The 144,179-nt window shown below is 48.5% G+C and overlaps 2 protein-coding genes and 1 pseudogene across 3 annotated transcripts in view; all 3 read right to left on the reverse strand.

Moving 5' to 3' along the window:
* Positions 1–9,928: 9,928 nt before the first annotated feature.
* On the reverse strand, positions 9,929–84,736 carry IRF2 (interferon regulatory factor 2). The gene is made up of 9 exons (XM_081084528.1): positions 84,528–84,736; positions 47,259–47,354; positions 40,653–40,752; positions 39,447–39,623; positions 38,829–38,875; positions 30,584–30,701; positions 19,352–19,516; positions 12,381–12,427; positions 9,929–11,245 (listed from the first exon to the last, which is right to left on the reverse strand). The coding sequence occupies exons 2-9, from the start codon at positions 47,343–47,345 to the stop codon at positions 10,943–10,945; spliced, it is 1,044 nt and encodes a 347-aa protein (XP_080940654.1). The 5' UTR covers positions 47,346–47,354; positions 84,528–84,736; the 3' UTR covers positions 9,929–10,942.
* Positions 84,737–124,155: 39,419 nt separating this feature from the next.
* Positions 124,156–124,821, reverse strand: LOC308512625 (large ribosomal subunit protein eL15-like; annotated as a pseudogene). The gene has a single exon. The product of its transcript is annotated as a large ribosomal subunit protein eL15-like (transcript).
* Positions 124,822–143,753: 18,932 nt separating this feature from the next.
* CASP3 (caspase 3) overlaps positions 143,754–144,179 on the reverse strand; it is a 16,963-nt gene continuing 16,537 nt past the window's right edge. The window contains exon 7 of the mRNA XM_081083837.1: positions 143,754–144,179. This exon is cut by the window's right edge and continues 1,304 nt beyond it. The gene's annotated coding sequence lies outside the window, so the exon portion shown is untranslated.

Below are 144,179 nucleotides of genomic sequence, written 5' to 3' on the forward strand. Positions count from 1 at the left end.
GTTGGGGGCGAACAGGCCAGCAGGGGAGGGCAGTTGTGGGCAACCAGGTCGGCAGGGGAGGGCAGTTGGGGGCAACCAGGTCGGCAGGAGAGGGCAGTTGGGGGCAATCAGGCCTATAGGGGAGCAGTTAGGTGTCAATCAGGCAGGCAGGGGAGTGGTTAGGGGGCAATCAGGCTGGCAGGCTGGCGAGAGGTTAGGAGCCAGCTGTCCAAGATTGGAGAGGGTGCAGGCCAGGCTGAGGGAGACCACTCCCCACGCCCCCCACAACGAATTTTGTGCACTAGGCCTCTAGTTATAAATGAAAACAGGTATGCATGTCAACAGAGTGAGAAAAGAATACAAAACAAGCTATAAATTTAAAACTGACGAATAATACAAACATCAAGAAGTCCAGAAAGTTAAAATTGTTCACTCATTAACTGCTTAGAACACCTCTACCGTACTTGTAACATACATTCATTAGCTACCTATTTTTAAAATACTTTAATAGAAAGAATATGAATATCATGCAGCCTTTTCTCTAGCTTGTTGGAAAGTTCTTTTGCACTTTACAGGTTGTCCCTGGCAATATCGTATAAATATCCAGAATGGCTTTCAAGTTCAGGGAAAGCTCTGTGGTCTGTCTTTCATCCAGGAATTCTGTCAGGTGTACTCTGTCATACTGCTACAGGTTTGGGTCCCCTACACATAGAAAGCCTGACAAATTCTAGTTCATGCAAATTCTATCAAAAAGCAAAATATATGGCCCTAGCCAGAGTTGTTCCGTGGTTAGAGTGTAAGCACGCACACCAAGGGTCCAGGGCTTGATTCCTGGTCAAGGGCATGTGCCTGGGTTGCAGGCTTGATCCTGGGCCCCATCGGGCATATGCAAAAGACAGCCAGTCAATGTGCCTCTTGCACATAGATGTTTCTCTCTCCTCCATCTCCCTCTCCCTCCCTCCCTCCTTTCCACTCTCTCTGAAAAACAATGGAAGGATTCACAAAAAATAAAATATATGTATGGTGAACTTAGAGTTAAATACTGTGCATTACCAAGGTCATCCCCAATTGGGGAGAACTCCCCTTTGCATGGGAGAACCTCACCCTCTCCTTAGCAGTTTGAGACTTGGGGGGCGGGAGAGCCTCCCACAGATGAGCTTCTGGCTCCACACATTTCGAACACAGCTTCTCCCCAGCCCTGAGGGCTCCAGGGTGGGTGCAGTCTGCTCTTGGACTCTGCACATTCACACCCTCACACCAGGAGCACCTGCCCAGTGGGCCAGGGAGCACTTTGAAGGCATGCCTCATCAGGAAGGTCATGAATAACTAACTACATGTGATTTGGTCTGAAAACCGCATAAATAGCCTCCATTTAACCCAAACTAAATATACCTCCAACTCAAACTCCATGAAAGCAAAAATCGCCCGGGCCCACTCCCAACACTAACACAAGAGAAATCGAAGCAGAGAAGTCAGACTGGAATTAGCCAGCAGTCTTAATTTGTTGCTTAAATGTCTGACTTGCAAATTTTATAAATATCTGACCTTTGAACCCATGCTTAGCCCCTCAGGAGGACTTGGGAGAGGCCCCAGCAGGTCAGGGACCCTGCAGCATAAGCTCCTAGAGCAGCGGTTCTCAACCTGTGGGTCGCGACCCCTTTGGGGGTGGAACGACCCTTTCACAGGGGTCGCCTAAGACCATCGGAAAACACATATATAATTACATATTGTTTTGTGATTAATCACTGTGCTTTAATTGTGTTCAATTTGTAACCATGAAATTGGGGGTCACCACAACATGAGGAACTGTATTAAAGGGTCGTGGCATTAGGAAGGTTGAGAACCACTGCTCTAGCCTATTTCATCATCAGAGACTAACTACACTAACTACACTTTCAGATTATTTTGGACTCCCAGCTTATCTGCAGCCTTACGGGGTCGCACAGCCTTACCGGGTACGCCGCCTTACGGGGGCACGCCGCCTTACGGGGGCGCAGCCTTACGGGGGGCACACAGCCTTATGGGGGCACGCTGCCTTACGGGGGAATTGAGCCCGCAACCCAGGCATATGCCCTGACAGGGAATCGAACCATGACCTCCTGGTTCATAGGTTGACGCTCAACCACTGCGCCACTCTGACCAGGAGGAAAGAATTCATTTAGATGAATAGCCCTTGGATCTAAATTGAACGCCATCACTGCATCCCAGGGCTGTGGTTGTGTACACGCATCTTTTGCAGCTGCTCATGCTAAGTAGCGTCATCTTCTTAACACGACTGCTCACTTTCCAGACAGATGCGGATGCTTCTGTAGTGGATCTTGTCCCTGGGTTTTCTTGTGGTCAGTGATATCGCCACGCCCCTTCCTGGATCATAAAGATCTACACACATTTTGTGCAAATTACATCTTCATCATCAACAAATTACATCTTCAGCACCAACTTCCTTGAGAAGCAAAAAGATTGCAGCGATAAGTTTTTCAGTGAGCGTGCACTTTTTAAAAAACCATGTTGTCAAAAGACCTAGTTGTGTATGTAGCCCAGTGACGGCGAACCTTTTGAGCTCGGCGTGTCAGCATTTTGAAAAACCCTAACTTAACTCTGGTGCCGTGTCACACATAGACATTTTTTTGATATTTGCAACCATAGTAAAACAAAGACTTATATTTTTGTTATTTATTTTATATATTGAAATGCCATTTAACAAGGAAAAATCAAGCAAAAAAATGAGTTCGCGTGTCGTGTCGTAGGTTCGCCATCACTGAGTAGACCCTACGGTAAATGGCAACCACGCGGCAGGAGCTGCAGAGCGCTTCGCACAGGCTCTGTGGCGGAAGGAGCGCTCAGCTCTGTCTTCTGCTTGCAGTTCAAGTACAGCGAACCTATAACGGCCCATGTTTCTGCTGACCTTGACGCTCGGCAATGTGATGCCCGTGTTCACGTCACAAGCTGCGGCGCAGCCCACACAGCACAATGGACGGGCACAGCGAGGGGCAGGCAGAAGCAGCATCCAATCCCTCTCTGAGGCCCAGGGACTTGCAGGGAAGGTCTGTCCCTGGACACTGTGTCTGAGGCTCATTTTACTTGACGCCTCCCACACACTGTCCTTTAAACAGGAGATGCACGTTGCTGTGTCCGGACACGGTCAGGGACACGCGTCAAAATGAGAACTGTTTTCCCTGCACCTGCATCTCACACTTCGAATAAGACCACGGAGAAACCACCACTGTCAACGCTATTGCTCCACCTTCCCGTCCCTCTCCCTGCCCCTCTCTTTTCTCTCCCTTCCCTTCTTTTTTCTCTTCCTTCCCCTCTCATTTTTGGTCGCATGATTTTTACTTTACCAGAACCTATAATATATAGATACCACACTTCAATCCATGTCTTTACCTTTGTTTTAACCTTAGCTATACAATTAATATATAATTTTATAATTATACATTATGTTTATATTTATATATTACATATATATCTCATTTATGTATAAGTATATAACAATTGTATAATTATAGACTACATAATCTATCCTATATAATAAAAGGCTAATATGCAAATTGACCAAACGGCAGAATGACCGGTCGCTATGACGCACACTGACCACCAGGGGGCAGACACTCAACACAGGAGCTGCCCCCTGGTGGTCAGTGTGCTCCCACAGGGGGAGTGCCACTCAGCCAGAAGCTGAGGGCTCCTGGACTTTGAGAGGGTACAGACTGGGCTGAGGGACCCCGCCCCCCCCCCCCCGCCCCCACGAGTGCAAGAATTTCGGGCACCGGGCCTCTAGTCAATAATGTAATAATTAATGTGTCCTAATATATTACAAAAACAATTGCATCATAAAATACATTTCCACCACCAGTCCTTTTGCTAAAGTTTGTCCGGTGTTCGCTTGGTGAGAGGAGTCCCACTGTGCACGTGTGCCGTACCCCCTGGTCACTGCGTGTTGAAACTGTTCTCTTTAACCTCGATGCTTGAAGGGCATCTTGGCTGGAGAGACCACCCTTGGCTCACATTCTTGCTCTTAAGTCTCTTCAGAATGCTGCCCCACTGTTGACTGGCTTGATAACTTGCTCATGAGAAGCCTGGTGCCTGTTTAACACTCTGACCCTTGTAAGTAATCGGACCTTTCAGCTTAGAGGCATGAACCCAACCTCGTGCCACTGTGCTGGCCGGTGTAGGAAGGAGATGCCACCCTCTGGGCGTTCCAGCCTCGGAGTTTTTGCTTCCGTCGGTGTTCTCGGTGAAGAGTGGCGACCTCGAGGTACGCGTGACCTGAATAGGCGGGCAGGGCCCACTCCCGCCTCCCCTGTGCCACCCTCTGCCGCAGAGGACTGTGCACAGCACTGGGCACCGCATTTCCGGGGCTTTCTTGCATCTGGGCTTCTAACTGTGCGTCAGGCTGAACTAAGCCACACGCACTCGCGTGAGCGTGGAAGCCACCTTCCTGCTGACGTGGCTGTAACCACTGGCGATGGCGACTCCTAAAGCTTTCTAAAGGGGGACTCTCTAAAGCTGTGTCTCAGCGTCCGGTCACTAACGTAACGGGTGTCGGGAGATGGGGGTGGGGGGTGGGGGTGGGGGTGATGCTCGGATTTCAGCTGAAGCAGCGCGTTCTCACGGGCGGCACTTCCGCGATGGCCCCCCGATGGCCCTCCTTCGGGTGGGTGGGGAGGTGGGCACGGCCTCCCGCAGTTCAGCGTCGGAAACACCGGCCGCTCTGCGTTCAGGGCCTTCTTAAAATAGCGAGGGTGGTTTCTGCTTCCTGCAACTGAACGCTGCTGATACACACTGTTTTCCTCTTTCCCGCTAACTGCTGGTCCTTGCAACTGCCAGCCCTCTCATCCATCCTTGAAGCTCAAGTGAAGGTTGGAAGGTCTCTGCCTTGCCTGTCTCCCTTATCTGGCTTTATTTTTCTTACTGTCACTCAGAGAATATTGACTGGTTGAATGGCCACCCTGGCTAGAATTTCCGCTCCATTAGCACAAGGACTGTGTTCGGATCACCTCTGAACGGAACGGCTCTCTCACACTTAGAACAGTTCCGGCAAATAGAAGGAACCCAATAAGTAGAGTTACATGAACGAATCTACTTTTCTTAACAGAACCCTACTACTAAATCAACGTATGAGTAAGGGACTCATCAATAATATGCCCTCAAGCCCTAGCTGGTTTGGCTCAGTGGATAGAGCGTCGGCCTGCAGACTGAAAGGTCCCGGGTTTGATTCCGGTCAAGGGCACATGCCCGGGTTGCCAGCTCTATGCCCAGAAGGGGGTGTGCAGGAGGCAGCCTGTCAATGATTCTCTCTCATCATTGATGTTTCTCTCTCTCTCCCTCTCTCTTCCTCTCTGAAATCAATAAAAATGTTTAATAATAATAATAATATGCCCTCAATAACACCTCCCGTGGTGCTTTCACCTGGTTGAGAAAATCCTCTGAATCTCAGCACTGAATTTAGGGTGACCAGCTCCTCCCAGCTCGCCTGAGACCTTCCCCGTTTTAGCGCTAAAGTCCCACGTCCCAGGAACCCCTTCAGCCCTGGCAAAGCAAGATGATTGCGTCCCCGGGTTAAATCCATGAGGAGCTCAAGAAAGGCATTTGGAATTATAAGGACCCAAAGGGCCCTTAAGCCAGAAGTGGGGACCTTTTTTCTGCCAAGGGCCATGTGGGTACTTACAAACATCATTCGAGGGCCGCACAAAATTATCAACTTAAAAGTTAGCCTGCTATATTTAGGCAAGCATTTAATTAACTCACCCCCAAAGCCTTGGCAGGGCCAGACCAAATGATTTCGCAGGCCTTCCGCGGCCCACAGGCCGGATGCCCCCCACCCCTGCTTTAAATCAATCTTGCAATTAAAGGTTTGCCAACACGAACCTATTAAGCTGGCCTGTGATTTCCTTCCCACGTCACAGCCATGTCACAAATAATCCCGGAAGCCATCGGATGACATTTGAGCAACAGCTCTGGGCTGCATTTTACATTTTTACTAAAACTTCTATTTGCCTAAACCCTGACTACGTCAGGGCTCAGCCTGTGAAATCGCTTCTGTGTTTCACAGTGACATTAGACACACAATACGTGAGCTTCCCAGAGAAAACGCTGCAGCATTTACGGTCCAGGTTTTGCAGGGAAGGCCGGAGAAGTCCAAGTTTATCATCCCGTTGGGAGACAGAGGAGCGAACTCTGGAGCAGATACTTATCAATGCAAATTCTAGGAAGGAATGAAGCCTTGGCCATCTCTAGCCACGAGGAACGCGAGGAACGCGCGCCCCCTCTAGCTGCTGACATTATCCTGAAACTCCAGACAGTATCATCAAGTATATTTTGGGGATTTGAAATGTCAGCGTCTTCGAACTGGCGCACTGGAGAGAACTTGGAGAATCCGGAGCAGTCTCAGATCCTCAGCCCCAGCTTCTGGCCGATGGGCGGGACATCACGCTATTCTATTTCCCTGATGATTCATGGGGATGGATGTTTGGGTGTTGAGATTTTAAAACGCTCTTCTCAACCAAAACTGAAACTTAGAGATGCTGTCAGCCTGGAAATTTTTTTTTTTTTTTTTTTGCACCTGCAAAAACAGTCGTGTTACTAAAACCAACTGTTTGTGCTGCACAGGCGGCTGCACGTGACGGTGGTGTTTCTCCAGCCGTGTGTGCAAGGGGCTGGCCGCGCGGCGGTTGCACAACCGGCACCATACACACACACACACACACACACACACACACACACACACACCCCGAGCCGGCAGCCCCTGCTCCAGCCTGTTTACAAAGCAGACACAGGGAACGCGGCCCTCCAGAGGCGGCCTGCGGAGGACCGGGAGCTCGGGCGCTGCTTCCCTGCTGAAACCCGGCCACAGGCCTCAGCAAATGTTCCTCTCGGGCCGTGTGAACTCTGAGGGGCCCTCATCTCGATCCTTCCACAGCATGACTCAAGTTCTTGGACAGACTGAACCTTTTTGCTAAAACCGGCTATTAGGCCTGGCCACTTCCTTCCTCCAGCACTATTTTCAGCAGCAGAGACAGGAGCCCTGCACCTGCTGTCACCGTGGCCCCGGCAGGGAACCTCAAAAAGCCCTCCTTCGCCTGCACAGCAGGGCCAGCGATGCCCAGGCCGGGGCCCGGGATGGTCTGTGTCCAGAGGGTTGGATGGGGCCCAGAGGCCAGGCAGCCCCAGAAGGCAACAGCTCACCCACCACCTTCTGGTGTCTCCTGACGGGAATGTGTGCCCGATCTCCTCTCCAGGGCTGTGGCCGATCATGTTCCCTCAGGGTGCAGCCCAGGGCTCCAGTCCTGTGGTCTTGACCTCTAGGGTAATGACCCCAAGGGAGGAGGAGGAGACCCTGGGGTGACTGCCTACTGTGTCACCAACCTCCGTCCACATGTTGGGAGGTCAATGTGGCTGAGAAGCTGACAGCCCTGCGGACTGTGACAGCCCGGGGGCGGGGTCTCCTGCAGCCTGGGAACAGGTCCCGCTGGCCTGCCCACCCTGGCCTGGCTCTGCCACAGGATGGAATTTCAGGATGAGGTAGCTGAACTCTTCCATTCTCTTTCCAAACCACAACTGGTGCCGAGACACTGGAGAGCTGGCCTGGGCTGCCAGGGGCCCATTGTGGCTACCTGCTGGCAAGCCGCTCCCAGCATGCCTCTCTCCTTCTTCCTTAGAAATTTGGCAGAAATTTCTTATGCTCCCCTTTTATCTGGGTCTGTTTGTCCTCCGTAGCTAGAATAACAGGGGGCTTTTAAAACCGAATGAATGCAACATCCAAAGAATGGCCTCAGGCAAATGGAATGTCTCGTGTTCCCTCTCTCTGGCCCGGAGCAGAGGCCCTTTGGGGCTTAACATCCTTTTCATTCACTTGCAAAATACTTCCCAAAGCACAAGTTTGAAAACTCGGAAGTCCTGGAGCCAGCTCACGAAGCTCCCTCTCCACTCCTAACATTTCCCTCTCAGTAGCAGTCACTTGATCAGTTAGGACACTTTAGATCTGGGGGGAAAAAAGAAAAGGTACTATTTTGGGTTTTAATTTCCAATGGATTTGTGTTGTGTGTATTTCTTACCCATGTCTGTTTCTTCTTCTCTAAAAAATATGTAAATAGACTAAACACCACCTTTGGCCCATACGTCACCCAAAGGCGGACACTGCTCTGGGTGGTCATGGATTTATAGACCCTCGAGGGTGTCCTGGGAGGATGTGCTGGGTTCCATCAACCTCCCTGCAGGCGGAAGCCCCTGTCCCTGGAGTCCCAGGTACAATGTTCTCAGGATCAGAGAGGGACCAGTGCTGGCTGCCGAGAATGGAGACTACTGATTGTCCCAACAGCTGTCACACTGCACTTCACACACACACACGCACACACACACACGCACGCACACGCACACGCGCACACAGCCCATCATAAAAGCCTATCGGCTCACACAGATGCCGCCGAGGAGCTCGCGCGCCCGGTACTTCCTCTAACGGACACCGGGGTCTGAGGCAGGGCCCGTGACACGCCCCAGGGGTTTGTCTTCATGTCAACTACTGGCAAGTGACGCTCGGAGACCATACAGTCTTTCTCCGACATAATTCACACGCGATTCTGTTTTTTCACGGCCTCATTAGCCACGGGTGAAGTGATCTTTAACAGTTAATTGTGCATTTCCAAATCCTGAATTGTCTTTCACCTGGCCAGGTTCTGGGGGGAGTCTAGCTATAGCCATAGAAGTGGAGGAAGCAGGGCAGGGCAGGGGGGAGGGGGTGGCGATGGGTTTGGGGCCAGCAGAGCTGCCGGAAGGGGCAGGATATGAGCTGGGAAGAGGGACCACCTTTAACCCTTAGATGGCCAGGCCACGGGACTCAGAGCTACCTTCCGTTACCGTTTCTGTAAACTTATTTTTGACACAGGGTGACAAAAGAAAACGATGTGGATATCAGCCACCGAGAGCTGAGAGAAGGGTCGGGCTGAGCTGAGAGCTCACTGCTGAGGAGGCCAGAGCACCCTTTTCCTCCTCCCGACTCCTCCTCTCACCCCGGAGGGGAGGTCACCCTGTCAGCGCAGGGCTCCTCACAGAACCAGCAACCACCCCAACCGGCATCTCAACCACAACGCATCAGCCAGTAAAACGCTCCAGTTAATTTCTGCTCAGGGCGCAGCAGTTTACAACCACTAATTGCCTCTGCAGCCTCACACTGAGCGCATAAAATCAGCCCTTTGTCCTTCACTGCGGAGCCTTTTCAAATATTAACTTAGCCATCTCCTCCACACCCGGGGGCAGGAGGGAGGCAGCTGTCTCAGCTCCCCAGGTTCACAGACAGGCACACAGACACAGACAGTGGGAGCCTGAGGTCAGCGCCGAGGCTTCCCGAGGTCAGGACGACACCTTGACGCCCAGATGGGTGGTGGTGGTGGTGTCTGGGTCCTTAAATTCACATTTCTCACGGGAAAGAGGTGCCCTAAGTCTGAGGCCTCCGTCTGTGGCCCCGGGGCCTGGAAAGAAGACAGACTCAGAGTAGGAACCCAGTAGACAGTTCCAGGTGAAGATGCCTTGCCCAGGGGCCCATCATGTGAACCAGCTGTGACATTTCGGTCGTTCCCCTGGGCGAGAAGAGAAAAGCGTGTGCTCAAGCAGAGACAGTGGGCGGTAAAAAGCCTCCCCCATCGCCACACCAGACTTGGGCTCCATCACGCCCTTGACTGACCACCTAAGTGACCTTGAGGAAAGGCATTTCCTGGGCACAGCTGTGATGACTGCGGAGGGTGACTCCCGGGAAACACGCAGCACAGCGCCTGGCTCGGGACCACCCTCAACGCAGGCGGCCGTTCCTGTCCTCCCAGGAGGAACCTCTGGGGTTTCTGGCAGCGGAAACGGGATAATGCGTTGGTCCCCAAGGAGAAACGATCCTTTGTCGGTCCTGCCCCGTGACTGTGCTCCAAAGTACAGACAGACGAAGCCAGGCATGACGCCCATTAAAAATTTAACTATATATCATATTCATTTATTATCAATCCACAGGATAATTTGATTGCTACATGAGCTCATAAAAGCTTTTCCACCTTTACAAAATTAAAAAACAGTGTGCCACAAGGGTGTCAGAACAACTGCTGAGAAACAAGAAAAGGAATCTTAAAATTATAAATTTGCTGTAGAAAAGATAAAAAACGATTTTATTTAGAATTTTTTTTTTACCTTGAATAAAATATTCCCCTGTATAAAAAATAAAAAAGCTTGCTCTGGTTAGAATTAGAGGATTCTCTCTCTCTCTCTCTCTCTCTCTCTCTCTCTCTCTCTCTCTTTTTTTATCTTCAAATCTGGGAATTTGCGTAAGATCTCAAGGTCATTTTCCTTTGTACCGCGTGGCCTTCAAGCATTAGCAGATTCAGAAAGATGCTCTCTCTTAAAGCAGTCTGCACATGGGACATCTGTGGAGAAGTGCCCTTTCCGCTCCTCCCCCTACGGGTGCGTGCGGAGCCCACAGCCGCCGGGGGAGGGGGAGGAGGGGGGGGGCCGGGAGGGGCAGGGGAGGGCCGAGAAGTAGGCCAGGGCTTGAAAAGGTCTGTCGGTAAGTGCTTTACGATAAGGTGCAGAAGCCGGAGTCGCTAGTCCTGCCCTATGTACATATTCACAAGGGTAACCTCTTCCAGCTCGTTCACATTTTCTCCTCCGCTCGCTCCAAGGCGGCCGCTCCGCGAGGGGGCCGCGGCCGCAGGCAGCCGCGTGGGGGTTGGTCCTATGCCGTCCTTGCACGTGGGGAGCAGCCCCGGGAGACCCAGCAGGCTCTAGAGACACGTGTCCGCCACCGGGCTGGCGTCCTGAGTTAGAGAGAAGCCCGGCGACACCACGGTCGGACACCGCGGTCACTGTCCTGTGGCCGAGGCTCTGTCCTTCGATGTGTCTAGAACAGGTGTCAGAGAGAAAAATAAAATACAAACAAACAACACGAAGCCGAGACGGCCGACGGCCGACCGCCGGGGAGGTCGCGGGCCTAACAGCTCTTGACGCGGGCGATGTCGGACGTCTTCTTGATGACGCTGGCCCGGGTCTCGCGGTCCGGCCGGCTGCCGCTGGGCGCGGGGGCCACGGAGGCCGCGAGCGGGTGGTCGGGGTACGGGGGCCAGGAGCTGCTGAAAGGCATCGGGTAGTTCTCCTCCTTGATGGTGACCTGGAGGTCGGGCTTGTTGGAGGTCACGAAGGTGGCCATGCTGGGCAGCAGGTAGGTGCTCCGCGTGCCCATGTTGCTGAGGTACTGCTTGCCTTCGATGTTCCGCTTCCGCCAGGGCGGTCGTCCCTTTAAAGAGAAACAACGAAGGTGTGTTTTCTTTCCCTGCTACTGGCTGGCACTTAAAAAAAAAAAAAACAAGTACCACCATCCCCACGTGTTAGGAAACTGATTTCCTAAGAGTCGTGGAAGGAACGGGAGCTTAGCAACTCCAAGGCCCTCCACAGACACCATCGCAGCTGGGCCGGCCCCGCCCGCGGTGGTTCCTCTTCCCTTTTCGTCGGTTCCCATTTGCCGCCTCCCGGGGCGCAGCCAGGACTGTTCCATGCAGGCAGGAGAGCAGGGCAGCGGCTTGGTATCTGCTTCCCCTCTGCTCCCTGCCCAGCCCCGGCACTGGTGGCCGGTTGTCATGGAGACTGGTTCCTCATGTCTGGCCTGATCCGAGGGAGGGCAGTGAGAAACAGCCCCGCACAGGGAGCGCCCCTGACTGCCTGCAAAGGGGTGCTGCTTGGAGCTCCAGGGTGCCAGGTAGATGGCTAAGCCCCAGGGTAGCCTCCTTCAGAGGAGCTGGAATGAGGACCTTGAAGACGTGGGCTGGGGTGTCTGTGAGCCTCTACACCTGTCTTGTTTCTTCAGAATTCCTGGGCTACACTGGGGAGTGTGCGGAGCACTGGGAACCCACTAATTCAAACAGCCGTCCGTCGGTCAGACCCCCGCCCAGACACAAAGCAGGCTTTGGCAGGGATGCTCTCCATCACCAGCACAGCCACGTGCGAGGCAGCCTAGCAAAGGGAGACACAGGGGAAGCAGTGACCCAGAGTCAGGACCCACACACCTGCCCGCAGGGGCGGGGCGCCAGGTGCAGTGGGTACTTGCTTAGCACTGTCACGCGCTCACATCTGGCTCCTGCTGTGGTCACTGGGACGTACTGTTTCTGCTAGAGAACTAGGCTGTTCATAGCGGCTGGAACATCAGCGTTTGCTGGCCTGCATTTCAGTTTCCTTTCCTTCTCTTTCCAATGGTAACGTCAGCTCCCAAAGCGTCATGTTATCATTCAAAACCTAAAAGTCTGACATGTTTCATGTTCTGTACACTTGACCACACACACACACACACACACACACACACACACACACATCCCAAGGGTAAAACTCACGACCAGAAGGAAAGGAACGTAAGGAGGGAGGAGCGGGCGGGTGCTCACCTCGGCGCTCTCCTCGTCGCTGGGCACGCTGTCGGTGGTTTCGCTTTCTGTTCATGAGAGAGAAACACAGGGCGGTCATTCCTGCCCGCAAACCGTCTGGAGGCTCAAGTGTTTAGAAAACGTGTCAGCACTTCTTTTCCCAGAAGAGAAATGGGTACGTGACCTCCCAATCTCCATCCCCTTCCTAAGGTCAAACTCTGACCTTGGGAGATGCCAGAGTGGCCATGGCCCTTCCGAGAAAGGTCCGAGAGCAGAGGGGGGCGGGGGGCTGGCTTCCCGTGGGCCAGGCAATGTTTGCTCACGGCCACCACTTCCCAGGGTTGGGTGCTGGTTGTGAGGTGCCCTGCTGCTGCGCCCTACGCCCACGCTCCTGCCTCCCGGCCAGGCCGGTCCTCACCAAGGATGTCTCCCCAGCCCCACACGGGTCCGCTCCCCCAGCCCATGTCAATCCGCTCACTAAGTCCCAACTCGCAGCCTTTCTCCATCACCCCATTCACTCAGATCCCTCCTTGCCTCACACCCCTTTGGTGCTGATATCTGGGATTTGTAAGTTGCACCCAGGCCACTGTGGAGGGCTGATTCCAGGGTGGCCACCATGATCCTCACCCTGGTGTTTGCCTTCTTGTGGGGTTCCCTCCTTGGGAGGGAGTGGGGGGGGGGTGGGGAGAAGACCTGCGACTTGCTTTAAACCACAGAACACAGCGAAGGTGATGGGGGGGGGGGGAGTGATTACCTAACCAGACCGAGACCTGTGTGTTGAGGAGAGTGTCGCTGGCTTCGAGGAAGCGAGCAGTCATGTTGGGAAGGTTCGTATGACAAAGAATTAAGGGCTGCTTCCCGCCAACAGCCAGCAAGGAACTATGTTTACTGTACCCCACACCGTAGGAGCTGGGACACAGACCCCCACTTCGGGCCTCAGATGGGACAGCCCCGGGCCGCACCTGGACTGCAGACGTGTGCAGGGGGCCCTGAGCTCAGCCGCGCCTGCACCCCGGCCCTCGGGAATGGGCGTTAGTAAATGTGCGCTGTTGGCAGCCACTGCGTTTGTGGTTAGACGGCAGGCAGCCAGAGGTAAGGAGCTCTGTGCCCGTCCCGACCCGCCTGCCCGCTGTGAGCCACTCCCCGGAGCTGCCGTTTCCTCGGGAGGCCACTCCTTCCAAGAGGGTTCGGTGACGCGTGGGCGAGGCGGGGCGAGGCCTGCTAGGGCCTGGGACTGGGACGGGGCGCACTGGGTCAGGGGACTGTGCCTCTGCCCAGAGCCCCAGGCCTTGGCCGCACTGCATCTGCACATGCCAGACTCACGCAGTCCAAGTCGACGGCTGGTGATCACAAGCCACATATAATGTAAGACTGTTTTAAGCAAATATAAGTTTTAATTTTTTTAAGTAAAAAAATCTTAAAACTTTTTTAAGTAAAAAAAATTGTGTGCAGTTGCTCAGCGTTCACAGTTTTGAGAAAACCAAATACGAAGTGTAGAACTCTGGAAATACAGACCGTGGGAGACCCTGAGGCTGGTCATTCATTTTACAGGCAAGGCCTGAGGGGCCACCATACGGCGAACATTCGCTGAGGCCGCGGCCAGGGCTGGGCCGCACCCGTGTACAGAGTCCTCGTTCGGCCTCCCCAGGAGTGTTCACGGGGAGCAGCGCCCATCCTCCTCCCATTAAGCAGAAGAGCTCCCGGCCCTCAGGCCTCTCAGCCTTTCACCCAAACCCACTGAGGAACTGGCCTCCCGTCTCACTTCCTGCTGGTGGCGCAGCCGGGACTGGCCGGCGCAGCCCAGCCCTGTCGCCGCCCAGAGCACAGGGCACAGACCGGGCTGCCTGGAACGAAGGCCGGAGAACCCGAGGACAAACCCTGGGCGAAGACAGCGAGCAGGCTGACCACACGGCTCCACCCCGCAGCCTTCCTGCGGTGGCAGGGCCACTGTTCTCCAGCGACTTCTCCTGGGCACGAGCGATTACCGACGGGCCATGAGCAACCAGAGGAGGGCCTGCCCCTCCTCAGACGAGGCAGATGTCCCCAAAGCATCCGCCTGGGAGCCACAGAGCCTCGCTGGTAATGGCCGTGGCTCCCACTCCAGCCTCGGATGAAATTTCAAGACCCACTTCCCTTTGCTGTGCTGAGCTTTCTCTGGCTCTGAAGCCAAGGTTTCTCTTCCTTTCATACGTGTCCTGACCCCTCCACTCCTAACTGCCCCCAGAGGTACCTTTCCCTGTCCATGAAAAACAAACGATGCCAACTGGCATGGTTGGGGGCTGGAAATATGCAGACATGGGGTTCCACAGCCCAAGCCCCAGCTGCAGGAGGGGTGGGAGGCAGACCCTGGGCGAGGCTCCTCAGAAGACCTCACACAGACCATGAGTCCCTTTAAGTCCCAGCTTGTGGCTTCAGGGAAGCAGCTGGAGGCAAGAAAAGACACACATGCTCTGAGCTCTCGCTTCGGCTGACCCTGTGTGAGCCGAGAGCGTGTTTCTGAACTGAGACATGCCCTGGAGTGGCTACAAGGCTCTCCGCGTGCCACACTGTTTCCCACGAGGTTTAAAGGTCCGGCCTGGGTGCCTTCCGCCCACGAGCAGGAGCAGCTGGACGCTGCAGCCGGGGACGCGGGCCCCTCTCTAGGTGACAGTGGTCCTCGGGCTGCCCGCAACCACGGCTCCAAGTGCTTTGCTGGGGGGCGCTCAGGCCCGGTTCCCGGTTTGACTTCACCGTTATCATCGCCACTTTCCGGGTCCATTCATATCCCACAAATAAGCCCCCTGTGGCTGCTGCTTCCAGATCAGTGTTCGTGCCGAAACTCCAGCAGGAGTTAGTTCACTTTTACTGCTGATTGCTTTGGATTTGGCTTTTTTAGTTACTTCAAATAAAATGGAATTTAAAAATATATATATTGGGAGCTGCTTCCCTGCTGGTCTGAGTAAGTTCTGCGAGTGCTAACAGGTACGCGATCAGCGATCATCCATTTCACCTTCCTGGGCCCGCTTCCCTGAAGGCCACTGGGGGGGGTGGGGGTGGGGGGGGGGTGCCTAGCTGATCGCCAAGACCCTCCTCCCGGCCACAGCTGGAGGGGGGCGCTCGCCTTAGGCTCCCGCTGCACTTCAGCCCAGTGTTCACGGCCAAACCTTCTCGGGACACAGAGCAGGAGGAACAGTACGTTTTCCAGGAAAGCCGTTCTGCACGCTGACATCCTGGTACATTTTCTGGAAGGTTCTTGTTCGACAGTGTCAGGAAGGTTGAGGACGATTTCTTTCCCTCGATCATTTGCTCAATCGCTTTCATTCGGGCTCGATTAAAAGGTTCAAATCAGAGTGGTCTTCATCTCCAAGAACCTTTATCCTTGCCCCCCCCCCCCCCAGCAGAATGCAATGGTTTCTGTCAGGACCCCACATCTTCGCTGCCGGCTGCTGGTTAGCAGGCGACCTCCGTTCTCTGGGCTGTGACCGGTCAGTCCCTCGTGTCATGCTTCCTTCCCCAGCTGGTGTCCCACCCTCTCACCCGCCTTCTCCAAGCTCTCTGGTGGCTTTCCTTGGCTTTCCTTTCCGACACCAGCAGCCACCTAGCAACACCCTGGTGTCACCCCTCAGGCGAGAGGCCTGTGGACGGACCTTCAGAGACAAATGTCTCTCCTCTAGGCTCCCCAGCAGGGCCCCTGGGACCCCCTCCCCAGGATGGAGGTGTGACGGATCCAACCAGCACTCTGCTGCCTTCAAACATCCGAGGCAAGGACCTCCACTCAGAGAAACCCCTGGTCTCTCTTCTCGCTCGCCGTCCTGTTTAGACCAAAGACAGACTTGCAGAACCGAGGGTGGTGTGCGATCCTGCAGGGATTACATTTCAGTGTCAGAAGGGGAAATAGCTAACAACAGCCTCCAAATACCAGTTTCCTAAACAAAGGAATGGGATTGGTTAGCAGAGGTTGAAATACAGTTGAATAAGCAAAACCAAAAAGAAAAAACACAAACCAACAAATAAACAGACCCACACCCTGTCATGGAAAGCAGGCCAACAGCCAATCCTATTGGGAACATACAGGTGGAAAGGGGACTACAACCAAAAAACTGCCTTTCCTAGCAGCACGCTCTAAATCCGACACATGAGACTTACACCAGCCATGGCCAGTCACAGGTACGTTTCCCACATGCCCTCAGCTCTGGGACCGCCGCAGTGATGAAACATTTTGGCTCCAACCAAGAAGCCTGCCCCCCACCCTCCCAGGGCTCTGGAGAATCCAGATGTTGAGAACAACGGAAGGACTGAAGGCCAGGCTCCAACAGAGCCGGCTTGCACCTGCCAGCCCGGCACGGAGCCTTCTTCTGAGACCCATGCCGATGTCCTGGAGCGGGGAATGCTGTTCTCGGGGTTCTGATGCCAACGCAAGAAGCCACGGCTGGCGGAACAGCAGGGGGAGGCCTTCCCAGCATCGCTGAGAAGACTTCAGAGAAGTCTGATTCGACACACACAGAGAAGTCTATCAGAAAGCTCCAACTGTTAAAAACCACATGGGCCCTACCTGCTTTGCTCAGTGGCTAGAGCGTCAGCCTGCGGACAGAAGGGTCCCAGGTTCGATTCCGGTCAAGGGCACGTACCTCGGTTGCAGGCTCCTCCCCAGCCCGGGCCCTGGTTGGGGCTCGTGCAGGAGGCAACCCATCGATGTGTTTCTCTCACATCATTATTTCTCTGTCTTTCCCTCTCTTCCACTCTCCCTAATAGTCAATGGGAGAGCACCTTCGGGTGAGGAGAACCGCGCCGCCTGGGGAGTCGTGCAGCAGGGGCTGCAGCCACAGCGACGGAGCTCTGAGCAGAGCTGCTCCATGTTCCTGGCTCCCGTTATCTCTGCTGTGAAACCCAGGCCGGAACATTCCGCCCTGCCTCCTGCAGTGGTCTCTGTGATCACCAGAGGTGGACGTGTCCCGAGGGCAGAGCCCCGCGTGGCTGTCGGGGGCAGCATCTGGGTGGCAGGGCTCAGAGCGGGCCTCTGGCATAAGCTCCCTGTGGGTGCTCACTGTGCCATCCTGTTGTTCACCCCTGGGCCCACGGCTTTCACCCGCATCAGCCCTGGATTCCTGATTTCAAACAGGGCACCGTGATGGTGCCCAGGCTGACGGGTTATTCTCATGATCATGAAGTCAATGGGCGCCCAGCATCCACGTGGTTCCCAGGGCACAACGAACAGGCAGGAAAGCGCAGTGATGATTCCTGGGGCTGCAAACCCCAGCGCGGGACTCGCACACAGGCGTGCAGAACGTGCCTGATGATTAAGTAACTGACAGCTGACCCTGTCTGACAGATGAGACGCTTCTTGCAGCCAAGGCGGTGCCCGCACTGCTTTAGTGTTCCTGGCACCATGGAAAGCAGGGCCTTGAAGACACTGTGCCACGTGAAATAAGCCCATTCCCCACAGGACAAATCCTGGTGATTCCACGTTAGAGGAGGCACCCGGAGTAGCCAAACCCACAGAAAGCAGACGGGGCTGACGGCCGCGGGGGAGGGGGAGAGGTTCCGTTTGGGAAGATGAACGAAGCTGTGGAGATGACGACGGTGAGGGCTGCACAGCAACGTGAACGCACTTATGCCGCCGAAACAGCAAAATGGCCCATTTTATGGTATATTTTACCGTAATTTTTTAAAAGTCAGTTAAAAAGACAGTTGGGGTTCGGGTTATTTAGTAACTGAGAGCTCACCAACGCCCTGTCCCATGGGGTGGCCCCTGCAGCCTGGGAAAGGGACACTGGGAAGGACCCTGAGCCACGTATCAGAGCCGCCCGCGGTCACTCGCGGCAGGGCCTTGCTTCGTACTTTCAATGTTCGCAAGCAGCAGCACTGACTCAGCCATATTTCCTACTTGTGCCCGAGTCCCCAAACACTGACTGGAGGCCGCTGGGAAGGGAGCGGAGACGATGCGACACTGACTGGAGACCGCTGGGAAGGGAGCGGAGACGATGCGACGGTGGCGGGAAAGGAGCCTCGGAAAGGATGGAGAACCCACGGGTCGGGTTCCAACCCTGACCGTCTGGCCAGTTCCTGCCATGACAGGCCATTCCTGGGGCATCGGAAACGGGCTCAGCTGCCTGGCCAATCAGAAGCTGCACTGAGTTGAAAAAGAAGGGGAACTGTCCAGCCGGTGTGGCTCAGCAGTAGAGCGTCGACCCAGGAACCAAGAGGTCACCAGTTTGATATCTGGTCAGGGCACATGCCCAGGTTGTGGGCTCCATCCCCAGTTTGGGGCATGTGAGAGGCAGCCGATCGGTGATGTTTCTCTCTCATTGATGTTTCTACCTCTCTCTCCCTCTCCTTCCCCTTTCTCTAAAAATCAATACTATATATATATATATATATATATATATATATATATATATATATATTCATTCCTTAAAAAGGGGGGGGGGGCAATGGGGCAATAAGGACACATATGTAATACCCTAATCAAAATATATATATATATATATATATATATATCAAGAAAGAGAAGGGGAATGGGGAATGTATGTGGGAGTCACAAATAAACCTGGTGGAATGGAATGAGGCTTGGGGTCTGAAGGTTGAGGTCAAGTCCTGACCCAAACACTTACTGACTGTGTGACCTGGAACAAGTCCCTCCACTTCCCAAACGGAAGGAACTGGAGGACATGATCCCTGCGGTCCTACCCAGCATGGCCAAGCTCAGCTTCCATTACGGACATCCTTCCAAATTTCTGAGAATTTGTGCAAACAAAATAGGCTCAAATGAACTTACTTGTCCACAGAAATGTTATTACGTGTTAAGTCATGCATGGAAATATGTGGACGATCAAGTGGAGACACGTGGAGACCCTGTCTGCTGAGAACAAATGCGCCCAAGGCATGCCGGTCGAGAGAGTCAGAGCAAGAACAATCCCGGGAGAGAGGGGAGGCTGTCTGCTGGGCAGGGCGGGCGCCCCGACTAAAGGAGCCCTCCCCTGCCCCTCGCACCGCACCAGAGCTCCCCGCCTCACCTGCGTAGGAAGACACGGGGGAAATCTGCAGAGGGTACAGCTCGCTCATGCTGACCGGCTGCTCATCGCTCTCGGTGGTCACCTCCACCACCTGGCAAATGTCTGGCGGGTTGGTGACAATCTCTTGATCCTCGATGTTGCTGTCCAGATGTGACTGCCCTACAACTTCAAAGAGAGGAAAGCTGTCACGCACCAACGCCTCCCGATGCCAGTTCCCACACTCTCTCAGGACTGAGCCCCTTCCCCAAGAGCCGACCAGCCAGGGCTCAGAGTCTCTGTCACCACGTGCCAACGGCCGTGAGATGAAGACCAAGCCCCGGGCTCCCGGGACGGTTCCCAGCAGCCTGCCCACGTCCTTACAGGGGGCAACGTCCCACCCCAGCCCAGGCCCAGCCACCAGCGGCTGCACCCGGACCTCGCCCCAGGCCCAGTCGGACAGTGCCTGGAACGGACCCATTTCTGTTCTCTGCTCCTGCTCCAAACGAAGCTGTGTGCTATGTTCCGAGTCCTAGGGTTCAGAGACACATGCTCAAATCTTAGTAGGAAGAAAGGACCACCCCAATCCACCCACCGTGGATCTAGCTGGGGTGTCCTGTTCATTCTCCCCAGGCCACGCGCCTGCTGGACGAAAGAGCAGAGCGGTGGGCAGATGCTCGGCCAGTTCTCACTCACTCATGTGTGTAGCATTAGCATCGACTCCCCAGAACACTGGCAAGATGAATTCTGACCACCCGGCTCCGAATCCCGCCTCACGTTTTTAAATCAAACCTTTCAGAGTGAGATTATTATGGATTCGCAAACCGCGGTAAGAAGTAACAGACAGATCCTGTGTGCCCTTCACCCAAGTTCCTCTGATGGCAACACCTCGCAGAACCACAGGACAAGGTCAGGATGCTACTGACAGCCGTCCATGCATCCGCTCCGATCTCCTCCGTCGCCGCATTCTGCGTGTGCTGATGGGTGTGCACTTAGTTCTATGCGGCTTTGTCACAGACACAGCTTCACACACCCGCCCACAGTCACCCACACAAGCATCTCCTATGTCACTCTTCTGTAACCATGCCCCCCTTCCTTCAGCCACCCCTTCTCACTAATCCCTGACACCCACCAACCTGTCTCCCATTTCTCTACTTTTGGACATTTCAAGAGTGTGTTCTCAACAGACCCACACAGTAATCCTTTGAGCTTGGCTTTTTTTTTTTTTTTTTTTCACTCGGCATAATCCCCTGGAGGTTTATTCATCCAGGCTTTGTATGTCGAGAGGTGTGCGTATCAAGAGCTGGCCCCTTTTCGCTGCCGAGTGACATTCCATGGTTTGGATGTCCCTCGGTCTAGCCACCCTTTGAAGGACTTTGGGGTCACGTCCATCCCTTGGCTCTTACAAACAAGGCTGCTAAGAACATCTGTGTGCAGGTTTTGTATACACGTAAGCTTCCATTTCTCTGGGATGATGTATCCCAAGAGTGCAGTTGCTGGGTTATATGGCAATCACATGTCTAGTTTTACAAGAAACTGCCAAACTGTTACCCAGAGTGGCTGCACCATTTTACATTCCCACCAGCGTGGATGGGTAACCTTTTTTTAAAAAACCCTCACCTGAGGACATGCTGAGAGAGAAGAAAGGAAGGGGAGAACATCAATCGGGTTGCCTTCCGTACCTCCAGGACTGGGGATCAAACCCACAATCCAGGTGTCTGCCCTGACCGGGAATCAAACCGCAACCCTTTGGTGCATGGGATGACATCCAACCTACTGAGCCACTGGGCTGGGCTGGATAACCTAACTTACGCACAGTCTCTCCAGCTTTTGGTGTGGTCACTATTTTTTTATTTTTTAGCCATTGTGACTATCAGAGCTTTAATTTCCTGCTCTACCCCTAATGCCCTGCCTACTGTTACCCAGAGCCGACCTCATACTTCAGTGGGCAATTAACTGGACGGAACACACCTGAAACTGGACCTCAGCACGCTGCCAGCGTGTGCAAGTTATTTTAACATTTCCTGCCCTGGAAACGACAGGGCAAGCGTCACCACCGTTACAAATACAGCCACCAGGCACAGAGACGCGGAGTGACTTGTCCAAGGCCACACAGCTGGGATCACGCGCAGTGCTCTGTCCCGGACGTGCCCCCCCCCCCCCCCCGCCCCCCGCCACCTGCAAATGTTCAGGCAGGTCCGGCAGGAAGGCGACACTCCCCTCTCCTGGAGAAGTCAGCCTTCCCGGGCCAGGTCCTGTTTTCACGGCTCTCAGTCTTTTATTTTTTCTTTAAATATATTTCATTGATTTTTTTTTTTTTTTTTTTTTTACAGAGAGGAAAGGAGAGGGACAGAGAGTCAGAAACATGGATGAGAGAGAAACATCGATCAGCTGCCTCCTGCACATCCCCCACTGGGGCTGTGCCCGCAACCACAGTACATGCCCCTTGACCGGAATCGAACCTGGGACCCTTCAGTCCGCAGGCCGACGCTCTATCCACTGAGCCAAACTGGTTAGGGTGCTCACAGTCTTTTCATTGCTCACGCATTTTTGTCTGTAAGTGGTTCCTGCTCTGACTGCATTTTGGGGGAGATGAAAAGACGTGCATAAGGCAGGGAAGGGCTGGGGGGCATCCATGGATCGCTAAGGCAGGCTGGGAGAGGAGACGCGGGGTGTGACAAGGGTGCACACAGCGCAGCACGTGGGAGGGGAGGGGAGGGAAGGTGGATGTGCCTAGGTTTTCCTGGAGGGGAGGAAATTAAAGCGAAGAAAGGCAGGAGAAACCTGGCGGGCAGGCTCCCGAACTCTCCCTTGACCCCTGGGGCTACCTGTCTGAGCACGAGAACATCCGTCACACAGTTCACTGGACACACACTGAGCGCGACACCGACCCCTCTCACGTTCCTTCTGCCTCTTCTCCCAAATAAAATACAACAGCAGGAAGCGAGACTTCTCAAGTCCTAGAAGCAGTTAGGGGTGGAGACAGAAACCTAACGGGTGTCAGAATGTGTCTGAGGAGAGGGGTGTACGCAATACCCTCTCTCAGGCCGCTCAGATCTTATGTGCGTGTGGTTGGTATCAAAGCCGCTTCAACTTCCGACGCTGCGCTGCCTTCCCCACAGACACGGCAGCTCAGCCTCTTCCTACTTTTACCCCTTTGTTCAGGCCAAAATTCCCTCCCTCACTGTTGCTGTTGAATCCTCATCTGAGGATACTGGTTTATTGACTTGAGAAAGAGAAAGGGAGAGAGAGAGAGATCATTGTCTCCTGCACACGCCCCAACGGGGGCTCGAACCCACAGCCTTTTGGTGCGCAGGACGACACTCTGAGCCGCCCGGCAGGCCTCTCCTCACTGTTTTCCCACAACGCCCAACGCTGTGATTCAACTAACAAGGCTAATTGGGCACCTACTTCGCACAAGACTTTGTTGTCAGGTACTGGGGCAGAGAGGGCATGGGGTCCAGGGCCTGGTGTGTGAGGGAGAAGCCAGCAGAGCCACCGCCGGCACATGGTAATGAAGAGTAGGTTAAGCACAGCAGCGGGAAGAAGGGGAAGTAGGGAGAGGCCATGTGATGCGAGGGGAGGAAGTGGCGTGTTTTTTCCAGTTCGAGGAATCAAAGGCTTCAGTGAGGCGGTGACAGGGATGGGGAGGAGGGGCGGAGGGCCAGCGACAGGCAGGACTCACAATGCCTGCTTTTTTTGGAGCCTTTTCCCGGCCACCCCGGAGCAGACTGACCTCTCTTTCCTGAGCGCCTCTCACGCACTGTCCCCGCTGTTCAGCCAGAACCACAGCGTGACAGGCCTTGTGACACTGCCTGACGTTCTGCTCCCACCGTGAGTTAAGTCCGTATGTCTTCATCTAAGCTTCTCGCCGTGGTCACCTCCCCATCACATCAGGGCCTCCGAGAGCTGAGGACCCGCACGAGAGCCAAGTCCCAGCAGACGCCCCGGCCCGGCACAGGAGAGCAGCTCAGCGCGTCTCTGCTGGATGCATGAACGGGCAGGCCGGGCTCCCCGACGGCAGCGAGTCCTGCAGCGGCCCACGACCACTTGCAAACAGCGGGCTTCACACACTTGTTTTCCAGAAAATGTCAGGACACGCAGCAAGTGGGTTTTTTAGACCTGGGTTAATGGTCATTGTCCCAGAAGCTGCAGGTAGAGGAGGAATGTCTCGGGCTGATGAAAATGTCCTGTCTTAACCATAGTGGTGCTTACACAGCAGCATGCCCCTGTCAACATTCACAGGCCTGTACGCCTAACGGGGGTTAATGTTACTGTGCCTCACCTAAGCTATGTGACTTACGACAAAAAAGTAGATCAGCACCTTTACTCAACTTTTAAAATTAAATTTATTGGGTAACATCAGTTAAAAACATTAGCCAATTTCAGGTGCACAATACATCTGATACATCTACACCTGCCTGCTCTGTTGTGTGCTCACCACCCGAGTGTCTCCTCCGTCGCCAGGTATGTGACCCCCCGACCCTCCTGTTCTGAATGCTGGTGACCGGGATTCAGAAGTCAGTCTCTGTTTTGGGCTACAATCCACACCCCCAGTTAAGATGGTCCCTCAGGCAGCGGCCCCAGGAGTGTGCAGCTGCACGCCTCGGGCAGGGACGACCCTTCTCTCCCCGGAACAGCGCTGTGGACACTTTAGAAGCTGTCCATCTTGGAGTCGCAACCCAAGGGAGAAGCAGGGCACTCCCAGCATCTGGACGCTCTCTGCATGTACTGCAGGCACCATCCCCCACCTCTCTCTCTCTCTCTCTCTCTCCCTCCCTCCCTCCCTCCCTCCCTCTCTCCATGTGAACGCACCTCCCGGACCACCAAGCTTTGCCTCAGGTGGTAACATACAGTAACCCTTGACTCGTGACAACTGAAAGGTCACAAGAAGAGCAAACGTTCAGCAATCTACTCCGGCCAACACGGTCAGAGGCAGCACCCTCTGGTAAGTAATCACAAACCTAACATCTCCTGAGCACTTAGCTCTGCCCCTCCCACCCCCCACAGGACCCCACCCCCCACAGGAAGTACAGCTCTCATCCTCTGTTAGAAGGGAGGCCAGACATCCCGGAGGGCTAAGTAACCAATTCAATGTCAGACAGAGTTAAGTGGCACAACCAGGATTCAAACTCAGCGTCCCCTGACCCAGAGCTCACCCGCGTGCTGCACAGCTTTCTAAGCCCCTCTCAGGTCAAAGGCATGCGGTTCTCACCTCATGAGACGCCTCCCTCCGGGCTCATAGTCAATAATGCAACTCCTTTTCACTGTCCTGTGTCGGGGGCAAAGACAGTCTCCAAGGGCTGGAGGAGCTCGAAACCCACTGGGCTTCCCCGGCTTATGAAGGTCAGCACGTGAGGAAAGAGCTGCCCGCAGGAATGCAATTCCCTCTGGACCCAGTGCTGAGAATTACAACAATATTATTCATGGCTGGCTCCTGACGAACCGGTTTCATGCCTTAAAAGGTCAGACTGGCTTTATTAACAATTGTTGACTCAGTGCAGGGCTCCACCGGAGAAAGCAGGGCCCCCACGCCTCGGAGAGAGACTATCGGAAGCTGAGAGGTCTTGGAAGGTGGGTGGGTCCCTACTGCTTAACAGCCGAAAGCAGCCGAAACCCAGAGAGGCTGGGAACATCGCCAGCGTCGCCTGGTAGCTGCAGGGTCGAGGATGAAGCTCCCTGGGCGGCATGTAGCCAGCCGTCCGCAGGGTGCTGGGGGGGTTCTCGGCCCGACCCGAGGCCTGCGTTTAACTGTTACCATCAGCCCTGATCCCGCAGCACGGAGGGGGCCTACTTTCCGACTCCGATGTGTGTGAATGCATTTTGATCTCATAGTCCTCATCATTGAGGTGTTTTATCACCTTTCAACCATCCCATGATTTTCCCGCTCCCATTCGATCCTCGTACCTGTGAGGTAGGCAGGAGCAGTACTATTGTTTTTATTTGTTCATCTTCACCCGAGGACATTTTTCCATTGACTTAGAGAGTGGAAGGGAGGGGAAGAGACAGACAGAGGGAAATACCGATGTGAGAGAGACATGAGTGGTTGCCTCGGACATGTGCCCTAACTGGGTCCAGGGATAGAGCCTGCAACCAAGCTGTGTGCCCTGGACTGGAATCGAGTGCGGGACCCTTCAGTCTGCGGCTGGTGCTCTGTCCACTAGGGCGGGATCTGGCTTGGGCGGGGTCAGTACATTATTTCCGTTTTACAGATGAGGGATGAGGAAACGGAGTCCTAGCGAGGTTAGGGAGCTTGCCGGAGATCACACGGTAAATAAAGGACCGCAGAGCCAGGTCTGGAAACCACGTGTTTAACTTCTAATCTGGTGGACTTTTAAAACAGTTATAACATGGTCATGGTTTGGTCTAGCAGCCCCAGAGCAATGGCGGGAGACCGTCCGTGGGCGGGTCATAGAGAAGGGAGCCGCGTCCTTGCAGGGCAGGCTGCCCCGACAGCCACGCCCCGTCAGGGGCCTGGGAGGCAAGAGGTGACGGCACCGTGTATATCCCCCCTCCCGGGAAAACAGCATCACACACATCGGTGTCCCAGCACAACTCGGAGCAGGGCACCAGCAGGTCTCCAGGGTCAGGAGTCCGGGCCAGCCTTCTCGGGCCGGCAGCGCGAGCCCACACTGGGCCTGCGCATACTGTGCCCACGGCGCCTTAGCAGCTGCCACACAGCAAGCGCACAGCCAGCCTCGCTCTCTCCCCACGGCACGTGGGAGTCCAACTGTTCAGAATAATTCAGACTCAAAACGGGTTCTGAGGAGTCGGGCAGGGACCAGGGCGCTGGGCCATGAGGAAGACTACTGGTCACTGTCCTCCAGGCAATGGTGACCTGGGGAGACGGGCATTTAAAAAACCGCCATGTGGAGAATGAACGGGGAGGGGACAGAATGAAAGAGGAGGTGACTGGGAGGAGCAGCCGAAGTAGAAAGAAGGGCCCTAGCTGGTTTGGCTCAGTGGAGAGGGCCTCAGCCTGCGGACTGAAGGGTCCCGGGTTCGATTCCGGTCAAGGGCACACCGCCGGGTTGCGGGCATGGTCCCCCTGCAGGAGGCAGCCAATCAATGATTCTCTCATCACTGATGTTTCTCTCTCTCTCCTTTCCTCTCTGTAATCAATAGAAGTATTTTTTTAAAAAAGAAATAGAAAGAAGGGGAATTGAGACCTAAGATGCGGGAGGCGGGAGGATTTCATAGTTAAGTTCATGAGGGGGCAGCGAGGGAGAGGGAAGGAGGAACTGTTATGTAGCCTCATAGAGATGGCAGGTTTCTTGGGTAAATAATAATTTTAAGGTTAAAAAAATGACAGCCTAAACCCCAGCTGCAGGTGGTGACAGAGCGTGTCCCGGGCAGTCACCTCTGTGCCAGGCTGAGGACGGCCCGGAGCTCCCGGTCCTGCGTCTGGGGACAGAGTGACATCCCGGTCCACACCGCACATGGGTTCATACTGAGCTGAGTTTTCTGGGGGTCCTGGTAAACGTGGGTGCCTTGTCTCTGGCCCCACTCCTGGGGGGTGAGAGCTCGGCCCGCCCAGGAGCAGGCATGGGGCACAGCCCTCCGCAAGCAGCATGGGAGACCTTCTCGCCTCCACGTAGGAGGTGGTGCCGCCCACCTAAAGATCCACCTAAAGCTGCTACTTATCTTGTAAGTGGAATGGTTTGTATCTGAAGCCCCAGGAAAAATGTCAAAACTGGGGAACAATGGAGCCGGGAAAGATGAAGACATAGTGCCATAGCCGAGCGTCCCCTCAGCCGCCCCCCAGTCACTGTGAGTCCTGGTGCCAGGGCCTTCGGGGTGGGGGAGTGGGGGCGTGGGGGCACTCAGGCGCCTGTAAGTGTGGAAGCTCCTCTCTGCAAACTCAGTCCTCCCTGTGGACACCTGAGTATCCAAGCTTGCCTAAGAAGCTACCCAGAGTCTACTTTAAAGTTAGTCAAATTTGGAAGCCATTACAAAAAAACAAAAAAGGACATTCTATAAGGTGCATTGGGGGTGCCACATTACACTGTTTCCTGAGTTCTGTGGTCTAGTCACTTAGGACTGGTCGGTTCACTTCAGGACGAGGAATGGCCTCCCAGTTCCCCAGCAACCTTTGCTCACTGAAAGGGTGGGGCAGCCTTTTATCAAGAAACACAATGGGGCGGTAAACACTGCCTGGGTGGGGCGTCAGACAACCCCCGCACCTGCCCGCTCCTGCACCTGCCCGAGACCAGACCCGCTTCAGTGCAGCTCAGCCAAGCCTCCGTGGCCCGGGCACGGCGCCAGCGGGCACAGTCAGAACAGCCCAACAGGCTGCCGCTTCTTCCGCTCCCTCAAAGCAGAAGCTGCTGCACACACAGGATAATGCCATGCCAACGACAAGCGAAAAGAAAAGCCGGGCGAGCTTTCTCCTCTCCTGGAAGGGAAAGCTGGGGCAGGTCGCTGGGGGTGCTAACCTGTGCCTTTAACCACGAGGGGAGAGGGAACGCTAGGAGACAGGTCTTAGACATGGAGACGCACACGCCTTCTTGGTGTGCACCGCTAACTAGACGGGAAAGAGCATTCGGCTGTCACAGGCTAGAAGGCAAACCCAGAGTACAGCCTGCTGACAACTGCGAGTGCGTGCGTGCGTGCCTGTGTGCATGCGCACCGGTGCATGTGTGTGCATGTATACCTATGCATGTGTGCGCGACTGTGCATGTGTGTGCATGTGCGTGTGCACCTGTGCATATGTGTGCATGTGCATCTGTGCGTGTGTGCACCTGTGCATGTGTACCTATGCATGTGTGCGCCTGTGCATGTGTGTGCTTGTGCATCTGTGCGTGTGCGTGTGCATGTGTGTGCCTATGCGTGTGTGCGTCTGTGCATGTGTGTACCTATGCATGTGTGCACGTGCATGTGTTTTCCTGCTATGAGTTGTAGCAAGAATTAAAGTAAAACCTAGTAATCATGCAAGAGCTCACTTGTCAGGGCAACAGTGCACTTTGCCTTTTACACTTTTAGGGATTCGCTTACAAAACAGCCATCCTGTCCAGAGTACAACGTGCTGAGTGCTGGCAGCCACCGGGTGAAGTTAATGATTCAACCACTGCCCAGCCCGGAGCCCGCAGACACCGTGAAGGAGTCTGCCGCATTAACTGCTCACTTCCCTTCCCACCTTATAGACATATGCTCATAAAAGCGGGTGAAGGCACCCTGATGCTCTCATCTTGGTGCCTAATTACAAAACTGAAAGGAACCCTGGGTTTAGAAACAAATGAACTGGAAGCCAGAAACAGTGTCATGTGAAAGAAAGTGTTTTTAAGGAGCCTCCCATCCCAGTGGCCTGGGATCAGGGTCCCGGTGTTCCCCTCTCTCCACAAATCACGAAGACAGGGTGGCCGATGAGTGGTCACAGGGGAGCGTGTGGACAGGCGCCCCAGGAAGGGTTAACAAGCGAGGCAGTGTCCTGTTAGCAGTGACCACACATTACCCACCCTTCCCAATACGCAAATGGCCCCACTTTACTTATAATCAGGTACCTTCACCACGGCCACCCGCTACAGAGAGAGATATTCAAACTCATTTGCTGCCATCGTTATTTTATTATTAAGCCAAGAAAGAGAATCACGTAAGGCAACAGGTGATCGCTAACCACACCCGCATTCGCCTCGGCCCCGAAGTACTGACTCATTACGTCGGTACCAAGTGCACGTGGCACCATCGCAGCGGGGCAACGAACTATCACCTGACCGAGAAGTTACACACTGAGACTCAGGCAAAATAAATAAAAGCCCACTGCCGCCCTGAGAGGGGTGCAGCAGCGTGGGGCCTCGGGACTCAGGGCCAGGAGGGAGGGGCAGTGACCAGAGGCTCAATCTTGATGACCTCTCTCAGCTCAGGAAGAACTGGCTCCACGCAGAAGTGCCCCGTGGAGCGTGAGCACGCGGAGGCGGCAAGGCCAGGCCCGAGACACAGCCTGCACTCAACGCTGTCTGGTCCCTCCGTCTGCATTCCCCCAAAGACTTCCACACACAAGGGAAAACCCGGGTACGTGGTCCACCCCCAAACCCCCAAAGCGCAGGGCACAAGGGCCGCAGTGCTGCAGTGGCTGCGGCCTCCCACCCGCACGCCACCGGGAAGCAGATGTGAAGGAGCCCGGGTGGGAGGCTTCCTCCATGCCCACTGATCTCTGGTTCTTACCAGCATCACGCTGTCTACCACCCGGAGCACAGGTGAGTGGACCAAAAGGTACCCAAGGGCGGCGACCGGGGGCTGGGCTGGAGCTGGGCCTCACCGTGGGACAGAGCCCCCGCCACCCATTCCTGGCAGCATCTCATGGGTGGGATGCTCATGGGGATGTAATTCACGCCCCCGCCTAGGAGCCTCCAAGTGGTGTCTACAGTGTGTTTGTATGTCAAACATGTGTGCATTTTACTGTTAGACTTGAATTTAAAAATATATGTATTTTTAAACACACCCTTCAGCATTCTGGAACTAAATGCCGACCTCCTTCCCATGGCCTGCAAAGGCTCCGAGACCTGCCCCGCCCCCCGTCCCAGGGACCCACGGGCTGCTCATTCTGCCGAGTCACACTGGCCCTCCCCCTGCCCCTCACACTGCCCTCCTCACGGCTGCAGGGGACACACCACTCCTTGGAGAGGCCTCCAGCCTCCATCAGCCCCTGGCTCTCGCTCGCCCCATCCTTTCCCTTTGCAGCCTTCCTTATGTGTGGCTTTGTTTACTGCCTCCTTCTGCGAAACTAGGGGCTGGGCTGCCCTGTTCCCCAGGCTACTTCCTGCTCGTGGAACCGCGTCTCAAAACTCCTTGTGGAACCCACGTGCGCCCTTTGGCGACATGTCTCTGTGCCTCTGTTTCTCCATCTGTAAGATGAGCGTGGCCACTGTTGTGGCATTTCTGCCGGGAGCAGGTGCAGAGGGGACAGTCCCCCCTCCCGGTTCCAAGTTAAATGAGTAACTGTCCACCTAAGAAATTACTGAAAGACCACGACTTGCTAATCATTAGCCATTGAGGCGATGAAACCCTCGCATCTCCTTGGGCCCTCCTGGGAAGTCCCTCTCGGCCTAGTTCCTCGAGGCTGGACCATCGGAGTCCCTTTATCTGATCCTCAAACACCTTTATTTTTCAGCCCTGAAATCTGGGGGCCGGAACTCGCAGGGTGAGACGGTTCCAAGACCCCCTCCCACTGATTGTGTTATTTCAAATCACGGTTAACCAGTGTCGGACCCCAGCGGGCTGCTCGTGTGTATAAGAAGGGAGATGTCAAAAGCAGTTTACCTATGATGTTCACCGTACTATCCACTTCATTTTTTATAGCTGAAGCCAGGACCGCGTACTCAGGAGAAAGATCACTTACTCCATTACTAAGCCCCAAAGATGACTCAACTGGTTCTTGCTAGGAAGAAGAAAAGAAAACAGAATTGAGAACACTTCCTTTCCCTCCCTCTCCTCACTTCACCTCTACCCTCTGTCGCTTTCTTTCACGCTGGGTCACTCACTCCCTTACTCCCCCGTCAGCCTGGAGCCTCAGCCACCCGACTGCGCAGGTTCCTCCTCGGAGGAAGTGGTCCCACGTGGGTGCCCGCCTTTCTGCCACGCGTCCACCTGCAGCCACAGTCCAGGCTAAGCAGCTGCGCCAGGCCCGCGTGCAGCACTTTGAGCCTAGATCCCGCTCTTCCTTCTCTGAGGGCGTGTGTGGGCACAGGGAGGAATCATCCCAACCCTTTTATGATTTCTGAGGAAAAGCTCTCCCTCCCTTTCTGAGGAAACCACCTCAATCACGGCCCAGGGACAGGAACCCTGTGGGTGAATTCTTTCAGATAAGGTCTGCCCTGGACTCTGGCCACTGAGCTTCCTGCCCTGGGGTGGGGGCCAGACTCCCAGCCAGGGCCTCCCTCCCCCTCGAGTCCATCGAGCAGCCCACACCCACAGCTTCAGAGACACGAGTCCAGGTGCCTGGGTGTCCCGTGCAGCTCGGGAGCCACACGTTCCTGCGAGTGAAACAATGAGACCATTTCCTCCTCCTCAGGGTCGCTCTTCAGGCCTGCCTTCTTCCTGCCACCAGAACCCCACCCCCAGCCCCAGAGCCCAGCCACCGGGGAGCCGCCTGAGGGACACAGTGACTCAGCACTGTGATGGGAGAGGTCTCCCCACAGCGAGACTGCACGTGTGTCTGTGACGGCAATCGAGCCAGACCCAAAAAATGCCACAAGGACAACTGCTCTGGGAAGCCCAAATGGAGAGGAGGGTGGAGGGGCAGGAGGAACACAGGCTGGGAGCAGGCCGGGACGTCGGCAGGACTGTGCTGTGAAAAGTCCACGCCTCTAAGTTCGTATCACCTTATTTATGCACTATTTGGAATCAACGATGAACACACATTCCCCCTGCACCCCCGACACACACACACACACACACACACACACACACAGTGACTTAGGGAAGCCACTTAGGGAGGGAGGGGAAATGGTTTCCTCCTTCATGAAGCCACCTGGAAACGCCTACCACAGCACCTGTACCTGCAAAGACATCACTTCACGGTACAGCTCAGCTTTGAAGGAGAACTCTCACTGCGTGGTTGACCAGATGTTCCAAGGGGGGTGGGCATAAGGAAGGGTGCCTCGCGGGGCAGAGCCTCGCGGGGCAGAGCCGTCACCCCGTTCTCTGGCACCCTCGTGCAGCGACCCCGCTTCTACATGTTCCAAGTAACAAGTCTGTCCTTCCTGGGGAAATCTCACTTGTCGGTCACTTGCGTCACCATCTCAGCTCTTCCTTACGCCAAGCGTCTGGACTAGTGCCTGTGCCCCAGTAGCCTGCGGCCTGCTGCCATCCCACCCAAGAAATCGCTCTGACTCCCGGGGCCTGGGGGCAGGGAAAGACAGGCCTGGCTCTGCAGCCACACAGACGGGGGTCAAAGCCAGCCTCTAGTCGCTGGACTTCACCTCCTGAAGCCTCCCTGAGGGATGGAGAGCAGCGCTACCCTGAGAACAGGGCCCGCGTCATAAAGACGAGGGAGGGCCAAGCGAGATAGCACGCACCTGGCACGGATTTACACAATATTCGCACCCGGCTGGTGTGGCCCAGTGGTTGAGCGTTGACCTATGAACCAAGAGCTCACAGGTTTGATTCCCAGTCAGGGCACATGCCCGGGTTGAGGGCTTGATCCCCTGTCGGGGGGTGTGCAGGAGGCAGCCGATGGATGTTTCTCTATCATTGATGTTTCTATCTATCCCTCTCCCTTCCTCTCTTTCTAAAAAAATCAATAAAACATATTTTAATTTAAAAAATATTTGCTATTATCTCCAATCTCCAGTACAACTCTGCTCACCCCAATCCAGTGGCCTTTCCTCAAGTCCCCTTCCCTCACACTACCCTCCGGCCCCCGACGGGAGGCCTGAGCTGCCTCTGAGGCGGTGAGCACCTGCTGCACTGGCACACCTTTCTGATGGCACCTTCCTTCCCCCAGCTCCTCTCTGCATGTCCCGCCCCTCATGCCCGGCTTCCAGTCACTGCCACTTCCTCACTTCTCTCAAAAGCAACCACAGAACATCTGCAGGAATTCTGGGAGGAACTGCTCATTTTCATGGGTTTCTTTTGTTGTCTGAAGTTATTTGTCACTCTTTCAGCTTCTACATTTCTTATCAAAGTAAGGAGCCAGTCAGACTTGCACATATTTAAAAGCCTAAACCATCCTAATTTCTCCATCAAAGATGGGTGTTTCACATGATCTAGTTTGATTCGTGGCAAGCGATATTTTGTCACTTTGCACTTGAGAAAACTATGACTCAGACACTCATTTTCCGAGATCCGGTGGAGACACAGGAACTGAACTCGGTCTCTGATCTGGCAACACAGTCCGACTCCAGGAGCTCCCTGTCTCAATCAGCCCCGAGTCCACACCGATCCCCGTGGAGCCCGGACAGAAGCGTTTCCAGCCTCTCCTCCGGCCCCCGCCTTGCACCTTGCACCGCTCCTGTGATGGCGACCGAGGGCCTGTTCTCACACCACTTGGCTCCCCCCGTCCCCACTTCAGAAGCACCGTCCACGTCAGTCTGCAGGGCAGCCATCCCCTTGGCACATGCACTCTGGGAGGACAGCGCAGTGACCTGTACAGTGAAGTGTACCCCGTACTCCGCCCGGGTGCAGGACAACAGGGAGCTTCACTACACTCGGCCGAAAGTTCAGTGATTGGAATGAGAGTATCTAAACCTAAACTCTAACTCTCTCTCTCTCTCTCTCTCTCTCTCTCTCTCTCTCTCTCTCAAGCAAGGAACCCAAATAAACACGGCTGTGCAGCTGTCTATGGAGCCTATGTCTAGAGATCCTGTGGGTTATGCATGAGCGGCCTTTGCCCACGATGTGCCCAGTGTCTCCCAGCCTCTGTGGTGCCCACTCCTGCCTGGCCTGGTGACTCCTGACAGCCTCCTCTTCCCATCCCCTTTCGTCCCTGTGCCCCAGTCCCTTGTCTAGAAGTCCCCTCCCTGAGGCCAAAGACAATGGCCTGAAGACCATTTCCCACCCTCATGCAACCCCCACCCCCAAGTTCCCCTGTGCAAAGCCAATCTCCTCAAAGATAAAAGGACGAGCATCTCTAGGTCTCTCCAAAACACACATTTAAAACTGACAGCTGGGCCTCATGAAAGCAGCCCCGGGCGTGCACGCTGCACCGAGGTCACAGGACAGGAGCTCTAGTGAACAGGAGGCCTCCTGCCCGGGCCTAGAACCCCTTTGTCCTTCCCTTCAATCCTGGGAATGAGACCTTCATTCTCTTCCTCCCGCCACGCCCCCCGGGCCCTTCTTCGCGGCTCACTTTCCTCTCTTCTCCTTGGGTCTCGGTCACCTCCCGTTAGAGAAGGCACCGGTTTCCAAGGCCTGCGATGACATCCTGGAGCACGCAACCCGCACCTGCCCTCCACCTCTACCTGAGCTCTCTGCCTGTCAGACCCAGCTTCCCCCAACGGCTGCCTAGCGGCAGTCATTTCAAACTCACACGTTCAGAGTTAAACGCTCCCTCCTCCACAAAACACACGCCATTCCCACAATCCCGAGGGCTGGACACACAGGGCCTCCCCTGGGCCCCACTCCTGGCTTCCCCTCCGCACTCTCCCTTCTCCAGAGAACTGTCTCCTGCTCCCCAATCCGGCTGCACCTCCTTCACCTAAACCTCCTACCGCAGCCCCTCCTCCCACCGCGTCCTGCGCCATGAGAATCCCCTGCCTGCAATGTCAACTCCATCCTGCCCCACATCCTCCCAAGGAGCTCAGCTCTGCCGCGTTTCACAAGATCCCCCCGTAGAGCCCCCAGCTTTCACACTGTGCTCTGAGCAGCACCCAAGTGATTAAGGCTTAAAACTCGAGACCTCTAGCAGGCAATGAAGGGATCGCTCTACTCTCAGCCCTGACAGGTGGTCATGCGGCCTGTCTGGCCTGGGACAGGGACACGGAACATGCTGTTTTTTACCAGCTCACCTGTTAGAGCCAACAGCTCTACTGGAAAGTTCCGCTAAACCATCACCCGCTTTCTGTAACTTCCACCCAGAGGTCTCTCTCCTTCAGAACTCACCCAGAGCAGGCCTGCTCCTCACCCAGTGAGTCAGAGGTCCTCCTAGACTCCATTTCCCACCCTAACACCAATTCTTTGATCTCAAAGCACTTCAGACTTTCAAAGCATCCATCTTTCATCTGCAACCGATCCTCTGAGGCAGGAAGTATTCATCCCTCACCCTCTCTCCCTCCCTGTCTTTGTTTCCCATTGTTCCCTCACAAACTGCGCCAGTTTCCTGGCTCATCCACTGAAGGCCACACCGCAGCCCTCCTCTCCCGGCCCTTGTGTGTGATGCTCCCGGGTGCTGGAGAGTGATGGACAGTGACCTCCGTTTTATTCGACCCACCCCCCAGGCCTGGCTCCAATCCCACTGCCACTGAACGGCGGGGAGGCCCTGAGTGAGGGTTCTGGGGTTGGACTAACTTGGATTAAAACTCCAGCTCCACGAAGCAGTGCAACCTCAGGAAAATTACTCAACCTCTCTGTGCCTCCATTTCCTCATGTGCGAAAGGGACATGACCTGCCGTCACAGGAAGCACTAAGTGAGGTGACAGTTAGAGCCTAGCACTTGGTGGAGGCCCCAAAACGTCAGCTACCACGCCTCTGCGTTAGTCACCTCTGTCCTCATCGAGCTTGACGTTGTGACATTTCTGAAACACACATACGCACACCCTAGTACTACTCACTAGGTGTTCCTTCGTTTAACTTCCTTAGACAGAGTCACCTCCGTGCCGGTGGGTCTCCCTCAAGGGAGAACGCTCACTGAGCACACAGGGTTTTCTCACTAGGAGACCGTCGGGCACACGGAGGCACGTTTCTGCACCTGCTGCGTGGCCCGGGGGCCTGGGCCTCCCAGTCCCGGGGAAGCTGTTTGCTGAGAACATGTGACACGGAGTTAAACTGCCTGAGTGACCCCATAGGGTTCTGACAGCCGGCCCGCATGCTCCGAGCATCCTTGGCTGGTTAAAGCCTCCATCCACCTGAACTGAAGGAAGACGGGGCAGGGCTGGCTTAACCGCAGATCTGCATACCTAGTCACGACACACGAGCCAGCATTCTCGGTGGAAGGCCACCTGGCCTATCCAGGGGCATGTGCCCGGGACACGCGCACTCAGAGCTCGGTGTCTCTCATACAACAGAAAGCAACGTGTGACTAGCTCCGTGCGGATGAGGTCCTTCGGTCACACACCTCCAGAGACCCATAGGGTGAGCTTCGGCATCCTCTGCAGAAACCGTAGAGAACGCTAGGGCTTTCACGGTCACGGGCCATAGCACTTGGGAGGCCTTCCCATGGCTGCCTGCAGGGCGGATGCACGCAGACTGAAACTCAAGGGTGAATCGCCTGCCTTCTACGGAAGGAACAGTGTCCCTCTGAGGGACCAGACCTTCGTCACAGGAAGATTTCACAACGTACCCTTGGCTGGGATGGAACCTGACCCTCACGGCTGCACCTGACAGCGGACCTGTCACTTCTTTCCTGGGCTGAAGTGGCCACGCCCCACCCAGGGCTGTGCCCTCCACAACTGACTCCTCTGAGGGGGCCGTGGGGAGACACGGCCATTGCCGACGTGACTGCAGGTGTCCTGGACTTAGGGGAGCATCACGTGCCATCAACTCTGAGGTGCACATTTCCACAGCCCTCAGAGGGTGTGCCTCCTAATCAAGTATGTGCAAGGGTTTCACTGCAAGCTGCTTTCTTGCCTAGAGATACGTAAACGAGGATGCATCTTCTAACCCCCATGTTGGTTTTGGATAGTCGGTGGAATGTGGGGGATACGTTTCATCAAAGCTTGTTGAAAAGTGAGCATCTGTTGCTCGGTTATTATTTCTCCATTAACTGAAACTGTGAAATGAAATCTGCATTCTAATGTAAAACCCCCACTCCCACACCCGTCATAGTTATTTACGCATCTACTTGGTCAGCGAACACTCAGGCGTGTGTTCCGTGATCGAATATACACTGATCACCTGTCCTGTCCCAGGCACTGAGCTAGATGCTGTGAAAGAGCAGGAAATAGCATCTAGTCATACTGGTGATTACAGCAACTTCTTCACACCCCCATATTTGTGGGGAACTTAGACTTATCTGACTAAACAAAACTAATCAAAATCTAGGCCCTTAAAAACCCCAAACTATGGGAAACTTGAAACAACTAATAGCTAGGGTTTTTTCAATTGCAAGGAAAAAATTGTTTTTAAAAAATGAGGTAGGGGTAGCCTATAAATTAAAAAAAAACACAACATTTAAGAGACATAGGCAAAAACCACAACGTGCGGGCCTGATGTGAGTCCTGATTTAGGTAAACAGGTGTACACAAATGACAGCGTGCAGGAGACAGCTGGAAACCGGGCACTGACTAGATATTTGATGGTACTGGGGATTGCTGTTACTTTTTTCAGATTCAGTCATGATATCGTCCCATCTTCAAAGACTGCCTATCTTTTAAAGGTATAGACTGAAATAGTCATGGAAGAAATGATAGTGTCTGGAATTTGTTTCAAAATATTGAGCTAACCCATATGAAATTATGGAGGTCAAAAATGACTGAAAAGCTGCAATTTTATATCAGATGTAGGGAAGTGGGTGGAGGAACTAATGCAATCAAATGGCCATCAGCTGATTCATGTTGAAATTGGGGTGACGGTGTGCGGAGTCAATTTTACTCATTTGTTTCCTTCCTGTGTGTATAAAATTTTGCCTCGTGTGCAGTGTGCATTCCCTGTGCATTTTTCTTTAAGTGTCTGCAATAAGAAGTTAAAACAAAATTGGTCCTTAACACTGTGCTATATTTAAAATAAGGCAAAAGCTAAAAATACTGAAAATGAAACTGGAGGTATGGCTATTAAAATACTCTGCCTAAAATATTTATTTTCCGTTGTACAGGTACATATGGCTGAAACGTTAACTATTTACCTACGTTTTCCCTCCAACTCTAACTACCTTCACACATCAAACTTTATATCTGAAGTCGATTTTTCAATATCCTTTCCTCCTAGCGTGACTAACTGGCTTGTTTTTAAACATTGCACTGTCTGGACAGTTTGTTTTTCTTCGACAGCAATTCCAGGTTAGACATCGGGATCCTCGGCATCTCCTTTAAGTTCAGTGCTAACTAACGCCGTGACCTTGGCCTCGTGCCCCACGGCCTCTGGGTCCACATCAGGCCGCTCTCTCATGCCCAGCTTCATCTGCAAACAGGGCGCAGCGACCCAGAGGGTCTCCCCTCTGCTGGCCCAGGGGTCGGGCACTGCGCTGCCTGCTCTCTGCCCAGAGGCTGAAGCTCATGCTCAGCTTTACACAGCATACCTGACTACCCCCTGGCTAGTTACAGGGCTCCCCAATCTACACACAGAGATCCCCACTGCAGGAACTGCAGATGCACAGCCTCCTGAAAAACCCACACAGACACAGCCCTATGGGGAACCTGTGGGGATGGTGAGAGCTGGCTGCACAGTGGCGCAGGAAAGAGCTACTGAGATCCACACCAACACAGCGTTTGATCTCATCCCTGCCCCCACACACACCAATGGCCTCCCATGGAATAGATCTATAAAATAGAGGTGACACAGTTAATACAAGTATATAACATTTAATATACCTTCAAACATATCTGATAGCCTGGAAATGTACTTCCAGGTTATCAGATAGTAGCTGGCTGCTGCAGCTTAGCTGACACTAGGTAACCAGCTGGCGATGGTGTGGGGACCAGGGGGAGGCTTGAGACTGGCCAGCTCTGTGCGAATTGGTGACTTCATTCACAGATTTCTCAGTGAAACTGCATGAAGCAGGGATACGTGTACCTGAGTCTGCAAGTGGGTCCGTGCCAAAGAGGAGACGTGTAAAGCACATAAAACACACACATTGCAAAAGAACAAAGATCAAATACTTCATAGAGGTCACGTTATTGGTGTTTACGAGACAGAACAGGAACCGTTTATACGTTCACAACTTTAGCCTCCTCCCTGAGCAACCAATGATTACCTTGATGTGCTTAACTCTGTCTTCCTTTTCTGTCTTTGGTTTCTTTCCTGTGGCAACAGAAAATAGTTTGGGGTTAATGCATGAAGAGCATACAGAGAAACAGCTCCCCTAAATTAAACGCTTTCTAAAACTCGCCTAGAAGCCGTGCATGTGTTAAACTGTACACGTGTAAACCTGTACACGCATTAATCTGTACATGCATTAATCTGTGCACGCATTAATCTGTACACGCGTTAACCTGTACACACGTTAACCTGTACACGCATTAACCTGTACACGCATTAATCTGTACACGCATTAATCTGTACACGCATTAATCTGTACACGCATTAATCTGTACACACATTAATCTGTACACGCGCTAACCTGTACACACGTTAACCTGTACACGCATTAATCTGTACACGCATTAATCTGTACACGTGTTAACCTGTACACGGCCAAAATTCAAATGCTTTCCTGCCTTTGGTGACCCGAGAGTCATTCCCCCAGCCAGGTAAGGGCAGGATTACCTTCCACAGTGCGAACTACAGATGTGGAAATAAGGAAATCCCAAAGGCGCTATAATCTATAAATCTCTATCAAGAGATCATGGCATTAGCAAGTGTGTGTGTCTACCTTTTTTAGAAGGCCGCTCAGATAAGGGCAACATCCGGTACACTCTGAAGGCGTTATTTCCTTTCTTTATACTTTTATCCTTGACTTCTTCAATATCAGGCAAGGAGTTCATGGCACATCGGAAATTCGCCTTCCATGTTTTTGGATCGGGTTTGTCTACTCCTGGTTGATGCTTTCCTAACAAAATAGCCAGAAGAATTAAGGTTGAGGAAAAGAGGGGGAGAAAGACTCACACAGGAAACATGTCTGGAAACACAGGACTGCTAGCCACCAAGTAGCACAGAGAACCAACCCTCTGAGCCCAGGCTATGCCAACAGTGGCCAATGCCCTGGTTTGCCTGGGACTGAGATGGTTCTTGGGATGAGGGAATTTTTGTTTTAAAATCTGGACAGTTCGGGCCAATTGATCCTGAATTTACCAAACAGCTTGAGAAGAAATAACGGTAGAAGACTGGGGAACCAGTGTAAGGGATGCAGAAGGCTGGGAGGCCGCGAGGCCAATGAGCACAGGGAACCGGAGTGTCTTTTTCATCTGGCTGTCAGGTATTAAAAGTCCATTCTTGTAAATAGCCCCCTACTTAAATTTTGTTGTAAATAAATACATTCTTGGCTACCTTTTAGGGAGATAAATCCATCCAAGTTTATAGCTGCAGAACAAATACGTTCTTTATGACCCCAGCACACATGTGGGGAACGCAACCAGAATTCTACGTTAGAGGAAATGTAAGCACCGAGTTTCTGTGGGATGGGCGGAGCCTCGTTTCTGAGTGATGAGGTTTGTGGCCCACCCCCCCAACCCCCCACCCCCGGTCCTCCCCCCCCCCCACCCCGTGTCCTGGATGCGCCTGGGGGCAAGTCACAGGTTTTCCAGAGCCTTCGTTACGAGCCCATAATCCAGGAGATTTTATATGTGTAGAAAAAAAACAAAAATAAACACTGTGGTAGAACTGAAATTTGCTAAGAGAGCAGACCTTAAATGTTCCCAGTAAAATAACCCAAATAATTAACAGGTAAGTATGGGAGAAAGTAAAGGTGTGTGTTAACTTGACGGGGGGCATCCTTTCATGAGGATCACCTATCTCAAATCATAACTTTAAATGTCTTACAATTTTATTGGTCGATTATACCACAACTACAAGGAAAAAGAAAGCATGATAATGACATAGGGCCCCCCGCCCCGCCCCGAACGATGCGGGGCATCGATACCTGTGTGGATGGCCCAGTTCCTGAAAAGCGGTGCGTCCTTCTCCACATCCCAGCCGTGCCTCGCTGCGTGCATCCAGGGGATCTGGAAGATCTTCTTTTCCTGAAAGGAGAAGCAGTAAGAACTGCGGCCCCGGGTGGAGGCATCTGAAGTTCCAGCTGGAAAGGTTCCCCACTGGGCATCCTCAGTAAAGTCCCACTTCCCAGGTCCAGCCTCGGCACCTGCCGGGTGAGACTGAGGGCCAGGCAGGGCCTGGCAGAACAGGAATGCGGCCTGTTCCAAGGTCACAGGCGATGACTTGGGAGATGCCCATGTGCATTACCTGTGCCGTTTTCTTTAAAGAACCACAGACAACTGGCCTCTGACCGAAATGTCTCGGGCTTATTTTATTCTTATCCCTTATTTCCAGCATTTGGTGAAGAGGAGCCCCAGCTGCCCCAGTAAATTAAAAATTAGACAACTCTCCAAAGTGACCCCGCTGGTGCTGCGAAAGTCGGGTGGACGAAGCCACTGTCACGGGACCAAGTGTCTCGATGGGCCGGAGCAGCAGCAGACACAGAGGATCCCGCCTGCTCAGGCTCAGCCTGCGTCTACGCCCTGCATGGCCCGGCCGGAGCTTCCAGATGCTCGATGACCACAGCTGACACTCCTTTCTTGGAGCAAAGTCCCTCCCTAAGATTCTTATATCGGACCCTTTCCATCTCTCTTACAGCCCGAGAGGCAACTCAAAATCACATCAACCCCGGCAAACACGACTAGAACCTAGTGCTTTGGAAACGAAGTCACACTCATTGTAAAACCACACATGTGACCCGGTTCAACCGGCAGCACCGGGGGTCACCCAGGTCCTCTGGCATCTTACACGTGACGACACATGCTCACATGGCCTCGCTTCTGCTTTTGCAACAACCTAATGAGCTACATATATGTTATTAGTTCTAATTCACAGTTGAAGGAGCTGAGGAACGGAATTAAATTATTTAGCCAAGAAACTCGGCAATAAGTGTCTAAATTCCCATCTTCAGCCACATCACAGCATACCTCGCCTCTGGTGCTCGAATGTACAAGATTTCCAGTTTTACAGGAGAACCTGCTGACTTGGATTCTATGGACACTGAAGCGCAGGAAAATGTACTTTTTTAAAATACATTTTTATTGATTTCAGAGAGGAAGAGAGAGGGAGAATGAGACAGAAACATCGATGACTAGAGATAATCATTGATTGGCTGCCTCCTGCACGCCCCCTACTGGGGATGGAGCCCGCAACCTGGGCATGTGCCCTGACCGGGAATCGAACCATTACCTCCTGGTTCATAGGTGGACACTCAACTATGGAGCCACGCCAGCCGGGCAGGAAAATGCATTTTTAAGTTCTTAGGCTAGTTCTGATCATTCCCAGGTCTGGGATCTCCACAGGACACACAGGGAAGGAAAGAACATGTCAGTAGGGATCTTCTGCCACTTTGGTCTCACAGTGAAAATAGAAAGGGTCCGCCGACCCAAAAGGGCTTGGTGCCTCTGCAGAGAACCGACTACAAAGTCTGAGTGGTGAACCGGCACAGCCATGGCATACTCAGCCTCACATAGGGCGCCTTATGTGCCGCGCCAGCTCAGCCAGGTTCTGTGACCCTGAGAGGGGGCGGTGAAGGATTGAGAAGACAGACAAAACAAGAAAGCTGGGTCTGGGTGGGACGCTGCCCTCTCTGATGGAGAGACAGCACCACAGACTACAAGCCGTGTCTTTATTTTATAGCCAGATTCCACATAAGGGCATGGTCAAGATGTTTACAACATTCTCGTGAGTTTTGATCCTATTCAACTACATGCACCTGAACTCTATCAAGCCCACATCACTCAGCCACGTGGGGCCACGTGTTGGGACCATAGGTTCAAGCTCACAACCATAGCTGTTGGCTGTAACTGTGCTGGGAGGGCTCTGCCCTCCAAGCGGGGGGGACTTGCACGTGGCCATGAGAGGACTGTGCCTTCTCATTAGTCTGAAGCTTGAACCTGTCCAAACGCTGTAGCCGCTCTCCACAAGCCTGAACTGAGAGTATGTCAGGACATTTGAGAGTTCCCCAAAAGCTGTGAAAGGGGGAATTCTGCTGTGTTTACAATTCAGTAAATAAAGAAGAAGCGAAAGCGAGAGACTTTCGTAAACCCGTTCTGTTCGTTCTGTATCGTCACCATGACTGCAGTGTTTCGGGTTAGCCATCTCCAAAAGGGCCATCGCCAGAGCGGGGCTGAGTGAGATTTTATCGTTTCATGGAGATGAAAATCCAAGAGGAAGTCACGTAATGCAGTGAAAATGAACTGACTTCAGGGACAGGTTTCCTCAAGTGCACAACCAGAGTTTAAAGGTTTGTGCTTCAAGGCAGGGGCCCTTAAAGAATTTGCTGTTGCTCTTTTTTTTCTAGGTCAAAGGAGTTCTGTGGGGACACAATCTGATATCGATCTCATAAGACACAGAGTTGATTCTCACAAGTGGATCTTTTCAAGCATCTGCATGCATGCAGGCGGATGTACACACACACACACACACACTCACACACACTCACACACACACACACACACAGCTACACAGCTAAACTGTCTCCCAGAACAGCGGTCGCCAACCAGTGGTCCATGGACCACCGGTGGTCTGTGAGATCCGAAAGGCTGGCGACCGCTGTCCCAGAAACCAAGCCCAAAGCATGAAGCTACCAAAGCAGCGACTGAAGTGAGCTATTCTCCATCACAGATCCTCGTGAAACGAGCAAAGGACCCAAGGAGACCGAAGAAATGGCCAATAAGCACATGAAGAACGACTCAACACCACCCCTCCTCCGGGAAATGCAAACCAGAACAATGTGATGCCATGTCACACCCACTCGGATGGTGAGAACAAAAACAACGAAACCCTGGTGATCCTGAAGTGCTGGTGATGAAGTGGAGGAAGGGGAACGCCACACAGGGCTGGCGGGATGGACACTGGGGCAGCTGCTGTGGAACACACATTGGCTGTTCCTCAAAAAGTTCAACAGAGTCACCACGTGGCCCAGTAATTCCGCTCCTGGATGTGTCCCCAAAGAATTACAAATATGTGTTCAAGCAAACGTTTATACATGAAAGTTCACAACAGCCAACGGGCAGAAGTAATCCCAATGTCCAGCAACGGATGGATGGGTAGAAAACATCGCATGTGCGTACACTGCACAACTGGAGCATGCTTCAGCCCCCAAAGGACTGCAGTGCTGATACGCATATGCCGCAACATGGATGGACCTAGCAAACATGTGCTAAGTGAAAGAAGCCAGACGCCCATGCCACGTATTGTGTGAACCAGGCGAATCCACAGACACAGAAAGCATATCCGTGGTTGTCATGAGCTAGGGAAGGAAATGGGAGTGGTCACGTGATGAGGAAGTACAGTGTTTCCTTTTCAGGTGATGAAAAAGTTTAGAATTAGACACTGGGGAAGGTTGCATAATACTGTGACTGTATTTAATGCCGCTTTAAAATGATAAATTAAAAAACAACCACATGGGCCCAGCCAGCATGGCTCAGTGGTTGAGCACTGACCTATGAACCAAGAGGTCACAGTTCGATTCCCAGTCAAGGCACATGCCTGGATTGTGGGCTCGATCCCCTGTAGGGGGTGTGCAGGAGGCAGCTGAACCATTATTCTCTCTCATCATTGATGTTTCTATCTCTCTCTCCCTCTCCCTTCCTCTCTGAAATCAATAATAAACAAATAAATAAATAAATCCTACATGGAACTTTTAAATAAACCACTAATAAATGCATCACACGTCTTTTTTAAAAAAGACCATGTTGAAAGGTAAAGGTGAAATTCATTTTAAAACGGAAAGAGATTCTGACCAATAAGCATTCTGGTCGTCGATCCCCGTGTTCAATGGGATGGTGATGGCACTGCACTGCATCTGTGCAGACTGTGACATCACAGTCTGTGACATCAGTATGCACTTCAGGAGCCCTGAGTGCCCAGCCCGCACAGGTGGTGGGCGCACACACCGTGTACAAAAGACTCCGAGTACCAGAGCCACCCGTGTCCACATCGAAGGGCAGGAGAGAGAAGCACTGCTTGAGTTGAGAAGAACGTTTAAGATGACCTTGAGCAACGCAGAACAATCAGACCTTGGCACCAAGTGGAAACCAGTTCTCTCATCTCCCTCTGCCTTTCCTCTCCCCCAATATTTATAAGATGTTCTAATTTCACTTGCTATTTTTGTTTGAACTCCTTACCTGTTCCGAGGTGCCCTGATAGTTACACAGGCAAGAGCCTGCTTTCAGGGAAGAGCAGGGAAAGGACTGGACTCCCTGCTAGCCTGGGCCTGGAGAGTGGCCCGGCCTGGGTCCAGGCAGACCTCCAGCATGAAACACCAACAGTGGGCATGATCGGAGCTGCCAAGAAAGAGTGGGCCTGGGCGTGGCTGCCTCCTCCCTCTTTTCCTCTCCTCCCTCCTTCCCTCTAGAAGTGGCCCAGGGAACCACATGCGAGCACCTGGACCAACCCAGAACCGACTTGGACCTTCAACAAACCAATGGCAAGAGGGCAACCAAGGAGGGCATACTGTCCACAACCAGGAGGGACTTCGAGTCACACAACCAAACACAACACCGGACATTCTTTGGATTCTGATGGAAAAAATCAACTGTAAAAAGGTATTTTGGGAATACTCATGGCATGATACTAAAAACTTACAGTTAATTTTCCTGATGGACAACAGTATTATGAAGACATGAAAAAATGTTAAGTCTTATAGGTGTACACTGTCAGGGAGTTGCTCTATAATACCACACACACACACACACACATACTCACACACACACACAAACATAAAGCAAAATGTTGGTAATTGTTAAATCGAGATGTGCATTACTAAATCTAGATGGAAATTCGCTACACTCTTCTTTCCAGTCTTTGGGCCATTCAAACATACTATCTGTATTTGCTAATACTCATAATAAAAAGTAACTGGCCCAAGCCAAGGCCCCATTCAGGTCACATGAAATGATCATATGGTTTCCTTAAGTCATTCCTATTTACTTCATGCCCCACCTGGTTTCAGACACGACTCACTTCAATAACCACATTCAAATACAATACCATTCAATTAAAAATAAGCAAAAAATAAGTAAATAAAAGTGGATGAGGGAAAAGAACAAAAAATGTAAGATCTGAGAGATATCTGAAACGATCAAATGAGGCCAGGAGTGGTATTAGTCTAAAACAATGATGCTGCAATACCCTGTACACCTGTTAGAAGTGGCCACAATCAGGCTCTCCACTCTTGGCACGTGATAGAGAGCTAACGACTGACCAGCTAAATGAGTTGTCGTGTTCTTAAGATTAAAGAGGGGATGGGGGGGGGGGGGGTAGAAGAGGATAAAGAAATTTGCTCAGAAGAATTGCAATATCCCTGGTGGTGGGAGAGAAACCTCCCTCAGGCCCTCTCAAAGAAGGCATCTACCTATATATATAAAAAGCCAGCAACTGGTACGCCAGAACAACCAGAACAACCAGTTGCTATGACGCCCACTGCAGCCAGCCAACCTGCCCGATCAGGGGCGGGGCCGGACAACCTCCCACAGCTCCTCCCCCCAGCTGGCCTGGCCCCAATCAGCCCCCATCGGGGCAGGCAGGCCAGACTCCACCCGTTCACGAATTCGTGCACTGGGCCTCTAGTAATCTATTATATTTAGTTGCTTTTCTAAATTTTAACTATATAATTTCAGCTGTTCTGTATTTTTCACAGATACTGTCTTCCTGATTCACCCCTACCAGTTAGCATCAATTAAATGGAGAGTTCGAGAAGGATAAATAAGGAGTGTTTATGTATATGGGGGAGGAGTGTAAATGGTAGAATGCTTATTTGTTAGGACAGGTTGACACACAGAGTTTCACAACAAAGAGAAGACGTTTTAAACCACTATGCTGCACACCTGAAACTAATATAGAATGTCAACTGTAATTGAAAAATAAAAAAAGAAATAATAAAAAAAATTTTTAAGAGGACTTTTTTAAAAGACAAAAACAAAAGTTGTCTTCACATAGAAAATACTGGAAACCAGTCAATGCGCCCCATTCCCAACACGAAACCCTAGACTCTCATGTCCTAGAGCCTCATGTCCTCCAGCCCTGGAGAGCCAGGAGGAGCAGCAAGGCAGTCCGAGAGGGAGGAGGGCACGACAAGCACAGCGAGAGGCCGCCGCCAGCCGTCACAGAGCACCAGCGGCCAGCTGAGACCGCAATGCAAGGGCGGGCCACAGTCTGGGATGATACAGATCTTCATGTCACTTGATGTTTCTATGATCAATTTTGCTTGGTTGATTTTTGCAATGAACAAGTATAAGATTTTGAACACAAAGAACAATTTTACTTTCAGAGGTCCACATGCACATGCTTTAGGAAGGATCAGACACGTACACTCGCATACATATATACACACACATATGCACACTCACACACATGCACATTCACACACATACACACTCACACACATAGATACACATATTCATACAGACATATACACATGTGCACACATGCTTGCATACACACACACATGCATGCACACACACACACACACACACACCATCACACTTACCTTGTTCAGCCACTTCAGCCCTGGTATCGTGTTCGAGTTGATCTGTTCCTCCAGCCATGGGCGCATGCGCATCCTTTCCACCGGCATGGTGCCCGTCTGCAGAGAGATAATCCACATTAGGCACTTCTGCTAATGACTGCCTTGTCCACACCAGAAAGTTCTACACACCAGCCTGACCCTCTTCTATTGTCCCCTTCCTCGTAATCCCACAGCCTGTGTCCGGGGGACTGGGGAGGGAGGCATATTCGGGGGCTCCACCCTCGAGCCACCTGCCCCTGCTCGAGCAGCCAGGTAGTTCCAGAGGGGCTGTCTCCATGGGGCAGTGCTACAGGCCAAGCGGGCTCTCAGCTGAGAGGGTCCCACAGACGGAGGCTGGACTGGCAGAAACTCAGCTACCCAGAGGGCCCAGCACCTGAGTGACCCCGTCTAAAGCCAGGTCTCGCCCCCTCCCAGCCAGGCTGTGTTAACAGCACACACCGTCAAGGTCCCAGCATTCAGAGCATCAGTACTGTACACCTGTGGGCATTATCCTCCCAGGACCATGGGGGACAGTGCAAAACCGTGATTGTGGGAAAGACATTACAACCGATTCATTCCTTTGGGATATTAGGGCCACAGAAATGCTTTGAACCCCAATATTGCCACTTTAAAGCTCTAAAGGGACCAGTTCACTGGGTCCAAGGTCCCTCCGGACATATTCCGTCCCGCTCAGCGCTCACAGCGCCTGGCGCTGGGGCTCCAGCCTTGCTTTATGGGAATGCGTGCACTCATTCACTCCCACGAGGATCTTCTTCACTGCGCCCACCCCCTCTGACCTGATACCATCCGTCCTTTCCTCCGACTTGCTTTCCCTCTGAGAACGGTCCCACGGCTAACCACCTTTTCTCTGCCAGCTCACATAGCGCTCTTCCCTCCTGCCACATCCATTCCGGGCATCTTTCCCGTGTCCATCAAAATATATCCAGAGTAGAATCACTAACAACTCACTATCGCCCCCTCATCTTCATCCTATTTACACAAAAATTTCAATTTAGTGCGGATTCAAAAGCCAAGATGATGCCAAGTCAGACCTCCATTCTCTAGGACTTCGTGGCCAGTGTGACATAATCCTCTCTCCATCCTTAGCTGTCTTTCTTTTACTCATTTCCTCTCAAAAAAAAAAAAAAAAAAAAAAAGAGCTCTGAGGATTCTATTCAGATAAACTTGGGCTGAGATGATCAAAGCCTCATTAACTCCCTCTTCCAGCTCCCAAAGGACATCCTCCCTCCTGGATGCCCTGCCCCCAGCTCTGCCAGAGTGCTAGCATCCTTGCAGGACCAGCATGGGGCCGCATCCTTTGCCTATAGAGACTAATCCAATTCTAGAACGGAATCCTAGAACCTGTCTCTCCCTGGTATATCTCCCCCAGTTCGGATGCACTCATTGCTGCAGACGCCTCCTACTTCTTGCTCATACCATGTCCTCTCCTCTTTCCCGGGCCTTGCAACCCTCACCCATCCTCCAAGATCTAGCTCCCAGCCTCCTTTCTCCACAGGACTTGCTAGTCCATGCCAGCCTGAAGGAATCTCTCCTCCTGTGACTCCCACCCTACTCATTGGTCTTACACGCTCATTTGGAAATCAAGCATGGCCTTCGGAAAGCTATTGTAAGCTGTCATTATTCTTATCTGACTCTTACCCTAACTATGAACTTTCAACTGTGTGCACTCTTCCTTCCTAACCAAATTGTAAGCTCTCTGAGAGCAGGAACTCCACCTCTTATAGGTCCTTTTACAATCCTACAAAGCCCTCCACCCGGGAGACCTTCAATACAAGAACCAGGCCAGCTCTGAAGATCAGCCTAGCTGGGTCGCCATTGCAGGTGGGCTCCATCCACTCATCTGGTCGCCATTCTTTGAGATGAGTGAAAAGGACTTCAAGGACAGTCCAGAAGGGTGTGGAACGGCCCCAAGGAGCCCCCAGTACAGCTGCTCTTCGTGGTTCTCAAGTCCTTCCTCTCATTCACGTATCCACCTATTCACAGAGCATTTACTGAGAATGATATTCCAGGAGCGGGAAAAGGCCAGACATTCCCTGCCACCCAGGAGCTCCTGGCCTAACAGAAGACAGGGAAGAAGAGAATTGTCACACCACACAAAGAGCCCTGCTTGCGGAATGATGAGGAGTTACAGGGGAGCACTGGGAGCAGATGTCCACAGAAGATCCTCCTGGCGACTGGCCACTGGGAGGGCTCTGCCCAACAGGGTGATGACCGCCAGCCCGGTCTCAAGATCTCGGGGTGCCGAGAGGGGGCAGCCAGGTCCAGAGCAGTACAGGAAGTAGAGGGAGGAGACCCTGAGGAGTAGCTACAGTAGTCCCAAGTCTTCAGAGGGGACAACGTGACAAGCAGAACTGCCACGGGCCACTACCGTCCTGGTGTACCTATCTCAGCAATACGGAAAGTGACGGGGATGTGAAAACCGGCCTGCTTCCGACTCACCGTTATAATCATATGCTATTTCCTCCCATATTATTTTTTTCCACAAATGACCCATTTAGGGGAGGAGGGGAAATCGTCACCTGAAATATTTCAAAAAGCTTTCTGACTTTAAAACGAAAGCTTCCATGGAGAGGTACAGTCAGCCTCATTATTTGCTGATTGCATATCTGCAAAGTCGTCTACTCACTAAAATTGATTTGTAACGCCCAGATCAATTCTCGGGGTGCCTTCCCAGTCATGAGCAGACATGCAGAGAGGTGAAAACCTGGGGTCTTCCGACACCCATGGTCCCAGCCGAGGTCTGACAAGACGACATTCTGCCTCATTTCACTCACACTGTGAACAAGTGTTCTTTTCAGTGTCTATTTCATGCAACACTTTTCTGCTCTGTGTTGGCAATTTTACTGTTTAAAACAGCCGCAGGAATGGGCTGAAGTGTGGAGAAAAGATGTGCCTCTCAGGCCTGAGTTAGTGTTGTTGGCTGGGAGTTCAATGTCAATGAATCAACCATTGTTAAACGAGGAGCCTCATACAGAAACACACCTAGGGTGCAGTTACTGATTGGCGGATGCAAATGCTGTGATCAGAGCCTCACAGGAACCGAATGTCCTTGCAGAAGGAAGGGGATTTGGACGACACACACACACAGAGAAGGCCACGTGAGCACACAGACAGAGGGAAGAGAGCACACAGAGGGAAGGGGACACACAAGGGCAGAGGCTGGAGTGCTGCTGAAGGCAGCCATCTTCTGTATAATTACAGGACAACTTTGAACATATCAAAGACTCCCAGAATATTACCACTGAGATGTTCTCCACGTCTTCATACATATAGTGGTGATTAATAAAGCAATTTCAAGGGACTGTCATCCCGAGCTGTGATCCACATGAATGTGATTAACACCAAGTAACCAAAGTGACATATATGTCCACGTGGTGGTTTTTGTGTTTTTAATAGCCGGGCATCCCTGCTGATACACAATGAAAAGCCAACCATTTTACACGGAGGCACTTCCTCTTTTTTACTGATTTTATAGGCAGGTCCGACCTCCCACACTGGACAGGTAATGAATTAGTCTTGGCACATGACACAAATGAGAAAGGGCGTAGTTCAACACAGATTGCTCATGACTAACAGAATTTGAGCATGCGCTCTTCATTTTGTGAAAGAAAGCGAAGGTGGAGTTCTACAATGAGCCTGGCACCAGAAGCTCATCATGTAGTTTATACTAAAAATATATTCTATTTCCGGAGACTAAGAGACTGGGAAGACAGTCACAGAGGGGCAGGAGACCAAGTACTGAGAGTACCGAGTAAAGAGACTCACTTGGCCTATATTTTCTCGCTTCCATCAATGAAACTGAAACTGATAGATCAGCCTTCTTTCTATAAGGCAAGGTTCCCATGGGCACCAATACCCCAGCCACATGAATCTTGAACAAAGTTAAAGAAGGTATGGAACTGGTAGAAAAGACACAGAGAACCAAAATACAGCAGAAAACACAACACCTGTGTGCAGTCCTGACGTTGCTGTTACTACGGGGTGTCCTTGGGCCAGTCACTCCCTCGTTCTAGTCCACACTTTGATCGTCTAAAAAAAATGAGAGGTTTCAAAAAGATCACATCCGGGGTTATCTAAGATTCTAGGAATCCTTGCGTAACACGAAGGCCCGTTATCTGATTTCCCTGTTTTGTGAGCTTTTAATCTTGTGCACTGTGTTGGGTTTAAAAGCGAATGCTGACATTTTAGGATTCTACAAATCTAAAATATGAAGGAGCCACCCTCAAGCCTGACAACAGGGACTTTCTAAAATCAGCTCCCACTACACCTCTGATTTTTGGGGTTGGGGTCATCTTCAAAACCATGGCCTCGAGCTGTAAATCATCTCAGGACGCGGCAGGTATTTAGACTATTCCTGGCATCAGGGCTGCTACATAAAGGCGCGCAGTTGGTCGCTGGGATTTGCAGGGTGTGAATTCACACATCCTGCGAAGCACATCCCCCATAGAGTTAACAATGCCTCAGTAGTGGCATTAACAGTGATCTTGAATTTTAATCTCAAAGAACAAGGGCTTGGATCTTGGTATAGAAATAGCAATGGCCCCTATTTATTGGGCACTTACTATATGCCAGCATTAAAGCCAGGATTTTCTATGAGTTTCTCATTTACTCTTACAACCCTGCAAGGCAGGGACTTTATGACCCCATATTACAGATGAGAGGATCACTGGGGAAGTGTTTAAAGGCAACCTGCTCGTAAGGAGGGACGCCCAGACTAATTCGGGTCTGTCTGAAACACCCAGGCTCAGCAACCCTAACCTCTGCTTTCTTCCTACTTTAGGAAGCAGTTAGGATGGGCTTGTAACTGTTCTTCTTACTGAGCCATTCCCAACTCCTCTCTGTTTTGTGTTTCACTGGCATATTAATCTTCCTAAAATGCCACTTAAATCATGTTAATGTTCTGTTCAAGAGAATTCTAAACGTCCCTGCTGGATTTAAAATAATAAAATCCTTGGCTGAGAGAGGGAGCCTTACAGGGACTACTCAACAAGAACAATGGAAGACCGGAGACAATGGAAAGATGTCTTTACAGGACTGAACGAAAATAACTGCTATTCAAAAATTTAAATACAGCAAATATTTCCTTCAAGAATGAAGAGAAAATTAAGGCATCAGAGAAAAACTTAGAGACTGTTCTACCAGTAGCCCCACAGCTCATCAGTTATAGGAGTCAGATCATGCTACCACGGTCACAGGAGACAGGTCAACACTGGGCAAGAGTGAAGGCAAAAGTGTGGGCAGTAGGAAGCTAAGAACAGGGCTAACACTCGAGTCTGTGCCGCAGAAGCTGACCATAGCAGGGCTTGGCTCATCTCTTGCAACTGTATCATTTCCTTCACATAAACTGTGAGGATTCCTGGACCTAAGAGCCCTCCCTACATAGCCATGTGCTCACCCATCTTACCAACCTAGAGAAATGTGACCCTCCCAACAAACGCTAGCTCAGGTCTGTGTTCATCATGACAACTTCTCTCACAACTCCAACCACTGGATCCTCTTCTCCTATGGCGCGTATTGTCTGCAGTAGCCAGTCATCACTGTACCAACAATATTTACTAAACACGTATTATTACAAAACAAAACAAAAAACGTGTGCTAAATGCAATGGAGGACTCCAAGATGTGCACGACATGATCACTATCCTCAAGGAATTCATAAGTTAACTGGGGATACGAGAGGTAAACCATATAAAGGTAGCTAATAATACTATAATTATAACAATAAAAGACTGCACTAGCGATCAGAAGGAAGCATAGGATTAATTGCCAGCTAAGTGAACTAGATCATAAAGAATACATTAATTATTCTTAGATGGGCTTGTAAGGCAAAGCTTATGGTAAAGAGCTCCTAGCATGGGGAGGAACTGCCCAGGCAGAGACAAGGGAGCAAGCAAGCCAGGGAGGCAAAGGCTGGAGTCCGTGGCCAAAGCAGGACAGAGGACTACGTGCTTCCTGCTGTGGGCAGAGCACAGGACCTAGTCACCAACACGGCGGAGGCACATACGGGATGTTTTACATCAATCATCCCTCGCCCTCCCAGCAGCTCGAATCAGTTAAATATTACCATCGCCATTTCAGAGATGAGGGAAAGTACAGCCTGAAATGGTAAGAAAAGAATGTGTCCTAGCCCCCAGAGGAAGAAGCAAGGTTTGAACCCAGGTCTGTCTGGAAGGTCTCAAATGCCAGCTAGAGACTGAGCTTGTTTGCAGAGGCTACTAAAACCTTCCGAACAGCCGTGTGTCACTGTCAACCAAGCAGCACTTCATCCGGGGCAAACGGGGGCAAGGAGATACACTCGAAGCGACTGCTTGGGCCCAGGATGGTGGCTATGGGAGTGCACAGAAAAACAACACACAAGTGGCAGCACACTTGTAGGAATGTGACCGCAACTTCAGGAGTAATTTTTCTAAGATATACAGTAAACCTTCCCAAAACACAAGTTCCTCTCACCTGACATTCTACACTCCTCACACTGACTTTAGTGTGCCTTTTTAGCAAAAGCAAGAATTTCAGCACAAAATTATGTGGACTGAGAGGAAACTGGAGTTGAAAACTGAAAAATCATCGTCATCATCATCGTCATCATCACATCCGGTCAAGTGTTCCCTAGGAATCAGACAGGAGGCCAAGCGCTTTCCCTGCATTATTTCATTCAATCTTCACACTGGCTACATGAGGTACAGCTCCTACCTCCCTCTTACATGTGAGGACATGAAGCTCTTTACCAAGCTGCGGAGCTGTCAAGAGGTAAAGCCAGGATTCAAACACAGGTCCGCCTGACTCCAGAGAAATACACTCAGAAGCCTGTAGACCAGTGTTTACCAAGCCTCAGGTTGCAATGCATGGGGGGGATGAAATCAATTTCCTGGATTGGTCAGCAGTTTCATGTTATTGTGCAAGAATACAGAGTAGAACTACGAGAATCATCCAAATAAGAGTGACCATTGCACCCCGGCCGGTTGCTCAGTGGTTAGAGTGTCAGCCAACAGACTGAAAGGTTGCGGGTTTGATTCTGGCCAAGGGCATGTACCCCAGTTACAGGCTCAACCCCTGGTGCTGGTTAGATGAGTGCGGGAGGCAACTGGCCAATGTGTCTCTCTCCCATTGATGTTTTTCCTCTCTCTGTCTCTCCCCCTCCCTTCCACTCTAAAAAAAAATTTTTTTAAAGTAAATAAATAAAAAAGCCAAAACCGGTTTGGCTCAGTGGATAGAGCATTGGCCTGCAGACTGAAAGGTCCCAGGTTGGATTCCAGCCAAGGGCATATACCTGGGTTGCGGGCATATCCCCAGTAGGAGATGTGCAGGAGGCAGCTGATCGATGTTTCTCTCTCATCGATGTTTCTAACTCTCTCTCTCCCTTCCTCTCTGTAAAAAATCAATAAATTTAAAAAAATAATAATAAAGTAAATAAATAAAAATCAATGGAAAAAATATCCTCAGGTGAGAATTAATCAAAAAAAGAATGATTATTGTTTCATTAAACGTTTATTTCAATTTTATATTATATGGCACTGTGGTCAAAAAAAGTATAAAAAGCATCGCACTGGGCTGAGCTGCTCCCCAGATGTGCAAACAGATGTGTGTAAGCATGTGGGTGGCAGGTGGAAAGTGGAAAGCAGAAGAGAAGAAGCAAACCCTTAGAACTAGACTGACTCCTGGCAGCCACGTGAAATGTAGGAGCAGTTTAATAGCATGTTCGGAGCTAAGACAATATGACTGCATATTAGGGGAGGGCTTTGGGACGTGCCCATTCAGCTCTATTTACTACTTCTCTGCCTACATTGTTCAAGTCACTACATCCTCTCGTGGGAACCTGGAGGATGAAGTCATGAAATGAGTGAATGACATTTAACATTTGGATGGGGTGGCAGACACAGAATAAAGCAGGCCTCTCAGCGTGCATACTCTCCGCACAAATGCAAAACCAATTTTAAAAGTTTTATTAAACTTCCGGAGTCGGTAAGCAATGGAAATCAAGTGTGTGATAGCCACTGTATCACTGATGTGATCCTTATGTCATGCATTTATTGTTTCATTTTACTGAACTTTTAGAAAAACGCATGTCATCGATTCATTCAAGAATTTGAGTCTCTAACCCAGTTTTTCTCAAGATCTTCAGCAATTCAAGCAGGGCTTCTCCTGCCCCGTGGATTTTTTAGAAACCCAGCCTTGAATGATGAGGCAGGATTGCGGCCAATGGTTACCCTAAATATATCACAGTCGTGGTTATATCTTTCTATTTACCTACCCCAGCATCCAAAACTGTTTGTGCAATGTTGTCACCTGCCCTGACCGGTTTGGCTCAGTGGATAGAGCGTCGGCCTGCGGACTCAAGGGTCCCAGGTTCGATTCCGGTCAAGGACACGTACCTTGGTTGCGGGCACATCCCCAGTAGGGAGTGTGCAGGAGGCAGCTGATGGATGTTTCTCTCCCATCGATGTTTCTAACTCTCTATCCCTCTCCCTTCCTCTCTGTAAAAAACCAATAAAATATATTTTAAAAAAAAAATCCTGCCCCATCCTAGACCTACTGAATAAGCACTTCCAGGGCTTAGGCACTTTATCATCTGGGGTGTTCTGGCATCTCTGGGTATCACTGGGATGTCAGTGCCCATTCGCCCAATAGCCGTCCAGATCCCACGGTCAATAAACATCTCCCATTGAGTCATGGGAAACAGGGAGGCCAATGGTGAATAAATTTCACGAGCAATGGCTATAGCTGCACATGAAATTAAAGTTCTGAAATGCCTTTAAATACCACAGAACAAGCTTCCCGTACTGAGAACCATCCTGCTGATAGTTTAGCATATTCGCCGTTCTCCCCACCATTTTCTTCCTGGGTGTGCTTTCTCCATCCTTTTAGGAGATATCACCACAGAGACTTTACCATAATGACCCTGTCTCTGACCACAAACGACGCTGGGGAAGAGGGTGAGTTAGCCCCTGAGTGACTGCGGCCTCGCAGCCCGGGTCGGCAGAGAAACTGACCTGTGACCTGCTCGTGTATGCCCGGCACATGCCACAGTGCCCCCGGCTCTCGGCACGGCGGTGGCCCAGCGGGCGTTCCAGGAAACAGTGCTCTGTCCAGGGAGCCAGCCCTGGAGAATCATGGATGGTGTGACATCTGTGAGGACGGGTGCTTTCCCAAGAGAGGCCCCAGTCTCACGGTCCATCCTGCACAGCGAGAGGCGCTTCCCTGCCCCCTGTCCCTGGGATGTCCACTCCCCCTCTCACCGCTCATGTGCAACAATCATGACTGGGCTGGACCACACCCCATCACAACACGAAAGCAGGCCCCGAGGGCTTTATGGCAGACCTCTCCTGCTCCTCCCTCATCAGCTCTGGTTCCGGGCCCCGCAGGAGCGATTTCAGATCCCTCCAACCTCACACGCCCTCACTCACTCCACACTCATCGGTCCCGGCAAGTGGCCTTGCCTCCGACTTCAGGGAGGAGAGTGGCGGCCACCAGACTCTTCTCTGTAAATGTCTGATGCCCTTCCCTCTTCCGACTTATCGGGGCCTCTGTGACCTCCTGCTTTCCTTCCCCCGAACAGGTGGGTGACGGTGCCTCTCCCTGCAGCAGGGCATGCGGAAGGTTTAAGAGGAGAAATACTGGGCTGCGTCTCAGATCTACTGAATGTGACATGTCTTTGGGACACCCAAAGAGAGGTGCTGGGGGACAATTAGATACGTGGGGCTCAGGAAAGAGGTTTCGCCCAGAAATAGCCAAGCATCCTTCCGCATACTGTTCAAATGCCATCTCTTCCACTGCCCCTCGGGCCAACGCAAGCCTTCCCTTGAATTCATAAAGCACGCTGCCTCTCGCATGGATTTTATGCGAATCCCTTCCATTTCCATGTGCCTCCCTCCCCTGAGACGACAGGTCCGTTCCAGCTGCAAACCTACGTTAATATGGCCACATATGTGAACTATTAGTCTTGCATTCTGCACCCAGCAGGCGCCCAATAAATACAGACCAGTCCTATCCAGCAACACTGGGCATGTTCTACATCCCGCCCTGCCCCCCAGTCCAACAAGGCAGCCACCAGCCACAGGTGGCCACTGGACACCTGAACACGTGGCTCGTGTGCATGAGGACCCACTTGTCCCCAAAGACGGACACCGTTCAAGGCTGGTTCTAGTCTTTCCAAATCACCGTGAGTGGTCAGGTGTCTGGTAAAAACAAAACACCTGCAAAGAGCACCCTGTGGGGTTTCTGAAGAGGCAGGCACCCACCCGGCACTGAAACTGTCCTCTTGAGAAAAGCCTGGTTTTGAAAAGCCTGATTCGCACTCTTCAAGCTTAATCCCCTTCGGAAGGCAACCTGTTGGCGAATGGGCGCTTCTGGGTAACGCTTCTCCTGCTCTAGACCTACCAGCCCCGGAGACACCCTGAGCCGGCGGGTCCGGAACACACACACACACACACACACACACACACACCACCCCCCTCACCCCACCCCCGGTGTTACTAGCAGCAGCTAACGCACTGAGTGCACAGTGGTGTGTGGCAAGTTGTGACCATTAGTTCACTTGACTCACCACAGGCCTGTCAGTCAGGAGCTCCTCAAATCCCTATTTTATAGATGAAAACACTGAGGCACACAAGGTTAAGTAACAGGCCCAAGGTCACAGAGGTACTGAGTGACAGAGCTCAGATTTAAACAGCCTTTGGACGCTGAGGTGAAATGGGGGTCTACAGAAAGGCATCGAGATGAGATCCCCAGGCCTCCCAGTCTGCACAGCGTCCTCACTGGGAGCCTGAGCTGAAGGGGCCCCCAGGCGGGGCCAAGTTTACACAAAGTCATGGTCAAGACTGCTCGATGGAGCATTATCTATAAAAGCACAACATTTAAGCTGATCCAAATACCACACAGGAGGAAGGCGATGAAATAAAATGTGGCAGATTCAAATAATGAAATATTATGACTAGAGGAGACTATTTCATTTGTAGGGGAAATGCTCAGAATACATAAGCTAATATGGAATGAACAAGTATAATTGTACTATGTATATATTTGATGTATTCTATGTTAGTCATATGTAAGTTAGCATAGCTCCCTGGAGTCCCCGGGGAACCAATCGTGCTGACCCTGTGATTTCGGACTTCTGGACCCTTGTGACGGCAGCCCTGACAAACGTAACACAGCAGTCACTAGGGGAGGGGGGCAGTAATGCCTCGATGCTGGGTGCAACATAAAGAGGGTGTCCATTGTGGGGAGCAGGCAGCAGCACCTGGCGGGTGGAGGACTGGAGCCCAGGCGGGGTCACGAGGACAGAGGCGGGAGGGAGACCAGGCCAAATGGGGGTGTCAGGGCCCAAGCCCAGTGAATGGGCTTCTGCTCAGGAGGGCAGCCCCATCCAGGGTGCAGGAGCCGAGGACAGAGGTGAGGAGGGCATCCTCATTCAGGTGAGCACCTTCGGAACATGAGATTAGACACACAGGCGACTAAGTTAATTAATATATTAAGGATAGTGACAGACAGGTTTCTCACTACTGGAGAAGGAAGTGCAAATACAGAAGAGAAAAACAAAAGCCTAGAGTAACCCTGGGTGCTGGATCAGAATAGGACTGAATTCATGGTTTGCCATCCATCTCCGTACGCAGAGGGATAAAACAGACACAAAAAAGTACGTGTCTGTGTAAGTATATGTCTAAAGAGCACACGCTCCCCGACCCTGTCCACGTGGAGGGACTGGGGAAGCCATTCTCTAATGGAGATGAGCAAGGCCGGGCCCAAGTCTTCGTTCCTAAATTCCATTCTTCACTGAAGGAATAGGGGCTTCTTGGAAAAACAGGGCTAGGGCAGGGAAAGCAAAAGGTGAGGGGAGGGGGGAGGAGGCAGAAAGCAAGGAGGTGCTCAAAGCATGCTGGGAAAACATCAGGAGGATATAGCAGCCAAGGTACAGGACTCCCCCTGGCCAGATCGGAGACAATCTGAGCATCCAAATAATGACAAAAAAATGTTACAGCCCATTGAATAAAACAGGGACCTATAAAAAAGTAAACAGGGAGGAGAGAAAGCTTTTCCATAAAGCAGAATGCCAACGAGTAAGTGTGGGAAGATGATTGAACTAGATCGCCATTTGGCAGCTATCAAAGAGTAATTATTCAGCCAGGAAACATCAATGGACGCCAAGATCAGCGGGTGAAAGGTTGATGGGAAATGGGCCACCTACAGCGTCTCAAAGTACCTCCCACAAAATATTCCTATTACAAAGGGGAAACTTTACAGTGGAGAAGCCTGACAGATACCTCCTTAACCAAATGATCGAAAGAGCATCACCAATAAAAGAGCAGGGCACAGTCATGCTCCCCCTGAGAGGATGCAGTAAGAATAGAGCTTTGCTCTGTGATGTTCTCACAGAAAATAAACAGCCTCAATCTAATCATGAGAAAGCCACCAACAAACCCAAACTGACGGGCATGCTGTAAGACACCTGGCTTGTCATTGTCAAACATGCCAAACCCACCGGCCGGCGTGGCTCAGTGCTTGAGCATCAACCTATGAACCAGGAGGTCGTGGTTCCAATCCTGGTCAGGGCACATGCCCAGGTTTCGTGCTAGATCCCCAGTGAGGGGCGTCCAGGAGGCAGCCAACCAATCAATGATTCTCTCTCTCATCATTGATGTGTCTGTCTCTGTCTCTCTGTCTCTCTGCGTCTCTCTCTCTCTCTCTCTCTCTCTCTCTCTCTCTCTCTCACTGTCTTCCTTCATCTCTGAAAACAATACAAATATGTAATAAAAAGAAAAAGTCAAACCCATGGGAATTAAGGAGAGATTAAAGAGGCATGACACCTGAGCCTGACTCGGATTCCTGCGCTACGAGGGGCATCGATGAGACAACCGGCAAACCTGCATGGGGCCTGGGGCTTAGGTGGCACCAGTGTCAACTGCCCGGTTGTGACGGCCACAGTGTGGTCACCTGGCGAGGGCCCCTGGTTGCAGGAAAGATACATCAAGTATTCAGGAGTGATGGGACGTCATTTTGGCAAGTTACTCTCCGAAGGTTCAGAAAAAATAATTATTTGTACTATTTTTGCAACTTCGGTGTAAGTCTGAAAGTAGTGGCAAAGAAAAAGACTTGGAGAGAAAGATATTAACAAAGTACACAGGTGATTTACACAGAGCCCAGAGGGGAATGACAGCACTTCTGGGAATACAATAAACCCGGGAAAATTCCCCCTTGTGGCACTCAAATTCAACAGCCAGCGGTTTTTTTCTTGATCCAGGCACCACGGCTGTATCAATACACACATCCATCACCGTGTCCGAGGGGCAGCGCAGGCAAGCAACAATTCACTGAGCTGGGAGCCCCCACACTTCATCCCCCGGGGAAGAGAGGAGGGATGCTCCACATTTCGTTTCCATGGTGGGTGGTGTAGAAAATGGAGAGTGAGGCGACCAAAAGGCTCGCCTGTGTGTTTTGAAGAAGGCCCTCCGATTGATTTAAGCATCAAAGATTACCTCCAGTCAACCTTCTGTACTAATATTTCATTGAAGTTCTTTAAATTATAAGGCACAAGGTTGGCGACCAAGTGAACTGCCTACCTCACAGGTTACGTTAGAGCAGAGGAAAGAAGTTAGCATGATGTTCTCAAGGTGCATCCATGTTGTCACAAACAGGACAAACAAACAAAACTCACAGACACAGACAACAGTGTGGGGGTTACAGAGGGGAGGGGGCAGTAAGAGGTTAATGGGGTCAAAATATGGTGACGGAAGAAGATTTAACTCTGGGTGGTGAACACACAACACAACACACAGATGATATATCATAGAATTATGCACCCGAAACCTATATAATCCTATTAACCAATGTCACCCAGATAAATTTAACTTTTAAAAAAGAACTACTGAAAGGATTAAGATGGCAAATTTTACGTATGTGTGTTTTACCACAATAAAAAAACAGAAGTTAGGAGCACCATCCCTGGGTGGCCACCGACCGCACTGATTCGATATTCAGCCGTCAGAGGCCCCGCCACTGTGTCCTCCGCAGGGCACGCCAGGCCAGCCCCCAGCTGTCCCCAGAGCTCCCGAAGCTGGCACTCCCAGCAGTTTCATTTTCTCCCATGACAATATTCCCACTGCCAGCGCCTTGCAAGAGCTTGGCTCAAAAAAGGGCCCCATGAGTCAGGGTTTTGCTTTTTGTTTCTCATCTACAGCTTTTCCTCAACTGGTAGAATCCGGGGCCTGAATGCCCTGCAGTTCTCCTCGCTCTGACTTGGCTGAAGGTTTCAGCCGCCTTGGCCTCCGAGAACACATATTTACATTCTCCCGGAGCCAATAGAACACTGTAAGATAGAAAGCGAAACCAGCGGGTCAGGAACAATCCCTTCCTTCAACACAGCAGCACCAAAGAGCTACTCTGAGGGCCCTCCTCACCCCAACCCCAACCCCAACCCCAACCTGCAGCCGGAGCGCGGAGAAAAAGCACAAATACGACCTGCCTGAAGCCCATTGCGGTGCGAGGCCCGTCCTTCCTCCCGGACCTCCAGCCCGCGGTCAGGGCCACAGTGTCTGCACCTATTACTGTCCCTTAGGCTCAGGAGTGCCCCCTCTCACTGGCTAATGACACTCTCCAGGTCTTAGCTTCCAAACCACCTCCTCACAAGCCTCCTTCCTCTCCCCAGGCCAGGCCAGGCCTCACTAGACGCTCACCTCCCTGAGGCCCAAGACCAGTTCTGCCTGTTCACCCTCGGTTCCCAGGGCCTGGAGATGCTTGCCTAGGAGACTGTGAGCTGACCATGCATGCCAGCACCATGACAGTCAAAGGGGGAGCCCAGAGGGGCCCTGCAGCCTAGGAAAAGCAGTTACAACGAGGAACATGATCACTGGCCCATAAAACAGAAAAGGTGTGTAGCAACGCCGTGGGGATTCTAAGCAAGCAGTGGGGTATATACACTTTAAAAATTACTTCTCATAATCAATGCTTCATCTTATTTCGGGTTTTCAAGACAGCAACTGGAACTGGTTTACCTGAGAGCTCTGTCTGTGAGAATTCACTAGAAAAGTACTGATGCTCACCAACACGGAGCTGCCAATACCAAGAACCCAACAGGTGCGCGTGAACCTCCGAGCGTGAACGGGGCCCTGTTAACAGTTATACTTGCCTCTGAGTGGATGTGAAGAGGGACAGTCCCTGGGGAAACCAGACGTGAGGCTCCTCTGCTTACAGGAGACAGTTGCCCTGGGAACTGGTTCGCTCTCTCTCATTGAAAAGGCTTGGACCAGATGTGTTTCGGAATTCAGAACTTTTTGGATTTTAGAGCGATAATATGGTGCACATACCATCCAAAACATAACACTTCCAGCAATCACAACCACTTAGCCAACGCAGTAGTATTTCTGCTGTAAGACGTGAGCATTCACACCGACTGGAATTAGCAAATTCTATGAATAGCTTTATGCCAGTTCTGTGCTGGCTACTCTGCCCAGTGAGTCACAGCAGAAATTCTCAGTTTTCAGAGCTATTTGGGTTGCAAATGAGGGATTTGGATCTGTAATGGATTTCAAGTTATTTCTAACCTGGGAAAATATCACTGTTCCCATGTTATATACAAGGAAATCAGCCTCTTCTTCCTTAAATTGTACTTACATTATAAATTAATCTGGCACACACTATGTTTAAATTAGCGAGTAACAGCACCTTTATAGTCCTGAAATGGAACGGTTTGAATGCAAACTGCATTTGCATATTAGAGAGTGGGGAAATACCTTTGCTTAACATTTCCACAAAATTTGAAATCCTAACTTGCCATTTAAAAATTATTATTGACTTAAAATTAGGTCTGCCTAGCAATGTGCATATATATATATAGTACATGTTTTACTTTACCAATCTAATACATAAAATATTTATTTATAAAATAAGAAAAGCTTTCAATAAGATTCAAAACTTCTTTTAAATATCTCCCCTAAGTTTCCTTTACAATGACACTATTCCTTCTCTTATGACATTTTAAATTTTATTTCAAACATTAAATTTAGCGCCAGACAGGTGGGTGCTCAGCTGGTTGGAGCATCATCCCGCTCACCAAAAAAGATTGGGGGTTCGATTCCCAGTCAGGGCACATACCCAGGTTGGGGCATATACAGGAGACAACCCATAGATGTTTCTATCTGTCTCTCTCTCTCCCTTCTTCTCTCTCTAAAATCAACAAACACATCTTCGGGTGAGGATTTTAAAAAATTAAATTTATTACAAAGAACACTTTTATGAGTGTCGGTTGAATTGAGCTGGTTCATTGCTGTCCATGCAGCATGAGTGAGAACTACGCCATCCTCTGAGGGGTCCATGAGCCACTCTCCCAGTTCATAGAAGCCTGACTGCTCTCTGGAAACCGTGACATGAAACAAAAAAACTACCCGTGGAGGCCCAAAGGCAGAGGTACTCAAGGAACCTTCTGGAAAGCTTACCTCCTCCCTTTCCTTAGCACTTACTAGAGCTTTGCATGAGAGGGCAAACGTGTTCCCTGGTACTGAGATGGGAGGAGTGTCACGCACACTGACCTGCGCAGGTGCTGGGGGACTTGGTCGCACGCCTGGCGTGTGAAGGAGGAAAACGCTCCGAGGCTGAGGATGGCCAAGGTGAGGGAGCCCCAGGCTCCACCTTCCCACCACGGCACTCACCAGCGTTTACATTCACATGCGCTGAACAGAACTGTTTATAAACAGATGCATAAAAATGTCAAAACTTGCTTCCAAATACACACACACACACACACACACACACACGGCCTCCTGAGTCCTCAGGAGCTAAGGGGGGTGTGGGGTGATGATGTCAATGGCTGTTTACAGATGCCCCTGGTATTAGGCTCTGTGTTTTATATACACAATCTATTTAACCCTCACAATCACCCTACCAGGTAGGTACGACTTGTCCTGATTTAAGAACAGGAAGCTGCGCTGGGTCTGCACCAAAGCCGACTCTCTGCGCCGTTATCTGAGAGCAAGTGTCCGAGAACAGGCTTGCACCTCGAGGGGACAGAGTGTGCCCTCTGGGTGCTCACACGGGAACGTGCGAGAAAACAGGCACGTTTCCAAGCTCTACTTGGACAGCGTGCTGGTTCCGACCGGCGCTTCCTCATGTTGGGAACTCGTGTTCCGAACATTTCAGGGAACATGAGTGTCAAAGTCCCCGGGCCTGCCGATGGGACATGGGGACATGCAGTGGCATTTCCCAACACCTTCTGTTTGCGGGGTCTTTGTTCTAGGGGAGGGGAAGCTAACAATGCAAATCCCCCACCAGCGAGGATGGAACTAAGAGATAAGTGAGCGGTCTGGGGCTTTTCCTAAAAGAGGAAGTCTTTTGACCCTGTGTGACCCCGGGGCTGCACTGATGAAAACTTTTTGTGTGATTTCAGCAGTGAAGATAAGCATGGGTTTAAAACCTGAAATTCCTAAGACAAGCTTTGTTAAACCTCCACACCTCTATTTGACCTCATGACCCCGCAAGACCCTGACCAGGCCTGGGTCCCAGCAACACAACGCCTCTGGGCACGAGGCAGGGAGAGTCTTAAAGATCAATGATGTCACGCTGTCCCCTGCCCTTCTTAGCCCACAGCCAGCAGGGCGGGACAAGGCAAAGGGCCGGATCTCAAAGGGGACCGTGCTTCTTGGAGAACACTTTCCGAGTTGCCTAAGGAATGCAGGGACCAGAGGCTGTGGGGCCGGAAAATCCCCTGCCCCTATCTGATGAATCAAGAATGAGGGTTAAGGAGATCAAGCCCACACCCAGGGACTCTCAGAAGGAAGAAAGAGTCTCCTCACAGCAGTCTGGGTCCATTTCCTCAGACCGGCACTGGCATGGCAGTTACAGCAGAAAAGGCGACAGTGGGCTGTGCAGCCGGGTAAGGGCCAAATCCCAGCTCTGGCACTTAGCAGTGTGACCACGGGCAGGTTACTGACCCTCTCTGTTCCCATGGGGCTTTGCGGGGTTAGATGAGGGTCAAATAGCTAGGGCGGTGCCTCCTATCTCAACAGGTGCTATGGGTTGGAGTAGAAGCAAGAACAACCTTTCCAGGCAGCAGCTGGGAGACGGGTGTCAAAGATTTTAGATGGCATCCTCTGACCCAGCCGTACCACCTCTAGGAATGTTTCCCAAGCAATCATGTGTGATGCATGTTTTCTTTAAAAAAAGGTACTCAATGATCATTCAATCTGTTGCAGATACAAATGTAATATTCTGTCTTATAAAGAAAACAAGATGAGAAAGCCTTACAAAGTTGCACAGATAAATTACGTTCCAGGTACACTTCAGTTATGAAAATCTAACAGCATTTTTTTTTTTACTCCATCGTCTTTTAAAGAGTATTTTCTAGAAGAATTCATGGAAGGTAATAAGGACCTACAAGGGTGGACTGGCTTTTAAACAGGTTTCATACATTTGAAATCATGCTGGGACTCCAGGACCTGGGTGGCATCGGATTCTGCAACTCAGCAAAGCAAGAACCACGCACAGATTTCAAAGCATATGGGGCCGGGCTCCTCCTGCATGTTCCAACCCTCCCATATGGAGAACGGGAAAGGGAGCGGCCGGCTTTCCCTGAATCAGCACGTCCTCTGAGCACCGCCTCGGCCGGTCCGGAGTACAGCCAACTCGGAAAGGCACCGCTTCCCTGCGGAGTTACTGGTAAGTGGAGGGCTCACTTCAATCTGCCCCTCTTCCCACGAAGAGGTGGGCATCCCTGGACCGCCCATCAAAGCCAGCCGTTTGAATGCCAGAGAAGACACCTTAGTCCTCAGGGACACTGGGAAAGTGTGGGGAAAGTGACACAGGACGGTGCATGTGACCAAGGGCAGGACCCGAATTACCTGCGTCGTTTGGGTCACCCAAGTCGCTGCATCCCTCCCGCCTCCTTTCCACGCTCCCAGACCTGCAAAGGGTGTGACTGTCCACCAGGAACACAGAGAAGACGAGGGGACAGGGAGAGGGGAGGCGGCAATGCTTTCAGTGCTTACGTTTGAAAAGTCAAATGACAGAGATTGTCAGAAGGGCCAGCACCCTGGCACCTTCCAAGAAAGCCTATTGCATACAATGACAGACTGTGTGCTGCCATGTTTTCAAACCCGTTACGGGCGCTTTATGCCTTCCCGAAAGACCGCCGCCTGGAGAGAACGCGCTGAGAAAGGCTGGCCTTGAAGGGGGCTGCCTGGCTTTTCCCCTGGTGAGAACGAGGGAGCCACAGGCTGTGCCCGCAGCCTCCTTCCTGCTGTTGCTGCCACTTATCCTTTGGGGATTTCCTCTGAGTCGTCCCCTCTGCCAGGAACCTCTCAAAAAAAAAGGGCTACAGAAGATCCCTGTTGTTATTATTATTACTCAGCATCCAATTCAATTCTTTATATGCAAATGAGGCCGAAATCCAACACACAAACTATACACTTTTGCAAAGAAGTCCAACTAGAAAAGAGCGAACACCGCTACCCACCCTGAGCACAGGAGTACGTCTGAAGCAAAGCCCGTCTCCTCCGCACACGGCTCAACCGTCTTCAAATATTCTTAGAAGGTACTTCCGCTGCTCAACTAGCTCCAACAGTACCTGACACTGGGTTTGGCGTCCCCTGTATTCTCACTACCCGCCCCCCGAGCTCCCCTTGCCAACCCTTTCTGGACCACACTGTTTCCTTCCCTTCCCTGCCCTTGCTGAAGCAGAAGGTGCTGGCGAGAGCTCGGGCTTGGTGTCAAGCACACCTGGTTTCCAACCTCCCCACTCACAACCTATCATCTCCCCCAGCCTTGTCTCCTCATCTGTAAAGACATCTTCATAGCAACCTGGCAACGCTACTGTGAGAAAGGCCTAGAGGACAGTGTGCATGAGGAGGGAAAGTACGGGACGATGGCTTCGGTCGCCCCTAAGACTTCCACAAGGAAACTTCAAATAGGAGAGCTGTACTCCACCGAGTCACGGAGCGGGCCACGCAGGCTCCGTCCTGAGGAGGAGGAGGATGTCCACGCCCACCTCCCGGAACATTAGCTTCGTCTCCACTCTGCCTTCGGCCGGTGCAGTCACCCTATTCAAAACCCTCCAGTGGCCCCGCCCACCCGCTGAACCAAGCTGGCTTCCCAGCCGCCACCACTCAGCCCCGTCCCATCTGACTTCTTATGCCTCTGATTCCTTCCACCTTCTAAAACAGTGGTTCTCAACCTTCTGGCCCTTTAAATACAGTTCCTCATGTTGTGACCCAACCATAAAATTATTTTCGTGGCTACTTCATAACTGTAATGTTGCTACTGCTATGAATCATAATGTAAACATCTGATATGCAGGATGGTCTTAGGCGACCCCTGTGAAAGGGTTGTTCGACCGCCAAAGGGGCCGCGACCCACAGGTTGAGAACCACTGTTCTAAAACAACCAAAGCTCAGAGCTTCACATACTTGAAAACAGACATATCTCTGTACAAAGTCCTTGTGAGCAGGAATCCCATCTTATTCATCTTTAAACTTCCCAAAATATCACGCACAGCACCTTGCCCATCATATGTAGTAATTATTAAGGAGGGGGATCAATGTCTCCCATACTACCCACTGGGGGCAGGGTATGGTGGAGAAAAGGCAGAGATATGAACTGTATGTTGTGATGGATAAAACTTATTATGATAAACAAGCAAGGGGAAATGATTGCAAAAACATGCGACCAAGAAAAGGAAAAATTTACTATTGTCAAGGCATTTCCCAGGTGAATCAGGCTAAGTGTAAGTACAAACTTCTGAATTATACTTATTCAATATCTCATTCAAAAAATCTTGTTGAGCCCTAACCAGTTTGGCTCAGTGGATAGAGCGTCGGCCTGCAGACTGAAGGGTCTCAGGTTCAATTCTGGTCAAGGGTAGGTACCTTGGTTGCGGGCACGTCCCCAGTAGGGGGTGTGCAGGAGGCAGCTGATCAATGTTTCTCTCTCATTCATGTTTCTATCTCTCTATCCCTCTCCCTTACTCTCTGTAAAAAAAAAAAAAAAAAAAAAAAAAAATTAAAAAAAAAATTTAAAAAAAAACTTGAGCCCTAGGCAGTTTGGCTCAGTGGACAGAGTGTCAGCCTGTGGACCAAAGGGTCCCGGGTTCGATTCCATCAAGGGCATGTACCTTGGTTGCAGGCTCCTCCCCGGGGCCCTGGTCGGGGCTCGTGCAGGCGGCAGCCAATTGACCTGTTTCTCTCACATGGATGTTTCTCTCTGTCTTTCCCTTTCTCTTCCACTTTCTCTAAAAATCAATGGGAAAATATCCTTGGGTGAGATTTAAAAAAAAAAAAATCTTGTTTAAGTACTGAGCCAAGCACTGGGGAAAACTCAGGGGGAGGGCTACCAAGATGGGGACGTGACCTCTCTCCTCAAGGTCTGCAATGCAACGCACAGCCACTCCAACACAAGGGGCCGTGTCCTGAATCTGACACTGGAGGCACACACAGGCTGCTACAGCCCTAACAACGCACTGTACGGCATAATGCACCCCTGCCAACTGAACACAGGCGCTCCACACGGCCGGTGCTGGGGCCGGTGCTGGGTTCATTCTCTGCGTCAGACCCACCCCACCATCTCATTAACCTCACAATGCATGTGACCTGGGTTTTATACAGGGGGACTTTTGGAAGGCATTTGCAGGGGGCGGGGGGCGGGGGGGTGTAACTATACTATAAAAGCCCAGAGGAGAGTGAGAATTCTGGAAGACTCCAAAGAAGAGGAGGCATGTGAACTGGCCCTGGAAAGGTAAGGGATCCTCAGGTGGATGAGAAGGAAGGACCTTCCAAACAGACGTAAGAGCACCACAGGGCGCGGGGGAGGGGGGGGGGGGTGTGGACGGCGCGTGAACTATTCGTTAGTAACCCCAGGAGCTATGCCCCTCGGAAATGGGTGCATGGGGCAGAGACACAGCCTGACTGACCGGCCAACCACAGAGAGCCACCTCTCCTGGCCCCTCCACAGGCGCCTGAGTTGGTGGCGGCCCAGGGCACACCCAGCCTGGCCCGTGAGCCTCCACCTGCTCTCTGGCCCTGTCCCTCACTGCAAACACACACGTGGGCCCTGTTAGCGCCAAGGCACTGCGGAGGGTCTGCGTCTGGACGGGGAACAACAGAGGAGAACTAGGTCAATCGTTAGAATTTAATTCAACCAACACGTTCTGAGTCCTGGGGATTGCCAAGCCCTCATGTAAGGAACGGGCACCCCGAAATGTCTAATGGGCTCAAAGAGGCGGTCACTGGTCACAGATGTAGAGCGTGATACACTGAAACAGAGCAAAGAACTCTCCAGGGCCTTTGAAGGCGGCCTTCAAGCCGTATCCTACAATGAAGTGCAGAGCCCAGCAAATACCCAATGAACGCTACCAGCACAGCCAGACGGCCACGCAGTTACAGCCTCCGCACCGATGGTGGCGCCGTTCTCAGCCCTGGGGATGCCCCCCGCTGCCCTGGCTTCCTGAGTCCCTGTAGCTTGGGCTTGACCTGAAGGCTCCATAAACAGGCCCTCCCACGGTGTCACTCAGAGAAGCTGTCAAGCACCCCTCCTGCCGGGCAGGGAGGAGCCTCCGCACCCCACAGTCCAGGCCCCCTGCTGAGATGCCCCAAGTCCCGAGCCACCGGACGCCCTATCCTAGAAATGCCTGCTGTGCGAAGGCGTGGTTGCGGGGCCCCTGCCATTCTCTTGGCTCCCTGACTTGGGTTTCTCCTCGGAATTAAAGACAACTAACTGTCCCCGTCTCCACCTCACTTGAGTATTGCAAACCTGTTCATAATCACTTCCCTCTATAACCAAATCCAAAGGAACCAACAAGCGGACACAAACACTGCTGTGCTTGCGCATCACTTCCTCTTAGGAACGTGTGAAAGCACCGCCAGGCCTGGCTATTATCAAAGCTCAGCGCATCGTGTCCCTGAGGCAACACACACCCTGACATCTCCTCCTAACACAGCTCTGCACCCCACCTGCTAACAGCCATCAGCAGCCCTTTCTACAATGTAAGGGGGAGAAGGTTCCAAACCCTCAGGAACCAGCTCCTCCAAAAGCCTGCTCTACCCTCTACCCTCACAACCAGGGCCTTCCTTGCTGGTAAACACAGGAGCATGTGCCCGGAAGGAAGTTGGGGGCCCCCAGGAACCCCCTCTGACACTGCTTCCGCCCCACCAGCGAGCTGAGCTCTCCGTGCTCCAGAGACGTAGGGGTTTTCAACCCTTCACGCCTCTGCTCTCGCTGTTCTTTCAACAGAAGATGCCGGGCTCACCCTTCTGCCCGAGGGACACTCCCTCCTTCTCATGGTCGGTGGAGCGTCCCCATTTCTCTGGTCAAAGACACCCCTCCTCTCCCTTCCCTCCCGCAGCCTTTTCCTTGCTGTGCTTCTATTAAGCACATATTTCATTCTTTCTCTGTCTACAGGTGAGTATTTACCTGCCTACTCGTCCAGCTAAGTGATGGAACAGGACATTTCAACTTCCCATCGCCACAGCCCAGGCTTCACACACAGCAGCTCAGCAATGTCTGCAGAAGGAATGAATCCTCCTGAGAGTTTTCTTTAAAAATATTTGTTTGCAGCCTGGCAGGCGTGACCCAGTGGTTGAGCATTTACCTGTGAACCAGGAGGCTACAGTTAGATCCCGGTCAGGGCACCTGCCCGGGTTTTGGGCTTGATCCCCTGTGGGGGCGTGCAGGAGGCAGCTGATCAATGATTCTCTCTCATCATAGATGTTTCTATCTCTCTCTCCCTCCTCTCCCTTCCATTCTGAAATCAATAAAAATATATTTGAAAATATACATATATTTGTTCGCAGGAAGAAGTCTTCAGCTTAATTTCGTCATTCTCATATTAGTACTTGAGGCCAATTTTAAGGATCTTTTTTCAAGCCTTGGCCCCGAGCCTGAAGGGAATACACATTTTTGTAATTCTTCCTACCATACTGTGTTCTATCAAACATAGACAATATGTATCTTCTTCCCAATTATTTATAACTCACTCTTAGTTATAATTCATGCTATCTGGCCTGGCTGTATTATTCAGTAAAGACCAACTTTTCAAAAGGATTGAGTGAAATAAAGAAGTTGAGAAGACTGTGCAGTAAACGAATAATAAATTCACTTCTGGGAAGCTGTGATAGTTCACCGAGTTTCTTCATCTACCATAGCTCTTATCAAAGCAAATAAATGGTTTCTCATTCTGTTGATAATTCACAAAAAAATATACAAGTGCTTCTATTGATTTTAATTAACAGATCTGTTTTTACAGCAATAAAGTTTTTGCATCCACTCCCGTTAACAGTACTGAACTATTACTGAACGTATTATGTGTAAATTCTCCTGACCCCAGATGCTATGGAGGACATTTTTACTCACTGTATTCTAACACCACAAAAGTGATAAAGCCGGGCATGTTTTCCATGAACCCCAGGTGTTGAAGGAACCATGTGAGCAGCTGTAATAATTAATTTACTCCCATATTCAAGCACTGCTAAAAGTTTTAGGAAAAAATTAATCCTTTACTGCACAGTTAGTTCACAACACATGCCGGGCACTTACTCTGGAAACATGACCATGGGCCGGACACCTGATTTCTCCAGCTGAAGGAATGAAGGGGCTGACGATAATCTCTAAGGAAACTTCCAATTCTCGTCTTCTGTGATTCCCCATCTTCCCTTCCACTCTGACTTACTTCATTCAGCATCATTTAACTCCTCTGTAGATGCTCTATCAGCCTTACAACATCTCAAAATTTTATCAATGTTTTTGAGCTGCACGCTACATATACTGTAATGAGGGAGAATCTGTCAGTTTTCCAGGCCATACTAGCATGTCATTTTGGAACCCACAAAAAGAATGACCCAGTCCTACAACTCAACAACAGAGAACCCAAATATTCAATTCAAAAATAGACAAAGAACTGGAATAGACATTTCTCCAAAGGTACATAAATTGCCAAGACGCAAATGAAAAATGCTCAATATCACTAGCTATTAGAGAAATAAAAATCACAATGAGATACCACCTTGAGAAGATAACAAGTTTTGGCGAGGATATGGAGAAATCGGAACCCCTGGGCATTGCTGATGGGAATGTAACTGATACAGCCACTGAGGAAACCAGTTTGGGGGTTCCTTAACATGCTAAACATAGAATTACCATATGATCCACTGGATTAAAAGAATTGCCAACAGGGACTCACACAGATACTTGTACACGAACGCTGGCTACAACATGATTCACAATAGCCAAATGATAGTAACAAACCCAAGTGCCCATCAGCAGATGAACGGATAAAGAAAATGGTGAAACATTATTGTCTTAAAAATAATGAGGCTTTGACACATGCTACAACGTGGCTGAAGCTGGAAAACATTCTGGTAAGTGGAGTAAGCCAGTTACAAAATCTCAAATATTGTATGATTCCACTTACATGTGGTTCCTACTCGAATTCAGAGAGAAAGAAAGCAGAACGGTGGTTGCTGGGGGCTGAGGGCGGGGGGGGGGGGGTTATTGCTCATGTACACACAGAGTTTCTGTTTGCGACGATGGAGAAGCTCTGGAGATGGATGGTGAGGAGGGCCGCACAACTCTGTCAGTGCACTGAACACCCCTGGATGGTATAAAGATGATTATAATGCTAAGCTGTCTGTTATGTAACTTTCAGCACAACAACAAAAGCTCTAGACATGCGTTTGTGAATTCACTACTTGCTGCCACTGTTTCCTTCAGTCCTGTTACGGATAATAATTATCCTTTCATTCCAGGCAACTTGAAGCACTCACTGGCCAAACAGACAGAGAGAGAGAGAGAGAGAATAAGAATTAGGGATGAGTTTTCAAAATTAAATAAGGGCCAATTTCCCCTTCGTGGTGATGTCATCTCAAACCATCTGAGGAAAAGCCTCTGCGGGCGCCGCCCCTGGGAGGGTTGGAGTACAGTACAGTCCTCACCGGCGCACTGGCCCTGCTGGGTACAGTGCCTGCCCCAGGGAGAGGGACCTAGACAACCATCAGGACTGACCCACATGGTTTTTCTGAATGACGAAAGACACCAGACCACGGCTGAGGTCTACCTGCCCAACTGAGTGTGGAAGAACTGCAGAAAAACAGCAGCAGCAGCAACAAAACAGGTGTTGCTTTATCTTATGCCGGTGCTGTGATTTGCTAAGAATCTGACTTTTAGAAAGAAAATGTATACAGTTGGCCAACAACGCATCGTGTTAGCACTGTTGCTTGCCCTACAACCTGAGACAAGCCCTGCGGCCTTGGGAAGAACCCTAGAACACAGATATCTAGAATCACTTCTGGAACGGCGGTCACAGCTCCCAGCTGCTTGGTTCGGTTTTATCTTGCTTTACATGTATTAGTATAAATCAGGCTCCTGACTGGAAGCAATGCAGATCCTCTATGTAGCTAACTCAAAGCCAAGGTGATTGCTTCTTTACCTGTCAATATCTCCTTCTACGTGTAGTTAGCTTGGAATAAATACCTGTTAAATAAAAGACTGAATGAATGAATGGCCAAAAGTCCAGTTGACCCTTCTCTACCCCATCTCCCAAATTGCAACCTATCTTTGAAGAAAAAAAAAATCTTAATGTATTAAAAGCACCTGTGAGAGAGGCAAATCCTCTCCAGTAATATTTTAAATTAACCTTGACTTCTCCAATAGCAGTATGACCACACCCAAAAATGGAAATAACAGGTCATCTACATTCCCCACTGGGGCCTCCCTTCCAGGCGCCCCCCCAAGTTCCCACTTTCATTCTAGTAACGGGGACAAGGGGTGCAGGCCATCTGTGTGGGTCCTTGGGAGTCCCCAGAACACCCCACATGCTCAGGGCGTCCTCTTGGGACTACACCTCAAGTCTAATTCTCTCCCCTCATTCTACCCTGAGGACATTAGCCTTAAAGGTCAGGGAAACCATGCCTGAGTTAAGTTTTTCCACACAAACAAAATCTTTGAAGAGTCAATAAAGGCTTACTTTCAAGATTACTATTTTAAAGTGAGATTGTACTTTCCTGTTCCATCAGTTGCAAATCCCCAAACCCAGCAGAATTCACTTAAATCTACTCTACAGTGTTTTCATTGGAAGAAAGCAATCATGCAAGCTCTGAGCCACTGAGCAGCTGGGATTTTTTTGCTGAAGGTTTGGTTTAGTCTTTATTTTTCTAGCTGCTGGCCCTGCTAACATGATTCAGTGAAGGTCGTATTTAATCTCGGAGAGAAATGCTACCTAAGCAGTTCTTACGTGGGCTTCAGTCAAAATAAATTGCCTTGGCTCTGTGGATAAGTCTGTTGCTCCCACCCAAGAATTACAGTCCAAAAGAACAAATGAAGGCAACTGTGAAATACTGTATTTGATTTCAAAAGAATTTCACTGCCTAGATGCTACAGGGCTGAGTATCTAAATATAAAAACCCAGCGACCGGAACACAGTAAGGACCGGAATGGTCGCTATGACACCCACTGAGGCCAGAGAACTGGCCCAATGGGGGGGTGGGGCTGGCCAGCCAACCTCCTCTCTTCTCCTCCTCCCGACAGGCCTAGTCCCTATCCGCCAATTGGGGCAGGGCCGGCCGGACCCCACCTGTGCACAAATTCGTGCACTGGGCCTCTAGTTTGTTAACAACAAAGTTACTGTTAATAACTAACTAACCCACCAAGACAGCAGTCTGTTTATCAGCAAACATAGCTTATTTATGTACAAGAAGGTATTAGTATCCTTGGAATTTAAATGTCAAAGGAATAGACTGATAAAGATTTCTTAAAGGCCTAGGTACACAAGAAAAAAAAAAGAACATTTTCACCCTGCGGATATTGAAATCCCTAACACAAAACGACACATACCAACATCCATGTGCTCAATGCATGTACAACTAGGTTCCACCACAAGTAGGTCTGTGCCAACCTTTGCGAGCTGGAAGTCAGCCGCCTCAGCTAACCTTTGCTTACAGCTCAAAATCAAATCCACAAATATTTATCTAGTTCTTACTGGTATCAAGCACTGGAGGGAATGTAAAGAAACCCAACGCCATCCTAGCTCTCAAATAACTTGCCATGGAGGTGTTATACGTGGAAAAATCCAAGGAGTCAAGGATTTCGTAACAGTTCAAGAGGCTAGGAAAGAAGATTCAAGACGCTCATGACGGATCCCCATAGGAATGGCACACACAGTGCTCTGCTTCTGAAGAAATTTGAAGCATTTTATTATTTAAGGCTGACTAGACAGCTAAGGTTTGTCGGTGGAGGCACAGGGAGATGCAGGCACAGTTACAACCAAAACGACCACTCAAACTCGGCTCTCCTTCAGTCCTTCTAGGTTTGGGTCCTGTCTGTCTGTCCGTGTTACAGCTTCTCCCCATGCTCCTCTTCACACCTTGCTGCATTTGCTAATCCCGCACTGTCTACTATGGCAGCCACTAGCCTGTGCCCAGGCTGAATTAAGATGTGTGTGGGCATAAAAGACACATTGGATTTTGAAGATTCAGAATGAAAAAAAAAGGGCATAAATTGTCTCAATGAAGTTTTTATATTAATTACATGTTGAAATGATAATATTTTGGATATGCTGGGTAACACAAAATACTATTAAATTAATTTCAGCTACTTCTCTTTGCTTTTCTAACATTGCTACTAAAAATTAAAAATTGTATTTGTATTGGACAGTGTTGTCCTCATCAATGCTTTCTCTTCTTTCCTGGCTGTGCTTTGGCATTCTGCTTCTCACCTCCCCACAGCTACACCTAACCCTAGTTCATAACCATCCAAAAATGTCTCCGGTAGCTATAAAGGATCAAAGCTATTCTAAAAAAAATTTTCAGACAAACATTACAAATTCAGAGGGTTCTTCAGTTATAAAAAAGCCTGAGGTCACTTTGATTGAATCACACGAAGTCCTCCTCCAGTGGGAGACTGGTAAAGGTTGGAGGGATGGGATACGCCGTCCCTGGATTCCTTCGCTCATGGCCCAGGAATGTAAATGACAGAAAGATAGGGAACGTCTGCACTCACTGCCTCTGGGAACTCCTCACAAGACACAAGACCTGGATCTGTAGCCATCTGTCTACGCTAATTGCTCTGATCCAAAAACATAGTTGCACCTCTCTTATCTCCTCAAGAGGGACAAATGGGTTCGGCCTGGACTAGGTCCCCAGGTTAAGTCCCCACAGTGCCAGGGAGACGCACCTCTCTTAGCATGTCCATTTCCAAAGAGATGACGCCCAGTTAGGGACAGCTCTAGTTTGTAAAAGCCTTACATTCCAAAAGGTCAGGATGAGAACCTACAGAGTACAACCCACGCCCCCGTTCCATCAGCTTCCAGAGGGTCTAGTGCAGCCGTGGGCAAACTACAGCCCGCGGGCCGGATCTGGCCCGTTTGAAATGAATAAAACTATTGAAAAAAAAGACCGTACCCTTTTATGTAATGATGTTTACTTTGAATTTATATTAGTTCACACAAACACTCCATCCATGCTTTTGTTCCGGCCCTCCGGTCCAGTTTAAGAACCCATTGTGGCCCTCGAGTCAAAAAGTTTGCCCACCCCTGGTCTAGGTATTCAATGTGGAAAAGACAAGTGTTTCAAGGAGGGGAGAAAGCCCAACACCTATAATCCCACCATCCAAATGTTTCCTTCCAGCTTTTTTGTTTTTTTTAATGATGTGTATACAAATATACGCACATTTTTAAAGTAAAATTAAGGTCACAATTGCATATCCCCTTTTTCTCCACTGAACATATAACACAAATATTTTCCCATCATTAAATGCCAAAACACAAAGTTAATAAGCTCTCTATACTCATGGTCTGGATGTGCCCTATTTCATTTAAATGTGTTCCTATTGTTGGGTATTTAGGTTATTTCCAAGTTTCCACTATAACAAAAAACTAGTTGAATAAACATCCTTGTCCCTAATCTTTGTTCCATCTCTGGTTACTTCATGTGAGTTAAGTTCCTAGAAATGGAATTACTAGAACAGAAAGTTTAACATTTGTAAGACTTTGAGTATGTAACACTAAACTGAATCCCAGAAAGTTAATTTCAATGTACAAGTCCAACTACAACATGGAGTGATGGAGTGCTTATAGTTTCAAAATCAGTGACCTGCAGGCCCGTCCCGGCACTCAGAGTTCAATGCTAGCGTGTGCCATCTATCCTTCAGGGAAGTACTGGCCCTTTCGTTCTATTTTCCCAATTCCCTAGTCACCTCCTACAACCTGACAACAATGAAACAGCAGCAGGAAGACCAGCATGGGCGAAGAGAGGAGGACATGCGAGAGCTGCTGCGGCATTTCTGATCTCTTCTGTCAACATGTACCTTCCTCTCAGGGCCCGTGGCTGCCTCCAACGGCAGTTTTGGGAGAGACTGAGGCCTCCGGTGGAGGATCAATTCCTCCATCCTCTCCAGCTCTATCACTACCTCTATGGCGGCTTCAACCATGCCCCAGTGACACCACGCAGAGCCTCCTGTTTACCTGGGACAAGTTGCCTGGTGCCTGGCAGTTTTCCCATCAGATGTCATCATCCCACAGATAAGAGGCCTAACCCCAACGTCAGAAGTGGGGAGTTCTCCAGGATTTCAACTTGCCCTTGAGTTACTATCAATTAACTACCAATTTGCTCCCACCACCTACAAAATGCTTTCAGTGACATTCCTGCCAAGACAAAAAAAAAAAAAAAAAAAAAAATCTACCTGCCTGATTCCTTCTCTCTCTCCCGCTCAAGAATTCAGGAGGCACGATTCTATTCTCTACCTTTTCATCACCTCATCCCCCAACTGTCACCCATTCAGCTCCTTCCCCACTCTTAGTCCACCACTCCACACACCCACTAGCACCCTTCCTGGGTGTGAGGATACCCTTCTCACCACTGTCATTTTCTCATCGTCTCCAATAATTTTAGGGTAAGGAGAACAACAACAACAACCAAGTTCTCTTTAAAAATAACACGTTAGATACTCCCTGAAATAAAGCAGTTTGTATGCAGTTGCTTCTCACTCAAAATGTCAACCTCATGAAATGAGGATGCTTGCCCGGCTGGTGTGGCTCAGTGGTTGAGCGTCAACCTATGAACCAGGAGGTCAAGGTTCGATTCTGGCCAGGGCACATGCCTGGGTTTCAGGCTCCATCCCCAGTAGGGGTTGTACAGGAGGCAGCCGATCAATGAGTCTCTCTCATCATTAATGTTTCTATCTCTCTCTCTCTCCCTCTCTCTTCCTCTCTGAAATCTATGTATAAGGGGCAGGGAAGAGAAATTAGGATTCTAAGCTTATGTGGCCAGGACAGTGTGTTCTATCTATAAAGTATTTCTTTGGATCCTACAAAAACCTGACATTCATATGATCAAGAACAAATTAAACTGGAGCTCATCTTTCCCTTGATCACATTGGTGAGTATCAAATGCTCCTACACAGATAGCAGCAGACTGCTAGGTACATCTGAAAAGAAATTATTTATGAAAATTACACAGCAAGTAGTGAACTCTCAAAAATGTTTGTTTAATGAAAACTGGGCAGGCTTTTGTCACGCAAAATCCTAAAAAAAGATATTTTATTGAACTAAATTGGTCTTGCCCTTGAGATAAAAATGCTTCGACTCCATCATCAGAAAGAACCACACCGCCTTCTGTTTCCCATAAAAATGGGGACTCCAGGCATGTGCACAGGGCACGAGACACAGAGATGTTTGTGCTCAACTCTGGTTCTTTCTTGCTTACTGAAGCTAACTACTAAGCAAGAAGAGGAATGTGAGCCAAAACAGAAACAAACAAAGCAAAGCCCCAACTCGTTATGTCCTTTCTAGACAAAGAGACCAGGTCCTCTGGCCTCTTCGGAGTGGAAAATTCAAACTTTCACCACCGTCACACTACTACCATTTCTATATGACAAGCAAGGTCAACACGGGCAGAGCCAACAGGGAGCGGCCACAGATTCCCTATTCAGGGCACGGTCTAAAATGTGGGTAACGGGTTCCATCTGCTCACCTTCCTACATAACACAGCCTCTGAGCCAATGAAAAAAGAAAAAAGACGTGGCTCTGGGAGGAGATCTTTGCTTCAGTGCCTCTCCACTTTGCTCTGGCCCACACGCCAGAGGGGTAGGGACTCAGGACATCCCCGTGAAAATCAGAGGCTGACCAGAGGGAAGGGGGGGTGTTCCTTAGGGCTAGAGAGGAAGGAGAGGAAGGGGCTGCAGATAGTTGCAAAGCTGAAGGTTCCTGCATGATTTCTAAAGGCCCCCTCCCCCTAGGTGATTTTGATACACACGTTAAGCCCCGTCCAAAGATGACGGAACTATGCAGGCCCAATTTACAGATGTGGAAACTAAGGTCCAGAAAGGGGAAGTGACTGGCGAGTTCCGAGTTATGAAGAGCTGAAAAACAACTCCAGGCCTCTGAACTTGGACTCCATGTACCCACCACCAACTACACAGAGCCTTGGACATGGCTGGTTGTGACAAATATTTAATAAATAAATGAAATAAGGGCACAACGTTTGCATTCATTGGGTTACTAGAATAGTTCATGCCCTGGGGTCCCTGGGTCCCAAGCAGAGCTCAGTCACTGACGGCAGCTGGAGGAACCCGGGCTAACAGAGTCCCGCCCTGCTTAATCCCTGACCGCTGTCTATGTCATCTCAGAACAACCAACACCTCAGGAAGCCTCCCAAGGAAACACACTTAGGTAGAAAACAGCTTCCCAGCTGGAAGTAGATCAACTAGATTTGATGATTCCAGTTCTCTTGAATCAATCAGGACTTCTGACTGGAATCCTTATGTGTTTCTGAGTAACAAAAATGGGCATATGAAGTCTCCCCAACGAAACACAATTTGTTTCAGAGACAATTTGTCGAAAGATGGACCAGGTGAGGGGGGAAATCATTTTAAAGGGATCACTGAAGGTAAAATGCTAGCAATCTGGGCCTCCTGCATGCGTCCATGAGGCTGGGCCAAGTCCTGGAGACGGTTAAAACTCAGCAACAGAAGCCTGTGGCCTTCACTTCCTGCGGGCGCCGCTGCCTTGGGTGCCTTAGATCAAGTATTGGCTTCAGACTTAAATGTGGACCCTAGAGATAATTTACTGTTGTTTTCTGAAACATCAAGATTTAATCAAACCTTCTCACTCCCATTCCCACCACGGGGACCACCATGCCTGGGGCAAATATTGATCACACACACTCAGAGCCAAACCTAGGGCACCAATGGGGCAGGCAGAAAGCCCTGACCTCTGACCCCTGTGTGGGCAGGAACATGGTGTCCCATACAGATGAAAGAAATGACTTTATTATTAATAATAACTGACATTTCATAACAATTTATACTATTTTTATATGCTACCTTATGTATTTTTACATTATATATTATAAATATATACTATCCTTTTATTTTCACATATAAATGTCCCTAGAACATTTTACATGTTTCACATTTACTTTCACATGTACAGTGTTGGGCACATAATAAGCATTCAATAAATACAAGTTAACTGAGTCCCTTTTAAAGATGTCGTAACAAAATACTAAAATCGGTTAAGGCATACCTGTAATAACAGCTAGCGAACTGAGTCTGAGGCAATGATGAAGAAGATTCAAACTAAAGCACAGTGAGTTTAGGAAGATCTTTCTCTGATATAAGAGGGAAAATACATTGGTCCAACCATTGTTATTTCCATACAATTTGGTCTCCATGACTACCATCTAACCTTTCTTCTGACCAAAAAAATAAATCACTGACAATACCATATTTCATTGTCAAACACTTTGATACTGTACATAAGTTATTCCGTATTTAATCCCTTACCATTATTTATGTAGTATCAGAAAAAGCAAAATCCCTTCCTGCTGAAAATTCTCTAAGAGAAAGTCAGTGTTTAATCCGTAGTCAGGGCTTCCTGTTTTTTTTTTTAATTAATAATAATCTGATATAATTCTATAAATTAATGCCTTACACACTGGTAGATTACTGCAATTTATGCAACCTCCTTTCATACACAGGACCTCATCTGTTCCCCAAAGCAACACCATCAGATCTACAGTTAAGTATTATTATTACCTTCCACAGCACTGACCCCAAATGATAATTACTGTGTTTGGTTTTTAGTTGTATACTGACAGCTCACTAGCTAGAACGCAGTCTCTCTAGAGCAGTGGTTCTCAACCTTCCTAATGCCACGAACCTTTAATACAGTTCCTCATGTTGTGGTGACCCCCAACCATAAAATTACTTTTGTTGCTACTTCATAACTATAATTTTGCTACTGTTATGAATCATAATGTAAATATCTAACAAGCAGGATGTATTTTCATTGTTACAAATTGAACATAATTAAGCATAGTGATTAATCACAAAAACAATATGCAATTATGGGGCATAGTGAATGTTCTAGGGAAATTTATTAAATGAATACAGGCCTTTGTCTGCTTTAAGCCCTTTTTGGTATAAAGCATATAATGGAACATGCCCCAGATACCCCATTTACAGTTCAGTGGTCTGGTCTCTATCAAAAGGAAATTGCATGAAAATTCTCTAAAAACAACAGAGCTTACACTCGATAATACGAAGAATAAAAATACAATAGCCTTGGAAACATGAGACCACCATTGCACATCAAATGTTAAACATCCAAAGTTTCAAATTTTCCACTAAGTTTCAACATCTTGAACTTGCTTTGGTGTATCGGGCATTTGCCTAATATAGCATTTCAGAAAGCAGAGGAAGAGAAAGCGAGGAGGCCACAGTTCAGCGCTGCCAGGACTTTTAGGCAACCATTTGTCGAACATAACTTGCTTCCAATTTAACTGCAAACCCGTACTTTTGATGACGATGACATTTTTACAGGTAATTCAGTCTGAGATATGTGGAATTATCTCTGACTTTTCAAGTTCAACAGGAAAAAGACAACTCACTGAGAATGAAATATATAAATGTTTAATATTAGGAAGCAGTAACAAATCATAACAGACAAGAACTCTTTGATCTATGAGGCCAAAATCTAACTTCTTACACAACAGGCTGTTATAAATTATAATCACTCACTAATTGCAGTGAAATTCCGGACTTTGCCACATCAATCAATAGATGTTTCAAGGTTACCCCTTAGAAATGTCAGTTTACACTCTACAGAGTCAATCTCCTGAGTTTCCTTTAAAAAAATAGATTTTTCCAGGATTTTTTAGGTTCCCCCCCCCCCAACAAAAAAACAAAAAAAAAAAAAGGAAGGGGGGAGGAAGGAAGGATAGATTGGGGGTTGAAAAAACTAGAGAACCCTGAAACTGTTGCCTGATGAAGTTAAACAGGGATCGCCCTCCAGCCCTGGTAAGGGAGCGTGCATCTGTCTACCATCAAGACCATCCAGACCCCTGTCTGCACCTGCCCTTGAACAACGAGACCTGCAGGCTGCTAAGTTCCAACGTTCTTTGCAACCGGTCTGAAAACTAATAAATGACTGCAGGCTTGACAGCAACCTTGGTGATTCCTGAAAATCCACAACAGGAAATGTAACTATCCTCCACCCTCCCCGGCCGTTCATCAAAAGCAGACCGACTCCGGCAACAGGGAGGCCGGTGGCAGAAGGCCACAGGTACCGCATATAGAAAGGTTCTGCATTTTCTCATTCTCTAACCCAGGACGGGGAGCACTGCCCACACTGGAGGGAGGAGACTGGAGAGGCAGGCAGCGGGTAAAATGTCCCCAAGTTCTAAACTCCATACTGTGGGGCTAAACAACCAGTGAAAGCCAAGCCGCTCAAGTGTGGCCACCTCTCCTGCCTGTGCCCGGAGTCACACTTAGTGCCGACGAGCAAGGGTCGTGCCTACAGCGACCACCCGGGCGCCTAACTGGTGCCGGGAATACGGCCTTTGCGCCGGGCTCCGGGCTGCCAGCCCCCTCCCCGCTCCCCCCTAAAGCGCGAGGGGTGAGGGCGGCCAATGCGCTGAGACTGGGGCGTGCGGGTGCGTCCAGGGAAGGAGGGCCGGTGACCCCTGAAACCCTCCGAACTTGGACAGGCGCGCAGAGCCCACCCCCAGGCCCGGGCAGAGCGAGCGGCGGAGGGCGGGCGGGCGCCACGACTGGCCGCGGCGGGCAGCGCTCGGGGATGAGCCCGACCGAGCAGGCGGAAAGGAAGTGGCGGCCGTGGCTGTGCACCAACCATGTTCGGCGGGCGGGCGAGTGCCACTCGGCACCCAGAGCGGGGTCGGAGGGCGCGGGGCGGGCATTCACGTCCCCACCCTGCCGCGGCCCCAGGTCCCGCGGGGACGCGGCCCCCGGGCGGGCCAGCCGGGCACCGCTCGGTCCCCCGGGGCTCCCCGCCCCCACCTCGCCCGCTCCGTAGCCGAGGCCGGGCAGGCCCAGCGCGCGAGGCCGCCCCGGGCGCTGCGGGGACGGGAGGGGCCCGGCGCTAGGCCGCGGCCGGGCCGATGACCCCCGGCGCGGCGCCCTCCCGGGACGCGCCGCCAGGGCCCCCCGCGCGCCAGGACAAGTGCAGTGACAAAACCCCAGGGCCAGGCCGGGCGCTGGCCCACGGGAAGGAGGACGCGATGTCCCTCCCGAGCGGCGGCGGCGGCGGCGGCCCAGCCCCGCGGAAGCAGGGCTCACCGGCCAGGCCCCGCGACCAGCCCCGCTCGGAGCCCGCGACCCTTCCCCGATCGCGGCGGGCGGGCGCCCCAGCAAGTTTCCTTGGGCCCCGGCGGGCGGCGCCGCTCCCCCGGGCGCGGGGCGCAGGCAGCGGGCGGACCTGGGTCCCTGCCTCTGGGCGCTGGAGGCTGCCGGCAGAGGCGCCGCCGCCGGGCACCAAGCACCCGCTCCCCGCCTGCGGATCGGAGGCGACGGCGTCTGTGCACACGCACACACTTGCACACGGTAATTTTGTTGGAAAAGGAGGCCCGACTCCAGCGGACCTGCACCCCCACACACCACACCTGGGGCGCAGAATCACACAGAGCAGGTCTGTGTCCATGGAGCCACCTCTCCGCATCTGCAAATCCAAAAGTGAAATTAAACCTCCACCGACCTCCTCCTCCTCCTCCTCCCTCTCTACCTCCTCCTCCTCCTTCCAGCCTCAGCAGCAGCAACAGCAGCAGAACCTGCTTCCCCTAAAATCAGATGACCCATAACACCGCCGACTGATCCTCCAAAAACCGGTATTAATATTTATGAACCCCAGCATTCTCCGTCTGCAAAACAGTGTCAGACCATCTGCACACACATACACACACACGTCCCCTCCGAGCCTCATAAACATGCCCTCAAGGAAAACACACACTCACAGACACAACTAGTATCTGAAAAATGTTACCTCTCAGTGTGCTTTTTCACGCTACCAGTGCAATTCCGCAAGGTTTGAGTGTTGCTAGGGTGTGTGAAATGGAAATGAAAGCCCGTCAGTTGAATAATCGCAGGAGCAAAACTAAAAGTTACTCCCCGGCTTGCTGAGAACAGTCCAGATCGAAAGCAAAACAAGGAGAGGAAACTGCGAGGAGCTGCGGCTGGAAATCCCCCCGCCCTGCGCCCTGCGCCGGCCGCGCCGCCGGCCCGCCCGCGCCCCGCCCTCCTCCCTCCGCCCTCCTCCCGCCGCCCTTCCTCCCAGTGTTTGTCTCCGGCTTGTGCAACCGGGAGGCGGGGGCGGGGGCGGGGGCGGGCGGCCGGCCCGGCCGGGAGGTGCGGAAGTTCGCCGCCGCCGCCGCCGTTCATTGGCAGGCAGCGCTGCTTTCATCATTTCTCGAAAAGTCTATTTCATTTTCACTTCCCCACGTCGCGGCAGCGAGAGCAACAAGCGGCTGCTCGTGAGTCTGTTGTGCACACCCCAGGGACGCTCACGCTCGCCCCGCGAACACCCGAGTGCGGTGGGGTGGGGCCCGCCCGGGGCCGCTGCGCGCGCCTGGGGTCCGGCAGAAGCCAGTGGCTGGGGGAGAGGAGAGCGGGGACCGACGCTCCATCCTCAGGGCCACCTGGAGGTTGGGAAGGAGGGAGGAGGGCGTCCCGGGAGGCCAAGGGGCTCCCACCACCCATCCAGTTAGGGGAGCAGGTGTAAGGGGTGTTTAGACCCGCTCTTCTCAGAATGAATATTAAGGCACTTTGTAACACAGTCCACTCAAAGGAACGATTTAACTGACAAGACGGCATTGCTTAGGTGTTAATGCAAGAACTGGGCCGAGTGACTGGCGTCCTGGGCCGTCCTTGAGCCCTTATCAGTGGCTGAGGGTGTCGCCAGTTGAGGGGCTGCTGCCATCTGTGGGCGGGCCGGCAGGCGATAAGGCAGGCCTTCCCCTGGCAGGTGAGCAGTAGCAGCTCCCAGACTGAGTGATGGCCTGTGCGACAGAACTTACCCACTGCGGGAGGGCATGCGCACCATTTCGCTCAAAAATGCCTTGGTGGAGGCTGGCCCAGGAAGGAGGCTTTCTACTGTGGCACTTGAGCTAGTTTCCAGCGAGGCCTCCTTACTTTGCTAGCTGGGCATCCTTGGTCACGTTGTTTACACCGAGGGCTCGGTTTTCAATGCTGTACAATGGGGAGAACGGAGGAATAAAAGTAGCACCTGTCACGGTAAGATCTGTTAGCTCAGACACACAATTCACTTGGGACCTACTGGGCCTTGGGCCCTTGTTTCAAAAACATGGCTTCTCATCTAATTGTGCCTGTTTCTTCCCCACTTGAAGTTCCATCAAGCTTCTCCCCAACCTCTTTACCCAGAGCAGAGTCCTTTCCTGGGAGGCCACAGCTACTTAGATGTAAAACCCTTTCTAAACTCATAACTCCAACACCCCTTTTGTCACAGAAGTACTGAATCCTATTATGGACTAGAAAGAGAAAAGTGCCCAAACATGCAGATGCCATGAGGAGACAGATGAGGGTTCAGGATTCTGTTTTGTGGGCATCTCAGAAACAGATCTCACGTACATATGTCTCATCCCCTTTCCTATAATCCTACCTGACACAGCCATTCACTTGTTTACTTCATGAAGCGGTGACCGCTCCAGGCAGTTAGAGACACTGTATACACACTCTGCAGGATAGTTGTTATCCTACCTACCCACGGGCGCATATTCAAAACCCAGTAGTCATTCTTGATGTCTTCTTTCCCCAACATACAATAAGTCCTCACGAACATCATCGTCATCGGGTTCTGAGGGTTTAAATGAAAGTACTTACAAGGCCCTGGCCAGGTGCTGGAGCACCCTCCTGATATGCCAAAGTTGCCAGTCCCTTCTCCGGTCAGGGCACATGCAAGAAGCAGCCAATGAAAAGCATAAATAAGTAGAACAACAAATCTCTCTCTCTCTCTCTCTCTCTCTCTCTCTCTCTCTCTCTCTCTCTCTCTCTCTTCTCCTTCCCCCTCTCCCTCTCTCTTCCTCAAATCAATAAATAAAAATTTAAAAAATAATGTATAAAACCATTTTTATCCGAGGCTAATCGATATAAACAAGGGTTAAGTTCCTGCTGCATCTCATCAATGTTACAATGAAACAACACTGAACCAAATGATGTTATTCAAGGACCTGCTGTACTTGGAATCCTTAGTATCCTGTTGACCTGTTGATTCTACTCCCAGACATCTCTGGAGCTGGAGCCTTCTCCATCCCCCGCCTGGCTTCCTTCAGTTATTGCAGTGGCCCTGCTCCCTGTCTCCTAACTAGGACCCCTCCAGGCTAGCAGCCACACTAACTGTCCAAGTTAAGTAGAAAATAACTTCAGAAGAGGCGCAATTCCAATCCTAGTCCCGCCCCTCAATAAAGTCCACGTTACTTGACAAGACATACAAAGTCTGTTATGACCTGGCACCAAACTGCTTTTCCTGCGGCCCCTCCTGCTACCATGCCCCGGGAGCCCTAACCCTTCCCTTGTCGAACCAGCTGCCATTCCTTCTTGTGAAAAACAGAGCCATCCTCAAGTTGTTTTATCCTTAGCACAGTGCCCAGCACATGGGCACCCAGATACTTGTGAATTAATCATGACTTGCCCTTGGTTCAGCAGGAGAGGTGAAAGGCGAAAATCCGCTACCTGAGATCTCCCCAGCCAGGACAGACCTGTTGGTATTTTTAATTCATAGACCTGCTGTGATTTTCCTGCAGGGCCATTGCCACTCCTCGTCTGCTCAGGCTTTTATGTGACATTTAATAATGCCCACTCTGCTGCCCATTCTCCGTGTGGCCTTTCTATTCTCTTCTGTCCTGTTCTGTTTCTTGGCTGGCTCCTCTTCTGCCAGCCCCTAAATCACAGTGTTTCCAAACGTTCTGTCCTCAGCCCCCCTATTTTCTCATTCTGCATTCCTTCCCTTTGAGTGCTCTGAGCCACGCCCGAAGTTTCAGATGCCACTATTTAGTGGCATCTCCAAAATCTGTAACTTCTCAGCTCTGGATGCATCACCTCCTAGGGCAGTGATGGCGAACCTATGACGCGCGTGTCACCTCTGAACTCATTTTTTTGGTTGATTTTTCTTTGTTAAATGGCATTTAAATATATAAAATAAATATCAAAAATATAAGTCTTTGTTTTACTATGGTTGCAAATATCAAAAAATTTCTAGATGTGACACGGCACCAGAGTTAAGTTAGGGTTTTTCAAAATGCTGACACGCCGAGCTCAAAAGGTTCGCCATCACTGTGGTAGATGTTCCTCAGATGCAACAAACTAAGCTTGTCTAAAGCTGAGCTCATAACATCTCTCCTTACAACCTTGTATCCGTCACTTCCTTAACCAGCCAAGACCCTGGGAGGCATCGTCAGTTTCAGCCTTTCCTGACCCCCCTGAGCTCCCTGAGGCATGGGCATTGTTTCTCATTTTCCAGGCCAGAGGCTCACAGAGCATAGGATGAGTTTCACTGCAGGCTTAGGCCTGCTGACCAAAAGTGTACCGACAACCCCCAAATCCACATGATGTTGATATACACAATCAAGAAATATTTCTTAGTCCTTTAATAAGATACATACTAGTATAGTCATAAATCTCCGCCTGGGGGAGGGGGAGGATCAATATAGCAATATGTAACCATTTTGGAAGTCTCTGGAAAAAGTAACCTGTGCCATACCAAGGAAATCCACCAAACACCTGGGTCTAACACAAAAACAACTGTCTGAGCAGCTTAATGAAACTAGAGCAGGGGTGGGCAAACTTTTTGACTCGAGGGCCACAGTGGGTTCTTAAACTGGACCGGAGGGCCGGAACAAAAGCATGGATGGAGTGTTTGTGTGAACTAATATAAATTCAAAGTAAACATCATTACATAAAACTTTTTTATTTTTAGTTTTATTCATTTCAAACGGGGGGATCCGGCCCTCGGGCCGTGGTTTGCCCACAGCTGAACTAGAGTGACCTCTTGAGCAAGGCATGCTTATGCTCCAGCTGTGGAATGGAACATCCTAAAAGACCAGATACCTGGATGCATTTGGACGCATTTCTTTGCAAGGGCATGGAGTCGGGACAGTGATTGCTTGGACCTGTAGCAATTGCTCTCTCCATGAATGCATCTCAACTAAGGAAGAAATTTAAAGATACATTCCAGCCCGGCTGGTGTGGCTCAGAGGTTGAGCATCGACCTATGAACTGGGAGGTCATGGTTTGACTCCCATTGGTTGGGGCACTGGATTATGGGTTCGATCCCCAGCAGGGGACATGCAGGAGGCAGCTGATCAATGATTCTCTCTCATCATTGATGTTTCTTTCTATCTCTCCCTCCCGCTCCCTTCCTCTCTGAAATCAATAAAAATATTTTTAAATAAAAATACACTCAAGGTTAACCCCCTTCAAATGGGTTATTTTTCTAATAAATTAGAATTGCTTCACAAAATCATCACTCAAGTAACAAACATTTATTTAGTACTAGGGAACTGTCCTCAGCTCTGGGGACACATCACTGACCCTCTGCCTTTCCGGAAGCTTTCTGACTTACAGCCTCACACATTCACAACTCCCGGACATGCCCACCCTCCCTCACGGAGGGGCTGCAAGGCCATGGCTCCAGGGCTGCTCAAAGGCCGGCAGTCGGGACACAATAAACCCCTGTTCTCCTGGAGCCTACATTCTAGTGGTGGTAATGTCACCAGGCAGAGACACAGGCAAGCCAACAGGATAGTTACAGGTTTGTATTTGTGTTCTGAAGGAAATAAGAGCTTTGATAGAAGACCTAGATGGTCAAGGTTCTCTCTCTCTCCCTCCCTCCCTCTCTCTCTCTCTCTCCCTTTCTCTTCCTCCCTTCCAGCCTCCCTCCCTTCCACTCTGTCTCTAAAAATCAATGGAAAAAATGTCCTCAGGTGAGGATTAGCAACAACAACAAAAAGGAAAAAGGTGTGTATACCAAGCTGTTAATATTGGTTACCTTGAGGACAGGGGGTTACTAATTTCTTTATATTTGTATTGAGGAAAAATGATAATTTTAAAACAAAATGAATATTTGGAAATACAGAGCATATTAAAGAGAAAAAATAAAACCACTTGACATTTGCTTTCCCTTTTGTTAGGTTGAGAGAGAGGGGGAGGGAGAGAATCACCCTGGATAATTCATTATAACTAGATTTTTCTTGACTGTGCACTATGCTTATGTCACTTCCAGGGCCTTCTGGCCGGAGTGCTTTAACCCAAAGCCGCCGATAGAGCCACTGCAGACACTGCAAGCAGGCAGGCGTTTCAGTTCCTTATGGGATCTGCCTGCTCTCCCTTCGGGAAGGCCCATTTAGCCCTTTCTGTGCATCTCTGTCTCCCTGATGGTGAGGAAATGTCCTGACGTGCAGCACAGGGAGAAGGAAGGAGCTGCTCCCATGCAGCACGAGCCCTGCTCTCATGAAGAGCTCTCCGCTTCGTACTGATAAAATCTACATCACCTCACAGAACCAGCACGCGTCCTTGCAGGCCAGCTGGACGCACTCACAGGAAGGAAGCTGGTGGAGTCTGGCCCACGGACTATACTTCCACAAAGTGCTGTGTACATGCCTGCTCCCCACGACTGCTAAGTCCATGACACCAGCTCAGTGGCCTCAGGAAAGGTGGGAATCTTCGTCCAGCTTTCTTTGTGCCTCCTCTGAAGAACTGTTCTGCAGCAAATAGATGTCCACATAAACATGGCACTTTCATGTCAAGCCCAAAAGTAAACAATTCCAGACAGAACAATGGAACCCAGCAAGGACAAACACAGGAGAGCTCACAGACTTCCCCCAGGCGGTGGGGTTGGGGCTCTCCCCTAACAAACACGTTACAACAGAGTGTGCACGTGCGTGTGTGTGTGCACGTACATGCGTGTGCGTGTGCGTGTGTGTGTGAGACGGCCAGCTTTAAAAAGCCCTGTAGAAGCTTTCACAATTTAAAATGTCCTCTCGTCCCACAGAGAACACCCACCTAACAAACTCATCTGATCCTTTCCTGTGGTTCTCAACCTTCTGGCCCTTTAAATACAGTTCCTCATGTTGTGACCCAACCATAAAATTATTTTCGTGGCTACTTCATCACTGTCATGTTGCTACTGTTATGAATCAAAATGTAAATATCGGATATGCAGGATGGTCTTAGGCGACCCCTGTGAAAGGGTCGTTCGACCGCCAAAGGGGTCACGACCCACAGGTTGAGAACCGCTGCTTAAGCCCAAGCCAGTTCTGTGTCTAGGCCAGCCGTGGGCAAACTACGGCCCGCGGGCCGGATCCGGCCCGTTTGAAATGAATAAAACTATTGAAAAAAAAGACCGTACCCTTTTATGTAATGATGTTTACTTTGAATTTATATTAGTTCACACAAACACTCCATCCATGCTTTTGTTCCGGCCCTCCGGTCCAGTTTAAGAACCCATTGTGGCCCTCAAGTCAAAAAGTTTGCCCACCCCTGGTCTAGGCCCAAGGGGCTTTGCTGAATGATACATTAAATACATTGGTAGTCTTAGGAAAACAGTTTTTCCAATTAAAAATTAGAGATGGGGGTAAGGGGGCGACTCGAAGATCCAACATGTGGAAGAAATATGTGCATTTAATAAGATCCTGAGGCAGCTCTCCAGCCTCTCAAACTGTAGACTGAGAACTGTTTCCCTGTGATACTTGAACTGATTCCTGAGGAGTGAGAGAGGGGAGTTAGAGTCGCCAGGGCAGTGCCTGCAGGTGTGGATTCCTCGGACCCTCTTAGGGCAGCCTCAGCAGACAGCTGATGTCATGATGGTGGTGGACTATTCATGGTCACATTCAGGATGCACAGAAGAGTAAGCCCAAGTTACTGGTTAGCTCAGCATTCCACTCACAAGTTACTGTAATTGCATGGCTCTGTCCATTCCGATGTAAAACATCTGGTGGAAACTAAAGAAGAAAATATCTCACGTCCAGATGTTTCACTTATGGTCATGTGGGCAGAACACCTGTGCACTAAACTTGTATTGTATCCAGATGTCTGGTGGTGTGCACCTTTAACCCTTTTGCTATACAGTTTATTTCCTTCAGTTAACCAGCAGGAAGCCCAAATTAGATTGAAATTTAGTTTATCTCCAAATTTAAGCTTTAATTAAACAAAAATATGGATTATAAGAATTCATAATATGGTGAGTCGTGTTTTCTGCTATAAAAATATGAGAGACTGTTTTCAGAAAGGCGAAGTAAAGACATATCTACCCAACCACCTTCTCTCAGAATTCACCAAGAAACATTGAGAACAGGCAACAAAAATACATATCCCTCATAGGAAACTAATAGATGTCAGTGCCCACCATATATGGAGACAGGATTTTGAAAGAGGAATAAGACTGAGCAGAGAGAAGGAAGGACACACTTTAGCACCTGCAAAGGGAGTTGGAGGGCTACCTGGGAGAAGCAAGCAAACTCTCCACATGGAACCCAGAAAAGGCACAAAGATAGAAAAACCTCGCCAGGAGTCAGCAGAGTTAGCTTAAAAGTCTGTATAAGAAGCAACTAGAGCCCTGCAGTTCTCTGTCTCCCTCCGGGACCCACGCAGTGTGTTGACTTCTTCCTTCCAGAAGCGGGCAGAGGTAGAGTTCTTCCAGTGCGAGAGGATTGAGGGAGTCTGTATGCTGAACAGTGAAATCTCCTTCCCCTTTTCACTGCTCAGACCCAGAACACCAATATCCGGAACAAATCTGCCAGAGAGCAGATAGGAGGGTGCTCTCCGTACGAACACCAGCTGGTCCCGCGGTCTGCCTCAGTGAAGACTGCCTGTGTATACGCCCAGCATATGTACACAGACTTCCGGTCAGGCCGGCTTTTTGATGCCTCACTCTTAAGAGGGAATACCCAAGGTGTTAAGAGGCACTCTAACAACCACGGTGAAAACAAACAATAAAGAACTCAGGGGTGGCTGGCCTGGCTCAGTGGCTGAGTGTCGATTTATGAACCAGGAGGTCACAGTTCGATTCCTGGCCAGGTCACATGCCCTGGTTGCCAGCTCAATCCTCAGTGGGGGGCGTGCAGGAGGCAGCTAATTAAGGGTGTTTCTCTCTCATCGATGTTTCTACTTCTCTATCTCTCTCCCCTCCTCTCTCTCTAAAAATCAATTTTTAAATATATTTAAAAATGAAAAAGAACTCAGAGGAAACAAAGGTGATGCAGAAAACTTCAAAAAAACTTTAATTAATATCATTAAAGATGTGAAAAAAAATACTGACTGCATTTATAAGAGAAAAACAATTATAAGAAGCAACAATAGAGAACAAGGTTCCTAGAAGTTAAAAAATGACAGATATTTTAATTTTATAGACTAATTGGAAGGTAACAAGTAAATCTCACATAAAGTGTACTTCTTTTAATGGAAAATACAAAAAAAAATAGTAAGAAAAATGGATCCTCAATCCAAAAGATCCAATATCTAGTAGAAATTCTAGGAAATGAGAACTGAGATAACAGTAGACAGGAAATTAGTAAAGACATAAGAAAATTCCTCAGAAAAATTTAAGGAACATGATTTTCCAAGTTTAAAAAGCACCCCAGTGTCTAGCACATGTGAATAAAGATATGATGTGAAGGCCCATATCAAGACTATCACCCACAGTACAGAACTAAAGGGACAGTTTGGCCATGAAAGTGTAATGAGGCCTGTCCTTGTCCTCCTGCAGTAAACACCTAGAAAACTGGACAAAACATAGGGAAGAACTGTTCCCAGGCATGAGCAGTAGGCAGCATGGATCATGATCCTTGAGAACAGGGAGAAATGGCATGAGCCTATGACTCCCTATGCTTCTTGGTGGAAGCAATTTTCATTCTGCATTTGCAGTAATGGGGTGGGGGGAGGGGGGACCCAACCGAACCAAGAAAGGGAGTGAGGAAACAAAGCTCAGAGACTGGGGAGGCTGAAGCAGCTGCAAGTTGTGAGGCTAAGTTCTCAAAAAGATGAAGCTGTACAGAAAAGGAGTTCCTGAATGTTGTATGGTGTCAGCTGCGTACTGGATCAGACATGTGGAAACCAGTACTCCAAAATGCTGGGAAAGACGGACCGCGGCTTGGTAAACTTATATTCCCAGAGCTCATGCAGACTTCGGAACTGGTTGAGTTCCCAACAGCCAGAGGGAAGAGGCCTTACTGATCATCCAACTCTCTGTAGAGCTGAACGATCCCTGGAGTGAAGGCTATGCTACTTCCTATGTGTTTAGCAAAGCTGAGAGGCAGGTCTCTAAAGGGATAAAGCTGATGTGCAAGTTAAACTGCTTGCCTAAGAAAGGCCCCAAATTCATCAAAGTAAACAAAAAGCAAACACACAAAAGTACAGACATTCAACAATGTAAAATACACAGTGTCTAAAATCCAATAAAAAATATTACCAAACATATCAAATAAGAAAATATGACCCAATAATCAAGAAAAAAATCAATCAATTCCAATGTCACCCCAATAAATTCAATTTAAAAAAAGAAAAAGAGCAATCAATCAGAAAAGACACAAATAAAAGCCACAGATGATGGAATCGCAAAGTGAGATGTTATTAAAAAGCTATTATATTGTGAACACCTATTTAAAGAAAAATATGAACCTAATGGGGAAATAAATGGAAGATATTGAAAAGAACCAAATAGAATCTCTAAGATAAAAAGTACACCATTTGAAAGGAATGTTTCACTGGATGAACCCAAACCCAGATCTTGGTTTCTAAATCCACTCTCCAATAAAAGAAACCAGAGCTCCTTGGAGAGCTGATGGAGTCTAGGACTGGGGTAGGGAATACACAAGGAGCCTGGTGCCAGAAAGTAAGGAAGTCCTCAAAACACAAAATGAAGGAGGTTTGTCAAAGGAACACAGGAGCCAACTGGACGGCCTGTGCTGAAACAATTTTCTTTTAATATATTTTTACTGATTGCAGAGAGGAAGGGAGAGAGAGAGAAAAACATCAATAATGAGATTCATGATCACAGAGATTCATTGATCAGCTGCCTCCTGCACACCCCCTATTGGGATTGAGCCCACAATCTGGGCATGTGCCCTTGACTGGAATTGAACCTGGGACCATTCAGTCCACAGGCCAACGCTCTACCCACTGAGCCAAACCAGTTAGGGCACGTGCTGAAACAATTTGAACAAAAAAATAAACAAACAGCCGAAACCGGTTTGGCTCGGTGGATGGAGCGTTGGCCTGCGGACTGAGGGGTCCCGGGTTCGATTCCGGTCAGGGGCATGTGCCTGGGTTGCGGGCATATCCCTGGTGGGGGATGTGCAGGAGGCGGCTGATCGATGTTTCTCTCTCATCGATGTTTCTGGCTCTCTGTCTCTCTCCCTTCCTCTCTGTAAAAAATCAATAAAATATATTAAAAAAATAATAAAATAAATAAATAAATAAACAATAAATATTGTGAAAACTCAAAGTATAAATATCTCTGAGTCCATACTGATATAAATCTTTGATAATAGAGAGAAAGACAAATAACCCATAGAGAAGAATTTTAAACAATTTTATGTAGGCCCGCGAGGAGGTGGAACATAACTAGCACCTCACCAGTAAGTGTGGCCTGCACGGCGTCCCCTTCCAGAGAGGACTGCGTGGAAACAGGAGGGGAAATAGCTGCAATGGAGAAACCTGACAGCACAGCCTCAGACAGGTGGTCAGAGTCGCCGCCATCAGTGATAAACCGTGTGGACAGCATGCACCCCTAATACGATGCGATGAGAATGGCACTTTACCTCTGTAGTCTTCCTCCCCTAAACCCATCACTCCGATGCAGCAGGCAGAATAATGGTCCCCCACATGTCTACTTTCTAAACCTGAGAACCTGTGAGTACATTACCTTATGGCAAAATGGATTTTGCAGATGAGATTAAGGATACAGATCTTGAGAGGGAAAGATTATTCTGGATTATCTGGGTAGACCCAACCTAATCACATGAGTTCTTAAAAGAGAAGAGCCTTTACTGTCTCAGGAGAGGAGAGGGGAGGGGGGAAGGGGAGGGATGGGGGAATGCAATGGGAGAAATGGAAGGGTCAGAAAGAGTTGCTGGGGGCGTAGATGGAGGAAGAGACCACCAGCCAAGGAAGCAGAAAAGGCAAGGAAAAAGAATCTCCCCAGAGAGGGTCACAGCCCTGCTGACACCTTGATTCTGGCCCAGTCAGACTCATGTCAGGCTTCTACCTACAGAATTTTAAGTAATACATTTGTGTTATTTCAGCCACTAAAGTTGTCATAATTTGCTACTGCAGCAATAAAAAACTAAGGCATTCAGTCTAACCATAAGAAAAACATCAGCCTAGCTAATAATCAGGTTAATGAATTCCATTTTAAAAGGCCTGTACTGAACACAAAACCTAGGACTAGTTAAGGAGGTGAGATTTGCACACTGGAACCAGGGGTCCTCAAGCTTTTTAAACAGGGGGCCAGTTCACTGTTCCTCAGACCGTTGGAGGGCCGGACTATAGTTTAAAAAAAAACTATGAACAAATTCCTATGCACACTGCACATATCTTATTTTGAAGTAAAAAAAACAAAACGGGAACAAATACAATATTTGTATTTGCATGTGGCCCGCGGGCCCCAGTTTGAGGACCCCTGCGTGGAAACAATGAGGAAATCATCTTAGGGCAATGTATCAACTTGCAGGTTGCATGGAGGCAAAGTATGCTGCCAATTCCCTCAAGTAACCTTGTGACAAGGACAGAGCTCACTGCTGCAGTGGCTTGAATGATGTCCCCCCAAAAGATAGGTCTACATCCTCACACCCAGAACCTGAGACTGTGACCTTACTGGGAATTGGTCTTGGCTGGCATAATTAAGTGAAGGGTCTGGAAATGGTATCATTCCAGATTGTCCTGCTGGGCCCTCAATGCAAAGACAGGTGCCCTTATGAGAGACAGCGGAGAAGACAAAAGCAGAGACTGCAGGGATGGTGCTGCAGGCCACGGGACGCTGGGGCCACCAGAACCACAAGAACCAGGGGGGACTCCCCCAGAGCCTTCAAAGGCCAAGAACGATGGTCATAGTTATTCTGATGCTGTGTGTGTATAATGTTAATAACTACTGCCGAAACCGGTTTGGCTCAGTGGATGGAGCATCGGCCTGCGGACTGAGGGGTCCCAGGTTCAATTCCGGTCAAGGGCATGTGCCTGGGTTGCAGGCACATCCCCGGTGGGAGATGTGCAGGAGGCAGCTGATCGGTGTATCTCTCACATCGATGTTTCTAACTCTCTATCTCTCTCCCTTCCTCTCTGTAAAAAAATCAATAAAATATATTTAAAAAAATAAATAAATAAATAACTACCGACTAACCACCTTTACCTTCCCAAGTGCATAAGGTCAAGTAGGTATAAAATCTTTATCCCTATAACTACAATATTTCATTTAACACCCGGATTCTGGGTTGGTTTGATTTTTATCATACCTCCTCTCAACCTCACAGTCCTGTGTGATCCCATATGTAATTTATCCCCTTTCCAAGTTGATAATTTTCTAATATCAGGAAACTTCCTGATTTGGTGTTTCTTGCATTTTTATTCCTCTCCAATGCCAGGAGCAATCAAGAGACTGGGGGGAAAATGGAATGGCACATAAAGACTAGTGTTTTGTTTGTTAATTCTGACAAAAATGATCAAATATAATTTTGTTTTCTCTCTCTTTACCTACGGATAATTTTTTCAACCCTTTTTTATATATTAAAACTTGTAATGAGGAAAATGAAATAGATGAAAACTAAATGTGTTTTCAGAGCAACAATAAGGCCAGTGATCTTGATAAACCTTAAACAGTAGAAAAAAAATTAGTTATTTCATGTGGCTCAACAAAAATATGAATATGCACATACATCCTACAGGGTCATTAACAAAACTTAAGGGTATGTCTGCTTGCTTTTAATGACATTACCTGACCAATGTTTAGCAGAATGACCCCTTTTTCTGAGAACAGTGAGATATCTGGACTAAACCCATATACCCAGCTTTTTTACCACCAGAGAAGGAAGGAAGCATATAGAACATTGACTGAGGATATCCTATGCACCTGGCACTCTGCTGGGTGCTTGGACACCTTATCACCCGAGCGTTACCCTGCGAGGGTGGGGATCTGATTCTCATTTTAGAATTTATAGTCTCCGCCGGGTCTAAGGGAGCAGCATCCTCACTGGCATCTGCTTCTAGTTTTGCTTCCTGACAGTCCATCCTGGATTCAGATGCAACAGAGTGTTACTCAAATATATCGGTCCCTTTCCTGCCTAGAGCCCTTCAGGCTTCCCCCCTGGTGATTGAAATAAAACCCACACTCTCTCCATTGCCCTACAACGCCTCTGCACATGGTCTGGCCCCACCTACCAAACACTCTCTGGTTGCATCTGGGACTCCTGTCTTCCCCACTCACTCCCTGTGCTTCAGCCCAGGGGTCAGCCCCCAAGCCAAAGCCAGCCAACTGCCATTGTTGGTACTGAGCTAAGAATGGTTTTTCTATCTTTAAACAGGGGAAAGGAATCAAAAGAAGAGCAATATTTTGTGACATGTGACAATGATATGCAATTCAAATGTCAGTGTCCTAAATAAAATTTCGCTGGATCACAGCCACACTCATTCGTGTGTGAACTGCCCAGGGTGGCTTTTGTGCTACAATAGCTGAGTAGTTGCAGTCAAGCCCCGATGGCCCATAACAGTTCAATTGTGGACTGAGTGGCCCTCTGCGAGAGAAGTGTGCTGATGTCTGCGTGAGTCACACCGCTCTCCTTTCTGTTCCTCAACTCACCCTGCTCATGCTCTCCTCGGGGCTTTCCACTTCCTGTTTCCTCTTCCTCTTTGCATGGCTGGTTTGTTCTCCTATGATCTCACTTCATGGACAAAAACAGCAGAAGGTCACATACTACCAGACTGGATCCCGAACCTAGAAGGTCAGTCTCCAATCCTGGGTAAAGAGAGTGGGTTTAAGATTTGTTCTTTCCTGTCGCAGCTGTGAGGAAGTGAGGAGCTTTCTCGAGGCCAGGGCTGCTCTGAACCCCACTGACCTGACTGGTGACACCTGCAGTCCGAATGGACGATGCTCCTCTCCTGTTGCACCAGGAAGCAGGAGGAAGCGACTGTGTGTTGCATCTCCAGCCTCGAGGGAACAGAGGAGGCTTAGAGACTCTCCTCACAGTCATTTCAGGGACATCTCTGTCCCACCACAGCCAGCAGAGCGGTGTGCATCTGTCCACAACTATTTGGTGTGATCTAAGGACATGGGAACTTGTTGTAGTAATATATAGAAATGTCTAAAAAGGTTTAAAAAGGTTTCAAAATGTTTGAGTTAACTTTCCTGAAACTTAAAGTGTGATATTAAGGACACATACTCCACTACCCTAAACGTGTGTATCCCATAGATAAGGATTTGAAGTTCGATTGCTGACAGAGTGACTTGCTATTGAAACAGGAATTTTAGGGGTGAGATAGGACAGGTTTAGGAAATTTTAGAAATTTTGGAAATTAAGGGGACCATGGATGGAAGCACAGGGCTGCAGAGCAGCAGAAGGTATATGTCCATAGAATGGGGGAGCTGGAAAGCTGCAACAGATACATTTCCATAGAATGAGGGAGCTGGGAACAGCAAAAGGTCTATATTTACAAAATAAAGAGAAGGAAGCCATTCATCCAGAAGGAGAGAGGAAGAAAGCCCAAAGGGAATAGAAAAACAATAAGGAAGGGGGGGGGGAGGAACTTCACATGTCGCATGTGAGGTTCGACCTTTGAGCCCAGGAGTTACTATAATAACCAGTCTAAGGAAATAGTGACCAATCAGAGGAGATATCAAGGCACCAGGATCTGCAGCCTTGATAAGCCATAGGGAAAAGGAACTCAGTGGGACCCTTTTCCCCCTCCCTACATGGTAGTCCATTCTTTGGGACTCCTTCCCTCTCCCCACGTGGGAGTCTGTACTTGTTCTTCAATAAATCTCCACCTTTGCTATACCACTTTCTGTCCGTGGATTCATTCTTCAATTCCTGCGGACAAAGAATCCGGGTTTCAGTCCAAAAATTCCGTATCACTATGATAGCCATATGTGTGAGTGACACAAACCCATACTTTCCCCAGAAATGCACCTGTGAGTACACACCCTGATTGATAACCACATGTAGCCCCTCACCCCGTTAAGATTAACATGTGTGCATTGACATAATTCACTGATAGCCACCTGAACTGTTGCAGGTATGAACAGGCTTTAAAAACGGGTCCTGACCAGTCGACAGTGCTTGCCTGTCGAGACAGCCACAAAGGCACGTCCTTCTGCCAGTCCAACAGACAACGCCACACTGTGCCTCTCCATGCTCTGCTCCCTGCCAGACAACAGAAGAACGGCTAGTACCTCTCGATCCAGACGCGACCAAGCTCTCAGCCCCTGCATCCAGATTGGACCAGCCCAACTGTTGAACCCCAGAGGACACCACCACCGGGATCCCGTTAAGCCTGTACCCGCAGCATCAGGAACTTTTGTGAGTAATAAAATGCTGTGTGATTTGTAACTGCTTATGTTTTTATGTAGAGTAATTCCTCTGGCAGTTAATTATATTACTTTGCGCACGCTTGAAACTACCTCAGTCCTGCTTGCGTAGAGTAGTCTCTTCGCTAGCAACTACTTAAATGTCCCAACACTTGCAAAGTTAAGTTTATCTCAAGGGTTGCCTTGGATACACCCCAGATCCTTTTCCAGGATCTACTTGGGACAGAACTACATGGAAAATGAGGTTTTCTTTCATTGCAGCACATGAACCACAGGAGAAGACAGGACCCCTCTGGATAAAAGGGAAATAAATCTAGTATGTGATACAGTCAAAGGGCACAGATCTGAGCTCTAAGGACCTCCGGTCTCCATATCAGCTGCAGCACCACCCAAGTCCTTTGCCCCCTCGGAGCCTGGGTCCTCTTCTGTAGAAGACCAACTTGCCTCATCTTCATAGAGATACTTAAGGACCAAAGAAGAAAATCTCTTTGCAAACTGCATCTTAAGGAAATACAAAGTATTTCGCTCGTCCTTTATTAATACCATGGAACAAGAACGCCAAATTCTACTTAATAAACACGACGGTGACAGCTTCACAATTTTGCACTTATTTTAAGACTCCAGGTTAAATTGGCATGTTCCCAAATGTATTATTTTGTTCTTAAAATAAAGAAAAGATATGTTTAAGATTTTAAGGGAGGTGGGCTTAAAGTGCAAACACTTTCTGAGAGGTGCAGGGGGCGATCTGCCTGAGGCAGAGATGAGAAAGGGAGGGTCACAGATCAAGGCCACCCAGGAGAGAGCGGCAGCAATCCCTCCTCTCGCATTTCTGTGCCAGTTTTAGTTTAGTACATTTCTCAAAGCAGGTCAGTGAATAGGGTCACCGTACGAGCTGTGTTAGTGGAACTGCGTGTGCCTAGTACCAAGGGGAGCGTTCTGACAGAGGCTACTGAGTGAACTCGAATTGGGACTTGAGGAAAGTGCAGTAAATCTGTAGAGAGCGAGGACAAGGCTGGGCTGAGGCTGGTTTTCACATGAACCCGTGCCTCTGTTTAGGCCTGTGTGGCCCGGGAGCTGGGATATGTGGGCCCAAGTCAATGCTCTGACACGTTCTACTGTGTGAAGTTGCTCTCTGGAAACCAGTTTTCTCATCCATAAAACTGGGAATATGTGTGCTATCTCAGGGTTGCTGTGAGGAATGGAGATAATGGAATAAAGCAACGTGCACTATGCCCTGCTCAGGGGAGCTGTTGTTACTGTTCTAACGTGCCGGGCCCGTTCCTACAGAGATGTGCACTACGTTACAATCAGGCGGTCTTCACTAGGCTGTCCCGATACCAGATGCCACTTCAGATATTTGAGCGACAGCCCTAACCGGTTTGGCTCAGTGGATAGAGCGTTGGCCTGCGGACTGAAGGGTCCCAGGTTCGATTCCGGTCAAGGGCATGTACCTTGGTTGTGGGCACATCCCCAGTAGGGAGTGTGCAGGAGGCAGCTGATCGATATTTCTCTCTCATCCATGTTTCTAACTTCTATCCCTCTTCCTTTCTCTCTGTAAAAAAAAATCAATAAAATAAAAATATATTTTTAAAAAAAAGATATTCGAGCGACAATCCCTACCTGGGTACCTGGATATGATCGGTGATGGGAGCTTCACAAGAAGAGACAGAACCACCTGCTTCCGCAGGTGCCGAGGCAGCGATGAGACTTCTCTTGGCTGAAGACTGAGTGGGAATGTAGGGTCTGACTCTGAAAATTCTTGCAAGGCCAGAGCCACAGGAATTCTTCAGAATGGAGCCCAGAGCCTAAGGAAAGAACCTAATCTTAGTCGAGAAGGAAAGCCAAACTCTGAGCCAGAACAGCGGACCTGAGTGTCAGGTTGGAAAGGTAAGAGCAGGAAGCGAGAAAGCAGGCCCTGAGCCAGGGGAGGCCTGAGCAGGGGGTACATGAGTGGCTGCTGGGGGATACCTGGAGCGAGGGTGTGGCGGGGGCTCTTTCTTCAGCTGCCACTGCAGAACGAGCTGCCTGTGCAAGGCCAGTGACCCACTCCCACCTGCCCACACCTTCCTGGGCGGATCCTTGCCGGCCGCCTAGCAAACCCCAGTGGCATCCACTTTCCTCCCCTGCAAAGAACAAGAGAATGAGAAGGGGAGCAGAGCTTGGGCGAGGTGAGAGGCTACTCACCAGAGCCAGCAGCTACAGGTGAGCAAGGAGACTCCAGGCCCCTAGCAATATGGGATGTTCCCTTGGCCACCCCTCTAGCTCACCTTCTAGCCCAATAGTCTCAGCACAGATATCTAAAGCAACTCACCAAGAATCTTCAAAGTTCAAGGGCTGGAGGTGGTGAGACCGACACGGGCTCTGACAGGAGACACCCCATTCCAGGTTGTGCTTGGTCTCCTCCATCGCACGTCCATCTGCCCGTCCTGGCTGCCAGCACCAGTTGGCAGAGGATTTCCACAGGATAGTGCAATATTATCAACCAGTGTCTGAAAGATGACAGTTTAGGATTATCAGAATGTCTACTGGTTTGGCTCAGTGGATAGAGCATTGGCCTGCAGACTGAAGGGTCCCAGGTTCAATTCCAGTCAAGGGCGCATGCCTGGGTTGTGGGGCTTGATCCCCAATGTGGGGCGTGATTCTCTCTCATCACTGATGTTTCTATCTCTCTCTCCCTCTCCCTTCCTCTCTGAGATCAGTAAAAACATATTTTTAAAAAATAATAATGTATAAAATGGTGGGTATGTGAGAGATGCATACTGAATATTTTTAAGACTTTGGTTATCAATCATGTACAGTTGAACTTGGTGAACTTCCAAGAAGAAAACATTGTACTAGAGAAAATGTTATGGGCTGAATGCATATGTTAAAGTCCTAACCCCGGGTCCTCAGAATGTGATTGTGTTTGAAAACCTTTAAACAGCAAATTAAATTAAAGCGGGGTCCTCAGAATGGGCAACAATCCACTGACTAATGTCTTTATGAGAAGAGGACTTGGGCCACAGACAGAAGCCCCAAACACGTGCCCACACAGAGAGGCGACCATTTGAACACACAGCTAGAAAGCGGCCATTCGCAAGCCAAGGAGAGAGGCCACCGAAGAACCCAACCCTGCCAACACTTCCAGCCTCCAGAACTGCGAGGAAATCAAGGTCTGTGGCCTAAGCCACGCAGACCGCGGCGCTTCGCCATGGCAGACTAAGGCAGAAAGCCCGTTCATCTCCTCACCGTCGCTTTGGGACAGCCTGGAGCAGCGTCGACGGTCATTTCAATACTGTTTTGTAAAATGTACTCTGGACGTGTGTTCATTTTTATTTGTTAGTGATCTAGTGTCACAGATTTACAAGCACTCGGTTTCCCTACCTTTGCACTGACGCACACAAATCCTTAAATGGCCAGCCTCTGCCGTCACAGACAGACCACTGTGCGTCCCCAGCTGTACCCCTAAGGCCTGGCCAGGGCTTTGGCACTGTGGTGGCCTTGTACGGTGTCAATGTAGCCAGGCCAGAACTGTGTGTCCCGGAACCGGAGCAGCATGTGGGGGGCAGAGGCGGGACGGCAGCCACGCGTGGAGCCAGAGGCTGGTGTGTGTGCATCGGCCCCTCTTATTGATCTGGGGCAGCAGCTCGGCCCATAGTTGCTCCATGGTTTCTTCAGCTCCTCTGAGTCCTGGCAGGTGTGAAACTCCACGGTGAGGTGCCCCGCTCTTCCGCAGGTCGCCTTCACCATCGAAGGTGGAGGGCTGGAGGCAGGAGAGACTGACGTGGGACATGTGGGTTCCAGTTCATCACGTGGGTCTCCAGCTGCTGTTTGCTCCCTTCCCACCTCTTCACGCCCATGGTCCCCTCATGAAGCCAGCCCATCCTGCTGACCAAGACCCAAGTCTTGTCCCAGGGACATCAGGTTGCACAGGCCGCTCAACCAGCGCCTATAATCAATACGCTCTAATCCCGACTAGAATTGCCTTGTTTCTCTTGAAATGGTTTTGCTTCTCTGATTCAACTTTCACTGATGCAGATTTTGGACCAGAGCGGGTGCTGCTGTAATAAAAGCCTGAAACATGTGCAAAGGCTCTGGGACTGGCCTTGAAGTCTGCCTGTGAAGGCTTATGCAAACAGGAGGAAAATATCACTGGAATCTGAAGGAAGGGGGCGCTTTTATGTGGTGGTGGGAAGGTGAGCAACGTTGACAGCGTGGTGACTTGGGAAGTAGAGAACAGTGAGCTGAGTGACCTCGCTAAGGACAGTGCCAGGCACAGTGCAGGCAGTGCACCTGGCCTCGCCCAGCTGCCTACAGTAAAACGGGAGTAGGAAGATAAGCTAAAGAGCACACAGTTACCGATAAAGGCGACGGGACCGGCAGAGTTCAACAATAGCATGGTTTCTCCTTCGCAGATGGCAAACAAAGTAAGAAACGGCTTCTGGATCTGGTTCCAGTGAAGATGAGTGAGCAGATGCCACGGTCTCTCTCCCGCTGGTTACATCTACAACACGGTTCAGCCCTAGCCGGTGTGGCTCAGTGGACAGAGCATCAGCCTGCGGACTGAAGGGTCCCGGGTTCGATTCTGGTCAAGGGCGCGTACCTCAGTTGCAGGCTCCTCCCCGGCCTGGGCCCTGATTGGGGACCGTGCAGGAGGCAACCAATCAATATGTTTCTCTCACATTGATATTTCTCTGTCTTCCCCTCTCTTCCACTCTCTAAAAATCAATGGAAAAATATCTTCATGTGAGGATTAAAAAATAAATAAATAAATAAATAAATAAAATAAAAATACTGTTAAGCCCTGCTGATGTGGCTCAATGGTTCAGCACTGAACTATGAACCTGGAGGTCACTGATTCCCTGCACATGCCCGGGCTGCAGGCTAGATCCCCGGGAGGGGGCGTGCAGGAGGCAGCCGATCTATGATATTTCTCTCTCATCAATGTTTCTACCTCTCTCTAGCCCATTCCCTTCCTCTCTGAAAAAAAAAAAAAATCGATAAAACATATTTAAAAATAAATAAATAAAAACACTGTTCAGAATCCATAATGCAACTAATAATGACTCTGAAAGGAAATAATAGCAAAGTCATTTGGGAAGGGAAATCAATACAAAGCTCGAGAAGATGGTGGGTGTGTGTCTTGGGTGGTTTTCCTTCCATATCTGTTGGCATAGACTCAGAACAACCTGAAACCCAGAACTCCTGCAGTTGCACAGGTAAAGATCCGGGGGAAACCATCCATGCTCAGAGGAATAGGACAGGGAGAGTCATGAGGAATACCCTGTTTTCAGTCCCTCCCGGCCTATCCAAATGCCATAAGCATGAGACGTGGGGGCTCAGGGAGAGAATGAGTGTATTTTGCACGTGGAAGGGGTGGGAGTCATTGAGGCCAGAGGGTAGACTGTAACTGACTATATCACCCCAAGATGGCCATCACAGGCTCTCCTGTCCCACATGCAGTTTCCTGGCTTTTCTTTGGCTCTACTCCCAAATTTACATAAGGAAAAGCAGAGTAAGGGAAGGGAAGGGTAATGGGGCAAAGGGTCATTTTTCCCTGATTAGCTAAATGCCTGGGCAAATTACAAAGATCACCTAATGAGATGAAGAAACCTAGGCAGGTTAAGTAGCCCAAAATATCAAAGGTGTGGCCGGTGGTAACACCAAGACAAGAACCCCTATTCTTTCCAATCCCAGAATGGGGCTTCTATTGCCCTAGAACCAGACTATTGCTACAAGTGCAGTGTGCATTTAAATAAGAGAGACAAGCACCATGTCCACTGTCACCAAGGCTGAGCAGGAGGCTGTGGTCCAAGGACAGTGGCTGTCCATAGCCGGCAGGCAAAAGTGGCAAAGGGCCTTGGCACGCTCATCACATTTAAAGACCAGGCCTTGCCCTAGCCCGTTTGGCTCAGTGGATAGAGCGCCGGCCTGCAGACCAAAAGGTCCCGGGTTTGATTCTGGTCAAGAGCATGTACCTTGGTTGCAGGCTCCTCCCCGGCCTGGGCCCTGGTCAGGGTGTGTGCAGGAGGCAAACCAATTGATGTGTTTCTCTCATTTCGATGAATCTCTCTGTCTTTCCCTCTCTCTAAAAAAAAAAAAAAAAATCAATGGCGAAAATATCCTCCGGTGAGGACTAAAACAATAAAAAATGAAGACTTAGGGCTCTGCTGTGCTGACCCAGGAACCCCAGGATTGGTCCCCAGAGACCAGCACTATAACCCAGGACCCAGGGTATGGCTTGGTGAGGGGGACCGGTCTTTCAAAGACCATTTCTCCTCCCTCAGGCCCTCCAGGGGTCCAGGTGCCTCAGGGGCAGCGTGAGGAGCATGACCTCAGAGCATGACCCCAGGCCCCCGGACACCTGATGAAGCATCCAGGCTCGAGGAGGGGATCTCAGTGACTGTCACTTACGTGCCCCCACCTCTCCCCTCTGCCAGGTCCTGCTTGAGAAGGTGGCGGTCAGCCATCATCCCCTTCCAATTGACAGTCATCCTTCCCTAGATAAAGTGAACACCGTTGATTCCTGTTTCTCCAGATTAATAACACTTCTTATGCTCAGTCTCAGATAAGTTAGTGCAGATGTCCTGGTATACAGAACACAGTGATTGGTTCAGGGCATCTCCGCCTCCTTAGTCAATATTTACCCACTTTTCTTTGGTCTGACTCTCTGCATTATCTTTTGCTACATTCTCTTTTAGTCCCAGTGCTGCTGGAGAAATCAGTGGGTCCAGTTTCCCCGACATGAGTGGGAGTGGGGTTCTTGGGGTACCACTGGAATGAGCACTTCCGGAGGCGCCCACAGGGGAATGAGTGGTGTTTATTGCCGAATTCTATTTCTCGGGTTGCAAAGTCCCTGCCCCTTAACCCAGTCCTGAAAAAGGTGCAGCTGGAGCTCTGGCAGAGCCAGAAGTAGGGCCAGTGTCCGGGTGTCCCTTCCATAGTGGACCTGAGGCCGGAACAGCATCAGGCTAATCACAGTCCATCAGTCCACTGTGTGGAGTCCACTTGGCTGTGGGCCATGTGAGCAAAACAGGGTGTTAGAGCCCTGCAAGCCAGAGGTCAGGGGCGAGCAGCAAGAGGGGGAGAGGGGGAGAGGGGGAGAGGGGGAGAGGGGGAGAGGGGGAGAGGCAAGGGGGAGAGGGGGAGAGGCAAGGGGGAGAGGGGAGAGGGGGGAAAGGGGGAGAGGAGGAGAAAGGGGGAGAGGGAGAAGGGGAAGCAGGGGAAGAGGGAGAAACTTCCTTTGTTCAGGGATTAAGTATCTCAGATATCGTGCTTTTGCTGTGGCCACGCCTATTCTGGCCACTGACTGGCTCCCAGGTGTGACTGACAGGTAGGTGAGCACCCAGACCTTACTAGGCATGTGTCTATTGTCCAGTCCCTTCCCCAAGAGATCTGCGGGACACAGACGTGTAGAGGGTTAACTGCAGCTTCCTGGCAGAGCTATATAAAGGACGTGCCTATATTATCTAGTCTCCTCTCCAGTCCTTTCCTGTCAAATAATAACCAGGTGATGATAGCAGTATCACCAGAGGTTAACTTTATCTCAAAGTTGTGAGTGTCTTACTGTTACCCCCTGTGCTGACTACAGTATCTGCCAATACCAATGCCTAGTGGCTATTCTGGGTGCCAACCAAAGAATCCTCGTGGACCATATTTTGAGAAACCCTGACATTTGGCACCTAGTATAGTTGCTCATTTTCGCCGAAACCGGTTTGGCTCAGTGGATAGAGCGTCGGCCTGCGGATTGAAAGGTCCCAGGTTCGATTCCGGTCAAGGGCATGTACCTGGGTTGCGGGCATATCCCCAGTGGGGGATGTGCAGGAGGCAGCTGGTCGATGTTTCTCTCTCATCGATGTTTCTAACTCTCTGTCTCTCTCCCTTCCTCTCTGTAAAAATCAATAAAATATATTTTTAATACTTTTCCCCTATGGCACACGGGGCTGATTTGGCTGCACTGAAGCACACTTCAGTATAACTCCCTAGTTATTCTCACCTCTTGGTCCATTTTCCATTTCTTTTTCTTCTTTTTGAATCTTTTGGCTGCCTTCCCCCCCTACACTGACACCATGACGCTCACACACAGGTGTTAGCTACTCTGACACACAGCCCCCAGGCCCCGTGGACAGCAGCGAAGGTTAAATCCGTACTTTTGGGGCCGAGCGTTACCTCCAGTTCTCCGCCAGGAGACCTCCTGGAGCATCAGTGTCCTCATCTGCCAATGGCGGCAGTCCCTTCTGTCACCTGTGTTCTTCACAGGACGGCTGTGAACGTCAAACAAGATAACGTCGGTAAGAACACTCTGAAAGACGTGGCCAGCCACACACATGTGAGAAAAGCATGCGGGGAATTTGCGACAAAAAATAATTACACATCCAAGTCTTGAAATTTGGCTTTTGTTCCTTGCTTGCATCTAATTAAATCAAAAGAAATGTCAGGTCTAAGATTCCTCGGGACCGGGATTATGTTTTTGCTGGGCAAGAGAAACATGCTTTCGGTTTAAAGCTCCATCTGGAATTCTTACGGCTTTTTGTGCGGATCATTTTAATGCTAATGTAGGAAAGGTCAGCTGGAATATTCTAAATATACATCACTTTTATTTAATGAGTAACTTCATTAATAGTTACGGTTTGTCACGTGACCTGCCTTTTCACAAGCAAGAGTAGGTGCATGGCAAGCAAACCTTTGTGCCTGCCGGGGAGAGAGAGAGGGGAGACCCACCGGGCACATTTAATGAGAGGCTTCACAGGGAACGCTGCGGGAGGCAGGCCCACTGCGCTCGGCCGGGGCGGGAGGGCTTTGTCCTGGCGTGTCACGCTTCAGAGGCCCTTGTTCACGGGAGCCACGGATGCGTCTGCAGTTGCTGGAAGGTGTGCAGATTTCATTTTAAATAAAGAATGTTCACCAGCTCCTGTGAGAACCCGCAGCTCTTGGCCCACTCGGTGCAAGAGGCTGAATGTGGTGCACGGAACCTGGAGCTGCTTCAGACCAAAGCAAATATTTTCCACTTCCAGGAATCAGTGAAGGGCCACCGATCAGCGGAATTCAAAATATTTCTCCAATTAAGCTCCAGACCTACAGAGGCCGTTTGTTTTTGTTTCTTTTTTAATCCTCACCCCAGTACATGCTTATTGATTTTAGAGGGAGGGAGGGAGGGGAGGAGAGAGAGAGAAACATCAATGTGAGAGAGAAACATCGGCCTGCTGCCTTTGAGACACGCCCCTACCAGGGATCCAACTCCCAGCCCAGGTATGTGCCCTGACCCTTCAGTGAACAGGTCGACGCTCACGCTCCAGCCAACCCAGCCAGTCCAGCCGGGCCAGAGTCAGCTTTGAACGTAAGAAGAAAGAGGACATCAGTGTTGCTAAAAAAGGGAAAAGGAAAAGAAAACGCTGTTCCTGAGATGACAGGGCGCTGTCAGCGAGCAGCCTGCAGCCCTTTCTGAGCGTCTGAACAAGGAAACACCTGCATGCAGGGGGCCTGCAGAGCCCTCACTCCCGCCGGCAGAAGGCGGAGAGCGTGTGGCTTGTTCCGCGCTGGTCCTAACGGTCAGGAAGGGAACCCAAGCTGTGTCACTGGGAAGCTGCCTTTTGGATACTGATTTTAAGCTGTTTGTTAAGAAGTAAGACTCAGAAAGGACCTTTGAACCTCCCCCCTCTCCTGCCCAAGAAAGTCAGAGAGGCCTGCGTCAGGGATGGTCCCCTCGGCCTGATTTGAGTTGGTGTGGTAAACTGGAGGGCTTTACGCGGGGCTGTTGGCCAGATGCCCTCTGCCCCATTGTCTCTGAGTTGCCTAGCAAGAATTTGCCTGCCATGGGCGTTCGCTGTAAGTCACCCATTCTCGCTTCTGAAATCTAATACCACCTTCACCCCCGCCCCACCCCCACCCTTTCCTCCTCATCCAAAATGTCAATATCCAATGTTGCCTCACTGTCTCTGGAGCTCACTTGCATATGTGCATGTATTAAAATTTCATTTTCTCCTGTTAATCTGTCTCTGTTCATTTGACTATTAGCCCAGATAGAACTTAGAAGGTGGGAGGAAAAGTATCAATTTTTTTAGCCCCCACAGTTTGTATCTGGAAGAAGTGGAATACATGATGGACAGGCAACGTTAGCTGAATGAGTTAGATAGTGCACCCCATTATTTTAATAACATTTTAACTTCAGGGGGGATTTCCTTTACAAAACTCCACCAGCCTGGAGCTACTGGCCTTTTCCTCTCTCTGCATCTGACACCTCTGAGCCTCTTCCCAGTGAGACCACTGGTCCTAGGTACACATCACTGGTACAGACGGAACCACACTGCCAGGCCTCTTTCCTTCAGCTTCTTTTTATTGCAAACTTTTTCCACCTACCACATGTAGGTGTGTGCATAAATGTACATGCAAACTTTCTGTCTGTCAGAATTGAGAAAAGTGATGAAGCATTAGCGATAGCCTAGTTTTGAGTATGCAATATCACCAGAACCTTCCATTTAACATTACTAAAAAAAAAAAGAAAAAAGTTGAGATTCTGTGTGTTCCTGACATGTCCTCTTGGCAGTGCCCCCTCAAGTCACTCCTGTGAGCTCGGGTGGATGACTAGACCTCAAAGACTGTCCCTGAGTGGAACCGAGATCCGAAGGTACCGTTTTTTTTAATATATTTTATTGATTTTTTTTTACAGAGAGAAAGGGAGAGAGAGAGTTAGAAACATCGATCAGCTGCCTCCTGCACATCTCCCACTGGGGATGTGCCCGCAACCCAGGTACATGCCCTTGACCGGAATCGAACCTGGGACCCTTCAGTCCGCAGGCTGACGCTCTATCCACTGAGCCAAACCGGTTTCGGCGAGGTACAGTTTTTAAGTGTGGGATTTCCTACTCAGGACTTCCCAGCTCATTCCTGTCCCACCTGGTGGGGGGCGGCGATCGCTCACTGGCTCACACGGTGGGGCAAGTGCCCACAGCTGGCCAGTCTGAGCTGTTTCTGAAGCTCAGAGCAGCTCTGACTCATCCCTCTTGCAGTCCGTTACCTTCCCACTCCTCTCACCGACCAGCTACTCCTCTCGCTCTGACTCCCACAAACCCACTTATTTTCAAATTGGCTCAATAACCATGACATTCAAACCCAACCTGCTCCAGGCACAGTCTGCTGAGAAAACACACAGTGAGAGTCGAGGGTCCACAGAGAAATAACGGCCACAGACTGAGGAGCGGTTTCCTGGCCGATGGGCGGTGAGAAAGCTGCTAATGAGAGGCAGCAGCGGGCTTCCGGACGTGTGCCGTCCTGCCCAATTGCATTAAGGGAATGCAGTCATCCCGACCCGTGGTTGTCAGGAAGTCACTCCAGATTTTAATTGAATTCACAGGCTCCTGCTTGATTAGGAGCATAAGACTTTGGTGCCTAAACTGGATTGAGCTGGTAAGAACAAGCTAAAGTGGTTTTCTATCATAAAGTAGTGACGCTCGAACTTACTCTCCCTAGGACACTCCCAGGTCCTGTGGCCAAAGCCACAAAAGGAAAGTAAAAAAAAACAACAACAACATTTTCAGAGGAAGTTTAGGTCCTTCTGCACGGTTCCAACCGCCAGTGCAATAAAACATGCAGTGAACACGTGAGGGGCTGCAGCTGGAGTGAAGAGAAACCAAGAGTTTGGTGCAAAGCCACTGGAGCTAATAGCAGTAGCATCAACCCTTCCCATCCTCCCGTGGATTTAAAGAGGTCTTCGGTTACGCCCTAAGTGCGCCTGTACCCAGTCAGAGTCCAAGGATCTAGAAGCCCCAATACTTTCAGAGGGGAAATTATTCAACAGAGTCATTCCACAATATTTGTTGAGGGCCTGCCATGTTTCAGCACTAAGACACAGGAGTTAAAACAACAGTTGCCTTGGAAATCAGCCCAATAAAATGAACCGTTGGACTATCAGTGGGAGCCCAGAGATACACATTCAACATGAGCCTGAATTAAAAAGAGAATCCATTTTCTATGTTGTGACTTCTTTAAATTCCTTTGCTTTAAAGCAGTGGTTCTCAACCTTGGCTGCACGTTAGAATCACCTGGGAATCTTTTTAACATCCTGATTTCTGGGCCTCATCCTCCGGAAATTCTGTTTCTTTGTTATGGGGTGGGGCCACAACATTAGTAACAAAGAAACAGAATTTCCGGAGGATGAGGCCCAGAAATCAGGATTTTCAAAAGATTCCCAGGTGATTCTAATGTGCAGCCAAGGTTGAGAACCACTGCACTATAGTTTGTCTTTTAAAGACTGTAATGTAAATGGAATAATATAGTTTATAACCTTTGGTATCTGGCTACTTCACTTAACATAGAGCTTTTTATTTCATCCATGTTGTTGTGGGTACCAATAGTTCAGCCTTTTTATGGCTGCATAGTATTCCTTCGCATGGATATATCCCTGTTGGTTTAGCTATTCAAAAGACCTTTGAGTTGTTTCTAGTTTGGGCTACTATAAATAAAGCTTCTAGAAACAGTCGCTTGTAGGTCTTTGTATGAACAAGTCCTCCTTTCTCTTGGTTAAATAAATACACTGGAATAGGGTTATGGGTCATATAGAAAATGTATGTGTATGCTTGAGTTTATGAGAATTTTTCAAGCTGTTTTCCAAAGTGGCTGAACAATTTTGCATACAGCCCTAGCCAGTTTGGCTCAGTGGATAGAGCGTGGGACGGAAGACTGAAGAGTCCCAGGTTTGATTCCGGCCAAGGGCACATGCCTGGGTTGCGGGCTCGATCTTCAGCAGGGGGGTGCAGGAGGCAGCCGATCAATGATTCTCTCTCATCATTGATGTTTCTATCTCTCTCTCTCTCCCTCTTACTTCCTCTCTGAAATCAATAAAGAAATATTTTTTAAAAAAATTTTGCATACAAACCAGCAATGAATGACAGCTCCAGTTGCTCAATATGCTTACTGACAAGAGGGCCGGGACAGAGATTTTTGCTTATGGAAATGCCACTAACACTAAAAGTCTTGAATGGCAATAAATCTTACATTGATCACAGAGGCAAGAGGACTTTCTCTCTACTCCATCCACTGACTAGTCCGATTCAGGCTAAGGGAGCATTGCTTCAAAGGAGAGTTGGAGTACAGGCGTTAGCCTTCCTTCTCTGGAGCTACCTAGCAATCTGCACAGCACCTACAAGACACTCACTGGTGCCCTAGCCAAAAACTTCATCCAAGAAAATCAAGTACTGCTGAATGTGTGACTCATTTGATTAATTAATACGAAGGCCTCTTAACTACAGTATTCTCATTGTTGCCATTGTTGATATTATCATCATCACTGACAAAGAGCCAGTGTGGCATATTAAGCAAGCCCGCTCCACGTCTGTCTCCCTCCTTTTAAGGACGAGCTCTCCTCTTCTCCAAAGCCCATGCCCCCCTTGCACACAGGATACCAGCCCAGCTTTGCCTGCCCACTCAAGGAGTCTCTACAGTTCCTCTTACCCTCTGTATCCACTTGTCCTCTCCCCTCATCCGCGGATAAACATGCTGTAGCATATCCCACCCCAATAAAAAAAAATCCTCTCTTGATCCCATATCCCCTTCTAGGTATAGCCCCTTTCTTTGCTCCCCTTTATAGCAAAACTCCTGGAAAAAGAATGGCAGAAGGTCGAAAATTATGAAAGCTGAGGGGTGGGAATATGTATATTATTCTTACTACTTGTTTAATGTAAAAAGCTTATTGAGCTATAATTGATACAGTAAGTTGAGGACATTTCATATGTACGGTACAATGGGCATATGCAAATACCCATGAAACCATCACAACCACCACCACCTTCAATAATTAACATATTCATCATGCTCGAAAGTTGCCTCATGCCCCTTTGAAATCCCTCCTTCCTACCCTGCCAACCGCTCCGCTGACTTGCTTTCTATTGCATATATTCATTTGCATTTCCTGGAATTTTTATAAATGAAATCATTCAATCTGGACTCTCTTTCTTTTTGGTCTGGCTCCTTTCACACAGCATAATTTTAAGATCCCTGCGTGTTGCAGCATGCATGAATGGTTCATTCCTTTTTATTGCTGAGTATTATTCATACCACAGCGTGTTTATCCATTCACCTGCTGATGGACACTGGGTTATTTCTAACTTGGGACTATTACAATGAAGCTGCTGAACATTCATGTACAAGTCTTTGTATAAACATATGCTTGCATTTATCCTGGATAAACATCTAGAATGGAATGGCTGGATCATATGGCAGGTGTACCTTTACTGGTAAAATGTTAAGAAACTGCAAAACTGTTTCCCAAGGTGTTTGTATGATTCAACAGTCCCACCAGCAGTGTATGAAAGTTCCGGATCCTCCACATCCCCATCAACATTTGATATGTAGTCAGACTTTATACTGTTACCATTTCAACAGTTGAGGTTTCTCACTGTGGTTTTAATTTGCATATTCCTGCTGACAATGAAGTTGAACATGTTTTCATGTGCTTATTTGCCATCCATGAACTTTTTTTGGTGAAGCATCTGTTCAAATGTTTTGCTCATGTTTTTAAGTTGTTTTCTTATTGAGTTTCATGTCTGATGAAGGATACAAGTCCTTCATCAAACATGATTTATAAATATTATTAATATTTTCCTCTCAGTTTTTTCATTCTCTTAACAGTGTTTCACAGAACAAAAGGTTTTAGTTTGATAAATCCAATTTATCAATATTTTAAATGCATAGTGCTTTTGGTGTTATAGCTAAGAAATCTTTGCCAAACTCAATGTCATAAGTGCTTTCACCTACATTTTCTTCTAGACCTTTTATTATAATTTTAGGTTTGATATTTAAGCCTATAATCCATTTGAGTCCATGTTTGTATATTGTGTATTGTGTTAGGGTTTGGTTTGGTTTTGTGTTTTAGGGCATAGGGATATATAATGTTCTAGCAGTATTGACTGAAAAGATAATACTTTCTCTACAGAATTCCCTCTGCACCTTTTTGAAAATTGTCTGTATGTATGTGGAGATACGTCTGGTCTCTCCATTCCATTCCACTGACCTATTTGTCTATCTTTAGAACAATAGCATACCATCATGATTACTGTAACTTTATCATAATAAATCTTGAAGTCAGGTAGCATTAGGCCTTCAACTTCATTCTTACCCCACCATCAGTTTTCAGGATTCCTCTCTATTCACACTCCTTCCTTCACTCATTTCATTCAGTCCCAAGACAAGGAATATCATCTGTACACTCACTTATATTTCAGCTCTGACCTTTTTCAGACTTGCACAATATATATTTTTATTTGACATTTCCATAAGGATTACTAATAGGCATCTCAAATAGCATGTCCAAAAGCAAGTTCTTGATTTTTGTCCCCTAACCTTTTCTCTTTCCTCATGCCCCATCTCAGTAAACGGCAATAGTGTTCACTCTGTTGCCTATATCAAAACCTTTCATTACCCTTAGTTTATCTCTTTTGCTCTCACCCCATTTATAATCCATCTGCAAATCTGGGGAGTCACACCTTCAAAATCCAACTACTCTTACAAACTCTATAGCTCATTCTGTACCAAGCCAATCTCATCCTTCACCTGGACTACTAACGCAGTCTCCTAACTGGTTTATCCATAATATGTTCTCCCCATAACAGCCATAGTGTTACTCTTAAAATGTAAGTAATCATGGTGGGCATTTTTTTTTTTTTTGCAGAAATTTATGAGGTGATCCTGAAATTCATGTGGAATTTCAGGGATTCTAAATATCCAAAACAATCTTGAAAAAGAAGAACAAAGTTGGAAGACACATACTTCCCAATTTCAAAACATACTACAAAGCTACACTTTTCAAGACTGTGTGATAATGGCATGAGGATGTAGCTTAATATTATAGAATAAAAATCCAGACATCAATGGTCAATTGCTTTTCAACAATGCTGGTCAGATAATGCAATGGGAGAAATAGTCTTTTTTTAATAAATGATGCTGGGACAAGTGGATACACAGGTGTAAAAGAATGCATTTGGACCCTACCTCACACCATTTATAAAAAAATTAACTCAAAATGGATCAAAGATCTAAATATAAGAACTAAAACTGTAGAGAAACCAAGATGGCGGCATAGGTAAACACCAGAGTTTGCTGCCTCGAACAACCACTTCAAAAACACAATGAAAAGACAGAACAGACATCATCCAGAACCACAGGAAGGCTGGCTGAATGGAAGTTCTACAACTAGGAGGAAAGAGAAAAACATACCAAGACTCAGAGGAGGCACAGTGCTGAAGTAAAATACTAAGGTGCGGAGTGCATGCAGAGCGGGCTGGCAGCTGAGGGCGTGGTTGTTGTTTTCAATCAGGAGGGAGTCTCAGGCTCTGAGCTCCAGCTCCGGGCGAGTCTCTAGGGACCCAGACTCATATGGGAGAAGCGGGACTGTGTGGCATCGCTCAGAACCCTAGGGCAGCTTTCTCTCCGTGGGGCTTGCAGCAATTACTGGGACACTGAGAAGCAGAGCCTCTGAGGGCAAGACTGAGAGCAGCCATAATTGCTAACCCAGCCCTGTTGATCCCGTGGGACCCGCCCTTCCCAAGCCCTGCAGGGAGCCTTTTGCTGGATAGCCTCAGGCAAAGGCTAGATTAGCACCTCCCTAGAGATCCAGGAGCCAGGAAGCCCAGAGGTCAGAGTGGGACCATCCAGTTTGCAGCTCCGTGGAACCATAATAGACACACTCAGGGGGCAGACTCAGTGAGCACCACAGCCCCATCGAAGCAAGTCTACCCCCAGAGGGGTGTCTCCAGCACAGAAGTTCTCCCACTGCAGACACAGCTGATTCTCACAGCCAATTGGCCTGGAGGTCAATTCCTCACAGTGATACCTACAACAATCAAGGCTTAATTACAACAAGACTGTGCACAAAGCCCACAATGGGGTGCACCAAGAGTGTCTACCTCAGGTAATTGGGACACTTAGCACAGAAAAGCACTCTATCGACACAGCGAAGCATAAAAAATGCTGAGACAAAGAAACAGGACACAAACAACAGAATTGGAGGAAAGCAAACTGCTGGATATAGAGTTCAAAACCACACTTTTAGGTCTTTAAAGAACTGTCTAGAAGCCACTGATAAACTTAATAAGGCCCTCGAAAAGACTGGTGAGACCGCCGATAAATGTAGTGAGATCTTCAAGAAGACTGGTGAGACCTCCGATAAATCTAGTGAGATCCTCAAGAAATCTAATGAGACCCTCGATGTTGTGATAAAGGACCAACTAGAAATTAAGCATACACTGACTGAAATAAAGAACATTATACAGACTCCCAACAACAGACCAGAGGATCGCAAGAGTCAAGTCAAAGATTTGAAATGCGAAGAAACAAAAAACACCCAACCGGAAAAGCAAAATGAAAAAAGAATCCAAAAATATGAAGATAGTGTAAGGAGCCTCTGGGACAGCTTCAAGCATACCAACATCCGAATTATAGGGGTGCCAGAAGAAGAGAGAGAGCAAGATATTGAAAACCTCTTGGAAGAAATAATGACAGAAAACTTCCCCTACCTGGTGAAAGAAATAGACTTACAAGTCCAGGAAGCGCAGAGAACCCCAAACAAAAGGAATCCAAAGAGGACCACACCAAGACACATCATCATTAAAATGCCAAGAGCAAAAGACAAAGAGAGAATCCTAAAAGCAGCAAGAGAAAGAAAATCAGTTACCTACAAGGGAGTACCCATACAACTGTCAGCTGATTTCTCAACAGAAACTTTGCAGGCCAGAAGGGAGTGGCAAGAAATATTCAAAGTGATGAATACCAAGAACCTACAACCAAAACTACTTTATCCAGCAAAACTATCATTCAGAAGTGAAGGCCAGATAAAGAGCTTCACAGATAAGAAAAAGCTAAAGGAGTTCATCACCACCAAACCAGTATTATATGAAATGCTGAAAGGTATCCTTTAAGAAGAGGAAGAAGAAGAAAAAGGTAAAGATACAAATTATGAACAACAAATACACATCTATTAACAAGTGAATCTAAAAATCAAGGGAATAAATAATCTGATGAACAGTATGAACTGGCGATTGTAATAGAATCAGGGACATAGAAAGGGAATGGACTATTCTTGGGGAGGGGGGGAAGGGGTGTTGGGTGAGGGAAGAGATTGGACAATAATCGTGCACCTATGGATGAGGACAGTGGGTGGGGAGTGAGGGCGGAGGGTGGTGTGGGAACTGGGTGGAGGGGAGTTATGGTGGGAAAAAAGAGTAACTAATGTAATAATCTGAACAATAAAGATTTAATTTTAAAAAAAAGAACTAAAACTGTAAAAGTCTTAGAAGGAAATGTAGATATAAATCTTCACATCCTTAGGTTAGGCAATGATTTCTTAGATAGGATACCAAAAGAACAAGTAATTAAAGAAAAAATAAATTTGGACTTACTCAACATTAAAAACTTGTGCTATAATAAATGCTATCAAGGCAGTGAAAAGACAACCTATAGAATGAAGGGAAAAAAATCTGCAAAGATACAATTAATGCCATTTGTGCCAGCCAAACCCAAGGACAGATGAAGTCAGGAAAATAAATAAATAAATAAATAAATAAATAAATAAATAAATAAATAAAACAATTAGAGCCAGACAGACTCAAAATAAAAGTAAAGCAGACCAAAGAATAATCCCAAACTCCCCTATACACTCATTTTGATGCACCACCATATTAAAAATGCACCTGGAAAGCTGATGAATATTTTGCTGAAACCCTCCCCTAAGATTCTTGCCCACAGAAGAGAGATAAGACCCTCAGGACAAAAAAACACCAGCGTGGGCTTGCTTTAGAGCACGCCCATGCCTCTTCTTGGGCATGAACTTTTTACTTCCTCCTAAACTCTGAGGGTCCCCATGAGACTTGCAACCAGGGAGCAGCGGGCAGCAGCAGCTCATCCTGTGCTTACTCCCTGGCCCTGTCTCCAGTGAGCTAACAGCAGCCCCACCTGGGCTCACTTCTGTCCTACAACGTTCCTAGGGAGGCAGAGCAGAGAACCACCTAGGCTCTCCCCTGTTGCTTCTTCTACCCTAAGCCTTTCCTTTGTTTTACTGTCCCTGGGTTTATTAAATGTTCTCTCAAAATCACCTGGACTCGTTTTGGGAAACCTTTCCTGCAAGACGTCAAGAACCCACACACCACATGCCAGCCTGAGGCAGACCCACTCCCAACAGGTCCCCATTGGGTAACAAAAAGTCCGAGGCTATGAAACAAGGTTAATATTAGAGGTTGAGACTTTCATCTCTGCCAGATGCTTTAATTGTCAGAAAGGATACAGATTTGGATATCCCACCACTAAAATAAACAACATTATATGTGGAGTCTTACTCAAATTTATCCTAGGCTATTCCATTAGGCAAGGATTCATCAAGATATTGTAATGCCTTGGACAGGTTATCAATTAGTCTCAACTTGGCATTGAATTAAATCAACATCAACTACCCTTAATTTGAAAATAATAAATTTGAAAGTACTGGTTTTTTTTTTATTATGAACATGTCTAAAACAAAATACACAGGAAAGCAGAGAGTAATTCCACTTAAATCAGTATTTTTTCCACCTGGGAAACAGAGCACTGAACAATGAACCTTTTATGATCCCATCCCTAATATTTAGACAAAAAATTATCTTGTAATCTTAAAGGAAGGTCAGGGTCACCACTGTTCCCCACGCAAGTCCCGCCATCCTAAATTGGATGACAGAAAAACAAACATTCCTCCAAACTCCACATTCCTCTCTAGGTGAAGAAATGGCCTTGAGTCGAAACAAAACAAAACAAAACAAAAAACTGCTAAAAGAATCTACCATTCTTAAATATGGCTCTCCCTCCCATTTATTTCTCATAACAATAGAAAGAAGTAAAAATCAAGAAGCAAAAACAGAGCTCAGAAGATAGAAGCCAAGTGTCTATTTTTTTCACAATCTGCCCACACCTTAAATAAACATGAAACATTACAACTAGAGTTAGTCAGATACTACAGGAAGCAGAAAGACTAAAACAAAAACCTCAAATATCCGGCCCTCATCTTTCTTCTACATGAAATCTACTTTGCTTCCTGCCTATATTTCCTCACAAGAAGTTAAAATCAGATATGATGTTATATAATGACCAGGTCCATACTATCTTTATAAAAATTAAGTATTTTTCTTATAAGCACTAACCCACATATCAGAAAAATTATGGCCCTAGCCGGTTTGTCTCAGTGGCTAGAGCATCGGCCTGTGGACTGAATGTTCCAGGGTTCGATTCTGGTCAAGGGTGCATGCCTGGGTTGCGGGCTCAATCCCCAGTAGGGAGAGTGCAGGAGGCAGCCGATCAATGATTCTCTCTCATCATTGATGTTTCTATCTCTCTTTCTCTCTCCCTTTCTCTCTGAAATCAATAAAAATATATTTTAAAAAAGAAAAATTATGTTTTATCAGAGGGGACAAAACCTAGAAATTGTTTGTACCTATACACAAGCAAGAAGACATAGATAAGGTTCCATGTGAGTGTATATTCCTTTAGACTTTAAAAAAAAAAATGCCTGTGCGTGCGAATAATTATGGTGGGGTTGGGTCAGAGTATTTATAAAGTTCTTTGGAATCTAACATCTTTCTTGTTGTCCAAAGCAACAACCTCAGGAGAAGACAAAAGAATCCTGGTGAGCAGAACATCTGCAGCAGAGCGTGCCTTTCCTCTCACGCACAGGCAGGAAGCAAGTGAAGGGGGCCAGATCCCCATGACCTTCCCCGAGGCACCTGCTTTACTTCCCAGCCCTGACCCCCATGGCCATCAGTCCGACACTCCTCTTAACCAGCATGCCTGGTTAACCTGGCTTTTCTGATCACTTGCCGCAGTACAGTTACTATGGTTACCTACGCACCTGTGGGTGGCTCTGGAGTTTAAGAACCACGTTCACTGCTTTAGTTTGAATTGCCTTACCAAACTGTCACGTGGGGAGGAAAGCAAAAACCATCCTCATTTTACAGATGAGGAATCGGACTCAAAGAGGTACACGACCCTGTATGAGAGTCAAGAGTTAATGCATAGCAGAGCTAGGCCTCAAGCCACCATTTCATCTTTCTCCTCAATGGGACGGTTTTTTGTGTTTTTTTTGAAAAAGTAAGTTAGGGTCACCTCTTACCTGCTCAATCTCCCATCCACCACGCACTCTTCAAACCCATTTCACTCCAACATTCCTCTCACTCCTGAATTGGAATGGTTTGTTCTGGGGCCTGTGGTGAGGATGGTAGTTTCCTATGAATTATGTATATTAAGGATGACATACTATATATATATATATATATATATATATATATATATATATATATATATAGTGTCCCCCCAAAAATGTATACACACTTTGAATAATTATAAAGGCACGTTTCATTTTCAAAACTGAGCTATCAGCTGTTGAAGTGTGTGCACATTTTGGGGGGCACCCTGCAACAAGGGTCTCCGTCCATCACTGCAGCTGGGGGCTTCCCCACTTCCCCTGACACACAGGCATTCCTCCAGGGTTGTAACACCAACAATTACGAGTCCAAAGATCATACAATAGGGATCCCAGGCCCAACTAAAGCCAAGTACGAAACTGCAAGGGCAGTCGTTCAAGGACGCTGCCTGGGTTTCCAGGGGGAAATATCTGACTTGCAGACTCCGCTAGAGTCTTCTCATTTCCCACCAGGTGTCTGTGGGAAAAAAGAAAAAAAAAAAAAAATCCACCACTCCCATCAAGGCCAGGATGCCAGCCTATCTCGCCCCTGGGAGGGATTTCTGACAACTTCAAGGCAAGCGCGAGCCACCGGCGCGGGGCCTGCGCGAGCGGACCCTCGCCCGGTTCAGAAAAGCAAAAACTGTGCACCCTAGAAACTCAACAGCCACATGCCGGCGGCAGACCGGCTACTTTTTGAGACAGAAAACAAACAAGCTACTCCCAAGAGCTTCCCTAGCGGCCCACAAACCCCGCCCACCTTGAACTTTTCCAAGATTCGCTGAGCCACAATTACCCAAGACGCTCGCGGCAGGAAGTGCAGCTAAGCCGATGGCAGTACGATGCATCCTGGGACTTGTAGTCCGCATTCAGAATGCGCAGGCGCAGCGGTGAAGGCGCGGGGCGGGGGTGGGGGGGGGGGGCACCTGGGAGCAGAGCCCCACGGGGATTGTAGTTTCTCATCAATCTACATAGTCTGTTTTAAGGATGTCAGAAGTCAGGTGATGCATTTAGGAGATTTCTCATTTCAGACAGCAAGGGTGCTCTCAATGCATGCCTGTCGGACAGGGAGACTTGGTTTGAGACCGGTGTGTGTACACACAGCCTTCATTCGACTAGATCTGAGATGGACTGAGATAGCCCCCAAGTGGAGAGTGGGCAAAGGACAAGCCACACAGTCTACTTGTCAACAGGACTATGGAACCATGAGAAAATACTGTAGAATGAAGGAAAGGAACCCTTCCAAAGACTCAGAAAAAGAACAGATGTCAGTATCATTCACCTCATGCATCAGAAGAATGTTTTTGAGAAATTTTGACCTCTCCAGGAAAGATACCAAAAAATTATGTATATGACGAGCAGGCTAATGAACGTATAGCACAGTCTGAAAGAATATGCAGTAAATGTTAAGATTAATTTTCTTGCCCTGACCAGTTTTGCTCAGTGGATAGAGCATCGGCCTGCGGGTCAAGGGCATGTACCTTGGTTGCAGGCAAATCCCCAGTAGAGGGTGTGAAGGAGGCAGCTGATCGATGTTTCTAACTCTCTATCCCTCTCCCTTCCTCTCTGTAAAAAACCAATAAAATATATATATTTTTAGCCGAAACTGGTTTGGCTCAGCGGATAGAGCGTCGGCCTGCGGACTGAAAGGTCCCAGGTTTGATTCCGGTCAAGGGCATGTACCTGGGTTGCGGGCATATCCCCAGTGGGAGATGTGCAGGAGGCAGCTGATTGATGTTTCTCGCTCATCGATGTTTCTAACTCTCTATCTCTCTCCCTTCCTCTCTGTAAAAAATCAATAAAATATATTTTTTAAAAAATATATATATATATTTTTAAAAAGATTAATTTTCTTTGAATGAGAGATTACTTTGTTTCACCTTTTTATGTATTTTCTGGAATGTTTACAAGGGCTAAGTATTCTTTTGGGGGATAAAAGAATACTTGTGAAGAAAAGTATAAAGAGCAATTTAACACCCTGGAATCTACCACAAAGCTTCATCGTGTTTAGTTTAGGTCTTTCCTTCCATTTTCCTTCCTCCTTTCTCCCTTCCCTCCTTCTTCCTTTCCTGCATTAAAAGAAAAATAATTATGGGGTGGGGGGAAATCCCTTTATAAATATGTAGTCCTTTTTCTTCTGCAGAGAACTATATATATACTTTCTGCAGAATATTTATATATATGTCTGTGTATATCTACATACATGTGTACATATTGTGTTTTTCAAATAATGATGTTATATGTACTGTACATATAATTCTATAATGTGCTTTTCTCACTGCTCTGCAACCTGTTTTTTAGATTTATCCGAAAACACAATACATGTAGTTCTAAATCATTCATTTTAACTTCTATATACTATTGCGTTGTATGACAATGACAGTGTAATTATCTAACTTGATAAAGGACATTTACCCCATTGCAAGTATTTTACTCTTACAAAGAATATTGTTATGACATTCTTAAACAAATGTGCAAGAGTTTCTCTAGGGTATTTACGTGTGAGTGAAATTGCCAGGTCTTGGCAGTATACCTATTTTCAGCTTCACCAGATGCTGCCAATTGCTCTAGAACGTGGTCGAACCTCTTTCAACTCTACCAAAATCCCAGCAATAAACAATTTATAAGTTTCGACTTGCTCGCTCTTCTGAGGAGCAGGAGGAAATCTTGTGCCATCCCACCCTGAGCATGACCGTCGCTTTGCCCAGTGTCTCCATGCTGGAGATGCTTCCGCCCGTTAGTCAGTAGCCGCTGCAGTGATCAGATCCACTGTCATGTTATCTTAGAGGTTGTGTCCAAGTGACCCTTATTTTACTTAATAATGGCCCCCAAGTGCAAGAGTCGTGATGCTGGCAATCCAGATGTACCAAAGAGAAGCTGTTGTAAACTGTGTATTAGGTAAGAATTTTACAAGCATTATTTATATCAGCGGTAACGGTGGAGCTGGAGAGTACGGCGCCTTCTCCAAGCTGCACTGGCGAGACCCACCAACAGTGGTGGAACTGGGGGCCCTTCCCAAGGCCACGGCTCTTGCATCTCCCTGTGCTTGTGGACTGGCTTGGTGATCCACTGGGTGTCAGGAGTTCTTCTGATAGCCATATGGAATGGCTCAATGAGGAAAACCTCAGAGAATTGGTAGGTGGAATCTTCACCAACCCAGGAAGAATTCAGAACTCCCACAGCCCCACAGTGGCATCCAGCTTGCTCCTCGGCGACAGACTGATGACTCTGAGCGAACTTTAGCTGGTTAACACCATGATGGACAGGCTTGCCTTAGGCACAGGGCGTCTGCGGCCACCACCAACCCGATATATGGCATAACCTTGCTGGGCCTTGTACCCCAGTTTGGCTGCTTTGTCGGGCCAGGTGGAGGGAGGCTGTGGAGCGCAGAGAGTCGGCGCCACTGCCAGCAGCGCACCCTGAGGAGGAAGCCGTGACCTCGGACTGCTGCTTCCTCCATCGCTCCTGAATGCACTTGAAGCGCCCACCTGGGTTTACCTGGTGGCTGCGCCAGGCGGGAAGGAAGAGCCAGGGGACCTTTTCCAGATGATGCTGGTTTTGGGGGTGGGTGAAGAGGACCTGAGGGTACATTATTGTGTTTTATCTAAATTTATATGTACTTGAAATTCTTCGTAATAAAAACTATAAACTATCATCCCCCCCCCACCCCCCGCTGTCTCCCTGCTCTCTATCTATGAGTCTGTCTCTATTTTGCTTGGTTGTTCAGTTTGTTCATTAGATTCCACAGATGAGAATGTTGGGTGGGGAGAGGTGTGGAGGGATTGAAAAAACTCATGGACAAAAGTGTGGTGATTGAGGAGGGAGAAGGGTGGGTGGACGTGGAAGAGGGCATGGGGGGGGGATAAATGATGATGGAAAAATAAAATAATAAAAAATATAGACTAAAAGAAATTTAAAATTTTAAAAAAAGTAATAACCAGGAATGTTTCCCCCTTTGTGAATCTCCCTATTGCTAAGATCTTACATGTAGGTCTTTAATCCACTGTGAGTTGATTTTGTCAATGGTTTCAATTTCTGGTAAGTATTTTCGCATGGCTAAATCGGTTCCTCCCCTTTGCCATTCAAGTTCTGTGGTTGCCACTTTAACCTCCACAGTCCACCTTTTCTTTTCTTCTACATTTTCTTCTCGTAAGATTCATCTGTGCCTAAAACAGGGCCCATCTCTCTCTGCTTTGCCCCCCACATCCCCTACCATCCCAGACAGGCATGGCCGCTGGTGCTCCCTGCCCCCTCTGCAGCCAGCATGCGTCAGTGGCAACAACTTCACAAGCAATATACTGAGGTGCAACCCTCTGGTAATAATTGTCCTGTTTTTAGTCATTCACACGCTTTCATTCACAGAAATGTTGAGTCAAGCACCTTCTAATTACTGACCTAGATAATATCCCTAGATTTTTAAAGATAACATAAAGTTTATTTTAGGAACAACTGTGACTCATCACAGAAGCTAATGAACTTGGGAATTCTAGAAAATTACTCAAGCATATAAAGCCAGTTTCTAAGATTTCGTTTTCTTACTCCAAGGTCACAAAAATTGGAACATGGTGTGAAATGACATTCATCCTTCATTTGCCTGATGTCTAAATAATTAAGAGCTCTAAATCAAGCTAACAAATTGTTAATTGAAAAACTGTTCCTTTGCCCTAACTGGTTTGGCTCAGTGGATAGAGAGTTGGCCTGCAGACTGAAGGGTCCCGGGTTCAGTTCTGGTCAAGGGCACATGCCTGAGTTGCAGGCTTGATCCCCAGTGTGGGGTGTGCAGAAGGCAGCCAATCAATGATTCTCTCTCATCATTGATGTCTCTCTCTCTCTCTCTCTCTCTCTCTCTCTCTCTCTCTCTCTCCCTCTCCCTCTCTCTTCTTTTCTGAAATCAATAAAAGTATATTTTAGAAAGGAAGGAAGGAAGGAGGGAAGGAAGGAGGGAAGGAAGGAAGGAAGGAAGGAAGGAAGGAAGGAAGGAAGGAAGGGAGGAAGGAAGGAAGGAAGGAAGAAACTGGGTTCCAAACTTCTCTCATGCCTGACCTCTCTATCTGTTAAAAAAAAAAATTGCAAAGAGCCCCTTTTTGCCACTGGCTGAGGACTGTGTCTACCAGATTTTCCCAGGCAATCCCCATTTCAAATTGTTGACATGAGATTCATAAACATCCCTCTAGTCCAGTGGTTCTCAACCTTCTGGCCCTTTAAATACAGTTCCTCATGTTGTGACCCAACCATAAAATTATTTTCGTTGTTACTTCATAACTGTAATGCTGCTACTGTTATGAATCGTCATGTAAATATCTGATATGCAGGATGGTCTTAGGCGACCCCTGTGAAAGGGTCGTTCAACCGCCAAAGGGGTCGTGACCCACAGGTTGAGAACCGCTGCTCTAGTCAGACCGTTTCCCAGATTTAAGCTTCAGAAAATGGAGTCACAGACCCTCCATAGCCATGTGCAGGCCATGGGCCACTTTCTGTCGCCAGGGCTTCCAACTGGCCTCCTGCACGGCTCAGAGCTCCTAGGTCCTGGATACCTACGGGAAGGAGCCCTTGGACAGGCCAGCAAGCCTGTCCACCTTCCACGGCCTGGCCTGTTCGGGTGCCCCACTGCAGAAGGCCCCTCTGAGCTGGCTACTCCTGGCCTCTGGAACCACCTTATTCTGCACCAGCGTTTACTGCCAGGCTCGGAGCGAGGATCCCAGCACTGACTTTGGCCCTTATGGGAGGGAGCCTGCCACTCTTGGGCTGGCTTGCTTTGGCTCATAGAGTTTCCTTGTGTTTAATTTCTGGGTAATTTCTTCAGAGTTGAAGCAAGAAGAAGATTAAAAGAGAAAGGCAAATTTAAAAAAGAAAGAAAAGGACTCTGGCCGGCAGGGCTCAGTGGTTGAACAGGGAGGTCATGGTTCGATTCCCAGTCAGGACACATTGCCTGAGTTGCAGGCTCCATTGCTAGTGAGAGGCGTGCAGAAGGCAGCCAATCAATGAGTCTCTCTTATATTGATGTTTCTTTTTTTTCTCCTCTCCCTTCCTCTCTGTAAAAAATCAATAAAATATATTTAAAAAAAAAAGAAAAAAAGAATGAATCTTTTTTTAAAATATTTTTTTATTGATTTCAGAGAGGAAGGGAGAGGTAGAGAAAGATAGAAACATCAATGATGAGACAGAATCATTGATATATTGATGTTTCTATTGCTCTTCCTCTCCCTCCCTCTCTGAAATCAATGAAAATATATTTTTAAAAAAGGCAGAAAAAAAGGAAATAGTGTCACCATGCAATAAGAGAGGCCTGAATGGGGTCATGGGCCTCTTCTTCCAGGCACCTAATTCCACCTTGAGGCTTCAGCCACTACTGACCTGCAGGTGAAGCTGGTCATCTACTATTTATCTCCACACTTTAAACCCCAAAATCAGCCCTAATCGGTTTGGCTCAGTGGATAGAGCATCAGCCTGTGGACTGAAGGGTCCCAGGTTCGATTCCGGTCAAGGGCATGTACCTTGGTTATAGGCACGTCCCCAGTAGGAGATGTGCAGGAGGCAGCTGATCGATGTTTCTCTCTCATCGATGTTTCTAACTCTCTATCCCTCTCCCTTCCTCTCTGCAAAAAATCAATAAAATATATTTTTAAAAAAACACACCAAAATCAGGGTGGGTGGCGCAGAGGACCAACCTGGGACCATTAATCGTAGAGCTGGAAGGAGCCTTAGACTAAGCTCTCACTTAGCAGATGAGACTCTGCTGTAGGAATGCAGCCTGAGAAAAGTAAAGGCCCAAATGGTGGCTATTTAATAATGTTTCAGCGAGCCAGGGGTCATTTTGTGCGATAAAACTGGTGTGGAGGGATCCTGCAAGATGTGGACTCCTGGCATTGATTTCATCATCTGTGCTGACCCCCAGTGGTGGAGGTAAGAGGCACATGCAGGAGGGTTAGTGCATCCAGGAAACACGTTAAAGGACAAGAGAAGAGACAATTGACCCTCGTTATGACCAAGGCTACGATACCTTGTAGGTTGGGTCCTCCTCTTCAGAAATTAGAACGTCATCCCTACAGTTATGAATAAACACCTTTCATGTACAAGCACTGGAAAATCAAATTTTAACCTCCAAATTAAAAAAACAACATGAAAAATATTTTTAATATTCCAAATATTATTCAGCAAGCATTTATTGAAATGAACCATGGGCAGACACTACTCGAGGGCTTTGGGATGAAAAGATCAGTAATCCAGGGCCTTTGGCTGGAGGAACTCATGGTTCTAGCCTTGGCAGGAACAATCAACAAATCACTGCATTCAGTGTGATGTGCACTATAATAAGCAGTATAAGGATCTCTTCCTTTTCATATTCCCCCAGACAACAGAGGTTCAACAAAATGTAAATGGGGGAATATAGGGATACTCTCTTCCCTCCCCTGACATCCATCACAAACCTTCCATAGCTGCCTCTGCAGCCTCCTCTTTTAGGATGCAAACACCCCAACAAGTATGAAGTCTTTATCAAACCCACTTTCCCTTGCCTGAGGTCAGCGGATGCAACTTTGACCAGATAATTTTGCCCATCCTATATAATAAAAGTGTAGTATGCAAATTGTCCCCTCCACCGGGAGTTCGTCTGGGAGTTCGACCAGGGGGCAGGGCCGGCCCGGGGGAAGGGAGGGAGTACTGTTATAATGTACCCTGCGAATCACACCAGGACGCCTCAAGAAGTCAAATTAAGGAGTCACATTTATTTTGAAGCCAGGACTACGAGGGGGTAATGCTCTCCAAATCTCATAGTAATTACATAGCCCCAACACCAGATTTATACAGGCAAAAATCACAAAGGTATTGATTACATCCCAGGGTTTGGAATGAGGAACCTGGTTTGCAAAAAAGCAGTTACAGAAGCGGAATTGAGCAAGTTAGTTAAATTATAGTTTTGGGTCTCCGGATCACTGAATCAACAGAAACACATTGCCTGGAGTCACTGAGGAAATTTAGAATAATTGTGCTGTCCTGGTCTTGGGACCACTGAGTCAACCGGAACGCATTATCTGTAGCCACTGAGGCAATTTAGGGTAATTGTGCTGTCCTGGTTCCCAGGTACAGAAGAATGTGCTTTCTAAAACCAGTAAGATCACAATCAGTGGGATATTCAAACCACCAACAATGGAGTATTCAATCGAATGGGATAGCCTACAAAAGTTAAGAAAATCAAAGTAATTTTTCTATTGTTAAACAAAACAAATAAGTACAGAAACCAAACAGCAGGGTTAAAGTTAAACTACAGTTTCTGCCTGAGATGATTGCTACCATACTTCAGTACGCGCAGCCGGCAGCTGCTAGGGACCCTACCAGTGCACAAATTTCATGCACTGGGCCTCTAGTCTTTTATAAACCTTTAAGTCTTTGTGAAAATCTTTGAAGACAAAACCACAACAACAAAATATTTTCCTATTATCTTAAAACACCTGTTAACTTCATCACTTTATTGTTTCTCCAATATCAGTGTAGAAGAAAGAAATGCTTTTTTACATTAATTTTATTAACAGCATCAAACATCAGAGATATCAGAGAAGAAAAAAATAACCTGGAAACTACAGTCTTGTAAGGACAAATCAATGGAAGGGGCATACTTTAAAAATATGTCAAATTACAAGTTAAGTAGAGAATGGTTGAAAGTATCTAATCTAATAAAAGAGAAACATGCAAATTGCTTCACCTCCACTACGCCCCAAGCCACGCCCACTGGCCAATCAGAGCAACTATATGCAAATTAACCCAACCAAGATGGCGTCTGGCAGCCACGGAGCTGGAGCAAGCAGGAGGCTTGATTGCCCCGGGGATGGAGGAAGCCAAGCTTCCCACCTGCCCTGGCCAGTTGTGGCCTCCGCTCAAAGCAACAAAGTTTCAATTAATTATAAAAGATAAATAAATCCCAGATACCTGCTTCCAGCCAGCCTACACTGGGAGCTTGGATGGCTGGGGGCCGTGGCCAGCCTGCAAACAGCCATCAGCCCCTCACCCAGGCTGGCCAGGCACTCCAGCGGGGACCCCAACCCTGAAGGGGGTGTGGCCAGTCTGAAAACAGCCCTCAGCCCCTCACCCAGGCTGGCCAGGCACCACAGTGGGACCCCCACCCTGATCCAGGACACCCTTCAGGGCAAACCAGCCTGCCCCCAACCATGCACCAGGCCTCTATCCTATATAGTAAAAGGGTAATATGCAAACTGACCCTAACAGCAGAAAGACTGGGAATGACTGGTCACTATGACACACACTGACCACCAGGGGGTAGACGCTCAATGCAGGAGCTGCCCTCTGGTGGTCAGTGAGCTCCCACATGGAGGAGCTCTGCCCAGCCACAAGCCAGGCTGACATCTGCCAGTACAGCAGTGGTGGTGGGAGCCTCTCCTGCCTCCTCAGCAGTGCTAAGGATGTCTGACTGCAGCTTAGGTCTGCTCCCTGCTGGCGAGTGGGCATCTCCCAAGGGCTCCTGGGCTGCCAGAGGGATGTCTGACTGCCAGCTTAGGCCCAATCCCCCGGGGAGCAGGCCTAAGCCAGCAGGTGGTCATCCCCCAAGGGGTCCCAGACTGCGAGAGGGCACAGGCCGGGCTGAGGGACTCCCCGAGTGCACAAATTTTTGTGCACCGGGCCTCTAGTGGTTAATAAAGAAACAGAAAAAACTTAGCAAGCAGCATTGTGAAGAGAAAATACCAGTAAATGTGGGGACCTGAGCTCTGGGTGTCTTTGTTGTGCAAAATGGAAAATGAAAAAGAGGCTATATGCATTGATCTGAATACATTAACAAATTTCAGTAAAAAGTAAACTGAAATATATATTCATCCTTAGTAGATGAACAAAAGAAATAATGCTTCATATTTGGGCAACTTTGGTTAAAAGGAGGGAAGCAATTTTGAGCTATTTAAAAAAAACAATCAATACTAAATTAGGCCAAAAATTAGGATTAATTTAATTTAATTAGGATTTAATTAATAATTTAAGGGAAAATATTAACCAGATGGGAGGGAGGTTGGGAGACTGGGTGAAAAAAGGTGAAGGATTTAAGAAGTACAAATTGATAGTGACAAACAGTCACTGGGATGTAAAAGTATCACACAGGGAGTATAGTCAGTAATAAGATATTGTAATAACTGTGTATGCTGCGAGGTGGGTCCTGGAAATATTGGGGGGAACACTTTGTAAAGTCTATGATTGTCTAACCACTATGCTGTACACCGGAAACCAGTATTGACGGAAGCCAATTCCAGCATGTCAGCAGGGCTGAATCATCCGGAAATGGCTGAGGGCATTTCCCCAAACCTGAAAAGGATGCATAAAATGATTGCTTGCTGCCAGACAGCTAAGGGCATTTCAATTTACATGTTATTGCCTTATACTGGCCAAACACCTGAACAGCTGTAGGCAAATTCCCCCAATCTAACAATGCCTACTGTATATCTAACCCTACCCTTTGCTGTGTATATCTACCTCTCCTTAGGACAAATTATGTTAATAAAGAGCCAGGGGGCCTGGAACAAGGAGAACTTGGAGAACTTGGTTTCTTTTTTTCTTTTCTTTTCTTTTTTTAAAGGAATCTTCTTTTTAAAAATATATTTTATTGATTTTTTAACAGAGAGGAAGGGAGCAAGGTAGAGAGTTAGAAACATTGATCAGCTGCCTCCTGCACAACCCCCACTGGAGATGTGCCTGCAACCAAGGTACATGCCCTTGACTGGAATCGAACCTGGGACCCTTCAGTCCACAGGCTGACACTCTATCCACTGAGCCAAACCGATTAGGGCAGAACTTGGTTTCTTTAGCCAAGCTCCTCTGGCCCCCAAAATGCCTTCCGAAATTATGTTTTGTCTCTAGACTCTTGATTAATTTATGCATAGCACCTTCTCCAGATTCCTGAACCCTTCTTGATGCCGGATCAAGACCACTGGCATTACAGTACAAAATAATGTAAACTATAACTGAAAAGTAAAATTTTAAAAATTTGATCCACCTGAGTTACAGGAAAGTGAACTATGTGATGTTTTGCATCTATTCTACTGGCAAATATGAAGCAGTTTGACAATACCAAACATGGAGAGACTGTGGATCAAAAAGATCACCTCTTTGTTATTTGGTGAAAGTTGACATTAGAACAACCACTTTGGAAAGCAGTTCAGGTTATCTCATGAAGTTGAGCATTTTCATATTTTACGGCATAGTAATTCCTCTGCTATAAGCTGTAGAGAAATTCTTGTCCATGCGTACCAGAAAACATTTTATAAAACACCAAAAACTCAGTGCCATTCATGATAACTAAAATCTGGAAATAAACCAAATGTTCATGGATAGGAGACTGGGCAAGTTAACAGAAAAATGGGTAAGTTTTTTAAAAACAACTAAATAATATGTAAGCAAAACATGTTTTAAAGCAAGGGAATCATAAACATAAGCTCAGGATAGTGGTTACTCTTGGGGAAGAGTGGATGTTAGTAGTTGTTAGGGTCACAGTTCTAGTCCTTGGGTGTGTGGTTGGTTCACCGGTGATCACTGAATTATTCAAATACATTCAAACATATTGACATATGGGCCCAAGCACAATCAAGGATGAACCATCAACCAAGATATGCCATAAACCAAGGATTATGATGAGCCCATTTTGTGTACCTAAGTCATTTTAAAAACAGAGAAAAGTAAAACAATAGACGAGAATTCTTAACAAATGGAATATAGGGCCTCTTGTCATTTTCTTACCCTATAATGTTCTTTGTTGCCTCTTTAGAAAGGTTTTATTTTAAATGTGGTTCTTCATAAAATATCTCACCTTTGGTTCTTCAGATTCTTAGATATATAGTGTTCTCTATTTGTTAGTATCCAGGTGAGAAAGTTCAGAATACGTTCTTTAAGCATTCAGCTTCTTCAGTCCTAAGCATTATTCAGTATTATTATTTCCTGCCCAATTGTAACTCTCATCTAGAAACGGGCTACCCTACAAGTGTTGGCGTTGCTTTTTCATGCAGCTAGGATCAGATGAAGTGCATGTGTCTAACAACACAGATTCCTCAGTGGCTAGCACACGAATCTCTCAGTTGCTAGTTATCTCTGTATTTTTCCACTGAGTTGGGAAGGGAAGGTACAATGTGTGAAGTTAGACTAGTGTGTTACCCATAACATCTGGGGACCTTTGTCTTTTCACCTTTGGCTGCTTAACTGTCACACATCGCATCTCGGGTGAAAGGCACTTGTATTACGGGGACTTTCCCTTAGTGCCTTTGTGGCACATGAGAACAGATTCTCCATTTAGAAGCATTTAAATATTGGTATGTCAACAAGACAATTAAAGGAATAAACTGGTATCTTTTAGTTCCTGAAGACAAGACCACAGTGACAGTAACTAGATCAAGATATGGCACCTAGCCCTAGTGGATAGAGCATTGGCCTGTGGACTGAAGGGTCCCAGGTTCGATTCTGGTCAAGGGCACATGCCCGGGTTGCGGGCTTGATCCCTATTAGGGGGCATGCAGGAAGCAGCTGATCAATGATTCTCTCTCATCATTGATGTTTCTCTCTCTTTCCCTTCCTTTCTGAAATAAATAAATAAATACATGTATATATGAAGAATCGTTTAAAAAAAAGATATGGCATCCAGAGAGGGTCAGCCTTAGTCTTTGAGAGTGGATCCCCTTTACTTCCCTGTTGTCACTCATTGACCAGACCGGAAAGATAGGGTGGAGCAGAGGAGCAAAATAGCAAACACATGGTGTGTGTGTGATCACTGTCGTGTGTTGCAGGTACTTGTCATGGTCACTACACCTGACTTCTTATTGACAACAGATAGGTTGGGAAATGTCTCCTTGCAGATTTTCTTGGATCGTTTCAACTTTTGGGATGAACTTACCTACGGTTCAGGAAGATTGTTGAACAACATGGGAACACAGGGTGAAGTTTGCTCCTTGGCAGGCCCACGTTAGAGTAGCAGGTCTGTCCTTTGTCCTTAGATCACCCTTGGGACACGTCATGATGCCACCACTGATCTGGACCTTGGTGGAGAGTGGGTTTTTAACCCCTGTGCCTAGGAGAGAAAGATACATCAACAGCAAAGTCATAAAATGAGTGGGACGGCTCCCTGTGGAAGGTAGGAGCCTTAGTGCTTGACAGTCATATGAGGTAGTGAGGCTTGATAAAATTAAACAATGTGAAAACTGATGAACACAAACATTTCCCAGGATAGTATTCTTTCAGGGTGCGGTACCCGGAATTTCTGCTGTGATTCTGTAGAATATGCTAATCTCGCAAGACGAAAAATCACCTGGCCAATTTTCAAGTGAGTCAAGAGTTGACTCACAAGGCGTCTGCTCAGCGTTACTCACCCCGTGTTGAGACGAGGCCCACATTTGAAGGCCTGGTGTGACACTGGAATAAAAGGCCAATCAGCTTCTTCCCTTCCCCCTCTCCTTGCCACTAAGTCAGAGTCCTCTGATTTGGGGAAGGGGGTGTCCTGCGGAGGATAGTACCAGGGGGATTCAGTCACTAGTGTGGGTCTCAGAAGGGGCCCTACTCTTCAGCCCCTTGGACTTGGGTTCTGCAAATTAGAAGGGACTGGTGCCCTGTTTCCTGCTTGGAACCTGGAAGAGAAGGTCCCTCAGTGCCCTCTCCATCATGGTAGCGGTAGTGAAGGCTGCATGGTAAGTGGGCCTGAGGCATGCCCTCCAGAACAAGCATGTACCAAGCGTATCCCAAGGGTGTCAAGAGCAGGCCCTCAGAAGCTGAGCAATGCTAACAGCTTGGCCTGGAACCTTTGTTGTCTGTGGGAAGTAGGGGATACCAAGGCCCATCAGTTGACCTGCTTTAGAATTGGCCAGAATCATTTCTATTTGTGGAGCTATTGAGTCAACAAGTCTCCTTTGCTTTCTTTTCTGACATATAAATAGATGGAGTTTAGGAGGCTGGCCAAAGGTAGGTGTTCTGGGACTCAACTTACTCGTATTGACCTGAAAGGACAGGAAGTAGCCTCTTATCAGAGGTTCCCTGTTTACATTACCCACCTCTCCGACAAACTCCTCTAGGGCATGAGCCATGTCTTTTATCTCTACAGTCCTAGCATCTCGCATAATGCCTGCCAAAGAAATTGTAAACACTCCATAAATATTTACTGAGTGAAAACTTTAAATTCTCCAGGGATTTTCTGTACGCTTAGGGCTAAACTTGTTGACATGAGTGCCATAGTCAAAGTTCAAGGGGGGTGCCAGGAGCCAGTCCATCCTTGCTGTTTCAAGGGACCTGGCGTATATGGCATACTGTTCTTAATATGTTTGCTCACCTTCTTGGCACTATGTGTTTTAACCAAGGTCACCTCTCTGAGAAAGGTTGTTTCCCCAGGTAGGGATTTTCCCCTGCAGTTAGGGAGGGAATAAAACCCCTTAACTAAGTGCCAGGTGGGTAATTAATCACTTTAACTATGAACAATCATGCTAAAGCTACATAATCTTTACTCCCTGGAATGGAGATAAGAAACGCCCTAGCCGAAACCGGTTTGGCTCAGTGGATAGAGCGTCGGGCTGTGGACTGAAAGGTCCCAGGTTCGATTCCGGTCAAGGGCATGTACCTTGGTTGCAGGCACATCCCCAGTAGGAGGTGTGCAGGAGGCAGCTAATTGATGTTTCTCTCTCATCGATGTTTCTATCTCTCTCCCTTCCTCTCTGTAAAATATCAATAAAATATATTAAAAAAAAAAAAAAAAGAAACGCCCTAACCTTTGGAATAGAGATTGATAGGATTGGAATCAACTGGTATAAATACAGATGTAACAAGACAACAGGACACAGAACCTAGACACAGAACCTACACAGAACCTAGAGACAGAAGAACTTTGCTGGAGAGAACGTGGCAAAAGATCCTGGACAGAAACTGGAGACAGAACCTAGCGAGAGAGCATGGCAAAAGAACCTGGATAGAACCTAGACAGAACCTGGCAACCAAACCTGGCTACAGAATCTGGCAACCGAACTTGGCTGGAGAACCTGGAGAACCTGGCTGGAGAACCTAGTGAGAGAACCGAACCAGAACTTGGCTGGAGATTGTGGCTAGAGATCCTGGCAAGGCTGCTGATCAACTGAACGCTGTCTCCGTGTCATTCCTTCTTCGCCGACTCCGTCCACACCTTTGGGGACCCCTGGAACAGGATTCCCCTAGGTAACCCCCCCCCCATTGAGAACCCCACACTCGGGATGGATAGGACTCCACCAGGGTACTGCAGACCCCCCTATAGAGGATAAGTAGGGTAAGAAGGTGGATAGTACAGAACTTAGATTGAGAAGATGTGCCATACTGAGTCCAAAGAAGACTCTGTATTGATTCTTAGATTGAGAAGATGTGCCATACTGAGTCTAAAGAAATAAGACTCTGTATTGATCTTTAGATTAAGAAGATGTGCCATACTGAGTCTAAAGAAATAAGACTCTGTATTGATCTTTTAACACATATGCTTGCTAGCAGAGGAATTAAGGTTACTCCCAGTCAGACAGAACATTTTATACAAGAAGTATGTCCATGCTTTTCTGAGGAAGGAAAGGTAAATGTAAAGGCATGGGAGGAGGTAGGCCCAAGGAGCCTTATCCTTAACCCCACTACAACCTTTCCACTCCGGGAAAGTGCAGGATTGGCAAGCTCTCCCTGGGGTGATAGATCAGAACTCAGGTAATAGCCGAAAGCGCCAATCCTACTCTTAAAATGGACACAAGAGAGCATTTGGGGTTTTTCTTTTTAATGCCTGCTTTTAAAAAATAAAAAAGGGGGAATTTGCCGGGAGCCGGTCCATCCTTGCTGTTTCAAGGGACCTGGCGTATATGGCATACTGTTCTTAATATGTTGCTCACCTTCTTGGCACTATGTGTTTTAACCAAGGTCACCTCTCTGAGAAAGGTTGTTTTCCCAGGTAGGGATTTTCCCCTGAAGTTAGGGAGGGAATAAAACCCCTTAACTAAGTGCCAGGTGGGTAATTAATCACTTTAACTACGAACAATCATGCTAAAGCTACATAATCTTTACTCCCTGGAATGGAGATAAGAAACGCCCTAACCTTTGAAATAGAGATTGATAGGATTGGAATCAACTGGTATAAATACAGATGTAACAAGACAACAGGACACAGAACCTAGACACAGAACCTACACAGAACCTAGAGACAGAAGAACTTCACTGGAGAGAACATGGCAAAAGATCCTGGACAGAAACTGGAGACAGAACCTGGCTGAAGAACCTAGAGACAGAACCTGGCTACAGAACCTGGATAGAACATGGCAAGAGAACCTGACTAGAACCTGGTGACTGAACCTGGCTGGAGAACCTAGCGAGGGGACATGGCTACAGAACCTGGCTGGAGAACCTAGCAAGAGAACATGGACACAGAACCTGGCTGGAGATCCTGACCAGAACTTGGCTAGAGATCCTGGCTAGGCTGCTGATCAACTGAACACTGTCTCCGTGTCATTCCTTCTTCGCCGACTCCGTCCACACCTTTGGGAACCCCTGGACCTGCTGGGGTTGGACCCCAGCAGAGGGGCAGCCATAGAATTTGGGGAGCCTGCTAGTATTGTAAGAAATATTAATCCGCTCTGTTAACCATGATTGTTTTATTCTGATTAAAGAAGGCACATGCTACCCTGGCTGGAGCTGACCTGGAGATGCAGCCCTTCCTCCCTGTTTGGAGCTGCCTATTATCATGGAAAGATTAATTATGCTGCAGAAACCAGAGTCACCAGCCCTTTGAAGATCCCCAGCCCTTTTTGCATATCTGCAGGCCTTTGCAGACCTCCAGCCTGCTTACCTGTTAACTGCCCACTTGGCACTCCCTTTGGCTATTTCCCATGTAATCCCAGCCCTTGCATATCACTAAGCCTTTTGAAGAGCCCTGCCCTTTTGCCTACCTTTCCTTTGTGCTTTGCTATATAAACAGCTGGCTTATGGAGGGCTGCAGAGCAGATTTCTGGGGCTGACCTGCTGCTCTCCCATGCTGCCGGCAGTCCTGGAATAAACGCTCATATATGATTCAACCGTGTCTCTGCCTCATTGTAGTGAGAGGCAGCATGAACCCATTGTTTGTCCGGTTACAAAAGGGGCTCTCTCTCAAGGTGGCTTAGCATAGTCGTTAAGTGGGAAGATCCTATAAATAAACTCCTGGGTTCAGATCCTGACCCTGCCACTTACTGCTCTGAGTCTATGCTCAGCTTACTTCATTTTTCCCCTCTGAAAGTTGGGGACACCTCATAAGGTTGATAAGAGAATTACATGAGTTAGTATTTAAAACCACTAGAAGTGTGGTCGCAAATTTAAGGGCTAGATGTCTTGATAAGTAACTAGTTTCCCTAGTGCTACTGACATTTTGAGTGACAGCAAACCGATGGGTATCTAAATAACCTACCATGTTTCCATAGTGCTTTGTCAACTTTTCCATCATTATCTTTAAAAATGTTGTCATGTTACTCCTACTGGAAGGAAAATGTTATTGCCTCCATTTTAGAGAAGAAGCTGGAGTTTATACTGGGAAAGAGGTAGGTAGTTAGCCAATGTCAGAGCTGATGCTAATCAAACTACATGAAACCCAACAGAGGAAGTGTAATGGGGGAGGTGATGTGGGGATGGGGGAATTGAGTTGAAATGAACTGGGACTATGTTTTGTGAAAAATATTTCTTAGTCGTAGTTATGAAAAATGACATAAACCCGGCTATTCCAGAGGAATTGCCTTGCATGTCTTGTTCCTTGAATCTTTTGACTGGGCCAGACCGGTGGACTGGGCTAAAATCAACACGGTTTTACAAATCATTGTTTGTAAATCCTGCAGGAAAGCAGACATCCTGACCAAAGGACTCATGGTTATGGACCGACTCTCTACCTGAAGATGGAATCAGTAACCATTGCATAGCGCCAAGAGTAGCTCCGCTCGTTAGCACCAACAGGAATCCTTCCTTCTTGTCATGTAATCATTCCTTCCCTTTTCAGTTGAACATAGTTTTCCTAGAAGTTTCACATGCTGAAACATGGGCTGTCCAACAAATAGAACCCCTCCAAATAGCGTGCAGATGTCAACTCAGAATTTCCTGGATGCAATTTGAAATCATGCCCCTCTCTAACTGAGGTAGTTGTGTAACAGGGTAGTGACTTGATGGGACATTTACTTCAGGGTTTGAACACAGAGTAGATGGCCTAAGGCTCTCAGATAAACTTTCACAATAAGCTTCCATCAGTGACTTGATGAGTTTTCAGAAGAAGTTTGTGAAGGGGAACCCTTGGCAAATTATTTCAAATTTTTAGTGGTTTAACTTTAAGGATATGAATGCATTCTAGTGGCTCTGAGGCTAGCTTATGTTTCTTTTTCATGTTCTCATTGCATATACCAAAACATTGTTTTGTTTGAAACATAAAGGGTAGATTAGAGAATGGACTCTTTCAACCGCTCAATTGCACTCTTTGCTTGAGAGTGTATTAGCAGATGGGATGAAATGGGGGAGAAAACAGGAATAAATCAGGTTCTAATTTTGTACAATTTTGCATTGACATTAGAAATTCAAATGAAATATAAAGGGTTTTGATTGACTTGAACATCAGAGAGATGTACCTGGAAGGTTCATATTAAACTTCTCACATTAAAGATTTTTCAAAATAATTTTTTTCAGGATATCAAGTTGATCAAGAGGAATAATGTATCCAAAGTAAAACAGAAAGATAGAATCTGTCAAAAAAAACCCCGATTTTTGATATTTGCATAATTTAATTTTGTATCAGCCTGGTTTGCGACAAGAGAGTGATGAATCAGACTACAGCTGATAGGCGTAAGTCAGACAAGTCTGATCTGCCTCTTGCTGCAAGGTCTCAAGGTCATAGGAGGGAACAGAGAGCCATGAGATTGTGCAGATACAGAACAAGATTTGGGTACACACACTGTCTCCACCACTGGTAGCCCAACTCATTCTCACAGATTTATAAACAATAGAAACTCTCTAAAGACATCCCTTGCACATTTTCTTTTTTAAAATAAATCTTTATTGTTCAGATTATTACAGATGTTCCCCTTTTATTCCCCCCATAGCTCCCCTCCACCTGGTTCCCACCCCACCCCACATTTCCTTTTTCAGTCCTCTCCAACTCAATTTGCATCAGCAACAGTGGCTCTGAGGTAAATGCTCAGATAGAAACATGGCTGCATTGGCTGGAAATAGGGAACTACTATTTCTACATGGTGCTCTTGACTCTATGATGTTCTGATTAAAGTTGGAAATATAAATAATAAGGTTTTGAGCAGAATCATCAGTTAGCTTTAAAAATGGGCAAAAGCTTTGGCAAATGTAAAGGTCTAGAAAGAAAAGGTATAAATGAAGAATAGATCCGGAAATATTATAGTCAACTCACTCAGAGGATTACGAGATATTAAATATGCGTGTGCTAGTTTCTTTCCTTGGCTCCCTCACTCTATACGCTCTTGTTTTTCCACCTTTGACCCTGGCAGTCCTCAGTCTCCTTTCTTGGGTCTTTAAGTTGGAGCCTCCTCCCCTTCCATGTGCGCTCTCTCCCCAGTTGGAACCTCCAGGTACCGCATCTACAAGGCCCTGTACCATCTCCCCTGGACCTCACCTGCTCTCCCTCTTATTCTCCTCCAGCCACAATGGCCTCCGCAATGCTCCTTAAACCTGCCAGGCAGAAATGAGTGTTTGGAATTATTTTGGTAAAATCAGTGATTTAGCTTTCAACACACTGGCCAAGCATGCTTCCCTCTAAGGGAACGGTGTGTGGGGCTATGGGGTCTCTGAGATGACATTTAAGTCACCTGAAAAAAAAGGGTGGATTAGATAATGGACTCTTTCAGCTGCAATGTGCTACTTAATAGCTTTTGTTCCAAGTTTAAATTTGGCAAAAACATCTTTAAAGGGATATGCTTGCCTTTGTTTTTTTGAACCTTTCTAAACATGTCAGTCCCTCAGTTCTTTTTTTTTATCAATGTAGCAAACAGTAGAGTTTCTGTGCATGAAAAATCCCTTTGTGGGTATTTGTTGGGCTGTCCGTCAGGTGATAATTCACTGTAATCATATCGCAAAGAATAAAGATGGAACAACTACAAAATCAATTAAGAAACTAAGGGACCAGATACTGCAGTTTGCACCTTCAACTAAAGAGGTGATACCGCCGAAACCGGTTTGGCTCAGTGGATAGAGCCTCGGCCTGAGGACTGAAAGGTCCCAGGTTCGATTCCGGTCAAGGGCATGTACCTGGGTTGCAGGCATATCCCCAGTGGGGGATGTGCAGGAGGCAGATGTTTCTCTCTCATTGATGTTTCTGGCACTCTATGTCTCTCCCTTCCTCTCTGTAAAAAAATCAATAAAATATATTAAAAAAAAAAAAAAAAGAGGTGATACCAAGAATTACTTTAAGCTCAAGTTCTTAATTTATTTATTAATTCTAAAGAGAGAAATAAAGCAGGGGGAGAGAGAAAGAGAGGAAAAGAGAGAAGAAAGAGAGGCATTATTGTTCTACTTACTTATGCCATCATTGGTTGCTTCTTGTATGTGCCCTAACTGGGGATCCAACCCACACATTGGCACATGGGGATGATGCTACCAGTTATGTTATTAAGTAAGTTATTATTTCTCAACTAATATCTGCAGAGGTTGAGGTAAAACAGAGAATAAACAATCTAAACGAAATCCCATAACATAGCTGTTGGAAACTATGGCACCCTCTCCACCCTTATCCCTGTACTGACCCATGTTCTTGTTACTGAGATAGTTTTGTGACACCCCCCTCTTCTGTTTGATTTTAATTCCATTTTTGAAGACAGGTAATACCCTGACATGGTTTTAAAAAGTCAAAATGATATAGAAAAGCAAACATGAGAAATCTTACTTCCACCCCTGCCCCTATCCACCATTTCCATTTATATATTTTTAAATCCTTCTGGTATCTCTTTATGCATATGCATATTCATATCCACACCTCCCCCGACCCCCCCAACTCCCTTTTTACACAAAACACAGTATACTCTCTATAGTGTTCTGTTTCATTTTTCTCACTTAACCATACATGCTGCTTTCTCACTTAACCATACATGCTGCTTTCTCACTTAACCATAAATCGCAGTCTCTGATCTACCTCATGCTGTTTTGCAGCAAATCCTGTTCCACTGTGTGGATGCACCACCGTGTATTTAACTTGTCTTTACAGTTGGGTTGCTGCCATTTTTAGCATTAAAACAGTGTCGTCATGAATAATTGTGCATATGATTTTGCACATGTGCAAGTGTATGGGCACTTTGCTTTCCAAGAAGTGAGACCGTTACATCAGAGAGTGAGTAATCTGATCAGTATTGTCAGATACTCCTCCCCAGGGAACGGCGGCATTTCACACTGCCGCCACTGGGACAACGCATCCCCGCTGCCCTGCCAACAGAATGTCATCAAACTTGAGGATTTTTGCCAACAGATGACAGGTAACACCTTAGTTTAATGTGCATTTCCCTTATTATGATGGAGCTTAAGCTCTTTACCTGGGTGTAAGGGACACTTGGTCTTTCTCTGTGAACTGTCTGTTCACGTCCTGGTCCGTTTTTCTATTGAGTTGTTGGTCTTTTTATTTTTCACACCTTTCTCATATAGTAGAGAGATTAGAATAGGCTTGATTTTCTCAACGCAGTCAGAACTATAGCCTTAAAATTGAGTTTTTAAAAAGTTATTCATGCCATTCTCCTATTGGGAATAGGATTCTCCCATTCCCAATAGGATTCTCCTATTCCCAATCAGGAGAATTTTATTTAGTTTTCTGATTTCAAAGTAATATCTATTCAGTATAGAAATATTGGAAGAAGCCCGGTAGGCGTGGCTCAGTGGTTGAGCATTGACCTATGAACCAGGAGGTCAGGGTTGGATTCCCGGTCAGGGCACATGCCCTGGTTGCGGGCTTGATCCCCAGCGTGGGGTGTGCAGGAGGCAACCGATCAGTGATTCTCTCTCATCATTGATGTTTCTATCTCTCCGCCCCCTCTCCCTTCCTCTCTGAAAGAAATATTGGAAGAAGTTTAAAACAACCATGCTCACACTTTCTTACATTCCTTTTCTAAGTATGTAAAATCGAAAGGGACCACCTTCCTTGTCACAACGCCGCCTCCCAGAGGTGGCCCTCAGTGGCCATCAATGGTTTCTGGCTTATGGCCCAAGTTCTATTTCCCCCTCTACTAGCCATACTTAAAACGTATGTGGTGGAAAATGTTTCATTTCAGCAATATCCTTTCTACTGTTACCTTTCCACAAAGCAACAAAACAAACAAAAAAATATGCCCATATTTAGGGTTTGTGATTCTGCAAACCGAGTACCCTCCTGGCCGTGGCCATTTTAGGAACAGGGACTCCCGCGAGGGCCGGAAGAACGGAGGCCTGCTTACCTATTGCTCATCTGCCACCCTCTCAAAAATATCTGGCCCTTCCAATGGAAGCCATTAGTTAAAAACATTTTAACTTCAATCAGTAGCCCAATGACGAAAACAACAAAAGATGCTTGACCATGTTGGCAATTTTGTTAGAATTTATATTTTGAAATAAAAATTCATTAGCAACTCTTTACAAAATCATCACATAGAACACACTTTAAGATACCGTTACCTGCTGCGTTTACTTAGAAAAAGTTACAGACATAGTAAAAAACAAACAAACTGTCATTTACAAATGCGAGTTGCTTTCTTTGAGCAAAAGGAAGCTTGAGAATGAGAACCAAGCCTCCTGGGCGGTGGCGGGGGAGGGAGGGGATGGTTGCGCTGCTTCCCTCGCCTTGTTTCCCGGGCACCAAGCACCAAAGCGGGAAGACTGGATGCCTTCTCAGTCCTGTGTACTATGGCCCTTTCATTTCGGAGAGCAGTAAGCAATCATAACAGCATCATTTCCTTTGATTGCAGACTTCAGCAGAAGAGAGCATGCTCAGATATTTTACTGCAGAGGGC

The sequence above is a fragment of the Myotis nattereri genome (genome assembly GCF_964212035.1).
Source record: "Myotis nattereri genome assembly, chromosome: 2".
In the NCBI taxonomy this organism is placed as follows: domain Eukaryota; kingdom Metazoa; phylum Chordata; class Mammalia; order Chiroptera; family Vespertilionidae; genus Myotis; species Myotis nattereri.

Excerpts from the sequence above, each read along its gene's own strand:
- IRF2 (XM_081084528.1), bottom strand. The coding sequence starts at position 47,345 with ATGCCGGTGGAAAGGATGCGCATGCGCCCATGGCTGGAGGAACAGATC. Across the intron at positions 38,876-39,446 it reads TGAGCGGCCTTCTAAAAAAG|GAAAGAAACCAAAGACAGAA; the intron begins GTAGACACACAC and ends CTGTTGCCACAG. Across the intron at positions 11,246-12,380 it reads GCGACGAGGAGAGCGCCGAG|GGACGACCGCCCTGGCGGAA; the intron begins GTGAGCACCCGC and ends TTCTCTTTAAAG.